Genomic DNA, 119,515 nt, shown 5'->3' with positions numbered 1-119,515 from the left:
TAAAAGGAGTTGTATATATTGCACCTGCGCTTTCCAAGTCAGTCTCTGAAGTTGCCTCCAGATTCGTGCTAGTCACACTGTCCAGTGCCTCTTGTTCTGGCAGAAGAGAGTTCTCTGCTGTTCCAACTGGCTGCTCCTCTGGAGCTCCATTAACATCAATTGGTACACCTGGCTGTTCACTAACACCCCCCACTAAACCCACAACAAGAAATCAGCAAAACGTTTTATAACTGAAGACCATCAGTATATATCATTATATGGTGTTATAGGGACAGGGATATTCCTCACAACATCTGTATCATTTCAAAGGAGAATGGTTAAGGGTAGCATTGAAATATATGGGAAAAATCAAGGGCAATCTATGAGTGCTTACCTATCAGGAAATCATCAGGCGTGTCCCCTGTTAATTCTTTAAACAGGTCAAGGTGTTCCGTTTTTTTTAACACATTCAAGAAGGTGGAGAACCACCCTGGTGGAAATCTGACGATTCTCTTGAGAAGTTCACGAGCTCCACTTATATTTCCTTTGTTTTGACATTCAGCCAATACCTAGAAAATAAAAAGAATGGGATCGGCCCATATCGTATTAATATCTGTTTCAGTTAGTTGCATTAGTCTGCCCTCATCTGGTCCAGAGATGTATTACATAATTAAAGTAAATTTAAGCGTATATCATGTTTGCCAATGGATTAACGTTGTTATACGTACATACTGTTAAAATCAGCAGACCCTTTCTGTAGATCTCATGTGGACCGAACCAAATTCTACTCATAACCATTTACTATCTTTTGCAGAAAGAATCTACGGAAAAACGAGTTAATTACTTACAATTTCAAGATCTTCCCTGGAGAGGATTTCTTCAGCAAAACAGGCATGGCAAACCTCAGTAGTCTTCATGCGCAAAAGACTTGGGGACAGAAGTTCAATTAGTCTGACGCAGTAATCATTCTCTGCCTCCACCGAGGGACTTGGAGGACAATCTACGTAGATAGCTGCATGTTTACAACCCCCAGCAGACAGTGCATCCACAAACTCCCTGAACCAACCGTCTGGATGTTGCCTGTAGATGATTGTTTCAATAAGTAAATCAACCGCCTTTAGATTACTTTGCGTTTTTGCCTTGGTTCGTATTAAGTCTTTTTGTTCTTTGCCTATAAAGTCAAGGTGGTCCAGAACCAATTCGACTTCAATAAGTTTCCGCAGCCTTGGTGTGAAGTCCTTTATCAGATTGATCTTATCGTTTTCTGAGGCCATCGATCAATTTGATTGAATAAATAAAAAATACCCGGTTGCTTCAGTCCACAGTAGCTACAGCCCTGCAATCGAGAACACAGTAAAGATCAACTATAAACGTGAGGTCTTCAATTTACAATGAGTCAGCAGAGATGTTATTTTCAGTACGCAATGACTTTCGGTTTTGTTTCTCCTCTGCGGAATCTAGGAAGCACTGTCATAACCTACCAATAGGGGTCAATGTTGTAAAACTAACTGATTCACACCTCGCTCATATTTTACTGATCGCTCACCTCGAGTTACGCGCCTAATTCCCTCTGTTGCTAAAGGCTACCATTGCTAGAAAAAAAATCTTTATCCAACAGCATTGTTGCATAAGCTATAGAATATATATAGACTATTTGTAACGTTTTAAGATGATTGGTAGAAGTTGTGTAATGGTGGGTACACATACTTTTGTTACTGTTTCTTTTAAATCAAAGTGCAATGTACAAACATAAACGGCTCTACATATATATGAGACATATATAGCATCAGCACAACACCAGCAGATAAAAAATAATAATTAAGATATGTATATAATAAACACAAAATAATCTCTATATATCAAAACAGGTGCTGGTCATAAAATTTGAATATCATCAAAAAGTTGATTTATTTCAGTAATTCCTTTCAGAAAGTGAAACTTGTATAATGTATACATTCATTCCACACAGACTGATATATTTCAAGTGTTTATTTCTTTTAATTTTGATGATTATAACTGACAACAAATGAAAACCCCAAATTCAGTATCTCAGAAAATTTGAATATTGTGAAAAGGTTCAATATTGAAGACACCTGGTGCCACACTCTAATCAGCTAATTAACCCAAAACACCTGCAAAGGCCTTTAAATGGTCTCTCAGTCTAGTTCTGTAGGCAACACAATCATGGGGAAGACTGCTGACTTGACAGCGGTCCAAAAGACGACCATTGACACCTTGCACCTTGCAAGGAGAGCAAGAAACAAAAGGTCATTGCTAAAGAGGCTGGCTGTTTACAGGGCTCTGTGTCCAAGCACATTAATAGAGAGGCGAGGGGAAGGAAAAGATGTGGTAGAAAAAAGTGTACAAGCAATAGGGATAACCGCACCCCGGAGAGGATTGTGAAACAAAACCCATTCAAAAATGTGGGGGAGATTCACAAAGAGTGGACTGCAGCTGGAGTCAGTGCTTCAAGAACCACCACACACAGACGTATGGAAGACATGGGTTTCAGCTGTCGCATTCCTTGTGTCAAGCCACTCTTGAACAAGACACAGCGTCAGAAGCGTCTTGTCTGGGCTAAAGACAAAAAGGACTGGACTGCTGCTGAGTTATGTTCTCTGATGAAAGTAAATTTTGCATTTCCTTTGGAAATAAAGGTCCCAGAGTCTGGAGGATGAGAGGGGAGGCACAGAATCCACGTTGCTTGAAGTCCATGGTAAAGTTTCCGCAGTCAGTGGTGGTTTGGGTTGCCATGTCATCTGCTGGTGTTGGTCCACTGTGTTTTTTGAGGTCCAAGGTCAACGCAGCCATCTACCAGGAAGTTTTAGAGCACTTCATGCTTCCTGCTGCTGACCAACTTTATGGAGATGCAGATTTCATTTTCCAACAGGACTTGGCACCTGCACACAGTGCCAAAGCTACCAGTACCTGGTTTAAGGACCATGGTATCCCTGTTATTAATTGGCCAGCAAACTCGCCTGACCTTAACCCTACAGAAAATCTATGGGGTATTGTGAAGAGGAAGATGCGATACGCCAGACCCAACAATGCAGAAGAGCTGAAGGCCACTATCAGAGCAACCTGGGCTCTCATAAAACCTGAGCAGTGCCACAGACTGATCGACTCCATGCCACGCCGCATTGCTGCAGTAATTCAAGCAAAAGGAGCCCTAACTAAGTATTGAGTGCTGTACATGCTGATACTTTTCATGTTCATACTTTTCAGTTGGCCAACATTTCTAAAAATTCCTTTTTTGTATTGGTCTAAAGTAATATTAAAATTTTCTGAGATACTGAATTTGGGATTTTCATTAGTTGTCGGTTATAATCATCATAATTAAAAGAAATAAAATTGAAATATATCAGTCTGCGTGTAATGAATTAATATAATATACAAGTTTCACTTTTTGAATGGAATTACTGAAATAAATCAACTTTTTGATGATATTCTAATTTTATGACCAGCACCTGTATATCTACAACATCTTTACCTATATGTTATTCCTAGGAAGTTATAGATACTAGTAAGCCTATTACTGGCTAACAAAGCTGTTAAAACAGCCAGTGGCAAAATCAATACAGTTCATAGACGCTATTTGTGGTGGAGCTAAACTTAACAAGAAACGTTAGTCAGTTTAACACAATCCTCAATGGAGTCTAGCGACTGAAACGTGTAATGCCTTTGCGTATGGTTAAAGATAGTTATTCTCATGTGGAAGACCTTAGTTTGAATCTATTGAGAGCAACAACATGTATTAATAATTTCTGGTAGATTCCACGATTCTCTCGTCTTTTCACTAGATGAAAAAGTTAGTTATCGTCGCCTTTATTGATAGTTATTGTATAAATTGTATTTTTAAAAAGTATGTTGTTTTGCTATATATATATTTTTTTTATTATGCCATGAAATGAAATAGCTTTGGCAGACTCTATGACTATTCCAGTAAGTTAGTAGATACTGGTAAAGCCTATTACTGGGTATTATGCTGTTAAAACGGCCAGTGGCAAATGCAATACATATCCGTTATTTGTGGGGGAGGTAAATTCAGTAAGAAATGTTAGTCAGTTTAACTGTATCAATGTCATTCATGGCCAATTAACTATTAAAACGGCCAGTGGCAGAAAAGGATTTGTTCAGAATAGAGGCAAGAGGCTATACTCACATTTTTGTTCTTATTTTTCTAGAAAAGTCAACATCAAACTTCTCACAGATATAGTTAATTTTCAGCTGATCTGGAAAATATTATTTGGAAATAATGCATCTAATATATTTGTTATTACATCTAACATCTGACAGAAGCTTATCCCCAAAGTATAAGGAGGGTAGCCATGTTTTAAAATGAATACTGTAATGCTCCCTTTATCATGACAATGAGAGCAGGTGGAAGGACATTTCTAACTGTGTAGTATTGTTTAGGATGACATTGTGTCAAGTTTTCATAATCAAGAATGTTGCCCCGTTCATCTAGTAAATATTTAACAAACCAAATGTTTAACATACAAATCTTCAAATAAAAGAGATTTTTTAGGGAAAAACAAACCACAACGCATCTCTATTAACCAAGAATGACTGCGGGCATTTAGTTATAAGCATTGCATTCATACAATCAAAGTCCATAGCATTAAGTCCCCGAACCTTCTAGGATCTAATAACATCTCCTTTTCTAATATAGTGACTTCTATTTAACCAAATAAAATCGAAGTTGATTTGGTCTGTTTTTTATATGTTTAGACTGAATTGGTAGGGATAGTGCAGGGTAGACTAATCTGGACAAACTTTACATTTTTGTTAGGACCACCCTACCAAACAGAACAATATCCATCTGGAGTAAGCTATTCAAAACTGTAATCCCTAAATATTTGACTGGAATGCCATATATTAAATTAAAGGGTTGGTTGTGTACAGTGGGGAGAACAAGTATTTGATAACCTGAAAATCGGCAGTGTTTCCCACTTACAAAGAATGTAGAAGTCTGTAATTTTTATCATAGATACTCTTCAATTGTGAGTGACGGAATCTAAAACCAAAATCCAGAAAATCACATTGCATGATTTTTAAGTAATTCATTTGCATTTTATTGTATGACATAAAATGTCCGGGCCGTGGAACACTGGACCAGCTCTATACCCTCTACAGGGTGATGGAGGGTTCATGGGAGTTTGCCCAACCAATCTACATGTGTTTTGTGGATTTGGAGAAGGCATTCGACTGTGTCCCTCGCGGCATCCTGTGGAGGGTGCTTCGGGTGTATGGGGTCCTGGGTCCTTTGCTAAGGGCTGTCAGGTCCCTGTACGACCAAAGCAGGAGCTTGGTTTGCATTGCTGGCAGTAAGTCAGACATGTTCCCAGTGCATGTTGGACTCCGGCAGCGCTGCCCTTTGTCGCCGGTTCTGTTCATAATTTTTATGGACAGAATTTCTAGGTGCAGCCAGGGGCCGGAGGGTGTCTGGTTTGGGGACCACACGATTTCGTCTCTGCTCTTTGCGGATGATGTTGTCGTGTTGGCCCCTTCAAACCAGGACCTTCAACATGCACTGGGACGGTTTGCAGCCGAGTGTGAAGCGGTTGGGATGAAAATCAGTACCTCCAAATCTGAGGCCATGGTCCTAATTCGGAAAAAGGGTGGCTTGCCCACTTCAGGTTGGTGGAGAGTTCTTGCCTCAAGTGGAGGAGTTTAAGTATCTAGGGGTCTTGTTCACAAGTGAGGGAAGGATGGAACGGGAGATTGACAGACGGATCGGTGCAGCTTCTGCAGTAATGCGGTCGATGTATCGGTCTGTGGTGGTGAAGAAAGAGCTGAGCCGCAAGGCGAAGCTGTCGATTTACCGGTCAATCTACGTTCCTACTCTCACCTATGGTCATGAGCTTTGGGTCATGACCGAAAGGACAAGATCCCGGATACAGGCGGCCGAAATGAGCTTTCTCTGCAGGGTGGCTGGGCGATCCCTTAGAGATAGGGTGAGAACCTCGGTCACCCGGGAGGAGCTCAGAGTAGAGCCGCTGCTCCTCCACATCGAGAGGGGTCAGCTGAGGTGGCTTGGGCATCTGTTCCGGATGCCTCCTGAACGCCTTCCCGGGAAGGTGTTCCCGGGCCTGTCCCACCGGGAGGAGACTCTGGGGAAGACCTTGGACACGCTGGAGGGACTATGTCTCCCGGCTGGCCTGGGAAAGCCTCGGTGTCCCCTCGGAAGAGCTGGAGGAAGTGTCTGGGGAGAGGGAAGTCTGGGCATCTCTGCTTAGACTGCTGCCCCCGTGACCTGGCCCCGGATAAGCGGAAGAAGATGATGATGATGATGATGCATGACAAGTATTTGATACATCAGAAAAGCAGAACTGAATATTTGGTACAGAAAGCTTTGCTTGCAATTACAGAGATCATACATTCTTGTAGTTCTTGACCAGGTTTGCACACACTGCAGCAGAAATTTTGGCCCACTCCTCCATACAGACCTTCTCCAGATCCTTCAGGGTTCGGGGCTGTCGCTGGGCAATACGGACTTTCAGCTTCCTCCAAAAGATTTTCTATTGGGTTCAGGTCTAGAGACTGGCTAGGACCTTGATATGCTTCTTACGGAGCCACTCCTTAGTTGCCCTGGCTGTGTGTTTCGGGTCGTTATCATGCTGGAAGACCCAACCACGACCCATCTTCAATGCTCTTACTGAGGGAAGGAGGTTGTTGGCCAAGATCTTGCGATACATGGCCCCATGCATCCTCCCCTCAATACAGAAAAGCATCTCCAAAGAATGATGTTTCCACCTCCATGCTTCACGGTTGGGATGGTGTTTTTGGGGTTGTACCTTCTTCTTCCTCCAAACATAGCGAGTTGAGTTTAGACCAAAAAGCTCTATTTTTGTCTCATCAGACCACATGACCTTCTCCCATTCCTCCTCTGGATCACCCAGATGGTCATTGGAAAACTTCAGATGGGCCTGGACATATGCTGGCTTGAGCAAGTGGACCTTGCGTGCGCTGCAGGATTTTAATCCGTGACGGCATAGTGTGTTACTAATGGTTTTCTTTGAGGCTGCGGTCCCAGCTCTCTTCAGGTCATTGACCAGGTCCTGCCGTGTGGTTCAGGGCTGATCCCTCACCTTCCTCATGCATGGAGCCCCAGACCGAGGGAAATTGACAGTCATCTTGAACGTCTTCCATTTTCTAATAATTGCGCCAACAGTTGTTGCCTTCTCACCAAGCTGCTTGCCTATTGTCCTGTAGCCCATCTCAGCCTTGTGCAGGTCTACAATTTTATCCCTGGTGTGCTAACACAGCTCTCTGGTCTTGGCCATTGTGGAGAGGTTGTAGTCTGTTTGATTGAGTGTGTGGACAGGTGTCTTTTATACAGGTAACGAGTTCAAACAGGTGCAGTTAATACAAGTAGTGTGGAAAACAGGAGGGCTTCTTAAAGAAAAACGAACAGGTCTGTGAGAGACGGAATTCTTACTGGTTGGTAGGTGATCAAATACTTATGTCATGCAATAAAATGCAAATTAATCATTTAAAAATCATACAATGTGATTTTATGGATTTTTGTTTTAGATTCCGCCTCTCACAGTTGAAGTGTACCTATGATCAAATACTTGTTCTCCCCACTGTATAGCAATAAGTTCACATTTATTCATATTGAGCTTAAGGCCTGAGGCTCTTGAAAAAGTATCTATGACTTTAAGTGCAATAGGTATTTGGTCCTTGTTTTGAAGAAAGAGTTGTGTCATCAGCCAGCTGACTGATCACTACAGATCTGACAGAAATACTTACTATTTCAAAGTATTTTTAACTAAAATAGCTAACATTTCAGTTGCAATAATAAATAAAATTGGAGAAGAGATCGAACAACTGGTCAGAGTACAACATTTGCCTAATCTGAATAAAAGATTGACAAAAACCAAGGTACAGTATAAAGACCTGAAGATAAAGTAATGTTCTACATTATCAAAGGCTTTATGGAGATCTAAAAATAATATAAATCCATCATCTTCACATAGATCCCCATATAACAATCCCTGTATAACAACCCAGTAACACTGACCCTAACATCAACCTGTCTACTACTTTTTTTTTTGTCATCCTGTAATTCAGTGCGGTTCATACTGTATATATACTGTATTTATCATGTCCACCTACCTCATGTACATTACATCTGCACAAAAAGTACTTATTTATTCATTTCAGCATCGTTTGCACTCTGCTCCATTACACTAGATATATATAGATGACATCCACCGTCATTATGTAAATAATAATATCTGTAATAATTGGTTTATTATGTGAATTTATGTGTACTGTATATTGCAGTCGGTGACTCTTGTTGAGTGTCCTTTGTTTAAGTTTTTTTTTGAGTAAGCACATCATGAGCCTGTATAATCCAGAGTCAAATTCCTTGTGTGTACACATACCTGGTGAATTAATCTGATTCTGATATTCAATAACATCTAATAGTAGTCTAATATTATTGTGGATGGAACGCCCTATTAGTAATCCAGATTGTGTTTCACTGACAATGTGGGAAATACTGGTCCCTAATCGATTTGCATACATATATCATTATTGTAATCATTATTCCGAAGAGTTAGAGGTCTTAAATTATATGTATAACGAGAATATTTGGTTGGTTTGGGTAATAGAATGATTATTCCTTGTTTCATTGTTGGTAGAAGCATACATTTTTCGATGCATTCAACAAAAGAGAATATTAGTTTACTTTCTTTCCAAAAAAACTAGTAAAAATTAAACATGAGGCCATCTGGGCCTGGTGATTTATTAAGCCTTAGGTTATTAATTGCAGTATCTAATTTTTCTATTTGCAAATAAGCCTCACCCACTTATTTGAATTTGACATAAACTTGAGGGATCTTCTCTTCGTATAGTGAGAAACAGGACGAGTACAAACTTTTGTAAAAATTGTGGAGTTGTTGAGCAATCAATTTAGGGACTTAGTTTAGGGACTTTAGTCTCTGTGTAATTAACATAGAGAGCTTTTATAGTGTTTTTAACCTGACATTGTTTTTGTAGTCAACAAAAATATGATGTATGTTTTTCTCTTTGCTCTATCAAGAGCAAGAGCTCACACTGTAATTAATCACGATTGCTGCGCATGGTGTATTGGATTATCATCTGTGGTCCTGTTTTCTCCCAATGCGGTGAAGTGTCCAGAATTAAATACATTTTTTGTTGCAAGTTTGGTGCAATTTCTGTGAGAAGAGTGATGTCTTTTCTTGGATTTTCATCCGTTTTCTCCATTATCCCGTTAATCTGGAGATTCCATCTTCTTTTGTAACATTCAACTTCAATGGTTTTGTCTTTAAAGTTACTGCAGCAAACACCTGCCCTTCAAGTTGTGTGCCGGGAATAAGTAATTTGCACAAGGATTTTGGAATGATCTGGTTAACATTAGCAAAGGTTAGAAATTACGTAGATAAATTTACATCAGAGAATTGTAGTCTTATGTTAGGTATGCTATATGCTACTAATTAGCATGTACAGGGGTAATTTAAGCAAATATGTTAACATTCATCACCTTGTTCTGACGAGATTTAAATGGTTATCAAAACGGCGAGGTGATGTGAGTGTACTCGGAACAGAACTTATTTCAAGCGATTCTAAAATCCCTTATGGAAAAAATGAATGGGGAAAATGCGAAACGAAACGCAAACTAGCCAGTTTAGCATTTTGACGCAATGTTTTATGGGGATTATGATGTGTTGACTATTTCGGTCTATAATGCTTGGAGGATGGTGGAAGAGATTGTTGATGTCTCAGGTCAGTTTTATAAGTTAGCACTATGTTGCTAAATGTTCTGTGTATATTTAGTATAGAGTTGTTTGTTCTATGTGGCACCACCACAGAAATGCGTTGCCTGTTAGCATAGTGCTCATTATAACATGTTTTTATTTTGCCTATGAGTGAGAGAAATTATTTTGGTTGGTTTCATGTCAAATAAATAAAATTGTCGGGATGTCAATGAGGGGATTTCAACACAGCCATCCCCTGCCGAGAAACAAACACAAATAGCGGTTACGCCCACAAGCAGCAATCTGGGGCAAGGCAGCGCGCTTGCAGGCCAATTTGCGTCAGAACAGTGGATGAGCACAGTGAGTGAGTGGCTGACTGACTGACTGACTGACTGATTGTCTGGCCCAATCCCAATGTCCACACTCACAGACTCACAGACTTTGAAGCACGTTCTCACTAAGTCTGTGAGAGCTTAGGGCTGTCCCACTGTCAAATCGTCAAGTGCGCAAGGGCTCTCTCGCCGACATTTTGAGCCCTGTATGCACCCTTTTCGTATTTCTGCAGACTTTGCCTGAGGGAATTGCCCACAGTTCATAGCGTTGTGATGTGAAACACGGGGTTACCAGAGGAAGTCCGGATGCCAGAGAAAAATCCTGGCAAACGCCCCATGTAAGGGAAGAAGAATGGTAAACTGCACTACATTAACAAGGATTTAAGATGGCAAATAGAAAACATGAAATCAGAGGTCTGTAATTAACTTATTACACACCTAGTATATTCAACTATTTATTTTAGTTTTTGCTTTACAATGCTGTTTTGACCAAAAATAGTACAGTGATTATTGACAAATATAGATTGTTATTGACAAATACCTCTTGTCCACTCTGTAGGGCAGTGGTTTCCAACTACGGCCCTCAAGTACCCCCAACAGTACACATATTCATTGTAGCCCCAGCCAAGCACAGCTGATTCAACTTGTCAACTAATTATCAGGCTCTCACTGAGTTGAATTGGGTGTGCTTGTCCAGGGCTACAACAAAAATGTGTGCTGTTGGGGGTACTCGAGGACCGGAGTTGGGAACCACTGCTGTAGGGGAAGAGCCTGCAAGACATATAAATCAGGCAGTCGGTTTGTTAAGTGCCTAGGCTGCGAAGAAAGTAAAAAACATAAAATAAAAAGTCCCAAACCTCCAATAGTGTTCATCATGTTTCAGCATCGTCAAGGTAACATGATAAAGTCGCAAAGTGCTGTCCCATAACTATTTATAGCACAGGTGTCAAACCGGTTCCATGGAGGGCCGAGTGTCTGCAGGTTTTCGCTCTCACCTTGTACCTGATTGATTAATTAGTTCACTAATTGGTTAATTTCTACCCCCACCTGGTTGTTCAGGTCTGACCTGGGAAGCAATTTAAAGGAAAACCCAAAGACCTGCAGACACATGGCCCTCCGTGGAACCGGTTTGACACCCCTGATTTATAGCATTTAGAGTCCTTGCAGCCTCTTGCACTCAATCACTTACCAGGTGAGGTCAGTTAAGTCTGTGAGGGTTCAGGGCTTAGGGTTTAGGGGGGAAATTGGGATTGGGCCTCTGTCTGGCTAACTACCCCTTGTTATATAACGTAGTGGTTAGTGACACGTCCTTTCATACAAGCGACATGTGTTTGAGTCTCACATCAGACATAAATTACGAATTAGGATTTTTTCAGGATAGACAAAAACTTGGCTGGCTATGACATTCAGTAGCCATATTACAGTAAGCCTAAAATAAAACTGTTTATGGTTATATTGCGACTATTTCTGGTTGGACTTTTGAAGTAGCTCACTATATACAAAACAGTACGTACTTCACCATCATTCGTGAAATATGTACTTGTATGTAGTATGCGATTTGCTTTCGATTGTATCGTTGTTCACATTGCATAGTGGTTAGCTATTCAACTGGTATTGTATGGACGACCATCTACAGTAAACTTTGAACAAAGGTACACTTTAGTTCCGTTAACAAACATTATGTTGCCTACATTATTTTAGCAAATAATGTAATGGCTGGGGTAAAAGTTACATTTGGAGATGATTTGTAGTCATTGTTTTCATTATAGGCACTGTATAGCTATTAGCTAGCCATCTACAGTAATCTTTGTACAAGAGTACACTAGTTAAAGACACAGTCTGCATAGAAAACCGTGGCTCAAAACCAGCCAGGGACAACAACCTTTATCCCTTTTAAATGTGGGCCAGCTGAACTAAGCTTGCCTGGTTCCTTTTCTTGTTTTTCCAAATGGCTTTTTCAGTACTAGAAATGTGCACTTGAAAGGAAATTATACATGAAACCATGACATGGACTTTGAATGATGAATCCCAATTGGTGTTTTAGTCAAAGCCAACCCAGGCTGTACTATGTTGGCCTGGGAATTTGGGCAAGTATGAGTCTTACCTGCCACACCTGGGGAGACACACCTGGGTGCACACACACACCCACCCACACACAACACACACATTTTGCACATTAATATATTTCATCCAGTCTTCAATTAAATTTTTCTGTAAAACATTTCTAACCAAATAATAAATACATTGGAAACCAATTCTTAGAAATAACCCAACTTAACCATTTATTTTACTTTTGTGAGAAACTGTACCATGATTTAAATTTTTCTTACAAATGTGTACGCTTACACCACTGGCCTACTATATTACTTTTCTTTTCTAATGTAAATGAGCACAGGACGGGAGCAGTGCTTGGTTGAATCTCAAATCATATACTACATACTATGACCTACAAGTACGTACTTTGCGGATGATGGCGAGGTACGTACTGTTACATAGTGTATAGTAAGCTAGTATGCCAGTATTGGGGCCGTTTGGGACATACTACCTCATCATAAAATTCTGTCTCAACATTAGATGATTTTTTCACGCAACATCACGCCAACTTTGAATATTTAGAGAGACACCATTAATCATTGTGTTGAACTGACTTTTCCGTCAAATGAAAAAACGAGAAACCCCTCCTCTTTTACTGTGCACGGGGCTTTGGGCTTTGGTCTATATTACCCCAAAAAGCATGCACGGATGCGTACACCGAAAATCCACCAGAAATAGTAGAACATCCGGGACATTTTGGCATACTATTTTTAATGTACTATGGTTTGAGACATATTAAACTTCTCGCACTATATAGTATGCAAGTATGCAATTTGAGAGATCAGCCCTTGGCTATATAGTATGCCAGATTCGTATGCGAGAAGGTTAGTATGTCTCAAACCATAGTATGCTGAAAATAGTTTGCCAAAAGTTGACTTTTGCAACTACCAGTTTTACTCGAAGCTGTTTCAAGTGTAAAGTAATTCTAGACTGCAGACATTATTGTGGTTTTTGTTGAGTTCTCAATGCATACCCCGCAGGTTTCTGGTCTGCCTGTCAGTGCCAACCACTCACGTGTTACTGCCGGCTGTGGTTCATCAGGTCAATACAAGGACTCGTCACCGCGATTCCTGTATTTTGTCCAAATTCTGGGAGCCGGTATTGGATTGGTGCATCCCTAATTGAACGTTTTTCAAAATGTCCTAAATTTTGTTACATTCTTGCAGAAACATGATGGACATGTCTATTATTCCACTGTAGCAAATATGGTCTTAAGGGGGCTGGGCATCACGAGGAGGAATGACACTAGAATAATACAATCAATCAATTTATCATGTAACCCTATTTACCACAGACTTGAATTAATTCACATAGTTAATATTATAAACAGGCACATTTATGTAAAACAATACATTTTGCATTAAAGGTGAAATATCCACTTTCAGCCCTGTAGCGTGGACAAGTTAAGTAGCAGAATCAATGTACAGCAAGATGAAACTTATCAGGAATACTTATTTCATAAATAACCATTCTAATTTGTATTTGCACCCTATCCACCATATGTCTTGTTTTCCTTGCAACATTTTATTAAAAAGTCTAAGTACCACAAACAAGGTAGGTGAAAATTGACTTTGTTCTCAATTCACCTAAATCAAACTACTTATAGCTATTCTTTGTTATGTATAGCAAAATAATAGTCTATTGCAAGAGGCAGTACCCCAGTTGTCAACTGGGCACACAATACCCTTTGCCTTTTGTTTAGGTAACATAGGGTTTATGATCATAGCAGTTTTGGAACTGGTTGTGAGTTCTGACTTTTGATTTTAACCATATCACTTGACCGTTTTTCTTTACAGTTGAGAATGAACTTCTATTAATAAAGCATTGCTTCTAAATATGAATTGTAGATCCATTTCAAAAATATGTAATTGAGGTCCTTAGTTTTAGAGAACTTGTGTGTTTAAACTCTGTTAAAACATTTTTAGTAATCTATCTACTGGCATATCAGTTCCATGGTTTAATAATTTCATGTTTCTTGTTTCACCATACTCCTAAGTATGGTCGCATAGAATTGCAAGGCTTGGGGCAAATATGTATACACTCCGATGAATTATAGAGTTTAACTCTATTCCAAATAGTTTGCTACTTAGGATTCTTTAAACCCCCTGATTACAGCATCATAGTTCAGTAATGGAGATCCTGCGTATAATCCAAATCTGATTAAGAGTTAATACCCTTTCCAAAGGTCATACATAAATCTAAAAGGAAACCTAGGTATTCATACTGTATAAAACATAACTACATGTATCATCTTGTGCAACACTGGTCATATAATGGATCCTATATGCTTTCATGAGACAAAGCAATTGCATTGTTGAGTATTCAAAGTCTAGCGCAAAAAGGGATTTCCCCACAAAAAAGATATGGTGGACAAATCTCAGGAGAAAAAATAAAAATGTTTTAGTTTTCATTTTATTGCTGCTGTAGTTTTAGGACATGCTATCATATGACATTTGAATCCCCATCCTTCAATAATGAACTCTGTAAGTCTTTCCTATGTTATATTCATGTGGATAAACTATGAGAACCGAATACATTGGAAAACAACATGATTGAATTGCTTTTGAGAAGTGTGTAGGCTACATAAAAATACTGATTTGATATTTGGATGGAGTTTTAGGCACAATACCCTGTCTATCTTTTGGGCCTATTAATAAGATAACATGACATGAAATACCACAGATGCATAATAATGTAGTAAAATAACGTTTAATCTAAATTAAAGTCTGTTGTATTATATGGATAATATCGTTATCATACAGTACTGTATATCATATTCTACTTTTGGTTTAAATAAGCAGTGCAAAAAAATATATACTAAGATGAAAACCAATGTACTGCCTTGTAAAACATGCCAACATCACACTTGCTTGTCAGAGGTATGAATCAAAGCTACCATGCAAAGAAAACACTCCCAGTCATGCACATTCACCCAACTACCTGGACAAGCACGTATGGTGTCTGTGTTGCTGGCAGTGGAACATCAAGGGGTGCTCATGTACAGTATCTCACAAAAGTGAGTACACCCCTCACATTTTTGTAAATATTTGATTATATCTTTTCATGTGACAGCACTGAAGAAAGGACACTTTGCTACAATGTAAAGTAGTGAGTGTACAGCTTGTATAACAGTGTACATTTGCTGTCCCATCAAAATGACACAACACAAAACCATAAATGTCTAAACTGCCGGCAACAAAAGTGAGTACACCCATAAGTGAAAATGTCCAAATTGGGCCCAAAGTGTCAATATTTTGTCAGCTTCTTTAGCAAGGCAGTGGTCGTCTTGGAGGTGTGTTTGGGGTCGTTATCATGTTGGAATATTGCCCTGCGGCCCAGTCTCCGAAGGGAGGGGATCATACTCTGCTTCAGGATGTCACAGTACATTTTGGCATTCATGGTTCCCTCAATGAATTGTAGCTCCCCAGTGCCGGCAGCACTCATGCAGCCCCAGACCATGACATTCCCACCACCATGCTTGACTGTAGGCAAGACACACTTGTCTTTGTACGCCACACACGCTTGACATCATCTGAACCAAATATGTTTATCTTGGTCTCATCAGACCACAGGACATGGTTCCAGTAATCCATGTCCTTAGTCTGCTTGTCTTCAGCAAACTGTTTGAGGGCTTTCTTGTGCATCATCTTTAAAATAGGCTTCCTTCTGGGACAACAGCCATGCATACCAATTTGATGCAGTGTGCGGCATATGGTCTGAGCACTGACAGGCTGACCCCCCACCCCTTCAACCTCTGCAGCAATGCTGGCAGCACTCATATGTCTATTTCCCCAAAATATCCTCTGGATATGATGCTGAGCACGTGCACTCAACTTCTTTGGTTGACATGGCGATGCCTGTTCTGAGTGGAACCTGTCCTGTTAAACCACTGTATGGTTTTAGCCACCGTGCTGCAGCTCAGTTTCAGGGTCTTGGCAATCTTCTTATAGCCTAGGCCATCTTTATGTAGAGCAAAAATATTTTTCTTTGCCATGAGGTGTCATGTTGAACTTCCAGGACCAGTATGAGTGAGTGTGAGAGCGATGACACCAAATTTAACACACCTGCTCCCCATTCACACCTGAGACCTTGTAACACTAACGAGACACCAGGGAGGGAAAATGGCTAATTGGCACCAATTTGGAAATGTTCACCTAGGGGTGTACTCACTTTTGTTGCCAGCAGTTTAGACATTAATGGCTGTGTGTTGAGTTATTTTAAGGGGATAGCAAATTTCCATTGATATACAAGCTGTACACTCACTACTTTACATTGTAGCAAAGTATAATTTCTTCTGTGTTGTCACATGAAAAGGTATAATCAAATATTAACAAAAATGTGAGGGGTGTACTCACCTTTGTGAGATACTGTACATCATTAAAAATGCAGATCGTTTTAGGAGGAAAACTACCAGATTGTTCACATATTGCAATGCAATAATTAGTCAATGAAACCCTGAGTCACACTTCAGAGAAGACAGGCAAACAGAAGGAAGAGATCTAGCTCTATTGCCTTGGAGGTCCTGGGTCAGAGACTGGCCTGTGGAGTCCGGTGTTGTCGGGAGAGGACGGGTCTAATGGTGGAGCGCTGTCCTCAATTGAAAGATGGAGCGATTCAGAATGCTGATGCCCTGTGGGTTTCTTGTATGTTTGTCTTTGTCTCTGTACAAGCAGTACTGTAAGGCTGTCCTCTATGGGCGAGTCATTGTGAGCCAAACCTGACAACAAGTCTTTGGATTCCTGATGGCTCTTCTCCAAGTTGAGTTCAGGACTCTGATAACGTAAAATAAATCACAGCAAACACACATACAGACACATTTCAATGTAAGAATGTGTTTCGACCATTAGGAAGTAGCTCAGAACTCTGAGTTGGTCATCACTTTTCAGATATGATATCCATTCTCTTGTTAAAAAAACTTACTCCTTGATTTCCATTGTTTGTTTGTTCTGTCGAAATCAACATCTCAGTACATACTTGTAAAGAGTGGCTGAAGCACTGGCTGGTGGTCAAAGCTGCTATTGGCTGGACCCTAACAGCAGGCCTTTGATAGTCTGAGCTAGCAGTCACAGCGCTGTAGGCTGGAGGTCCCAGGGTAGACTGCCTCTGCAAGAGCTGCAGGATGGTCTGAATATCTGATGTCATCTGGGACTCCAGTCTGCAAACACAGATGGAGGGCAGAAAATGAACCACTACTCATTGTTAACGGGACTGGAGGCTAAGAGAAGATGAGTTCAACACAAATCAACAAGCAGGTCTCTAGGCTTTCACGCATAGTTTTTACTGTACAGATGTTGTGTGGCCCATTCCAGCACTAGGGGGAGCTTGTGGTCTGTTGTGACATAGTATGGTTGTCAATGAAATCAAAAGGCTTGGCAACAATTATTTTATCAGCCCTCTCTCTCTACTAGTCCCAGTCATAATGAATATTCAGAAAAGGTGGGGTTCCAGAGACATTACCTATCCAGTAGTAATAGTGCATGGATACCCTACTGCGGCTATAGATATCGTTATCTATGATCATGCTGATTAATTGTTTTCATTGCCCTTAGCAGCCACCTGCCAATTTGAAATTATGAATATAATAATATAAATATAATAAATATAATTTATATAAATATATAAAATATTTTATTTATAGAGTGCTCATGCTCAATGGGCATTAATGAATAAACTGGCATTGATAATGCATTCATCAGTTTTTCAGCAGACCAAGAGCAAAGGATCTGAGCAAACACACAGTGACAGTACACATTCTCTGCCATTGAAATTACAAAACAGAAGCTTGTTTGGTTGAGTTTAATGTAGTGACCATGGGTGTGTTAAGGAGACCATGGTGTGTTATTTTAGCACTGCTCTCCCGCCTCAGACTGGTCATTAGGCTAGCACTGAAATGGAGCTTAAATGGGAGAGACACACCTTTAAAACCACACAAACAGTAGCTGCTTACGAATGGGTGAAACCGAGGGTCAGATAGAGTGCACTGCAACACTGCATAATGTGTCTTTTTTGAAGATAGAAAAATGGGAGCATGCAGATACAGGAGGAGCCCTCCAGTGTGATGTCTCAGATTTCTCTGTGATAATTCTGGCTAAAAATACCACCTGCTGTGTGTCTGTGTGCTCTTGGCAGCCTGCTGGCTGCAGGTGTGGCGTTATCTCTCCTCTAGACCAGTCGACTGCCTCAGGAAGTAATGGTAGTTCCAATGTTTAATCGAACATGTAGCCCATTTACATACGTAATGTGATGTCGATTTTCAAATGGATTTAATTTGTTTGTATTTGCTAGAGAGTGTGCGCTGACATTTGCTGTGTGGCTTTTTGCTATCGCTTCCCTCCAGGCTCTGTTTCAGACCCATTCTGGGTGACTTGTCAATTTGGTATACACAGAGGACTTCAGTCATGAGGTGTATTTATAGAACATTTACAAAATGCAACCGTAACTACTTTGAGCTTTTAATAGAACTGATGTTGTCCTGATGAATCTATAAAAAACGTGAGATTAAAATATTTCCCATGACTGACTTGATCTTTACAATGTTGCTGGCTTGAATCCAGATTTCCACACTTGCCTACCTATTTAAGTGTTCTTGGAGCTGATCTAAGCGCTGCTCCACCTCTCCGTATGTGATTTCACTCGCGTTGTCGTCCTCACCCCTCAGGTCTTGCAAATGTGCTGACTCATCCAGGTGGTCTCTGGGCTTCTCGCAGGTCCATTTGTCGTTGCACAGATCTGTCACAGGAAGGGGAAACACACATCCTTTATATGCTCACATGTGGGTCAGAGCACATGCCTGGTAATCACTAAACCAACCAACCTACCCACCATCCATCTAACCACTGAAATAGAACACTATTTATCATCTGTTGTAAGGCTGTTGTGTGCTGTTCCCTGTGTAATTTATTAGCCTAGCTAGTGTTACAGAAGACAGTTGCTTTATATGTTGTAGTGGGTCATGAGGGTTAACCCTTGGTGATTATCTCTGCCAGACACCCTGCTTATTGCGTGCTGTGTATACTGATTAACGCTGGTCTGGGTAAGAGCTTTTGTAAAGTGAAACAACTGACAGGCTCAGGCGAAACTTCCATCACTTTTATCTGCTACAGCAGCAGCCTCTGGGACACCGACTGATACATACACATTCACCGTTTGCTCGTCTCTATTGTAAACATTAGGCTATACCAGACAAAGACCAATCTGAGCCCCTTGGCACTATTGGAACTGTCATCATTGCGCATCTTATGTATGACATTTAGTCAGCAACGCAGAGTGCGTTCCAAACGGAAACCTATTCCCTACAGTCTACACAGTATATGGGGAATAAGTGCGCTGGTGAAATGGTGCCCTCAATGATAGGGCTCTGGTCCAGTGCAGTGCACTAGATAGAGAGGGATTCAATTCTCTCTTAAAGAACCATGGAACATCAGATGCTGTTCTCCTACAGACAGTCGTATGCACACATCTCAGGGCATATTTTTATACGGTATTAAACTCCTGGGACAAGAACTAACTAGGACATACTGTGCACATTTGGAGGGCGGGCATCTGAGGAGTGCAGCAGCTTTTCCTAGAGCCTCTAAAAAGAAAGGCTGCGCTGCCTGTGACATAAGCTGGTGAAAGAAGCTGCTCCACAGAGATTTGTCTTGGTACTCATTTCAAGGAACGGTACTCTTCACACACGGCTTTTCTTGGGGATTTACGCTGGGATGGGTTTGATTGACAGGGTAATATTATTTTTGTATCTCTGGTTTGTTTTTGCTCCTAGCCTCAAACGCAGGTGCATAACGCCTGTTTTTTCTGGGTGCTGCATCTTAGACAATGACCCAATCAGAGACCTAGCCTGTCGTGACAGTATGCTTGTGACAAGACACTGATGGGGGTGGATGGCGTTCTTTGATCCTCTTAAAAGGTATGTTTACAGAGGTGGCCTGTTTATCTCCCCACTATAATAAACCCATCCCTTTAAGGATAACACAGGGTTCCAATATATGACCTTAACAGTGCGTGGCCCAGAGAATACAACCTGTAGAGGTGGTTTGAAACCAAATCATTAACTAGAGACCGATTTAAGTCAGTGGTTCTCAATATATATGATATTATATATATGTGTGTATATATATATATATACACACATAGTTGTGCTCAAAAGTTTGCATGCCCTTGGAGAATTGGTAACGTATGTACTATTTGTAAAAAAAAACATGAGTGAGCAGGCAAAACAAATCTTTTATTTCTTATGGGATTCACATTCAACTGTAGGTCATAACAGAATGGCACAACCATAAAACAAAACATGGCAAAAAAAAAGTCTGCATACACTTAGTTCTTAATATTATGTATTGCCCTTTAGCATCAATGACAGCGTGCAGTCTTTTGTAATAGTTGTTTATGAGGCCCTGAATTCTTGCAGGTGGTATGGCTGCCAATTCGTCTTGGCAAAATTGCCTCCAGGTCATGCAAAGTCTTTGGTCTTCTTGCATGAACCGCAAATTTGAGATCTCCCCAGAGTGGCTTGATGGTATTAAGGTCAGGAGACTGTGATGGCCACTCCAGAACCTTCACATTTTTCTGCTGTAACCACTGGAGGGTCAACTTGGCCTTGTTTTTAGGGTCATTGTCGTGCTGGAAAGTCCAAGAGCATCCCATGTGCAGCGTTCGTGCAGAAGAATGCAAATAGTCTGCCAATATACACTCACCTAAAGGATTATTAGGAACACCTGTTTAATTTCTCATTAATGCAATTATCTAATCAACCAATCACATGGCAGTTGCTTCAATGCATTTAGGGGTGTGGTCCTGGTCAAGACAATCTCCTGAACTCCAAACTGAATGTCAGAATGGGAAAGAAAGGTGATCTAAGCAATTTTGAGCGTGGCATGGTTGTTGGTGCCAGACGGGCCGGTCTGAGTATTTCACAATCTGCTCAGTTACTGTGATTTTCACGCACAACCATTTCTAGGGTTTACAAAGAATGGTGTGAAAAGGGAAAAACATCCAGTATGCGGCAGTCCTGTGGGCGAAAATGCCTTGTTGATGCTAGAGGTCAGAGGAGAATGGGCAGACTGATTCAAGCTGATAGAAGAGCAACTTTGATTGAAATAACCACTCGTTACAACCGAGGTATGCAGCAAAGCATTTGTGAAGCCACAACACGCACAACCTTGAGGCGGATGGGCTACAACAGCAGAAGACCCCACCGGGTACCACTCATCTCCACTACAAATAGGAAAAAGAGGCTACAATTTGCACGAGCTCACCAAAATTGGACAGTGGAAGAATGTTGCCTGGTCTGATGAGTCTCGATTTCTGTTGAGACATTCAGATGGTAGAGTCAGAATTTAGCGTAAACAGAATGAGAACATGGATCCATCATGCCTTGTTACCACTGTGCAGGCTGGTGGTGGTGGTGTAATGGTGTGCGGGATGTTTTCTTGGCACACTTTAGGCCCCTTAGTGCAAATTGGGCATCGTTTAAATGCCACGGCCTACCTGAGCATTGTTTCTGACCATGTCCATCCCTTTATGACCACCATGTACCCATCCTCTGATGGCTACTTCCAGCAGGATAATGCACCATGTCACAAAGCTTGAATCATTTCAAATTGGTTTCTTGAACATGACAATGAGTTCACTGTACTGAAATGGCCCCCACAGTCACCAGATCTCAACCTAATAGAGCATCTTTGGGATGTGGTGGAACGGGAGCGTCGTGCCCTGGATGTGCATCCCACAAATCTCCATCAAATGCAAGATGCTATCTTATCAATATGGGCCAACATTTCTAAAGAATGCTTTCAGCACCTTGTTGAATCAATGCCATGTAGAATTAAGGCAGTTCTGAAGGCGAAAGGGGGTCAAACACAGTATTAGTATGGTGTTCCTAATAATCCTTTAGGTGAGTGTATTCTGATAACATGCAGTATTCATTTTGCTGTCAATTTTCACAAGATTACCCATGCCTTTAGAGCCCCCCCCCCCAATACATCAGTAAGGCACCACCATGCTTCACCATGGGGATGGTATTCTGTTTACTATAGGCCTTGTCGGGCAAGGTGTTGTCGGCATATTGTAACTGGGCTTTTTTGTAGCATTTACGCAGTAAATGCTTCTTTCTGGCAACTTGACCATGCAGCTAATTTTTGTTCAAGTATCGTCAAATTGTGCTTCTTGAAACAACTACACCATATTTTTCCAGAGCAGCCTACATTTCTCCTGAGGTTACCTGTGGGTTTTTCTTTGTATCCCAAACAATTCTTCTGGCAATTTTGGCGGAAATCTTTCTTGGTCTACCTGACCTTGGCTTGGTATCAAGAGATCCCCAAATTTTCCACTTCTTAATAAGTGCTGACTGGCATTTGCAAGACTTTGGATATATTTTTATTTCCTTTTCCATCTTTATAAACACCTTGTTACGCAGGTCTTTTGACGGTTATTTTCTTCTCCACATGGCTTAGTATCTAGCATGCTCAGTGCATCCATGTGAGAGCTAACAAACTCATTGACAATTCATACACAGACACTAATTGCAATTTAAAAAGCCACAGGTGTGGGAAATTCACCTTTAATTGCCATTTTCACCTGTGTGTGTCACCTTGTGTGTCTGTAACAAGACCAAACATTCAAGGGAATGTAAACTTTTGATCAGGGCCATTTGGGTGATTTCTGTTATCATTCTGATTTAAAAAAGAGCCAAAAACTAAGTGATAATGAATGGTTTAATTTGATCGCAATCCTTCAAGAAAAGAAAATGTTATGCATGATCAGTCATATTTTCAAAATCAATGCCAAAATGTCACAATTTCTTCCACGGTATACAAACTTTTTGATTTGAACTGGAATTCAAATCAAAAAGTGACACCTTCATATATTCTAGATTAATTACACAAAGTGAAACATTTCAATACTTTTTTGTTTCAATCTTGATGATTATGGCTTACAGCCCATGGAAATCAACAATCCAGTACCTCAAAATATTAGAACAAATTTATTATACAGAAATGTGGACCCAAGAAGAGCTCTAATCAGCTAATTAACAAAAAAAAAACTGCAAGGGTTTCCTAAGTATGTTAATGTATGCACTCTAATTGGTTGGGGCTCCTTTTGCACAAATTACTACATCAATGCGGTGTGGCATGGAGGCAATCAGCCTGTGGCACTGCTGAGGTGTTATGGAAGCCCAGGTTGCTTTGATAGCGGCCATCAGCTCGTTTGTGTGGTTGGGTCTGGTGCATCTCATTTTCCTTTTGACAATACCCCATATATTCTCTGTGGGATTCAGGTCAGGTGAGTTGGCTGGCCAGTCAATCACAGTAATACCATGGGCAGCAAACCAGTTAACATGTGCCAAGTCTTGCTGGAAAAGGAAATAAGCATCTCCATAAAGATTGTCAACAGATTTTAGAGCATGAAGTGCTCTAAAATCTCAGATGGCTGCATTGACTCTGGATTTGATAAAATGCAGTGGACCAACACCAGCAGAAGACATGCCACACCAAATCATCTCTGACTGTGGAAATGAGACTTCAAGCAACTTGGATTCTGTGCCTCTCCACTCTTCCTCCACACTCTGGGACCTTGATTTCCATCTGAAGAGAGGACTTTGGACCATTGAGCAATGGTCCAGTTATTTTTCTCCTTTGCCCAGTAAGACGCTTCTGACGTTATCTCTGGTTCAGGAGTGGCTTGACACTACTGGAGGAATGTGACAGTTGTAGCCCATTTCCTGGACACATCTGTGTGTGGTGGCTCTTGATGCACTGACTCCAGCCTTAGTCCACTCCTTGTGAAGCTCCTCCCAAGTTCTTGTATCGGCTTTGCTTGACAATTCTCTCAAGGCTGTGGTCATCCCTGTTTCTTGTGCACCTTTTCCTACCACGCTTTTCCCTTCCTGTCAACTTTCCATGAATACGCTCTGATACAGCACTCTGCGAACAGCCAGCCCTTTCAGCAATGACCTTCTGTATCTTACCCTCCTCGTGGAGGGTGTCAATGAGTGTTTCCTGGACAACTGTCAAGTCAACAGTCTTCCCCTTGATTGTGGTTGTGTGTACTGAACCAGAATGAAAAATTGCAGGCTCAGGGAGTTAATCAGCTGATTAGAGCACTTTTCACGTCAACACTTCTATATTACGGATTTTTTTTTATTAGGGTTAGGGTTAGAAACCTTTCCACTATATATATATTTTTTTTACCCGTTGAGGCATGATCTCCACTAGACGTTAGCAGCAGATCCTTTAAGTCCTGTAAGTTGCGAGGTGGGGCCTCCATGGATCAGACACGCATCCGGCCTTCCACGTGATGTAAAAGAAAACGTCATTCATAAGACCAGGCCACCTTCTTCCATTGCTCCGTGGTCCAGTTCTGATGCTCACGTGCCTATTCTAGGTGCTTTCGGCAGTGGGCAGGGGTCAGAATGGGCACCCTGACTGGTCTGCGGCTACACAGCCCCATTCACAATAAACTGCGATGCACTGTCTGTTCTGACACCTTTCAGTATCAGTACTAGCATTAACCTTTTCATCTATTTGAGCTGCAGTAGCTCGTCTGTTGGATCAGACTACACGAGCCAGCCTTCGCTCCCCACATGAATCAATGAGCCTTGGCCACCCATGACACCAGTCACCGGTTCACCACTTTTCCTTCCTTGGACCACTTTTAGGAGGTACTGACCACTGCAGACCGGGAACACCCCACAATGGCTATAGATTTGGAGATGCTCTGACCCAGTCGTCTAGCCATCACAATTTGTCCTTTGTCATTGTTGCACAGATCCTAATGCTTGCCCATTTTCCCTGCTTCTAACACATCAACTTTGAGGACAGAATGTTCAGTTGCTAAAATATCCCACCCACTGACAGGTGCCATGATAACGAGATTGTCAGTGTTATTCACTTCACCTGTTAGTGGTCATAATGTTATGGCTGATCGGTGAATATATACAGCTCTGGAATAAATTAAGAGACCACTCCAAATTTTTTTAAATCAGCATCTCTACTTGTATGGCAGCCATTCCATTCCAGTGTCTGTTAAATTCCAACACAGACACACCTAATTTTACTTAATGAGATACTGATAAGGTGATAACCTGAAGCAAATCAAATTAAATGAGGAAAAGTATAAAAACCACTGCAATAGGACCAGCTGGATGGCAAAAACAGTGCAAGTTGTACCTCAAAGGTAACTATTCAGCATGACAAAAAAGTTGAAAAGAAAAGCTTTGGGTGAGGAAAAGTACGGTTCAATTCTGGCTTTACTGGTAGAGGAATACAGTGAGCGTCAGGTTGCTTCCATCCTGAGAATTTCAAAGATGGCAGTTCATAAGAACAAGGTCAAGCAACAGACTTTGGGAACAACAAAGCTACAGACTGGCAGAGGGCGAAAACGACTGTCCACTGACTGAGATGACCGTCAACTCATTTGTATGTCACTCAACAACCGTAGGATAACATCAAGTGGTCTACAAAAAAATGCCAAACAGCAGCTAGGGTGAAGTGCACGGCAAGGACTGTTCGAAATAGGCTCCTAGGGGCAGGGCTGAAGACGTGCAGAGCTAGAAAAAGCCCTTCATCAATGAGAAGCAAAGAAGAGCCAGGCTGAAGTCAGCAAAAGACCATAAGGATTGGACCATAGAGGAATGGATTAAGGTCAAGTTGTCTGTCAAATTTTCAGCTTTGCCCAACACCTGGTCGTCTAATGGTTAGACGGAGACCTGGAGAGGCCCACAAGCCACAATGTCTCGCACTGTGAAATTTGGTGTAGGATCGGTGATGATCTGGGGATGCTTCAGCAAGAATGGAATTGGGCAGATTTGTCTTTGTGAAGGATGCATGAATCAAGCTAAATACAAGGTTATCCTGAAAGAACACCTGTTTCCTTTTGCTCTGACAATGTTCCCCAACTCTGAGAATTGTTTTTTCCAGCAGGACAATGTTCCATACCACACAGGCAGGTCAATCAAGGTGTGGATGGAGGACCACCAGATCAAGTCCCTGTCATGGCCAGCCCAGTCTCCAGACCTGAACCCGATTGAAAATTTCTGGAATTTTCTGGAAAGAGGAAGATGGATGGTCACAAGCCATCAAACAAAGCCAATTTACTACCCAGAAGCAATGTGACAGACTGGTACAGAGCATGCCAAGACGCATGAAAGCTATGATTTAAAAATCATGGTTATTCCACCAAACATTGATTTCTGAACTCTTCCTAAGATCAAACATTAGTATTTTGTTGTTGAAAAATGAATATGATTTTGTTTTCTTTGCATTATTTCAGGTCTGAAAACAATGCATATTTTTTAGTTATTTGGACCAGTTGTTGTTCTCTACAATATTTTTATTTGTAATTTGGGTGTAATGTTTTCAGTAGTTTATAGAATAAAACAAAACCAAAAATCAAACACATACCTATGAATAGTAAAAGCAGAAAAACTGATTATTTTGCTGTGGTCTCTTAATTTTTTCCAGCGCTGTACATATATATATATATATTTAATTTTTTCTTTATTAATTTAAATGACTGATTTCAGGTAGAGAGTGGGAAGAATTGATAATGCTAAATGTTTTGATCAATGCCTTTTCTATTATATGCAAAGATTAAGCTGATCTATTACATTGACATCCCAAAATAAAGATGACTCGAGTGCATTGTTACTTTTTTTAAATGATAATGAACAAACCCTTGTGGATGTTCAGTTCCTATGGTGCGCCACTTTATGTGTGAAAACCAGCAGGTGTATGGTATTTCTGCTCACCAATGTTGACATCATAGGAGGGAGTTCTCTCCACACTGTCTCTAGCCTGAACATCTCCGGTGTGATTGGAGTTGAGCCCCAGTGAAGAGCCTTTCACTGAGGGACACCCCTGGAACGCCGACCCCAGGGACCTCTGCTCTTCCTTCCCCGAGGGTTTCAGGTCAACTGAAGTTCTCTTTAGGCACGAGTAGGTGTCCCTCTCCCTCCCAGAGGTGTCCATTTCCTTGTTACTTCCGCCTGTGGAATTGTAATCAACTCAAGTCAATCTATCACACTGAGCTGTTCCATTAGTCCTTCAGAAAGGGATGCATAGAACTCCTCTGTGACTCGAAGCTTCTCAGTGGAAGAACTAAAAACAAGAGCTGAGTAGGAGGTGCTGGTGCAGAGTATTGATATAAGACCCACCTTTAGTCATTGGATGTGATGTGAAGGAGATCCTTCTTCTGGTCTTTGTGCACTTAACATCTTCCTCCGGATCAGAATCACTGGCATGAGAATATGCAGCCTGCGTGGATGGAAACAGCAGAACGCACAATCACTGAAACTAGGCCGACCTCGCATATGTAATGCAATACCATGAATATTATATAATTTGCTATGGCAACATCAAACTAAATCCACCACGTAACTTATTTATTGTATCGTGTTTTCCATGTCCACACAAAGAATAGATACCAGGTCAATGTAAATGAATATATGTGTACTCTCATAGCTTGAACACATAATACATTAACGTAACGCATAATAACGCATTGTTAATCATTACATTTTCTTGTCGTTGGATACATGATATACTAGTCATACAGGATTCATTATTAATTATTTCACATTGCAAATCAGATTTAGTCTGTTATTTCATTGCGATTTTGTTAGAGAACACTGCGTGTTTATTGACCAAACATTTGACAGAGAACCAGGCTTAAGTACATGTTCATCATCTGATGTTTGATCAAAATGTAAGCTACCTTGCTATTCTCGTCTCTGAGGTTGAATGTCAGCTCAAGATTTGTCAGGAAGAAGTCAGCAAACTCTGGGTACATGTCAAGCACCTCTAACAGATCTTCTCTCTGTATGGTATGCAGGTCACAATAGCTTAGGGCTCTGACGTCCGCGTTGGACTTCCCAGGCTTGGCGTACAGATGGATCATTTCTCCGAAGATGTCATTCTTTCCTGGTGAGTAGAGGGAGATATAGAGAGTAGCTGAGGTTACATTCTTAGAGAGAATTATTATGGGGACTTACCAGACATCAGGAAAGCTAGTTTTAAGTATGAATTAAGTATGATCAAATTGTCTCAGAAGATCAGGAGAATTGCTGTGTGGTTGTCGGTTTTCGTGTGGATGAATGGATGAATGGACTGGGCTAGTGTGGAGAAGACTGGGCATGTCTGAAGACTGGGCATGACTATTTATACACAGATACTAATTGCAATTTATAAAGCCACAGGTGTGGGAAATTCAACTTTAATTGCCATTTTCACCTGTGTGTGTCACCTTGTGTGTCTGTAACAAGGCCAAACATTCAAGGGTATTTAAACTTTTGATCAGGGCCATTTGGGTGATTTCTGTTATCATAATGATTTAAAAAGTAGCCAGACAACTATGTGATAATAAATGGCTTCATATGATCACTATCCTTTTGCATGATCAGTCATATTTTCAAAATCAATGCCAAAATCTCACAATTTCTGTCAGGGTATGCAAACCTTTCAGCACAACTGTCCATCTATAGACCCAGGTCTTCCAGTTCTAATTTAGTATTATTATAATAATTATTATTATTATTAGTTGTTTCACTAAATGATACATAGTGCAAATTAAATGACTAAATTAAATGCATTTCTTCTATTTTCATTTACTGTATATAATAAGCTTCCAAACTTAAACTAGAGACCTCAGCTTGTCGGGTCTCCAAAGAGGACTTTTTGTTTAAAGGGCATCTTAAGCTGCCTTTCAGTGGTGCAAGGTGCTATTAAATGTCAACCCCTGTGTCACATTTTGTGTGAATGAGATGCAATAGGTTAGGCTGCAGTGTGGCATAAAGTGACCTATGAAAGTGGCCTCCAGCCTCAGTGTTCCACCTCAGCAGGGACCAGACACCTCCCTAGCACATAACTACAACATTGTGGAGCACAGTGCAGACCCAGGCACAGTCCTCATGTCATGGCTTTGGATAAAAGGAATGGAACATCAAATTACAACAGAACACTAGCCTACTACAAACAATACACAATTTCTGTTTCTCAAAAGCACCCAATTATAGCACCTAACAGTGGCCTGTAACTCCCCAATTTTTATGTGGTTTCATCCTAGCCTGCAAATGCTTATTGTTCTATTTCTGAAGACTTACACTAGTTGCTAATAAATGATGGCCTTGCTTCAGAGGATCAAAACAACTGTCGGAATCCAGTTGTAGTTGATATTTGGACATGCATACTGTCTTGCTCAAACAGCCAATTCTTTCTCTATTAACATTTCAGCAAGCTAGCTGGCTATATCAATGCATTATCTAAATTGCAACAGTGAATCTTCCAATTCTATGATCTAGTTATATGGATAGTAATGTACATTGAAGCATTTGGGGAGTTTATTTAGCATGCTGCAGTGTTCCAGGTTGATATCTTTAGAACCAATCAAATGTTCATGAATGAGCAAACCGTGCTTGCCCGGGGGAACACGAGACATGCAAAATGAGTTTGCTACGTTAGCGGTCAAAACCATTCCTCTTGGGACAATGGGGGAGCCCGTTTTGAAAATGCAAGCAATTCATGCAGTTTCTCCATTGATACTCTCTCTCTGCCTTGAGAGTTAAGCATACAAATGGATTTCTGTGATATACAAATGTGCTATTGTCACATTTCTTTGAGATTTTATTATTCCAGTATTGTTATACTGTGTCTGACGCAGCAGCTTTAGCCTAGTTCAGACCTAATTATCAGGGCTCTCATTTGATAAATGATGCATTGCACTCTCAGTTTAATCTAGGCTTAGTCTGCAACAGTTTGTTGCTGGCTCCAGGTGGGATATTACTCTAACCCATTTTTTATTACTTTTAATGAACATGCCATTTTAATAACTACCAACTAATATTATCTGGAATACTAAGCAAATTATGCTTATAAATGTTTACATTGATAATATAACAACAACAAGCAAATCCTATTTCTCATCCAAATTTTTAAAAATTGTGGGGAATGCTTAACCAGCAATCAGTCTTTAGACAATGTTAAACTGCAATCCACGCTTTAGTTTTGTCTACCTGACCACTAAGTAAAAAACTTATATTGCATGAACTATTCCTTTAAGGCTTCATATGCTTATAAGCCTCAGTTGTGTGTTCTCTCACTTCTACAGCAGTGGCGCTATGCAATGACAGTCATTTCACTTTGCTCTTTGAAGTTTCCCAACAGTCTCACACAGAGCCACTTAATAGTAATGTCAGAGCCTCTGTTCCGTCAGATGAATAATATAAATGCTATATCTTACAAGACTCTAAGAATGGAAGCCTACTTCACTTCTGTAGTTACTATTTAGTCTAAATGTGAGCAGGTATTTTTGACTTAAATGAGACAACTGGTATAGGCGTTTTGGTGTTCACGCTGATGAGAAGCATGTTAATATTCTGCACCAGACAGAACATACTGTTGCAGTCAGTTGTCAGATTTGGAAAAGAAGTCCCACTGCAGAACTGCTGGAGTGGATAAGTGTTTGAATATCCATCCATCATTCCTCTGGGAGGTGGCACTGTCTGTCTTAGCCCGAGTTTACATTTCTCTCTACAGATTGGCAAATATCACATGAGCATGAAAGCCTACACTGGCTGGGATGGAGTCATTCAAATCAATAATTCAAATGAACCCATTAAGTAAACCTGAAAATATACACCTTTAATTCTCCAACCATGTATGTATAAACCCAAGGGAAACTCATTTAAATATTAATCAATGTTCATGTCAGAGTAAATGCCCCTGAAACCATTGTTATGTCAACGCCTCACTAACCACAGTTCTCCACTTGGTTGATTTCTTTCAGTACTGTCTGTCCTCACAGAAAGCAGCAATGTGTGTCTTAACATACTGAAGTCTTAGCACTTAATTTGTAATTTCTGCTAAGTTAACACATGGGATTTATTTTACAATGGCTATACCATGGATCATTTAGATCCTATTTAGATTTTAAAAAATAGGACCTAACATGGTTATACCATGGCATTCAAAATGATTGGTCAGATGGGGGCTCTATGAAAATATATTGAAAATGTTAACTTTACTAGGTCACACCCCTCACCCTGTTTGACATGGGTTAGGGTTAGGATAGGAAGGTGGAGGGTTAGGATAGGAAACAGAACAGCTAATTGGGAAAATTGGTTGCTAATTTATGCTGTTTTGTGTGGTTACTTCTTGCTTCATTTTCATTAGCCTGGTAAGACTGGTTAGGGGAACTCATGTGGCTAGTTTGGAGAATCAGTGCTTGAGGTTAGTAGAATTAACTTGGCGGGTTTGGAAAGTGAATGTGGTAGATTAGGATAACTGACTTGGCAGGTTACCAGAGAATCAGGTAAGAAGTTAGGGTGTGCCAAAATGCAACAAGAAAACAGTATGTAGTTACCTACATTAGCAACCAATTTGCTCTATTGGGGCCCAATCCCAAAATGAACCCTAAGCTCTAAAGCCTATTCACTTGTAGATTTCTCAGGTGATTTTATTTGTAATATTGTGAATTTTACACCTAGCCTATCAGAGTGCAAGATGGAGCAATTAACTGATGGCTTACACCTGTCAAATCCTCTCATATATCCACAAGTGCAAAACGTGTTGGGTTTAGAGGTTGATGCAGGATTGGCCCTACTGTAGCTGTTAGGTTTCCATACAGTTATAGTATGTGCATAAGAACTTAATTGTCAACCAATCCTAACCTTAATCATGATACAGTGTGTATCCCGATGGTGTTTCACAACAAACACCTTCAGTCATATCTCTATTTGCCCATTACTCCCAAAATCTATCAGGTATTGTATGTCATGAAAGATTTCCATTATTTAAATTATTATATTGAAAAATGCTACTGCTCTTGCAACGAAAGATCAATTGATTTTAGATTAATACCAAAAACTAAATGGCCACAATTGACCAACTGATATTCAAGTTAGCCATGTCATACACATGTACTGTAAGCAAATAATTTTTTTTACAGCAACGACCTGAGAGCAATTAGGGTTAACTGTCTTTCTCAAGGACAGAATGACAGGGTTTTTCTAACGTATCGGCTTGGGGATTGGAACCAACAACCTTTTGTTTATTGGACAAATGCTTTGGATCACCAGGCTACCCTGCTGACCCAAAATATAAATAAAAGGTGTTTCAGGATGCAAAGTGCATCCAATTAGCATATTGAATTCTTAGTCAGAACTGACCTTTGTTTCTTGTATTGTGATTTGCTATCATAAAAGTACTCTGAACCTCAAAAAGGTTTGCGAACCACTGATGTACCAAGTCAGATGCCCTTCATGATGATGATGTTGATGATGATGATTATTTTTTAACTAGAAACGTTTGATGTTAACGTTTTTCAAACCAATAATGTAACTTGTGTCAGTGTTCAACTGCACTCTTCCGAGGCTGTACTTTGTATAGCTTTATGTAATGCATCATTTGGAGGTGACAACATGTTTACTGTTGGCTTGGTCTTTTTTATAATGGAATTTACCCAGAATGGCCACCACAATGTCATCCTTCAGGATCTCTATGGAGCCACGAGACAGGAAGTAAAGTGCAGTGAGGACGTCACCACAGTGAACCAAGGTGTCCCCTGGTGGGGCGTGTGTGGTCTGGAAGCGCATGGCCAGGGCTCTCAGACAGCCCTTAGTGGCACCGTGAAATGCCTTGCAGCTCTCCAACAGAGCCTGGTTGAGATGGAGGCAAATATCTGCCTGCAGACACTCAGGGAAGCCTTTTAACACCTATAGGATGTATGGAGAAATTAAACAATTATAGTGTGCATAAACTGTGAATTTACCTTTTGGAGTCACGCAATCAAGTTGTCTATCTACTGAATGTTGTCTTTATAAATGTAACAGTATCTTCAAGTGGTTTATTTGAGCGGAATAGTATGCTACCAGCAATAAAAATATAAAGAATATAACAGGATATACTTACCTCTACCATATATAGGAAAGGAACCTGGGCTAAACAGTTCTTCTATTTACCAACATGTAAATCATTATGATTATGAAGTGTTTCAGTGATTTAAATGTAAATGCTATGCACAAATATAAGTTGTCAGTACTTAAGGAAGACACAGTACTGAATTGTTCAAAAGCAAATGCATGCAGCCACATGCAAGCCCATCTGTGACATATGCCCATGGCCTCAGCTCAAAGCTCTCTTGTAATTACAATCTGGCATGCATGTGGAAGCTCAACATTGGCACACAGAACACAGGAGTTGGCATGAAAACTCAGACACTTCACTCAGCGATGGAAAAGAAAGGAATGGTGATGACCGTGATGATGACAGTTTATGCTGTTGCTGATTGTCTACTCAAGATGCGCTACAATAAAATGTCTCAAGAGCCAATTATGTTCTGAAAGCCAAAAATCTCAAGCAATTCTTCTCATTGAAATGTTCAACATTCAAACATTCACAATATATGTACCTCCTGCTCTTACCAGAGTAGATGTTATTCCATTTGAAAAGCACAAAAGTACAAAGATAAATGTTTTAAGGATTTTGCACGAGGATCAAGTTGCCAAGTGAAAGGTTTGAACTATGTTGGGATGCTGTGTCGACTAGCTCCTTCTGCTTACCGTGTTCATGTCAATGCCATTGGTGTAGGTCCAGGAGTGTTGGAAGTACTCCTCCAGACGCTGCTTTAGCGGGTTCGGAATCTGGTGGAATCGGATGAACTCTCTAACCCGGAGCATCTGGGTGTGGTATCGGGCCGTTCCTGAATACAGACGCTGGATGATGGCTGAGACGTTACCAAAGATGCTGGCATACATGAGTGCTGCACAACGCCGAGACAGAGGTAAAAGCAGAGTTAAGTCAAAGTAAAGTGTATCTATTAACACAGTTAAGCTCGGCAACATGAACGCATCATTCCGAGCAGTAGTAGTGGACTCACAGCCAATCAGCATGACACAAATGGAGAAGATTTTTTCAGAGTTGGTATTCGGGGAGACGTTTCCAAAGCCCACACTGGTCAGACTGCTGAACGTGAAGTAAAGTGCTGTGACATATTTGTCCTTGATGGAGGGCCCCGAGCTGGGGTCACTGTAGTTATACCTCTTGCCAATAGACACGCCCAGATTATCCAGCCAACCAATCTTGTGTTCCAGGTAAGGCTTCTCCACATTGCCGATGGCGTACCATATGCAGGCAAGCCAGTGAGCGATGAGTGCAAAGATGCACATGAGTAGCATGAGAACGGCTGCTCCATATTCAGAGTAACGGTCCAGTTTCCGGGCCACGCGCACCAATCGCAGCAGTCGCGCTGTCTTCAACAGGCCAATCAGAGTTGTGGTCTAAAGACACAAGAGGTGGTACATGTTTAACAACCATTTCAGTTATAACAAAGACATGTTCTAAATGTTCACTTCCCACAAAATGGAAAGATATGTTTTTATGTTTGTACTGATTTATGGTATATCTATATCACAAAGCTACATTCACATCACCAACTGAGTCTGTCTTATGTTTTACCTAAAAATAATTCTTTACTCTTCTGTTATAAAGATAAATACAATTCCAATTCACTTAATCAACAACAGTAATGGGTGTTCTCTACACTCAGCAGTATAATTTAGAGACTTAATCTTGGCAACTTTCCATGTAATGGCTCTCTGGTCAAGGTCAAATTAAGACAGAGCAGCCGGGAGATAAATCCTGCTTCATTGAATTCTGGATAGGAGTTAACACAGTGAATGAGTTCCAGGAAGGTGCTGCTCGCTCTGTCTCATCAACATTGGCTCTATGGGGATTAGAATTGTGTCCTATGGGGATATCATTTATTTACCTGACGATTGTAATATGTCCAAGGAAAGTGTGGATAGTAGCTGTTGTTTGTTATTTTCAGAGGCTCAAATAAAACTGACAAGGACTGGTATGTCTAGCTAAGCCTAGCTAAGGTTTATGGCTGTGGGATTGTTGGTTGAAAGGCCTGAGACTTCAAAGTTGAAGCTGCGATGAAACCTGACTATAGGGCCATTCTATTGTATATGTAAAACAGGTAAATACTTTTTGAAGGAAAAGGTTTGAGACTGGACATGGTTTGATACATGGTTTCCATAGCATGTAATACTGTATGTTTCTTTGTAGTGCCTATTTCCAGAACATATCCCTGACTGCCCCTAATTAACTCTTTGATCCAACTCCACATAGGGCAAATACTGTTTGTACAGTCCTCAGTCCCGATAGAAAATTTACTCCATAATAACATGCTCTCTCAAGCTGCCCAATTTAATAACTCTTAGGGGGGAACAAGTCTGGCCAAAACACACAACATTCTTTCAAGCTATTCCCACTGAGTACAAGCTTGATACTAAATCCAACTTCAAAATCATGTAAATAAGCAATCAATAAACAGGAAGTTCTTAAATATAAAATAAAGACAAATAAAATAGATGAAAGGTAGATTCAGCAATATATAGATGCGCAAAGTAAACACCAAAGTGGGTCAAAGTGAGCAACAAGTGAGAGCGTTGACACAGTGCCTAAGTTGTTTTGGTCCTCTGGCTACCACATGCCATAACAAACCAGTGCCCATTGGGAACCACTGTGTGACGGTGGCCAAGTGCTCCATTCTACTCAATCCTTAACTTGCGATGCTGCTCGTGGTAACATCTGACTTTACGTTAAAGAGCAAAAATGTAAGTATATGTATTTTTGCCGGATCGCATAAGCGGAGCCGGCTAAGAAGAGCGAATGTCTCTTACTGAGTTAGTGACTGACAGACTGACTACCTCTTGTTAAATAGCGTAGTGGTTAGAGAAGCAGACTTGTGAACTATAAGTCCTGAGTTTGTATTTCCTGGCAGGCGAAGCAAAGTAGGCATTATGAATTATTCCGTATAGATGAAAACTTTGCTGGCTAAAACCGTTAGTATCTGCATTATAGTAAGCCTGAAATAAAACAGTTTACGGTTATATTGCGACTGTTTCTGGTGGATTTCTGAAGTATGCATCCATGCATGCATTTTGGGTCAGGATATACAAACACATTTGCTGGCTTAACATACAGTAGTTACGTTATATTAAGCCTTAACTAAAACTGTATACGGTTAAATGGCGACAGAAAAGTTTCTGGCATGGAAAAGTTCTTTTTTTTTTGGTGCATTGCGGGATTGTTGACCTGCTGTACGCTGCTTGCTGTTACCTCCTTACTACCTGCCAAACTTTTTCAAATTTACTCTATATAAACTAATTGGTTAAATTCTACTTTAAGAGTTTACCAACACAATATTTCTGTCGGTTGCCGTTTTACCCAACATTTCTACACCGGGGAGTCCCGGTGTAGAAACGTTGTGTCTGCTAGCATAGAGTCTGTCGATAGCATAGCCAGAGTAGTCAGTACAGTGTTACCTATTGCCACTGTGACTCGTTCCAGGCTGAGAAAAGTTAAGCCAGGTAGTGCTAACAATAGAAACCTTATTCAGATAAATACTTCCACCACCTCTGTCACAAATAAAAATGATCACCTCACATCTCAAAATGGGACTCCTTAATGTTAGATCCCTTGCAATAAATTAATTAATCTATGATCATAAACTAGATGTTATTGGTTTGTGTGAAACAGGGCTAAAGCCTAATGAATTAATTTACTACCCTAAATGAGGCCTCTCCTTCTGGCTATACTAGTGATCATATCCCCTGTGTGTCCCAAAACAGAGGGGGTGTTGCTAATATGACAGTAAACATTAATTTACTCTTAAACACATCACTTGTTTAAATTTTTTTGTTTTACTCATGAAAGTTAACCAGGCTGATAAATTGTTTTACATAGACAATTGTTCCTCAATGAGTTTCCAGAATTCTTGTCTAACCTGTCATGGCAGATTGTATTAAAATATTTGCCGATTTCAATATTCATATGGAAAAGTCTAATGACCCTCTTCAAAAAGCCTTTGAAGCCATAATTGACTCAATGGGTTTTATCCAACATGTCTCAGGTCCAATTCACTGCCACAATCATACATTAGATTTAGTCCTGTCACGAGAAATAGATTTGAATAGATAGAATTGTAGATCTAATAATTTCCACTCAAAATCCTGGAATATCGGATCACTGTTTTATTACATTTACCATTAAAACAAGAAATCCACTTGCTCCACAAACAATGTGTTTCAAAAGCCGTACTATAAAATAATACCAAAAAGTTGAAAGTATTCAGACTAGCCTGGATAGACAGTCCACTACAATACCGAAAATCACTCACATCTGCGCGATCAGCTTATTTCTCCAACATGATAGAGGTGAACAAAAACAATCCAAATTTTTTCTTCGATACAGTTGCAAAGTTAACAAAAAAGCAACACCCAACAAGTAAAGTGGGTCTTCACTTTAGCTGTAATGAATGCATGAACTACTTTGATGAAAAGATCATCAATATAAGAAAACAAATAACTGACTAGTTATAGTCCCCAAAATCTCAGTTGTCCTGAGAATGTCTTGAACCTCCCTGACTAGATATCAATGGGGACACTTGAATTTTTTGATCCCATATCGCTCGACACATTCACTAAATATGTAATGAGTTCTAAACCCACAAATTGTGAGCAAGACCCGATTCCAACAAAATTACTTAAGGGGCTATGTCCTGTGCTAGGTCAGCCAATGTTGAACATAATAAATTGCTCCCTTTTCTTCGGGATGTGTACCAAACTCACTAAAAATTGTGGAACTTAAGCCTCTTCTAAAAAAAATCTAATATGGATCCAGACATATTAAACAATTATAGGCCAATATCGAACCTCCAGTTCCTCTCAAAAATCATAGAAAAATGTGTTTCCCAACAACTGAATTCCTTCCTGAAGACAAATAACATTAACGAAATACTCCAGTCTGGTTTCAGACCCCATCATAGTACTGAGACTGTACTCGTGAAGGTAACAAATTACCTTCTAATGGCCTCAGACAAAGGTTCCGCGTCCGTCCTGTTGCTTCTTGATCTTAGTGCTGCTTTTGACACTATTGATCACTCCCTTCTCTTCGAGAGACTAGAAACCCATATTGAGCTATGTGGACATGTTTTAGCCTGCTTTAAATCTTATTTATCTAAAAGTTCTTATGTGTGAATGGCATATCCTCGGACAAATCAAAGGTATGTTTTTGGTGTTCCTCAAGGCTCAGTTCTGGGCCCATTATTGTTCTCACTATATATGCTGCCTCTGGGTGATGTAATCCAGAATCACCATGTCAATTTTCACTGTTATGCTGATGACACAGTTATATATTTCAATGAAGCATGGAGAAGCCACAAAATTAGCTACTTTGGATGCGTTTCAAATATTAGGAAGTGGATGACAGAGAATGGGTCCTAAAACAGAAATGCTAGTTTTAGGACCCAAGAAACAAAGAGCTTTGTTGGCAGATCTCACTGTGAACCTTGATGGCTGCATGGTCAAATCCCAAAAAACTGTAAGAAACCTCAGCGTTAACCTTGACCCTGACCTCTCTTTTGATGAACATATAAAATATCTCTCAAGGGTTGCTTATTTTCATCTTCGAAACATTGCAAAAATCTGAAACTTTCTATAAAAAACTGATGCAGAAAAACGAATCCATGCTTTTGTTACTTCTAGATTAAATTACTGCAATACTCTTCTTTCCAGTTACCCTGATAAATACATAAATAAACTTCAATTAGTGCTGCTAGAACCCTAACTAGAACCCAAAAAATTGAACACATTACTCCAGTACTAGCCTCTTTACACTGGATGCCTGTTAGGGTTAGGGCTGATTTTATGGCTTTATTGTTAACCTATAAATCAATACATGGACTGGTTCCTACTTACCTTGCTGAAAGAATCCAGCCATACATACGTACACGTAACCTTAGATAGCAAGATGCTGGCCTTTTAATTGTACCTAGAATTTCTAAACAAATTGGTAGATTCTAGGCAATGTGGGTGGATTGATTTCCTGCCTGTTGGGCCCTGTCTGGGGCCTCCCCCGGATAGGGCCACTGTGTCACTGGACCCCCCTGTTTCAGCCACAAGGTCTTACGCTGCTATATAATTGTGCTGGGGGAGTAGGGTCAGTTCTCCTTCTCCTATAAATCCCTGTAGATCTATGGAATGCATTTTCAAAATGTTCCCTGTCTCCTGCCATTTTAGTACCAGGCTTGAAAGACCCGTTGCTGTCCCTGTCCAAAGTCCTCCTGGTTGTGTTGCAGATCAAGACAATACCTGACAATTTCAGCTGCCACTGTGCTGACCCCTCCCCCCTCCCCCGTGTTGTCCTTGTCCATCTGGTGATGTTTCTGACCTGGACTAAGTTTAACTCAGTCCACATGCATTTATTAAGTATTACAATTTGTACTCTTCATATGTTCACCCGGCACAGCCAGAAGAGGACTGGTCACCCCTCTGAGCCTGAGCCTTAGGTTTCTTCCTAAATTTCGGCCTTCTTAGGGAGTTTTTCCTAGCCACTGAAATTCAACACTACTGTTGTTTGCTCCTTGGGGTTTAAGGCCGGGTGTTTTGTAAAAGCACTTTGGGACAACCACTGATGTAAAAAGGGCTTTATAAATACATTTGATTGATTGATCTTCAGTCTCGCTAGCAATTGCTCAATTGTTATGATTATTCCTAGGGAGTTAGTAGATACTAGTAAGCCTATTACTGGCTAATTAGCTGTTAAAACGGCCAGTGGCAAAAGCAATCCAGTTCATAGACGCTATGGTGGAGGTAAAACTTAATAGTCAGTGTAACACAATCCTCAATGGAGTCTAGCGACTGCTGGAACATGTGATGCCGTGGCGTAGTGTTTAAAGACAGTGCCTCTCATGTGGAAGGCCTAAGTTCAAATCTATTGAGAGCAACATCATTTATTAATTATTTCCGGTAGATTCCATGATTCGTTCATCTTTTCACTTGATGAAAAAGTTAGTTATCGTCCCCTTTATTGATGGTTTTTGCATAAATGTCATTCACGAATGAAAGAAAAAAAGTAATAGCTCAATTCTTATGACAATTCCAGTAAGTTAGTAGATACCGGTAAAGCTTATTACTTGCTAATACACTGTTAAAATGGCCAGTGGCAAACGCAATACATTTGTGGTGGAGGTAAACTTAGTAAGAAACGTTAGTTAGTTTAACTGTATCAATGTCATTCATGAATGGCCAATTAACTATTAATATGGCCAGTGGAAAAAGAGGATTTGTTCAGGATAGAGAGAAGAGGCTATACTGACACCCAGCAAATGTGCTGCTCTGTGGGGTAGTGGTTAACGACACAGCCTTTCATGTGGGCGACCCGGGTTTGAATCTCAATATGCCAACACTTTCTATTGCGGGCCGGCTGAACTAGGCTTGCCTGGTTTCTTGTTTTTATCAGAGCTTGCAAAATATACTTTTTAAAGTAACAATAAACATTAACATATGTGCCGACTCTGAAGTCTACAGAAGAACAATATTACTGATTTGCTTTAGGAATGCATGGTCTAGTGGAATAAAAGTACTACTTTGCTATGTATAGTGGATTCTGTGTGCGAACAGGCTATAATCAGTTGAAGCATGGCAGAGACCTTAAACACAGAGCAGGAGCCTCCTGGCTTGGTTATAAAGCTCCCTGATAATTATCATCTTGGACACCAACAGCGCTTTGGAAGGGCAAATACGTGATCCATTAACACATTTTTACGTTTCAGTCATTATCAGGTGCTCTTATGCAGAAAGACCCAAAGGAGCAATTAGGGTTAACCGTCTTGCTGAAGTAAGAACGACATTATTTTCACATGTACGATGCTCTTATCCAGAGCAACATAAAGCTATTGGTTTTCACATTCTTGGTCAAAGACAGAACATCCTTGTCTCCTGTGGGATTCAATCAAGTAACCCTTCGATTCCTTGTCAATTTCTCTTACCACTAGGCTGACTGCCTGTTGTAATAACATAGCTCCCTAGGCCTGGTTGTGGTTGGTCTACAAGTATACTGATATAAATTGCCACCAATTACCCTTACACACAGCCTGTACTTCTGCTAAACAACCTGTTTCATTGGCGTAGTGCAGTGTCAATTTTATTTAACACATACATAAAACGTGCATTTTGAATGGGGTATTCTATTATTTATTTTTTTAAACCTTGCTGCCGTTGAAGACATTGCAGTTACCTTGAACTTTGAATGACTTCAGATTCAAACCAAATCCAGACACAAGTGGCTCAGTGGTTTGAACAGCTGCAGAATATGTCACAGACGCATGGGTTTGATTCTGACCCCTGGCTATTCAAGAACACTCTCTCTTGTTTGTCTTTCTGTTCTTTATCAATGAAGCATAATAATGGCCAATAATTTGAGTAAAAAACAAAATTATGATAGTAAAAGTAAACACTGTAGCCATTTTCGTTGTGGTTTGTTGTCAATCTTTCCTCTGACTCAGCAGAAGCAGTGGACTACGTGATTATGCTTTATAATCAGGATCTGTCTATCTCTCTCAGGTTGTGGTTTGCCAACAAAGCATGATAAAGCACTGAAGTGGCTCCAGACCCTGAAGGGATATTCCCTCATAAACAAACAGACAAACAAGCTGGCCTGCCTGCCAATGGGCCTTTCACGTCTGCATGTAAGCTGTGCACACAGCACTGCTGGCTCTGCCGGATCGCTCCTCATTTAAATGCATCATTGATTGCCATTTGTAAGCCATTAATCCATGTAAATGGATTTTAAAATGACAGCCATTCAGAAAAAAAAAGAAAGAAAAAAAAAATACAACATGCAATTTAATACAGTAATCCTTTCAGAGTCGAGACAGAAAAATATCAAGCTTAAAGTAGTGGCCCCCGGTGTGAGACTGAGCTTAATAAATGTGAAAAGAGTGGAAGCACTGCTGAACTGATATGCAATAAACCTCCCGAAGAGCGGAAAAACACTGACTTACCTCATCTGATCCTGAACCGAAGATAAGCAGGTCAAAAGGGATTGCAGCCACCATGTCTATAAGGAACCAGCCTTTGAAATAGTGAATGGCGATCTTTGCTGGCTGGCTGACCACTTCTTCGTTCAGGTTCACGTAAGTGGTCCGGAAGTTGATAACAATGTCCACAATGAACATGATGTCCACCAAGAAGTCTACCACGTTGAGGGGATTGCAGGAGTAGCCACACTCTCTCCTCATTTGCTCCTCACGGTCATTGAGTAGGAAAGCAGCGGAGTATGGAGTGAGGATGGCTGTGTAGATGACCAGAAGCAGGATCAGCCAGTCCCACATAGCTTTGAATGGACTGTAGTGGAGGATGGTGAACCTGTCCATGCGGGGAGTCTGGAGCTTGTACTCTGGAAGGACATCAGCACCCAATGACAGCACCTGTAGTGAGAGAGCGAGAGGCCAGGGGTTGACATACATTTTTTTTTGCCACTTGTCCTTTGTGCAAAACAAATACTAATGAACTCTGTGTCTGTCCTACAGTTGGAATCACATTTGATCATACAAAGTTCATTTTTCTAACATACTGCACCGTTTTTCACATGGATGTATTCTAGTGGGCTTCTGTTTTACTTTTTTTTTTCTCTGTAGCTGGCCTTTGCCAGAGACATACAAGTAAAGTACCTGGCACAAGCACTTGACAGCTGCTATGATTCAACTAGCCTGAGAGTAAGTGTGAGAGTAAGTGCTGTACATTCAAACTCTTTCAGGACAAGTCCTCTCTTTTATTTGACAGACAAGAAGATTGCCTCTGTCTGTGGATGTGAATAATGTAATTTACAGTGTCAGATGTGTTCCTCAACATCACTCCCGGGTAGAAAGAGGTAATATATTAATATACTGTATTGATTGCATGGTATGGGTGTATAACATAAGCTCAGCAAAACTCCCTTCAAAATCTGATGTTTGTCCGGAGTTTTGACGGCTTTGATATACAGAGCGGAAAAGCATAAAACATAAACAAAAAACGTTTAGTGTCAGCATAAAATCTGAATGATTAACCTTTGGCATGAGGTTTTAACAAAATAATTTAAACACATTTTTGATTTTGCAGCCTGTCTTGTGATAGTGGTGCTCACTGTTTCCTTAGTGGTCTGTATAGAAAGCACCAGCCAGCGTCCCAGGGACAGACATTGAATAACCCAGTCTAGCTTATGCGATCTCCCTTTATATACAACAGACACTGTCCATATTTCAAAAGCTGGTAAAGAATATTTTGGTCTTTCATTGTTGGCCTCTGATTCTATGTCTAATTATGGCTATTTAAACAATGCTGTATTCGAAAAGCCAATGAGAAAGTTGATTTCCTCTGCTCTGGATGTTAATGAGCCTTGACTATGTACAAAGGGAGACCGTCTATCTGCTGATAAATAGCACAGGAGAGACTAGGGCAGGGGCCTTTGTTTTATGTTGCCTCAGCACATCTATAAGATGACTTATGGGTGCTTCCATACATCCCGACAGGCAATGTATCATTGAAAAAACACTTGAATGGCAAATTCAAGGCACTCTGGTACCCTGGCCCAGAAATGGAGAGTTCAGTATGTGGATGGCTGTATTTGTGAGTGAGAACGGAATGTCCCTTCTATACATTGTCATTGTCAGGAGTGCTCTATTTTCGCCTGTCAAAGGAGGTCTGGGTTTATGTTGAAGGGCTTGGTCTTCTGCCCTACAGCCTGTGCTGCGCTTTGACACTGACGTTAATGAGAGGATAGTCATTGGACAGTGTTTAGTTGTCGTGGGAACGAGCGGGAGAAGGGTCTACTACATACTAGACTGCTACACTGCTGTGAGCACACATCACACCAGAATGGCTAACATTCATTGAAGAGCTTGTTTCTCCAATTCATTGTCATGTCATTTCATTGCAATAGTACCAATATCACACAGCCTGTAAGGAGCTAAACACATTTCCTAGGATGAAAAGGCAGCTATTAGTGAACACTTGCAATTAATCATATAACTATGAACATGTCCTTCAAAAAACAATATAAAAATAGGTTATTTATATAGTTATAAAAAAATTATATATAAAAGTGCTTTTTGTTTTTCTCAAACTCCCAATTGTTCCAATTCACAATTATGGTTTTGACGCATCCTCAGCAGGCTTGGGAAAGTTGCAGATTGCGACATGTTCTGATTCACACCTTGCCAAGCCAGTTTGCTTCTTATCAAAGTGGTCGCTCATCCAGGAAGTACTTGTCCCTATGTACATGCTCAGAGGAGAGCGCATTCTGTAGCCAACAACCAATATTGTAGGTGCCCAACATACCACAAGGTATGACACGACAAGGGTGATTCGACAAGGTAACTCTGGTAGACAAACTACCCATTCATCCTGGCCAGTGCTAAGCCTATTTTGACCGCTCTTTGCGGGAATACTCGGCATGGCTGTCAAACAATTAACAGGTTAAGAACCCAGGTTACGATGATGCAGAACTCTAGGTAGCCCCACAATGGAGAAACTTGCTTTCCAGAAAAGTCAATTGCCTTACCTGTGTGACTTTCTCAGTAACATTATGCGTTCTGTCCTTGACCTTGGGTGCTATGATAGTGTTTTCTGATGATGGGGGAGATTGCGCCTTATTGTCATTACTCCGCTCTGTGAAGTTTAGTGCAATCAGCGGAATCTTGTTGATGGTACTGTATTTGTTGATGTTGGATTCAGAGGTGGAACCCAGCAAACTGGACTTAAGATGATTTAACGGACCTAGAATACAAAATAAAACAAATTAACTACAAAGAGGTGATAATACTTGATTGCGCACAGCAGTACTTAAGTCAAGAGAATGTAAGGCAAGTGGGCAAATGTAAAATCTGTTGCAGTGAATTAAACATCACATCAATGATGATTGGTATTGGTGAAAATGGGAACTAATGGGAAACAGACAGGTAACTGACCAGTAATTTTTTCAAGAAAGCAAAAGTGTTTTTTTCATGCAGGTGTTGGGTGGGAATGACTGTATTCGCCTTCAGTGGAGACAGCAGACGTTCATTCAGGAGATGTTTATTAATCAAAAGTTCAGCACTTCAATGAGATTTCATTTTCAGGGAGAATATTCATCATTCTTTGTGATCAATTGGCTTGATTGAGGATACATGCTGTAAACCAGTGGTTCTCAACTGTTTTTTCCTCAGGACCCAAACAGATTGTTTTCCTTAACTTTTCTTAGCCGCGTGCCAACATTAGTTTCAGCAATTTACGATTCCTACTGTACATGCAAGGCCTAACTGGAAAGGTGTATGCTACGTTAAAATAAGCTGGAGCCTTTTTATTTTATTTTTCTCCCTTCACCAATTACATCTAATCCAGTTGTGTCAATTGCCCTTTCTTATTTCAATTTGTTGGACTTCAAGATTGCAGTAAGCTTTCAGCTTAAGCACCAAGCTGTTCTGCTTTTTCACCACACTGCTCTTTCAACTAGGAAGTCAAGTGTGTCTACACGAGGGCACACTCATTCACCTGATGACCTCAATTAGTTTTGTCGGCCCGATGTGAACCGGAAATCCCTGCTGACGATGCTTGACAATTTGCATCAGCCATTGGGTTTCCCAGCCACTGGTCAGCTTGCGTCCCCGTTAGTGCTAACCACCAACTAGACTATGATGGTTAGCTGGGTGCTATGGAAGAGCTCCTTAGACTGCCTCCCCACTCAGCAAATATATTGGACAAAACCCCCGACAAGCTCATTGTCTATAATTCTATGTTTCATGTTCTTGATGAAGAATGTTGGCACGCTCACTTCGAGACCACAACATCTGTTAAATGGTGATGCTACTGCAGGTAGCCCGGTAATATAAAATCAGATCATTATGTAGGTGTTCTACCTTGCATTAGTTGTTTTAATTTGACTGGAGTGTTTTTTTGTTTCTCCCAAACCTTAATTTTTCCTTCCCATTCTAAACCTCCCTACGAGTTGAGAACCTCTGCTTCAAACGGATTTGTGCAGGACGAGAACACGGTCATGGGTCACACGGTTACCTCTGATATAGCGACCATTGTCTAAAAGCAGCATCAGAGCGGTGAGAGGAACAGAGAAGATAGACATAAAGCTGTGGATGCAGACAATGCTGTCATGGGTCTACGTTGCAATAAACAAATCTTGAGCCAGGATTACATATCAAGTCCAAAAGATAACAACAGCTCAGTTGTCGCTCTAAATCTAGGGACCACAAGGCCCTCATAAGACATTTCATCAGCCTACTTTACCTTCACTTGCGTGTCGGTCCCTGAACATGTTCTTGGAGTTGCTAAAGCCCTCTATGTCATGGACGGAAGAGGCTCGCCTCATGCTGCCCTCACTGAGGCTGCCTCTGGAAATGGTGTGTGCAAGGCAGGTGGTTGACTGGTGGCCCTCCATTTGGTACAGCCTGTCCCACGGGTGCTGCTTGGGAGAGGAATGGTCCAGGGGTTCGTGTCCACGCACACTGGCCAGGGACGATTGGTGGCTGGAGCCGATGAGAGCCCGCGTGTCGTTGCCCTCCGTGGGACTGCACTTTTCCTTGGTGGGGGAGGACTGGAAATCGGTCGGAGACACAGAGCCCTTGTTCTGATTGGGCGAGGGACAGTCCACCGTGACTGCATCTGGGTCGTCTTGTGGAAGAGACTGTTTGTTGGATACCAGGCTCAAGGCAGCCTGGCGGAAGCGGAAGAATCTGCCTTTTCCTAAACAACAGAATGTTTAATGTTCACTCCTGCATGTAAACAAGAATTTATGCATTTGAATATACAGCCTAAAATGTCAGATTTACTGTAAAGCAGAAAGCAGTAGAATCATATTCCCAATGAATGCAAATCCTGTTACTGTTCTTTAAACTGGAAGGTGCACTTTCGTTACTCTGTGTGGAAATCTATAATTGGATTACCTTACGTGTTCATGATCAAACAAAGGAAAAGGAAGCTGGGGAATTGACCTCTAATCCAAGGACAATACAATGGTACGTGACTGAATCACCTTGCTCGGCCCATTACCCCTCAGTGACTAGAGTGTGTACCCCAGTTATGCCTGTTAAATGTATACGGACATTGTTATTTCCTGTTCAATGGTTAATTAATTCAACTCTAACAAATGGAGACTATCTACTGGTGCACTGATATAACAATGTACTGTACCGTGTTCAAAGGTATTTTATAAGTGGAAACACTTCACAGAAACTGAATCTCCTCTTGGCAGAAAAGAGGGAGCAGGTGTGTTGACTCTTGTATGTGTCACATGTGTCCTGTAATGTCATAGGACACAGAAGACACACAAGCACATCCTGACACAACCCCCCCACTCCCCCCAGGAAGGAACGGTAGTTTGGGCTCATTAACAATAGAGGAAAGGGTGAAAGTGAGCCCCAGGCTCACTCAAACATGTGAGGCAGCCGTCGCTCAGCACCCTCTTTACATCAGGTCACAGCCATCTGTTTCCATTCCCTGGCCACATTGCACTGATGTTACAACAACTCACAACAACACACAGTGGAGCCATCATGCTCAACAGGGCTCCTGGACAGGCCTTTGAACTAGCCCCTAATACAGGAGGTCTGCAATTTAGCCCTTCATGAATATAAGGACCCACGCCTCAGTGTCTCAGTTACCAATCACATGAGATGCCAGTGAGGTGGAAAGTCTCCTTGAGTTCTGCTTGTTTCACGTGAACTTGTTTCCTGAAGGTCCGAGCTTGGCTAACTCTCCTAAAATGCTCTGATCTTCCAAAAATCCTGGTTGGAAGCTTCCTGGAATCAAGATCAAATAAGTATGACATCTGAAATCCTCCAACCAGAATGTCAGTCCTATATAGCATATATAGTATTATTTTTCTTTCAGTAGTAGCCTAGTGTATCGTCATGTGTGTAGTGCTGGTTAATATATCATGGATCATGCAGATCATCATGATAAGATAAAATGGACTCATTGCTGCTTTCGTCCTCTCACCGGTTTAATCTGTTTGCAAATGAGACCAAGCTGCTCTAAACCCAGCCTCACCAGACATGGCCGCTCGCTTCACGTTTTCTGACACATGCTTTGTTTTCATTCCACTGGTATGGCTTTGCATGAATGGCCACGTGCAGATAGAAGCGGTTGATTTGTGAATGGTGGGGCAGAGAGCACTTGATCCTTTCTGAGCCTTTTGAATTAGTGGATTAATATGCCTGTTCTAGTGTATTACTCATGCTTAACAGTATGTCAAAATGCAATCTTTTCAGAGTGTTTGTGTAGAACACCATTTCTGTGTTTTGTAGTCAAATGTCAAATGAGCTAAATATTTCAGAAGCAAGAAGATGAGCAATTGAATTTAAAAAATGCTTTTAGATTCAGGCCCACTGCTCCAGTGTTCATTTCCATTAAGGAAATGGAGAGAGAATGCAACTGTCCCTCAGCTTTTTACCATTAAGCCTTTTAGGGGTCATTTACTCTAAACACACTCATTTTCCATTTCATACAGCAGCTATTAATCCATTGTATGAAATTAGAATGAAATGGTGCTAAACGGAAGGCCTAATGAGAGGAAAGCTCTTCAGTACCCAGTGAGGCTAGCTGACAAATTAATCCTGAGTTAAAAGAAAATATTTTATTGTATGTGAATCTATACCAATGCCATTTCCCCACAAATAGCACAGCATTACTATTCATTTTGCTATGGTATTATGTATCCTGTTTCCTGCTAATATGTAACTGTTTTATTCGCCCAGATATCGGTGACATCTTGTGGAAAAGAAAGCTGAGCAGGGAATTCCATATGCAGACTCTGTGATGGAATGTTAGTCTCTCCCTTGCCCATAGTATTTTACTGGTTTCTATAATACCAGGAGACCATATGCGTAGGATCATAATTAGTCCTCCATTGCCCTAAACATTACTTTGCAAGGAAAGCGTATTTGTGTTGAAGCCAGTAACAGCAGGCCTGTGCATTTGTGTCCTTAAAATGGATGCAGCACTGGTCTTAAGTGTTCCTGTGGTGATGAGGCTGCTGATCTGTCACACCACATGCTGATCTGTCCCTTTCTTCGGTTGTTTGTTTGTTCACCTCTCTGAAGACCTCTAGTATGGAAGCAATCAACTCTGATTAGTGGTGTTAAGAACACGTACGTACGTACACACACACACACACGCACACACAAGCAAAGCAAGCGCTAGCACGTACGCCTGGACACACACACACACACACACACACACACACAGGCACCTACACAACACCCACCGCCTTGGGTGCAAGGCATTGTTCAACGTTCACGCCGAACCGAGCGGATGACTCTGCCTTGTTCAATGAGGGATGCTCAGTGCCTCCAATCAGGTGCAAGCAGAGATGTCTTGTTGACATTCACACCGCCTGACACAGCGGCGGTTCATGAAGAAAAATGTTAGGGGGTTCCAAACCCACTGACTGACTATATACTTCAATGGATTACAGCTAATGGTTTCCTCTGTCGTGATCAGTCTTACAGGTTATACACAGATTTGCAGTAAATGGTAACGACCTTATGTGATAAATGTGTATCCCTACGCATGAAGATTGTTTATGCGGTGATATAAATGTACCCCAGTGCTGTTCACATTGTCAATAGAAGCATGCCATTTTCTGCTTTTATCAGGAAGGGGAAGGAGTGGAATTCTGATTGGTTCATAGTTAGGGAATTTGGCTACTTTGTATGGTTGCTTTACATGAAGGTGTGAAAAACCTTAATGTAATGCAACCAGACAAATTTAATGGACATTCTAGTGTTATGTTCCGATAAAACATAGCAGAACATCTCAATGAACTCTGAGACACCAAGCATCTGCATTTATGTAACATATGTGTACTTTAAATACATTCAAGACTGTTTTAATAATGTAGTAGTAAGTATAATCATGTATGTACAATGGGAACTATTGTAGTCATGCGTTACGTATAACAAGTCATTGATGTGTGTGAGGGCATATTATCTTATGGCCTTTATAATATTGCATGGCGCTTGGCACAGAGAAACAAGATGCCGTGTATTTCATCTGTATGTGACCCTTACTGTGCTTAAAGAATGGATTGTGCTGTCATTATGTGTGAGTGTTGTATAAATGCTGGGGACTGTGAATAGTCTGTTGTGCTTTCATGATGGGGACATCTTTTATGCATATAGGGCCAATGCTTCTGCCTATTATAGCCACTATATTTTATCAATTGCGCTACATGTCTCAGGTTTATGGCTGAAAGCATATCTATATGCGTATGGTCCATAATGTTTAAATATGTTAGTTAATTTTACCCATAGTCATGGCTCTTCATATTAACGAAAATATTTGAGTTCCTTGTATTTTATCAAAGCCTGTGTATCAGGACATCAAATCCTGCTTGATAGTATAGATGCACCGCTCCAATTATGTATTCATAATTTTCTTCCTTTTTAACTCAATAGGTATGTCATGTAATTAGTGATAGATTTGTTACATTGGTGGATGTACTTTCTTTGTTGTTCATAGTGCTTGAAAAATGGTTACTGTTCAGACACAAATAAGACTTATTTGGCTCATGCATAGTGTGTATGGCCAACTCTCATGTAGGCAGATGCATGTGCCAGAACTGTCACTGCCGGTTTCTCACAAGATGGCTGTAGAAACTTCACCTCTGGTGTTCTAATACACTTCATTCTTGAATTCTTCCTTTCATTGACGGCTTGGCCGAAGTCATTCAGTTGTTAGATTACAAAAAAATTAAAATTTTCTTTTTTTTATGGAAACATATAACTATATGCAAGGGACATTTTTATTTATTCATATAACTAATATAACTAATCATCTGACTGACTGATAAAAACACATCGGAACACCAATTGTATAGACAATGTTATTATTTCTTGAAATATTGAACTCTGATACTGTGGTGTTCTGTTTGTTCAGCTGCGTTGCGTTTACCAAGAAGGGAGCATTCCTCCAGCTAGCTTCCAGAGGTGTTACTTAGGATATGCCTTCAGAATGGAAAAGCTTTCACGGTTCACGACACCCTCAAGTGAAGCCAAGGACTGGAACTCTTGGTCTGGAGATATCTAGTGAGTCTACAGTCCTGGCCGTCCAGATTGTTTTCTCACACTCCTGTCTGATACAATTTGCATTCCAAACTGGAAGGATATTAGGACAGACTCTCAACACTGTATCAAGTATATTGGCTCAGGAATTCTTACCAACCCCTATTCACACCTCTCAGGAGCAGTGGTGCTATTGTAATAGCATTATTTGTAGGTCTGGTATCAGATCTGAGCCATTGGTCAACAACCCAGCTTTTACATCCAAAAAGCTTAAAAATGTTATGTTATACTACATTGTATAGTTTCTCGCTTTTGTTGCTGTCCTCTTCTGCTGAAACTCCACTTGGTCTCTTTCTCTCCCCCTCCGCAGAGACTGCCAGAGGCCTGGTCCTTCCTGGCCATGACCCCTCTCTCTCTCTGATAATGCCTACATTAATAATGCCCTGTTAGTTTCTGCACTATCTTGTGATTTGAAATGATGCATTGTATAATGTAATCCATATTGTACAGTGGGAAGTAAATCTATTTGCCTGCCATTCAATTCTTAGATCCATGCTTGTAGCCAACTAATTAATTTATATTGCTTGCTTGCCTATTCCAATTAATTATTTCTCATGAAGTCGGATAACATCTTGATAGGCTTTGTTCATTCATTTGTATAGTTTTATACAAGTTATATATTTTTGCAATAAAGTATAGGGTGTGGTGGTATATGGCCAATATACCATGGCTAAGGTAATTTGTTATGCACAATACAGAGGTGAAAAATATATTCACCAAATATTGGCCAAATATCACAAATCCTGAGGTGCCTTATTGCTATTATAAACTGGTTACCAATGTAATTAGAACAGTTAAATGATTGTTTATTATTAGTTATAGAATACATACACAAAAATGGAATATTACTGCACTAAAAACACAGCCCCCAGTTGCTCTGTTATCTCTGACCTATCTAAAAATAAGCACAGCTTAAATAAAACAGAGCAGAAATGGGCATTTTCCGACAATGACAGAGGCCAAATAAATTATGGAATCAAATCTAGGTCAATAGCCTAATGGCATTAAGGCTATGCAAGAGCTGGTCGGAAGCCAAAGGTCCTGTCACCCTATACTAAGTAGCCCCTAATAGTTGGAAAACAGACCATTATCTACTAGGTTGGTATTTCAATTCAGTCTCCCTGTGAACACCCCCCCCGACACAATCTACTGATATGTCTTTCAGATGTTAGGCTTCGAAATTTGGGTTGAATCTTTCTGACTTGCTTAATTAGGCTCTCACAGATGTAGATGAGGCTGAGCATGAATAATCACAATTAGTTGCATCAACTTATGTAATTGCCCTTCTATTGAAGAAGAGGGTATCTTTGGGAACTCGAAAGAAGACAGCTCTATTTGTGGCCAGTCAGGGCTCCCTATGATCTGTCTAGACTGATAGTTAAGAAATTCCACATCATAATATTTTGATTTATTCATATTTTACAACAAAACAGATTTATATAATCTCCACCAGATACCATAAAAGGCATTTCATTTTTAAAATGTATTGTACAACAAGTGTTTACAGGGCTGGATTGTTTATTGCTAAAATTACATTTTGTAACTATGTAAAACAGGTCTCTGAACTTTGAAATTTTGTTTCGTTTTACAACAGTCCATGCTGTATGTAATGCCTCCGGACATGTCTTCTGTATTCAAAACATTTAAACAAAATATAAAGCAATTGATAAATCAAATTATTCCAAATAATTCATTTCAAACCATAGTTTTAGCATAACTCAGTGGCCAGTGTATTAGGTACACCACCCATCCAAAATGGATCCTACTGTCATTCATGTGGCGATTCCTTGCTATAGGAAGCCGGCAGACAGGCATTGAGGCATTCAGTTACTGTTTGATTGAACGTAAGAATGGGCAGAATGGGTGACCTAAGCAATTGTGAAAGACCTCTGTGGCTTTTTCTCACATGGCAATGTTTAAGGTTTTCTGTGGCCAGAGAATGCTTGTTGATAAGAGAGTTCGAAGAAGCTCCTGAAGGCACATGATCATGAACACTGCACAATTCAGAAGTGGGAGAACACTGCCTGTTCTGACAAATCCTGGTTGAATTTACGTAAGAGGCCCATGCAGTCCCCAGACCTCCAACCAACAGAGCATCTCTGGACCACCGTCCAATTTGCAGCAACTCTTTAATGCCATCATGTCGACATGGAGCAAGATCCCTGTGGAACGTTTCAAAAACCTTGTAGAATCCATGCCCTGAATAATTCAGGCTGTCCTGGAGTCAAATGGGATCCAACCCAAGACTTGATGTCTGAACTAGCCATGGAGATTATGCTTCAGAGATGTTAATTCAATACTTTTTCAGAAGACTGACGAAAAAAAATTCTTGATCAGGTGGGAGTTAATAATCAGTTGACAATTTTCTGAAGTTAAAATTACACAGAAAATAGTAAAATGTAACCATTTGTAATATGTGGGAAACTTCATTTGAAAGTCTCAAATAAGAATATAAGAAAATAAGAAACCCCATATAATTCAGGACTTCCACACTTTGTTTTATGCTGTTGTACGCTATTTTTACTGTTTTCCTTGGTTCAAGTGGCATATAAAGGACACATTTTATTTTTCCACTCTTGTTTTATGACATATTTGAACTAAAATTCCTTTTCTAATATCAAATACTGTCCTATTCCAGAGAGGTGGAGTTGATGCCTCAAATTTGAGACCATGGTCATTTCACTGCTGTTTGTTTAAACCTGTCAAAAATAAAATAAAATAAAATAACTTCCAGCAAAGGTAATATTGCAAGCTAACAGCCTACACACACAATGCATAGAGCAGGAATCAGGATACTTACGGAAATCTGTTCTTTCCGGGGATGTGTGATTCAGCTTCTCTGTGGAGTCGTTGCTTTTTTCCTCAAGGACGTAATCAAAGTTGAGAATGAATAACATCACTATGCCTTCCTCGTTCTTCACGGGGATTATGTGAGTGTAGCACTGGAAGTCCGACCCTGGAAGACAAATAATCATTTCTAGAAGCAGATACATTACAATTTACATTTCAGCCAATAAGCTGACATTCTATATTCAGAGCAACATGCATACTTTAATGATTGCATAATATTTAATACCTGTAACACTATACGATCTATTAGAGTTACGGGGAGATATGGATGATGAACCAAATGGAAGCTGGGGATGATTAGGTGGCTATTATGGTATGATGGCTAGATTGGAAAATTAGCCAGGATACTGTTGTTAACATTGCTACTCTCATTAGGTGTGGTATGGAATATTTAGTCACTACAAAGTTAGAAAGCCCCTTTAAAGTCTCACTTGAAAGTCTTCTAATCCATTATTTTGTGAATGACTGCTTTTGTACCTGAGAAGGAAGGCTCTTTTGTAATAATTAGATCGTGTAGAGGGTAAGATTCTTACTAAAAGGCTTCAGTGTACAAATCAAATGGGCACATGAGTCCATATGCCCTTTATAGAATACTCCTCTTGGTCAGGGTTCATAGGGTTCTGCATTGAACTTTACAGTCTTATAAAGACTGGTATGGCTAAATTGTGAGTTGATCTAATGAATGGATAGATTTAACCGTGAGAGAACTTGCTTCATCAGTAGTAAATCTTAATGGATTTTTAAACCATGTTAATAGGCTTCCGGACACCACCTTCAACGTCCTATCCCTCCAAATGCTGAAGGAATTTTCGATAAGGAAATTATTGAACTTTTGAAGAAGAGCTTATTTTATGTAAGTGACAGAGCCTTACATGCATACTGTAAAGGGGGGAGACACAGGGAACAGACATATTACACGTGTTAAAGGTCCTTGGGGGCATTTTATTGTCAGCGACAGAGGAGGAACTGGGGAATAGCTCAGAACCACAAGACAAACTACTCTCCAGAAGAGGGCAGGGGCGGCCACACAGTGGTGCTTTTGGAGGAGTTGGTGCGGGCAGCTGGAACTCAGATGGCCTCTGCACCCCCTGTTTCCTGGCTGTCTTTTTCACAATTTGTCTCCTGGGTCCCTGGGGCAGACCAGCATCAAGGATGCGTGGTTTTGTCGTCGCACACTTTTTCCTTCTGCCTCTGCTCATGCTCTCCCTTCACCCTTAGCTGGGGTATTTTTTGCCCCTCCCTGACAAGGTCCTGGTGAGAGCCAGTTGGGTGAGGGAGGGGGAAGGTTCCGGCGCCTTTCAGCGTCTTCTCTTGGGGGTGTTGGTGCGACGCTGATGCCGGAAGCATTCACGCAGCAATACAAACAGGCACTGCTTCAGGACTAAAAATCATTCCTCGCTCGCAGGGAAAAAACACTGTCGCTCCAGATTTGCTCCATTTTTGTTTAAAGTGATAGTTTAAATGGAACACATCAATTATTTGACTGTGTGTGTTGATCATTTGTTGTTTTAAATATTAAAACATCAGCATGCATGCCTTCAATGAAGCCTATGGCAAATAAAAAAAAAAACATGGTAAGGTGACCGTTTAGGCACTTACCAATTAAAATAGGCCTCATGTCGTAGGCTATGCCTATTGAATAAATTAGGCTATATTATTAGCTTATTATTCAAAGTATATACATAGACCAGTGGTTCCCAAGTCTAAGTCCTATCCTTGAGAACCCCCAACAGCACACGTTTTGTAATAGCCCTGGACAAGCACACCAAACTAAATGAGAGCCTGATAATTAGTTGGACCAGTTGAATCAGCTGTGTTTGGCTGGAGCTACAATGAAAATGCACTGTTGGGGGAACCACTGATGTGGACTATAAAGAACAAGTAAATCACTTGTGATACCCCATAGGCTGCCAGAAAATCATCTGCTAAGCACTGAACATTTCTGGTATTTAATTTGTAAAATATACTTTTTCTACAAATAAATATTTGCTACCCCAAAATATTGTCTGTAGATCAACATATAGATGTCTTACCCTTTTGCGCAGTAGTGTACACTGGTGAGCCAAAACATTATGACCACCTGCCTAATATGCTTTTGGTCCTCCGTGTGCTTCCAGAACAGCGCTGACCCGCCGAGGCATGGACTCGGCACCAAGACATTAGCAGTCCTGTAAGTTGCGAGGTGGAGCCACAATCGGACTTGTTCTCCGATAGTGGGAAATGCGCCTGAGACACTGCCTGCCGAACACTACATTGGTTTCAGAAGTGGGATTGGCCTGGTGGCCATCAGAGAGGTGTGTCTCTGTGATGGACTTGGTATGGTGAAGCGTGAGGGCATGCTCACCCGTTTGGTGGGGGTAGTGTAGCGACCTTGGTAAGGCCACTATTCTCAGCTCCAAAGGGGATATCCCTATTTGGAGCAGTGGGTTGTGCGCCTGGTTGGGGCGCTGAAGGTTGCAGGTTAGAGACACTGCCTGCGAAATGCTACAATATATACAAAAACACACATACATACACACACAGTGTCTGAGAGGCTTGTGCTTCCATTGAAATAAACACGAAAACAGAACATTCAACCCAACATATTGTACCAGTTCTTAATAGGTTGGAGGACCCTAAGGAACCTAAACACATTTCACTGTATCATCGTTACTGTTAGTAATTAAGTAGTGCTTTAGCTAATGTGTTGTAACTCATTTTGTGGTAAAAGGAGGAGCAATCTTAATGGTTTTAATGTTGTTGTCAGCCTATTCTGCCCTTATTACATGTTATTGTTATCACTAGTGTCGCCGATAACATGGAATGCACACCAACTGGCAGATTGTTAGTGTTTTGATTTAGTGTCTCTAGCGTTGCTGGGATAATTCACAATCTGTTAGTACTCTTTTCAGTTTTGTTGAATTTCATTGTTCAGAATGACACGTTATTCAGTGCACTTGACAAATAACACTTTTTCTTTGATATTTTAGAGGCTGTATATAGGCTTGCGTGACATTTCAGTTATTTAAGGACAAAAATATTTGTGTTAGAACACTTATTTTCCACCGAGAATATTTATCTTTGTTTAAATGTTGCATGAAATGTTTTCCATGTACTATTGTATTGTAGCCTAATTCACTGGCAGTTGCTATTTATGCTCTATTCTACCTGTATGAATTCAGATGCTTCTATAATACAAACGCTACAGTCCTTACAATCCTTTTCATGGGCACAAGACAGGCTACGTTTTAAATAGGACCCTATTCACTATGTAGGACATTACTTTCTCCTTGGCCAATAGGACTTTGGTAAAAAACAATATGGAATGGGTCCTGATCAAAAGTAGTCGACCATATGGTGAATAGAGTAGATAGACAGATTCTTCCTCCAAAAAGGTTGGAGCCATTTCAGCAGAATTAGATCTGGTATAACTTTGTGAAAACACTAGGTATTTACTCAGTTTTAAACATAGTTGAATCATTGTTTTCTTTTTTTTTTTCTTTTTTTTACATTACTTCAGCAGAGTACCTGTTAGACCTTATGTTTTTCTTAGCGTTGATTATTATAATTCTTTGGTTTTCCTCCTTGGAAAATTGAAGTGCAAATATGAGATGGTAAGGCACAGCATGGGGAATCTTGCCAGAATATGAAATGGCATTGGTCAACACTGTCCCATGCAATCCCCTGACAGTTGGCCGCATGGTGTTCTTATTACCAGCCATATGTAAGACATTTTCCAAAGCTCATGCCCCTCACCAGGGCCGGCTCTAGCCTTTTTATGGCCCTACGCAAAATTAGATTTTGCCCCCCACCCATTCATCTCCCAAAACTTTTAACAGACTGGAGAAATATTGTGCACATGCTCAGCTATATAAATCTAGCAAGTGTGGCTTTGTTTGGTGTAGAGGTGGTACTGTTTTATGGAAAAAGGCATTTGTTCAAGCTCATTGGTTCATAGTGGTCAAATTGTTTTAGGTATGCCACTGGAAAATATTGCATTTGTATGCAATAAGTGGGCACTGCTACATACAATGTTTTATGGGTATTTGACCAACGGTTCTGAATTTTTAATTGTGGAAGGTCATTGAACATTTAGAAAAATACATGGGAAACATATTGTTGAAAAACTTTTCATAGTTTTTTTTGTGATGTTTTGGGAAAGTGGGCTAAGGAAGTAGAGAAGCTAATTATAGAGAAAGGTCTTATTTGCCTTGCTGGTTACACAATGGGTACACTGCTGAAACCTGGAAATACTGCTTTCAGCTGTAATTGTACCCTGTATTTGTCCCCAATTTTGTGATATCCAATTTGTGATTAAGGCCCGGCATCATTGCAACAACTGCAAAATGACACTATATTATTTGCAATTCATTTCATGTAAAAGCAGCCAACAAGTCTCTGAAAGCTTGCTAGATCAAATCTCCAAGCCAGTAAATTGATAAATCTGTTGCTGAGCAAGACGGTATACCAGAATTATTTACTCTGGATACTAGCATTGGCTAAATAACAAAAAATATGCATTAAAGCAGCTTATAATACAAACTATAATATTTGATTCCATATTGCTAGCATGCGATGACATAAAACTTGTTGGATGCATTTGCTACTTTGGCTGTTTCAGATATTTGGGTCCGACAGAAAAATGCAGATGGACTACAAATAATTGTCATAACTTGATTAGTTGTGATGGGCCAAGCCATACTTGCCCATCACACTGCATTATAATGCTATCAAACAACATTATTATCCAATTGTAAAAAGCAGATTCAGACTAATTCAGAGTGCTTCAGAGTGGCCACACCACTGCCAGTCAGAAATCATTTTATCAGACGAACCCGGAGTCTTTCATATAGCTGTTCTCCTGTAACAAGCAGCATATCTGCTGTCCTTCTAGAAGGAACACCTGATATGCAATAATAAGCAATAAGCAAGAAAGATCAAAAGATGCCAGTTCGTCCCTATGCAAATATATGTCTGTCTCTACATCTATGGGCAGACACGCAGAGGATGTATTACCAGTATTATAGTAATCTCCTCAGAGCTGGATCTCACACCAATACTGCCAGTCATATTCATTAGCAGTCGGCTGGCTGTTTGACTAATGTGAATATAAAAATCCTCTACTTGACAGACTGTAATAAGATGCCCCAGTGCATCAGAAGCCTCAGTTGAACAACCATTCAACACAAAGGTATTTTGTTTCTGAAGTCGTAAATTGGTTATAAGCAATGCTTTAAGATACTGTGTCTCAAGGTTAGACTTATTCATTTTTTTATAATACATACAATGTAGTTGTGTGTGTCTGTGTGTATATGTATGCTGTCTATATGTACATGTACATGTATGTGGATATACAGACTGGTGACAAATTATAGGAAAAACTTGAATAAATTAGTGGAGAAACATAACGCTTCGATACAGGTGTACTTTTGATACAATTAAGCAATTACCATTCTATCATGCTCTGTGGCATGCATTAAAATGATGATCAGGCCTAGTTGACCTCGATTTTGGATCAAGATGGCAAGAGAAAACAATCTAAATGACATTGAAAGAGGGTTTGTTACTGGGTTTCTTCCAGGAGCCTGATGTGTCACTGAATGATTTGATGAAAGTGATGTGAATCATATGCAATGATCTTCGCAGTGATTTGATGAGAATTATGTGAATCATATGCAATGATCTTCACAGTGATTTGATGAGAATTATGTGAATCATGTGCAATGATCTTCGCAGTGATTTGATGAGAATTATGTGAATCATATGCAATGATCTTCGCAGTGATTTGATGAGAATTATGTGAATCATATGCAATGATCTTCGCAGTTACCGGATCTCATCCCATTACCTATTGGAGTTTTGGACTGATGTGTTAGACAGCTAACCCAGCTTGCCAATGATCAACAAAAAATTCATTATGTCAAAGTCAGAAATAAAATGTGCAATTTATTCATTTCAAACATTAAATCATTGATAACTAAAACTAATAAAATAAATAAAAATAACTACAAACGTTGTTGATGGTTTCTTATTGATAGGTATTCAAACACTGCCACCACAACCAATGTGGGTGCAATTAACACCTACAAATGGATGAACCATATAAGTTTAATACTAAAATACGGTTGCATTTTAGTTCTACACTCTCTGTTATGAGGTCATCATGGTACTGACAGCATACTGTGTCTGCACAGCGTTATGGGAAAATTGCCCAGAATACAGGTTTTGTCCAATACCAGCTGGTGGTACCTGACAAATTGTCAAGGTTTTCACAGAATTTTCTTTTTTTTAATGATACATTGAAAGTCCTACTATTTGCAAACCACCAACACATCAGTACGGCTCATTATCAATGCATTTTGTTGATCCATAAAAAGGAAGGTTCACATGCATTAAACCTGCATCATTTTTTATGTATTGCTTTTGAGATTTCCCTGCAATTATCTGATACAATCTCCCATATTCATATATCTTTCTCAGCAATACAATACTTAGTGTTTACACAGATCCTGTAAGTGTTAGTGGTACACGCAATGTTGCAATTAAATAGCTAGCATGTAAGGACAGTCTGTGGCAGGAAAGACAGGACATAAGTGGACCCAAAAGGGAACTAGAACGACAAATTCAGCGGAACCATGTTTGGGAATTAATTTACCTTACCAGATGGGAAAACAATACCCTGCTAAAAGGGTTAGCTATGGGGGTCCCTCCTCCTCCTGTCTGTTTCCCACTGAATGTCACCTCTATACAGGTATATAACTGCCAACTTCTTCCACTGTGTGAAATAGCAGAATCAGCATAGCTTCTGATTATTACAATCTAAATAAGCTACTACTGATACATCTACCACCACCACTACTAGCACCACATAATAATAATCTAATACTGTATTAAACATCTATAGTACATTTAATAAAAAAAATCTTAAGCAGAGGAAGGTGTTCAGAAAATTGTAAATGATAGTGATGGAGTCTGCTGACAAATTGGAATAACCCGGTCTTATTGCCGCTGGACTTCTCCCTTCCCATTTGTCTCTCCCTTCCCATTTGTGTGGAAACTGTTTGGTTGAACCATCAGCAGTTTTGGCCAGCTGAAACTCTCCAGACAAAGTTGAGGATAGTGGGCATTTGTCCTCACTACAAATCTTTGTTCCCAGCTGTGCTGTATTCCTTGATCTCCTACACTTCAGGCAACTCCTCAACATGTTTTCCAAAAATGTAAACTGACAACTAACTTAAACAAAATCTGATACTTTTTCTAAAGTACTTTTTCAAATAAAAACATTAATTAGCTTGCAATCTACAGTATAATTAATCAAGTCAAATTATGTAAATCTGTCCATCAAGCTGCAAAACTGGCTCAAAAATAAGATATACAGTACCAGTCAAAGGTTTGGACACTTACCCATTCAAGTGTGTCTAAGCTTTTGACTGGTACTGTTTATGCAACAAAACTAAATCTTATCAGATACAAGTGTTTAAGAAATATACAGAAAATAACAAAATATGTGTAAACAGGACAGGACACTGGGTGCATATACAACATAATCATAGTATTATATATATATATATATATATGTGTGTGTGTGTGTGTGTGTGTATACACACACGTATAGAAATTGAAAGATGGTTTAACTGTAGAATACAATATGTATATGCAAGCACACACAAAGTAACAAGTGGCACAAACACACCAAGATTAAAACAGGAATATCAGGTCCTAATTTTGGCTAAAAATCAGGAGGCCAGTGAGAATATTCACACCTTTTCATAATCATTAGGTAGGGTTGTTATGGCAGACAGACCCTGGTGTGCTGATTGAATAGAGAATTCCCCATGTCATTCCTCCAGCAAGTACACATTAAATCAGACTACTCACATCACTGTGCAACTTGGCCATGCTGTAGAGTAGTACATACATGTCGTCTCTCTGTTTGGTGCTAAATCACTCTAAAAGCACTGGAGAATTCAGTGAAAGCATGTTGTGGTGCGTTTGACTTATGGTTTGACAGGTGTTACATATTCCTAAACAATAATGTCACAAGCTGTTTAAGGTACATGGCACCAAACAGGGTAACCAACTTAAACATTGAACTGAACTTGTTCAACAAGAAACAATTGCTAATCTTCCATGGCAAAACAGTTTGCCATGTTTTGTGACAGGGTACACTAATGTAACACAGTTACATACACCCCTCTAAGAGATCATTTACAAGCCAATTAAGATAATTGAAAGTGGCAGGTCCAGCAGACTACAAAGGACTGATAGTGTACATTAGTGTTTCTACTGGTGGTTGTCAATCCATCACCAATTCCAGTTGATGGGTTCAAATTTCACTTAAAATGTCACAATGTGAGATCTTGCAGCCCCCTTACCCCCTAAGGAGCTCTGTTAGCCCACAGCATAATCACTGTCTTTAGACTCCCACTCGGAGAAGGTCAAATACAATTTTTGTCTCTTTACCTTTCGTCCTATTGAATGTCAGATTCCAGGCCACATAAGAATGCAGATCTCAGAGATTTGGGCCTTAAAGCATAATGCATCTGTCATGAAAAAGAAGCATTTATCTGAAAAGGGGCACGCTGACAGGGAAAATAACTTCTCTATATTAAATGTGACAAAAATAAACAAAGTCTTCATTTATATAGGCTACAGATATCTGAATTATGTTACCATATTATGATGACAGTACATCATCTTGGCTTTGTAAACTATAATTTCTTTTAACGTCGTTCAATTATGGATACAAAATACATTACTTCACCAATGGGTGCACAAGGTCAAATGTCTTGTTATTCAGGTAAGCAGAGGTAGTATGCCAGTGTGAATTAATAGAGATCCGTTCCTGCATTGAGATCAGTTCCTATTTCTGGATGGACATTTCATTAGATTATATTTCCACCATCAATTATTCAAAACCTTGCTGCTAATTGAGACATTATTGCCAAAGGTCTACAGCTGTGTGGTGCTGTTAGTCTTGAAGTGCTTCTCGGTACAAGTATGTCTGAAAGGGTGAGGTTAGGACATATAGAACAGGTCCATCTGTTTTTAAAGTAGATGATTGTTAGTGCTTACTCTCACTATGTTGGGTGTTTATCCGATATTATAATGAAAGTAAAATTGCTATAAACTGACATTTTTCATTCGGCAGACCCATCTAAATGTCCAATTGGCTTGTTGGCATTTGCAATGAGGTAGAAGCATTGTAATATCAAAGAATATAAACGCTGATATCCATTTTGTGATCACAACGTTTAGAGTGAAAACAGACATTTACAGATGGAGTATGCTGAATATAAGCCTCTCCGAGGCTTTATCTTGCTAATACAATATGACGTGGTTGTTGCAAGGCTGTGTTGTTGAGACATACACAACCGCACTGGGGCATAGCCAATCAAGACGGGAACTTTTAAGGGAAGGAAAGGCATACTCAGCCTTTGTTTGGAGTCCCTTGGCCATGTCTCGCCTTGGTTAGACTGCTATAAGCTAGTCAACATGGCCTACATTCGTCTTTAATCAGTATCTTCATCTTTAATCAGTCATCAATGATAAACACTGATTCTAGTGCATCTTACCGTGTGTTTTGCTAGTTATCTGACCACCTGATACAGGTAAAGTATTTTACATCCAACTCGATTGAAATGGCTAATCAACTGGCAAAAAGTAATTGGAAGATGAAACAGATGGTTTGGTGGCCTTTGGACTGGATTCAAAGTCCCCATGAGATGGAGATATTAATTCTAATGTGAATATGGCGACTAGACGAAGCATGTGTCCTTGATGTGCTGCCCAATACTCCATCTGCCACCAATTCAGTGTTGATTAGCTTTTTGTCAGATGATAATTACAGAACGCCAGTCTAGAACAGGATTTCTATCATTGGAGAATAGACCAGGCAAATGTTGAAGAAATCTACTTAATTGATATGTTTTTATTTAATTGCTCTGATTGACCAACTTCCCTTTAATAAATGGCTGTCCTCCACGAAGGAAAAACCCTGAATGTGTTTTCTGACAAACCAAAGAGGCTTGGATCAATAAAATATTCATGGACCTCTTTTAGAGCACAGCCATCCATGTCTTCTGCAGTAGCCCACCACCCATCGCCCTGTATTCTGGTGTGACGGCCATCCTCAGAGGAGAGTCACCTTTTGAAACCCTGCACCTACGCGGAACACATGCCCTCGAAACCTCAGCAGAATGGCTAGCTAAGCTGAGACTGTTATGTTCTCATTATCCATTTAACTTCAGCACTCTGCTTGGTGTCAGCTTCCCTTTGTTCATACTCATTCAGTTACAAAGTATTATTACACCCCTCGGAATAGGATCGTCTTAACAAAGCCCACCAGACGGCCTTTATCTCATTGGTTAGGAATCTTCAATGAGGGAGAAGACATTGTGGATGGGATATGCTGTATCTCCCCTCACAATCATTCAGTGTTTAACACAAAGGTCTAATGTCCTTGTGGCAAAGGTTTTGGTTTATCGGACGATCAAATGTATCAGACTTTGGTCTGCATTGTCCTTCTGCTTTCATTTAACAGCATAAGCAGCTCACCTTTAGCTTTTTACAGGGCAAAGAGCCAGTGGTCTGTTGCTGATGATGATGTCACAAACTGAAAGTACATTTCAAGATCCCCCAAACTTTGAACACCCATTTGAAAATCTCATTTTCCATCTACCCATTATATATTTTTAATTGCATGACTAGAATTCATTTGATAGCAATTCACAATGCAAAGTACTGGTGGTTCTCAGAACCAGAGATGCTTTACTCTTCTGTTAACAGTAAAGGTGAGTTACAGGAAAAGGAAGAGAGCACCTTTTTAACACCACTGACTTGTATGATTGTCTTGCCAGATTGGGACTGTGGATCAATTTCCATGGCAACACCACTGTAAAATGGCATCCTACATAATATACTAGATAAAACCCTACCTTTAAAATACTAACTATTCCTTAACAAGAAAAAAATCCTTGGTTCACAGAAAACAGCAGAGCCCTATGGCAAGCTTCCACAAAATCGGTAACAGAAATATGCTCTACCAAATTGGAGGTAGCCTGGAAACATAATACTGTACAGGGATGTACAGCTCTCACTGCTGCTAGATCAACCACCATTTCCAACCTGATTGAAAGAGAACAGAAACTAAGGAAAATGTCCTTGGAAAGTTAACTAAAAAGCAGCATTCCACAGCTGGCTATAACTTTAGCAACGATAAAGTAATGAACTTCTACAAAAATGTAATTATCATTAGAAAGCCGATTAGAGACTACTCCAGAAATATCCATATTTTTACAAAACTCACTTGTCTTAAAATTGCCAAGACATCAGATCAATTGGTCCATTTGAATTTTTAAAACTTCAAATCTACTGGATCCTGTTTCAACTAAATTTTAGAAGGAGCTACTTCCTGTGCTTAACTCGCCTATGCTGAACATAATGAATGGCTTCCTATCCTCCAGATGTGTACTAAACTCTCTCCATTGGTTACCACATATGTTTTTCTAGCGTTGGGAAATCTATGTGTGTTGTTTTCTGCTAAAGTGATTAAAAATGCAAAAATACAAGGTCACATCCCTCACCACATTTGACCTGAAGTGATCTGGTAAGTAGGTAACTCTTCTAGTAGGAACAAAAAGATTTTCCTTAAGGACCCATAAGTCATAATTTCCCATCATTCAAAACACTTCTTCTGCCCACATCAACCAACCTGCATGAAATGTAATGTTCTGTATTTATGGATAATGGTCTCTAAACACATCATTTTCAGATAAGTACCAAAAACAAAATGATCCTTAGACACAACTTGCAGAATTGTAATAAAACTGAGTAATAATAATGACACGTGTCTTCCAAATCTACAATGATTGGTCCGGGGAACAGTGCATCATTTGTGGGCGTGGTTCAAAGGAGGAGACAACAAATAAGGCCTCATGAGATTTTCATTGGAGAAAATTAACTAGCATTTAATAGAGCTGAAAATGTACCTGCATTGATAGAGCTGAAAATTAACCTGCATTTATAGAGCTGAAAATTAACCTGCATTGCTCTTGAGGATGTTATGAATCTTGCATTTGTGTTCCCACTAGAAGCCTGTGACTTGAACCCTTCCATAGGGCCGTAATGCATTAACGCTGTAAGCTGCTCACTCCCAGTCACTGCAATGTCATCCCTGACATCTTTATTCATGAGCTCTGCGGCTCACTCTAGACTCCTGAGTATCAAGAGTAACATCTCGAGGCACAGTATGAAGGGCCAGAGTACGAGTTTAATTATTGTTTGAATGGACTGAATTGCTTTTATTCCCATTCTGCCCCCATTCTGTAATAACCACGATCAACGCAAAACTATACAATACTACTTGTCCAGTTGAAGAACTGCTCTCTACCAATCCTGATCTGGAAAAATAATCAATGACAAAAATCCAAAACTTGAAAATACTGTTGCCTGTAATCGACTAACTTTTCCATGAGTCTTGTCAGATTCTCACCGTTCACATGCAGAATCTGTTCATGACAGATTATCGCTTGAGAAGTAAAGGTTAACATTTTAACAATTCATTGCAATAACACAGCTGGAATACAGAAATACTACATGTTGTCATATATTATTCCCAGAATTTAGTAAAATTGTATCATATTTGATCATTTTTGTAACTGGCCAGCAACATCATTTTAATTCCCTGCAACTTCACAAAGGACTGAATACGCTTCGAATAATGTGTAGTTCAGCTACAAACCACTCCATCCATCTGGAAACCAGTGAAATGGAACCAAAAGATGACTGGATGTCCTCAAGAGAACAGTCAAACGGAAATCCTCGGAATAACAACATCTGCTTTTGAAGTAAATCTTCAACTTGAAAATATGCCGGAACAGTGACGTCTCACATCGTACAGTGAGTCTGAGACCTAATGTAACCCCATTATAGATCTGTATATCTGTTTGCTAATGATTCAAGTTTTTCCTAGTCTGTTCATTCAGTCAGTCAACAACTGTAGTTTGAAAAAATTCAGTTTGTATGATTATTGTGAATTGATGGTATGCCAGTGATGCAGACATTCATTGATTCATTTTAACAAGACTGTACATTGATTTGCTGTAAGCTATTTGTGTCCTCATTAAAACCATGTGGAACAGCCTCTGTGTCAGGCAGGTGAGTGCAGCATACTGTGAACTAGACTAAGGTGAACTGAATCAGCACTTTGCCTCTGACTGTCAGAGAGAAACACTACTTCCAATAGTTCATTGGCACCTGCCCAAGCCCCTCTGATCATGTCGGAGTAGATATGCTTTCTTTCCTGCATGTACACAGTTGAACCAAGAGACTGGACAAATGACCGTTGTGCCATTGCCAGTCTATAATATACACTGATCAGCCAAATCATATTGACCACCTGCCTAATATGCTGTTGGTCCACCGTGTGCCGCCAAAACAGCACCGACCTTCCGAGGCATGGACTCTATAAGACCCTGAAGGTGTCCTGTGGTATCTGGCACCAAGACATTAGCAGCAAATGCTTCAAGTCTTGTAAGTTGCGAGGTTGATCTGCCATGGATCGGAATTGTTGGTCCAGCACATCCCACAGATGCTTAATCGGATTTTGATCTGGGGAATTTGGAGGCAAGGACAACATCTTGAACTCTTCATCATGTTCCTCAAACCATTCCCGAAAAACCGTCCGGCGCATCAAGAGAGGGAAACCAACGCTGTTTACAGTGGCGGTGGGCAGCTGTTGACCTCAACTGGGGATGTCGTCGGGCGGTGGAAGGAGTACTTCGAGGATCTCCTCAATCCCGCCGTCACGTCTTCCATTGAGGAAGCAGAGGATGAGGGCTCAGAGGTGGACTCGTCCATCACCCGGGCTGAAGTCACAGAGGTAGTCAAGAAACTCCTCTGTGGCAAGGCACCGGGGGTGGATGAGATCCGCCCTGAGTACCTCAAGTCTCTGGATGTTGTGGGGCTGTCTTGGTTGACACGCCTGTGCAACATCGCGTGGCGGTCGGGGACAGTGCCTCCAACTACAGGGGGATCACACTTCTCAGCCTCCCCGGGAACGTCTATGCCAGGGTACTGGAGAGGAGAACCTCGGATTATGGAGGAACAGTGTGGTTTTCGTCCGGGCCGTGGAACACTGGACCAGCTCTATACCCTCTACATGGTCCTAAGTCAGAAAAGGGTGGCTTGCCCACTTCAGGTTGGTGGAGAGTGCCTGCCTCAGGTGGAGGAGTTTAAGTATCTAGGGGTCTTGTTCACGAGCGAGGGTAGGATGGAACGGGTGATTGACAGACGGATCTGTGCAGCTTCTGCAGTAATGTGGTTGATGTATCGGTCTGTCGTGGTGAAGAAAGAGCTGAGTCGCAAGGCGAAGCTCTCGATTTACCGGTCAATCTATGTTCCTACTCTCACCTATGGTCATGAGCTGTGGGTCAGGCGGCTGAAATGAGCTTTCTCCGCAGGGTGGCTGGGCAATCCCTTAGAGATAGGGTGAAAAGCTCTGTCACCCGGGAGGAGCTCAGAGTAGAGCCGCTGCTCCTCCACATCGAGAGGGGTCAGCTGAAGATGCTTGGGCATCTGTTCCAGGTGCCACCTGAACGCCTTCCCGGGAAGGTGTTCCGGGCCTGTCCCACCGGGAGGAGACCCCGGGGAAGACCTAGGACACGCTGGAGGGACTATGTCTCCCGGCTGGCCTGGGAACGCCTCGGTGTCCCCCCGGAAGAGCTAGAGGAAGTGTCTAGGGAGAGGGAAGTCTGGGCATCTCTGCTTAGACTGCTGCCCCCGCGACCCGGCCCCGGATAAGCGGAAACGATGGAGGGATGGATGGATGAAATTATTTTTGGGAATCATGGACGGCGTGTCCTCCGGGCTAAAGAAGAGAGGAACCATCCGGCTTGTTATCAGCGCAGAGTTCAAAAGCCAGTATCCGTGATGGTATGGGGGTGCATTAGTGTACATGGCATGGGTGACTTGCACATCTGTGAAGGCACCATTAATGCTGAACAATATATACAGGTTTTGAAACAACATATGCTGCCGTCCAGATTATGTCTTTTTCAGGGCAGGCCTTGCTTATTTCAGCAAGACCATGCCAAACCACATTCTGGACATATTACAGCAGCATGGCTCCGAGTCCGGGTGCTAAACTAGCCTGCCTGCAATCCAGAACTGTCACCCATTGAAAACATTTGGTGCATATACGACAAAGGAGACCCTGAACTGTTGAGCAGCTGAAATCCTATATCAAGCAAGAATTGGAAAACATTTCACTTTCAAAACTACCGCAGTTGGTCTCCTCAGTTTTCAAATGCTTACAAAGTATTGTTAAAAGAGGTAATGCAACACAATGGTAAATATGCCCCTGTCCCAAATTTTTTAAACTGCTGCCGCTGGCATCAAATTCAAAATGGTCATGTATTTTTCCAAATTATTTTCTACTATTTTCTATTAATTATAGGGATAAATGATTTGCACATCATTACAATCTGTTTTTAAATAAATTTTATGCACTTTTTTGGTAACAGGGTTGTATATATCTTTATGAAGCAAAAGTTTATGATTAAAGATTTTCTTGCGAGAAAACGGCTTCAAATAATATTTTCCAAAAGTAGAATATATACAGTGCATTCCAAACCCCTGATTAATTTTCACATTTACTGAATAACTATAAAGCCATAACCTAAAATTTAATTCTGTTTTATATTTTATTTAAAAACACTGACTATCAAAATCCATTATTGTAAGATTTGTATTGTATTGTCACATTTTTAGTTATGTGGGAAATGTTTGTAAGGAAAATAAAAAAACTGAAATATGTTGCTAGCAACCCCTATACATTTTAACCCATTCTTGGACAATTTGCTTCAGTTTGTTCAGGTTGGTTGAACAACAGTAGTAGACTGCAATTTTGAAATAATGTTTTCCCTAGCTTTAGTTTTTTGCAGACTGCAGGTTCTCTTGCAGTATTTCTCTGTATTTCGCTTCAACCATTCTTGCTTTTAATTTTTACAATTTGCATAGCTCCTGCTGATGGGAAGCGTCCGCACAGCATGATGCTGCCACCACCATACTTCACTGTAGGGATAGTGTTCATTGACGCATTGGCAGTGTTAGATCCCTGCCACACATAGCATTTTGGGTTTTTGCCAAAAAGCTTTATCTTTGTCTCAAAAATATTTTGCAGAGCCCTTGTTATGGTTGATTGCTGCACTAATATTTCACTACTAGCCACTAAATTCTGTAGCTCCTTCAAATTGATTCTTGGCCCCATCTGTGGCTTCTTTCACAACTCTCCTTATTGTTTTAGTGCTAGGTTTTGAGGGACAGCTTTTTCTAGGCAGTCCCCGGGTGGTGTTATGCAGCTCCCAGATTATTACTGTGCTCACTGGGTTATCCGAACACTTGTACCCTTTGTGTAATCTATTCATTTGTATTATCTCTGAGTTCTTTTGTCTTAATTATCCTTCAACTTAACAGCATGACCATTGATCCTTGTTTTTTTGTGTGTTCAGTGTGTTTTTAATCCAGAAAGTAAACTTCAACAGTTCAGAGGTCAGGGCTAAAAGTAAGATCATTAGGGAAACCGGAAGCTTCCACAACAAAGTGTTTGAATACTTATGCAAGCAACATATTTGTGTTTTTTCATTACAAATATTTGTCTAAATATTATAATGCCAGTGTCACCTTTAAATAATAGCTTTTGACTGTCAAATATCCAACAGAACAGAGAGAAGTGCTCAGGGGTTTGAATACTTTTGCTAGGCAGTGGGTATACATCTACAGTACCAGTGAAAGGTTTGCACACACATACTCATTCAAGAGTATTTCTTTAGTTCTCTTTTCCACATTGTAGAATAATAGTGAAAATATCAAAAATAACAGATCTTAATCAAAATAAATGTAATATTGTAGTTTGAGAGAATGAAAACAATGTGCAAAGCTATCATCAAAGCAAAGGATGGCTACTTTGAAGAATCCAAAGTTATCTGTGGCTGTGTGGTGGCAGCACTGCTCTTCAGGGTTTTTACTGTTTTCCAGAATTTGGAAGAACATCCATTACAGGTAGACATATTTATATATTAGTCTACATTTGCTTTTCAAATGTGTTTTATACATAGCTTTCTCAATGTTTTAAAAGTCTGCCAGTCCAAGCTAGGAATTGTTTTTCTAGCATTTGCCCACACCACATTTATTTTATGATTACATCAGATATTTTAGAATTAAACCAGGGATTGGATCTGCTATGGACTCTTATCCTCATATAAGGAACATGCTTATCTGGTATAGAGGTAAAAAGACTAGTGAAATACTTTGCTCGGACTCTGGAATGCCTGAAGTTCAGTCAAGATAACTTACCGAGAGCTTCTGTAAAAAAGTGTTCAGTAAAATATCTTTTAGGGATAAAATGTGTTTTGGTCTTTGTAATTTCGAACCCACTATAACCCACAGGGCTCAGGTCAGATGTGCAAAGAGGGCACAAAGAGAATACAAAGTGAATAGGGTGCTATTTGGCAAACAAATTCAGGACCGGCTCTAGGCACCCTGCTCCCAGAAGCTCAGCTATCATGTTATTAAGTTAGGGATAATCAGCAAGGAGGGGTGCATTCTGTAGAAGACGGTGCGCTACATGAGAGGTGTGACCTATGATGCATTAGTCAATTCTAACTTATTAAATGTGACTTTGCATCCTCTAATGCATATCTCTAATGCATATCTTTCCATCACTCCTCGCTCAACTGGGAAGTATTTGCTGTAACCTACGAACTCGGAGGACACTCATTCTCCATCCAATAACCACAATTGAGCCTGCTAGTGCCCAATCGCCATAAAGAGTCATTAGAGCATGACGAGACAATGTCTGACATCGTACCCATCCACCCCGGTGGGAACCGCAGGCCCTGGTGATATTCTGCCAGGATTCAGATTCCTGGCTTCAGTTGAGAGGTTCTACTGTGTGATTGGGGGCCCTTATGTTTGGTTGATTCCATGAGCTCCGGCTGCCTCAAGCAACCACAAAATGCAGGGCTTTAAACCTAACCCAGGTGCATGTGACTAACCGATGCCCCCCCCCCCCCCCCCCCCAGGCTGGCAATGCATTCGATGCTTGCTTCAAGGCAGGCAACAGCCAACCGGCAAGCACCTGCTGCTAAGGATGATTGGGTGCTCCCACTCTATGAGGCTGATACGGGGACATCGTCAAAAGAGGGAATACTCACAAAGCCGGCGGTCCAGATGGCATTCCAGGTTGTGTCTTAACTGTGTGTGCCAACCAGCAGACTGGTGTCATTATGAACCTTTTCAACCTGTCCCTGTCCCAGGCTGTAGTTCCATTTGTTTCAAGCAAACAAAGATTTTCTCAGTAACCCAGAAAACCAAGGTGACATGTCCTAATGACTTGTACCCCATCACACTCATCTTGTCATTATATGGTGCTTTAAGGAGATTGTCATGGCCCACATAAATCGCAAGTCGCCTAGCACCACAACAGATCTACAGAGAATGCCATTTCCACATAACCGCAATACACCACAAGAAGAACACACACTCGTGATGGTTATTCATTGACCAGCATCCAAACTCGTGAAGCAATGCTGCAGTATATAACAGTTTTAAGTTCCTCAGTGTCCATATAACCGAGGACATGTAAATGATCATAAATGCCACCACTGTTATTAAGAGAGTACAAACAGTTACTCTGTTCACCAGCAACCAAAGAACTTTGGCTTACCACCCAGGGTCCTCTGCATTTATCAATGCAACAACATTGAAAGCATCCTGATTGGCATCACAGCCTGCTATGGGAACATGTCTACACACAATGACAAAGTCCTTCAGTGGGTGATGAAACCAGCACAACGAATCACTGGGGCGGCGCCACCACCCATCTACAGAAGGACATTTATACAAATAAATGCCTGATGAAAACCTGCCACATTATCAAGTACCATTCATACCCCAGCCAGGTGCTGTTCATTCACCTATCGTTGGGGTCACTGGGGACAGTAGAAAAGCATACTGTATAGTCTCATACCATACAAACAGATGCACATATAATTGTGTAAATATGTATGCACTGTATTTATTGTTGTTGTTATTATTTTTACTATATCATAAATAATGCTATTATTATTATTATTATTATTCTGTTCTAACATAATTTATGTTTCTATTTATAGTAAACACTTTGCTGTGTAATCGGCCTTTAGTATCTAGTATCTTACCACTACAGTATTTTTCTTATTGTTGTTATCATCATTATTAAATCATTGTTTCATGTCAGTTGCATGAAAACAACCAAATTCATGATAATTTGATCAGTATATAGCCAACAAACTCTCATGTAATTGGACAAGAGTACAAAAATATTGCCAAAGTGGCAGAGACAAAGACATGCACATACAGCAGTGGACGAGTCAATTCAGTGCCAGCCACAACTGTATTGAATTTTTTCCCTGGTGTCTCTTTCCATGTATTTACTCGCAGGTACCCTGCGCACTGTTTGAATGTCCAACTTATTTTGTGAGTGAATAAAACGTGAGAGTCATACTAACTAAATCATACTAACTAAATACATGTTGTAGAATATAAGTAATTCTGTGATTAGATCCATAAAAAAAATGATTATATTTTACCTCAGATGTCTATCGCTCTAATATCCTTGGCACCGGTCGTGTATTACCATTATAAACAACCTGGTTATATTACCAATGTATTCATCTAATATATGGTATATTGGCTATCCTACATTTAGACTCTACCCTATAATTGTCAGTCACAGGTGCACACAAGTCACATGAAAAGAAAATGGCAGGAATCGAATAGGGAATGTTTTTGTCATCTCAACAAATGATTCATTTGGGTAATCTAACTTTTCAGTCAGGGAAAAGGGTAGAAAACTAGTTAATAACTGTTATGCCAATCTGCTTCAGCACCCCAGTGCAATACATAGTGCAGTGTCTTCCTGCACCCAGAAGCCTCTTTAGGGGGAGTAGTGGTGGGAGAGATCAGGTGCCAGTCCTACAGGCATGCACTGATTATTATTCATATTGAGTCCAAACCAGGCCCAGGGTTAATCAATTATTTAATAAATAGGCCCAGTCATGACCAAGACAGTTGGGCCACACTACGTCATATTGGGTAAAGCTCAGGACTGCCACCCTAAAACGCTCAGGTGGATGTGGTGAGACTGTAGTTTATGGCTTCTCGGTGGCCTCATGTCACACCTATTGTTCAGAACCACCTCTTACAGCGGCCCTGTTTGCTAACTCACCATCTTTGCGATGATATGTGATTTCCACCTTGCGCTCCTCTGAGCCCATCAGAGCTTGTGCCACCTGGCTGACGGCGTGTGTGCTAGTGTGCTCGCCGTGGAGGAAGTCACAGGTGCAAGGTTTCTGCATGACGTCCGGTCTGGAGTAGCCGGTCATCTCACAGAAGCCGTCATTACAGTAGATGATTGCACAGTTCTGCACCCGGGCATTGGCTATAAGAAATTTCCTATCTGCAAGGAAACAAAAACAATTCACAATGCTATAGAACTAATCTGTTTGTAGTCTATAGGTAATCCATTCATAATGGAGGTTTGTGTAGCCAAACACAGTCCGGTATTTGATTTTGTTAATATTAATGTGGTATCATTTTCAATTACTGTTGAGAATTTGTCACAGCACTTGTTTCTTTGAGTACAGCTATTGACTTGGACCGGAGCATAACAGAGTACATTATTGACAACGTATTCTTTAAACAAGCAAACCACTTTGAACTGAATGTTGACTCTAAATAAAACTGCTTTTAAAACGCAACTTTATTCTAACTCTACCACTTTCATAAAAGGACTAAAAACACAAACGCCACAATTACAAAAAATAACTATTTGATTACAACGATTATACAAGGACGGTATACTTACTCTGTCCCTCGAATTTCCGTATTATTATTCCAAGAAATGTATTTTGTGGTGCAACGTGACCTCTTCGTACAGGCATGATTACTCCGTGTTCCTGAGCAAAGGCGCGTTCGCAATGCGATCCCGAAGTTGCTGTTGTTGCTTCCTATTGACGGTATTTCCTTTGTCCACAAATCATTCTCCGCGCACGCACTTTCCACTTTTAAATGACCTTTCCCAAATTTACTCGAATATCAGCCAGCATGCATACCGGAGCATTTGTATGACTCCTTGCCTATACGCACGGAATCGGGGAGGATTTTTGCTTGCGTCAGATATAGTTTGTAAACCATTTCTAGCTGAAGATGGATGCGATCTTGACGTTCTCTGTGGCGATGTAGTGGACGAGAATAGAGGACAGGGGCTGATATGCCAGGGGGAGTGACGTTACCCCTTAGGGGCTTGGTGCACAGCACTGCCACATCGGGTAAGGTTCATTCGTATAGCTGAGAAACTTCCCAATTAGTCATGTTGTCTCGACCTGTATAGTCTTTTTTAATGTCGTTTTGCAGACCCTGGTAATAGGTGCGCTATGAATGTTTTAGGCTCTTGTTTTTTAATATAGACTATGCAGTGTATATAACGTTTATGTGTATTAGCCATTTTATGAAAATACTTAAATCTGAGTTTAGTAGTAAGTACGAATTAATCCATAGGTTAATGAAGGATATACTTCGTCCAACGTATTTGGTATATCGTTACTATACAGCTTGAGATTTACCGTTTCGAAATGATAGCATGAGAGCATTCAGTAACAGCTTGTGAGCACCATATGCTGTAATAGCGCACGTGGACTTGTCCATGGTGCTGAAGTTTCAGTGATGGCACATGGGCGTGTTTGAGACAGCTAGACTTCCCTTTTTATTTTTAGCTCTGTTGAATGTTTTGAATGTGTATTCTTCAGATCTTTGTCTCAAAACAAATGAAATGTACTCAGTGGGTCATACATTGAACCTCATGAATACCACAAATGCCCAATTGACAGCTCTAATCTCTGTGTAAAAAATGCAGTTGTGTGCAGAATGAATGAAAAGCCCTTCTTACTTTCCAACAACATCTGTCCCTTTATTTCAGTATGAATCTCACCACCCATCTGCTCCATTGAGAAAACAGGTTGAGTGAAGGCATGAGCTACAAACACAAGAATATCTTCAATAGAGGGCCCTAACATGTGTTCTCCAACAGTCCCCTCTTTGCAGTTTTGTTTCAGTATAAGCCTTTATTTGTGGAAAGAAAAGTCTTGCATAATACTCTGTCTTCCTGCGATTTATTTTTAGAAGAACATCTTAATCTCTTTCTAATATCTTCTACTATTTGTATAAGTAACTGCAGAATATATCACAAACAAGAACTGTACTATCTTGTGTGGGTACCTATATGCCAAAGCATACACTAAGATGTTATGTTGAATGTGCAGGAGAAAAAAAAACTGTTTACTGTAAAGCTTGTGGTTGCAGACATTTTCATTGAATCAGTGAAAATATTTCTCTTCAACTTTAACAATGTTTTGGCTTTTCGGGATGGAACCATAGTTAAGTAAATCTGAATGTATTTTAGCAATCAGCTGATGTGCTGTGATATCTGTGAGGCATGGTGGTCACTGTGGCTTAGCAGAGCTGTTGGTGTGGCTTACAGGAAACGCATGCTAGAGCTTTATCTGTGAGCTTTTATTCAATCACACTCCCATTAAGGGAGTTGTGAGGCCCATTACTTATTGTGCAGTTGCCCCAGTCACACTGGGACTCTGTAGATATGAACCAAGCTGGTTCACCCAGAATCAGCTTATGTTTAATGGGAAAACCCTGCTTTTTAATGTCCTCCATATGGTTGTACAATAAAAGGTGAATTTAGTATGTTAAAATTGATACGTTCTTGGGAGAGTGCGATATCCATCAAATGCATGTTACTGTAGCTGGTGCCAGAGATCTGACTATTAGATACATCTTAGTCACGAATGTGTGTTTGATTTATGTAATAAAATATGCTGAGTGTTTACAGCAAAGGATGGTTGGATGGGTGAGGGGTGATATTTTCTGACCTAATTTCAATGTTCCACACAAGGCAAACCGTCTCCCGCTGAGGCCTCTGTGCCCCCTGGGTATGGACATTACAGATGCTCCAATCTGGCCTCTCGTCTCACAGCAGCCGAAGTCTTGAGTGTGAAAGACTGGAAATAAAACTAGCTGACTCTGCTAGAGCTAGCGTATGTAGCGGCTCATGGATTGCAGCCATCAGGGCACCTATGCTAGCAGTGGTTTCTGAAGTTCTGATGAGAAGTAAATACTTCTGCTAAGACAAGGGATAAGCTATTGTCTTGGCTTAGTTTTTGGAGAGTAACAGTGTGCTACCAGGTTTTAAACTGCCTGCAATGCTAAACGGGGACTTAACATTTAGCTGCAATCTGCAGAAACAGAGCATACAGCAGGATACAAACAATAACAAACAATTTAACAATTTCAACAATTTCAACAATTTCAACACTCAGAATGTACACTATAGATAAAATGTATTAATTAATAAATATCCTATAACTCGGAGATACAGTAAATATACAGTTTATTGAGAGGATTCATCTATGCATGCATTGGGTGTCCTGAATATAATCATTGTTTTTACGGTTACAACTGTGTTTATTGCTCCTGCAAAAGTCCACCAGGCAGTCAAACTAACTGCTGCGCTGGACATGTCGTTGCCGGTGGAGATGAGACCGACCCGAGTGGTGTCATTGGCGAATTTGAGCATTTGGACCGCTGCATCTTCGGGGTTGCGGTCATTTGTGTAGACCGAGTGGAGTAGGGGAGAGTCCGAAACCCTCCAGTGCCCCTGGGTTCTGAGACAGATACTTTGAGTGAGCTAAATGACATGAAGCATCTCCCTTGAGTAATGCTGCACACATTTCCCCTGGATCTCGTCCAGTCCTCGACAGGGATCGAATGCCGTGGCCTATTCTTCCCATTCAGTTTACTGTGCACAGTCTGGAGTAGTCTGACATTAAGAATGACATTAAAATCCCCACTCACAGCCTGTACTAGAAAGCCGCATTGGAATATGATTGCCAGCATTATTCAGTTAAAGATATTGAAAGCCTCAATGTCCAAAAACCTTAATAGCAACCTATGCAATTCACTCATTGGATAATAAAATCAACTGTAGCCCAGTGCTGTTCCTGCTTGTTGTACGTTTGATTAATATCATGTTTTAGCTATGTATGCAGTGAGCTTTATTGATAATGTCCTTGCAATGTAACATGAGACACTATGCACACTGCTTATTGGTTTTTCAGATTTTCTGGATATCGCATGGCTATTTTAAAATCAGCATTTTCCAGCGTGATAGACTTTCACTGTTCATTCATTTTCCCCTTAATCTCTGGGAATTTAGAGCAATTTGAAAACAGCAGCCAGAGCCTAATCCAGGTCTCACGGCAGGCAGGCGGTCACACAGGCAGCCAGGCAGGCAGGCGTTCACACACACAGGCAGCCAGGCAAGGACTGCATAACTCTGTCCCTTGCAGTGCAAGGCCTGCCACTCTGCTCCTCTGTCTCATCTCTGTCTCTCTCCACCTGTCTCTCTCTGTCTTCCTCTCTCTGTCTGTCCCTCTTTCTGTCACTCTGTCTCTCTCTTCCTGGCCCTCTTCCTCACTCTCTCACCCCCCCCCCCCCCCATCTCTCTGTCTCTGTCCAGCACACACATTCCTACTGATTAGGGCCACCCTGGTAAGACATCACAGCAGAGAGCTTACTCATTGTCCATATAAACCATTACTGTCCCATCTCGGAGAATAATCCGTGGCACAAAACACAAAATAGAGTGCTGCACTTATACCCTGCATCCGCACGCAGCCAAAACCATCTGCCGTGAATGAGAAAACAAAAGCCGAAAACAGAATGAATGGGAGCCCTCACCTCTGCCCGGTCGCAATATAACGTTAACAACCTTCTCTAATCTCCGAGCAGTTGATGCCTGGGCACACATTTGGAAGTTATACACTTATCAGTTGTGATTACAAAGTGCCAAACTGTGTGGAATTGGCTTTTGGGGGGCTGGTCGTCCGGGTTGAAAACAGAAAACAATAAGCTCATTGATCGTCACAGCCTAGTGGAGTTGGAGTAGGTGCCATAAATGATCCATCACCACGGCCTTAAGATAATGTGTGCTGTGGTAAAACCTCCCAATTATACTGCACAGTCCACAGCTTGCTCTGAGACCTCGCTTCCACTCTTATTTTTTTCCATTCATTTGCAGGCTGATAACTGTGGCACTATTGTGTGTGTCTCCGGCTCCTCCATCTCCAGGGACGTGCTGCAGGGCCCCGTGTGTATAGATGCGTACACAGGGCAGGCCAGGCACATTGCAGGCTAGGAGTGATAATTCACCCTGATGTCACCCACAAATAGGGCAATGGCCCCCAGTGCACCGCTGGCGTTGTCTATTATCACCGCCCAAGCTGGGACCGCAGGCTCATCTCAAAGCTACGTGTCATCTATTTCTTCTACCATCTCCAGTCTAACACAGCGTAACTGTATTAGTGAGCCGGTGGCGTCCATCCAGAACTCGAAACCGGGAACTATGCACATCACTTAGAAAACAGACGAGCAACTTGAATGCTTGGGGGATAGTACATTGAATTCCATTGCAATAATTATTGACCAAACTTCAAGTAAGCCTTTAAAAGCCTTTAAAATGTTTGTATATGAATAGAATGGCCAGTTATTTAGTGAATGAAGTATATAATAACACAGTTTAGTAATTGAGATAAAAATACCTAGGTAGGACATCAGCATGGCTGTTTTTTTGTGGTCCTTATTTCACGTTATCTGGGCACAGATATGAACCCATCTAGTATGAGAATTTACTTTAAAACTGATACAGCTACAAGTTCCCCTATTTCTCCAAAGGAAACGACATCCTATGTCTTCAACAACACTGGAGTTTTGATCATTCAGAACCATAGCTTTGCCATTTTCAACGCTAAATATGTCATCCTTGAGCTTTTTTTTTTTTCAAAAGTACCAATTTTCCATCATAAATAATTAAAATGTTTTGTACATTGAAAACGTTGCCCGAAAACCATTACAAGAGGAGACAAAGAGAAGATGAAAGGGCACATCATCAGAGAAGAGTGGGAGCAGGGTGTGTTTTATATGGAAAATACGCTGGGTGCAATAACTATATGAAACCCCTTAAATACTAGACCAACATACAGGGCATAGGGTGCTTCTCCCTGTGTGGGGGGGACTATTTGATGGCTGGAGGAGGCTCAGGAAGACATTGGATCTCCACCTTGAGGGAGGGGCAGGGTGACATTGGCTTTCATTTTTGTTATACCTGACTTTTATGCAGAAATAAAGCAGTGTTTAAGATATACAATGGGGAAAGATAATACACACCACAGGGTTAGTCTTTGTTAGAGCACAAAACACAGGTTTTCTATACAGAGAGCATTTTGCGGTCTTTTCAAAGCACAGTGTGTTTAGTCTGTGGGTTAGCCAGTGGATAATCCATGAATGAGGACATGATTCTGGACCAGGTGGCTAGTTGGTAAGGCCCTGGGGAGGAAGTTCTGCAGGTGGAGGGAGGATTTGGTTGTGATTTCCCTTTAACCCTTTGCAGGGATCCTTGGGAACGGAGGGTGCTACTGTATCTGCAGTAGCATTAGAACACAGCAGATCAAAAGGATTACTATTTGAATATCCATGGGGGATTTACTTAATGTCACTGCTACACAGACACGTTCACGTGAATATGTCATCATGTTATACACAAAACCTAAGAGACATTATCAAAACATCTGAAAATTAGAATTGCAGATTAACGATATGGCTGTTCTCTTGCTTTATTTTCTTTATTTTTCTTGATATGGCTGTCACAGGAAATGGAATAGCTTCAAACTGTTAGTGTCCTCTTGGTAAGTTTAGAATGGAGACCGTTCATTACCACTGTTGTCAAACTGATGACAGGTCCCAATGGAGTGAGAACCTCATTGCTGCGAGATCCATCCGGTCTGTGTGATCAGACGTTTCCATGGCAACTTCCGTGCCCCAACGGATCCCTGTCGGCTTTTTCTCAATGTAAATTGACTTTCTTTAATTCTAAACCTGTGATGTCTTCATAGCCAATCAGCCAGGCTTCACATCTGGCCTTTAAATTTGGAAGCCTGGGATGACTTCCAGATCACTGTAATGTGTACCATTTTCATGTCATTTGGACTCTTGGCAAATTCAGCTGCTGGCAGAATTGACATGTAGCTTGTTAATACAGTTCGATACAATAAAACGCAATACCGGGTGACAGCTTATCCTGTTACATCATCCAGATCTCTTTGTGTCTTGGCCACATGTAAGGGGCATCCGCTGCATTCAGCAGGCAGGGCCTCGCCCCTTTCCTCTGGCTCCATGTGCTTGGTACAGCCCACACCTCTTTGTGGCTCGGCTGTCTGCACAGAGGAGCTCCTCTAGAGGACTAGACACAAAAAGCCCTTCTGCCCACCCAAATCTGCACACTCAAGTCATGTAATGGTTCAATCAAGCAGCCATATTTCCTTCGGTCTCTTTCCTTAGGCCAATTCACATTTTCAGTTCACATTCAGCTAAAATGTAATTACATCTTTTTCACATTTTAGTAGAATATATTTAGCAGAAAATAGTTAATTTTACAGACACATAGAATAATCTGCTTTACCTGAGGAAGAATGTCAGATAAATTACCTCAAATAATTTATCTGATAGTAATTGAGAATGTTTTGTAAAATCTGACCAGGTGAGGGCTATTATGATGCAGTAATGTGGCTTGTCCACAGTAAGTGTCTTTGAGTTTTCTGGCGCTGTAAATTGCCCTGATTTACGCAGAACTCAGCATGGCATCAGTCACCGAAAGGTCTGATGCCAAGCATCATTCAAGGTGTTCAGGAATGACAAGAAACGATCATTTGATGCAATAAAATTCACCAGTTACCCTTATTAAATGAAAATGAGCTTCAGAATTAATGAATGACTCATATTTCAAGACCAGGCAAAAGATCATTTTATTAAATGTGCAAAGCCTTTATTTTGATCCCGGTTGTTAGGAACAGCTCATTTGACAGCCCGTTATTGTTTTAATTTTAGCTGCTTCATATCCTCTCACTCCCAGCGCAGAGATTGTAATTAAAACTGCTATCGTTATTAAAATATAGCTACTGCCTTAGAGAACCATTTCTAATTGCTATCTTACAATATTTCCTCACACTCCTTCAGTGAGTTCATTTTTGAATATGCATTGCTGCATCATTTGTCCTACGGTCAAGTTATACTGTAAGGTCCATAGTATACCGATTGTGTGTCAGTATATATGCTATTTATGATATTGGGGTTAATTGGAATACATTTTAATTGATAAGCATATTCAGATCTACTTAGCTGCTTCCGAGACATCTATTACTTCCTGGCCAGAATGGCTGGTAAGACAAATCAAATTGTATTTGCCACATGCTTCCTTAATAAATGTAGGAGCAATTTATTATGTTTGGCATTATACTTATTATTATACTTATTTTCCTCCTTATATCCCCAAACATGTCTTCTAATTTGGCACGTGTCAGACCCACCCCCTTTGATAAGCTGGGATACTGATTCTATATACCTTACAGGTGAGATAGTGGTGAGCATGAGCAGTATTCAACCAAACAGCCACACGGAAACCGGATGCATGCACCCTCAGAACTTTAGACTCCTTTAGACTCGTATGAGACATGTTTTTACTGTTGAAAAAGAGACAAAGATTTATATTTGGATTCCTCCCTTTTGTTTGGACTCTATGTGTTGGAACCACCCCCGGGACACTAATAAGTGGCATCAAGAACAGATGTAAGTTTTGCCACTACAACAGCATGTGTTCAGCACAGATGGACTGGATGAAGAAACTTTTTTTGTCATGTACTCTAACTAGGCTTTAAGATACTGTAAGGTAGCCTATCATGTTGTATTTAATGATTTATGAAAAGCTGTATACTGCCCTCTTGAGGAAATTAACATCATGTACATTTACAATTATTTTGATGAGATGGACTGAATCCCACCATGGTATGAATCATATAACATTACACAGTAATAAAAGCAATTGTCACCTTATATCTACGAATTGCCATCAATTACACGCATCTCAAAGGGCACTGTATGAATAAATCAGGCAAACCATTTGTAAAAGGCAAATCAGTAGAAACTCCCCTACACGCCATAATGCAAGTGATTCATCGGTTTTGATTTTCTTGCGTAGTGGCTTGAAGGAATGTTTTTAAATACGTTTCATTACATTTAATGACAAAGTGTTATATTGACTTGGAATTGTTGACGTATTTGTCCTAAGGAAAGTGACTAGCTGATCATCAAAAATAGAAAACGATACCGATTGTTAGTTGAAGATCTGGATTATGTTTCAAGATTATACAAAAGGTCAGAATCATAGGGGTTCTGGATTTGTACTCCAGACATAGCTTAACTAACTTGCTAATTGTTGATTGGAGAAATCAATAGACTGTGGAAAAGTATACAATTGAGCTGGACTTTATACAGCGGGAAAGAACGCTTCTGTCAATCACATTCTGCCGCAACGGGACACTGTCTCCACTGTATTAGAGTCTTAACAGTTGCCTTGGCATGTGTTCTGTATCAAAACGGATCTGAAGCTGTTTGTTTGTGAAAGAACACCAGAATTCCTTCTTACAGAAGGCCTTTGGTTGTGTCGTATGTTTCTGCAGGTGCTTCTGAGCAGTTTGACAGCCTCATCAACAACTGCGTGAGGTGACCTTATACTCTAATGATGAATTTTCAACAATGAGCATGTTATTCAATGTCTTGAACAATTCCAAGGGCTGTTAGGCAAAGTGATGGGACGTTGAACTCATGGCTTTTGTAGGCATTCATGGGAAATGTGAATTTGCAGAGATGTAAGCAGAGTTCTTCACACTATTGATTATTCACTGACTTGTGAAGTGAACACAATCCATATGGGTTTCAGACAGGGACTGGACCAGTAAAGCCATTTGGGTGCAATGTGTTGAAGACTGACAGGCTGTAAACACTCTGGGAGAAGCGCATGGAAAGAGGCAGGCTATGTAACTACTGTGTGGATGGTTGAATAGGAAATAGAACTAGTTCAGTTTAAATAGGAAAAATTGTGGTTGTAGGGAAAATAGCCCACAGGACGAATTTCCATGTGCAACGGCTATTCGTTTCAGCCACTGCAAAGCAATTTACAGCCTCATAAACAATTACAGTCATGGCTGGGCAATTTGCCCTTAAAACAGGACATTGTGCATCCAAAATTACTACTGAAACCCAATGAAGCCGAAAGCAGATTGGAGGTAATTATTTCAGCACAGGGAGGTTTTGGCTGTCGGGTAAAAGCAGTTTGAAAAGACTGTTGCAGAAATTGTTTCATTTTTATGAATGGCATGCATTGGACTCTACTAATGGTTCGTATCACCTGGAATATGCTTTTTTAAGCTAATGGCTTTATTTATAACTTAAATTAAGCTTGGTTTAATACATACAGTTAGATAACATATTGTGAACTTCAGTCACATTTGCCTAAATAGTTTCACAGCTATGGAAACAATGATACAAATTCACTTTGAACATTTAGGTGAAAGACAATGGAAAACCTTAAAGTGGAAGGACTGGTAGTGTTATATGTCCCTACTGTAAGCATCACTGTATCTCCTTTTGTCGTGGACCTTCCATACCAGTTGTCTTTTGTTTGTTCAATTTCTATGTGCCCTTTATGATGTCAGCTGTAAAAGCAGTTTGACTTTCTCAGGCCTGCAGATTTGTTTGGGAGTAATAAAGTATTATATTTTCCTATTATTTCATGTCTTTGTCCGTTTCTTTACTTATAGCTCTGCTTTTTAACATATGCCGCTAGGCTAGAGAAATGTAATTGACTGACCACAGAACTGACTCAGACAACGTGATATATTTTATAACAGCAGGGGGCAGGATTGACCATTATATGACTCGAACTGTTTGAAATAACCTCCAAAGGTAGATATTAGTTAAGACTTTTCTTAAAGAGTTGGTTTAAATGTTTTTTTTAAGTAGGTGGATGTTAAACAATAAATGTTGAACAATAAATTAAACAATGAATTGGGGGGTTGTTGTTCTGTGCATCAAAATCCCGGTTGGCCCTCAGTTCAAACACAAATATCTAGAAACTGAACTTGATATGTTACTCATCACACGTAGCATAATTGTATTATTTGTCCCAGCCTGTGCTAATTATCCATTCTCAAGCAGAGGAAAACAACTTGTTTCAGAGGTTCTCAGACAGATGCTACTTTGGTGACCTCTGTGGGACAGGCAGACAGACCTGTGTGACTGGTCATATGAAGCAGTGCTGCACCGGCCATGCGTGACAGTGTCAGATTACCATACTGTAGTCAGGCGAGCAGAGCTGGGCTAAAGCCTGCCATATGGGCCAGGCTGAGGAGAGGAACCCTCCCCAGCTCATTATGGCCACAATGGCAGTCTCATCTAGGTGGCACTTAAGGGTACCGCTAAAAATATTAGTGGAAATATAATAGCCCACACTGATCAGGTCTGTGTGCTCACTGTCTTGGTATGCATCTAAACCAAGACGCAGACATTCTAAATTAGGAAGTGATATTTTCCTTCCAATATACAGGGAGGTGGAAAGAGTTGTTCTGAAGCCCGGTTATGATAATAGTGTAATGGAATGGGTCCGATGAGGGGGAAATGCCGTCATACCTATGTAACATTCATATCATTTGAATTATGAATCAGCGTGAGCAGAAGTCTGTTCTAAGTTGTTGAATATTTAAAGGATTGAGTATACAGATCAGCATATTGACAATGGGAGAATACTAATTTCCTCCTTTCTGTTTTTGACGAGAGGTTAAACAGAATGCTAACTGCATAATTTATTTTTGTTTTAACATTTTCTTACCTTTGATAGTTGTTTTGGTTGTTGAAAAGCTTTACTGTTTTTAATTTCCTTTCAAAAAATGTCAGCTGAAAAATGAATTTATGGAAGTAAGCTGCATGTAAATGAGAAGAACATAGGTGAGCTCTGTGTTTTACATTACAAACAGTAAAACAAGTCCTTACCCTGTATTGCAAACATACAGTATTTACCCGAACAATCACTTTCTTTGGTACATTCCAGAGAATGCTCTAAGTGCCTTAGATATAAGCAAAAGAAAACTGTGCAGCCAACCTATGCCAGTCTACAGACCCCCACTGTATTGAGCGGAGTAGTCTCACATTAGCACAGAAAGTTAATTTACGTTTAACTAGTTTGCAGCTTGTGGCAGAGAAACACAATCTCTTTTGTAGCGTTATAATTCCTCTCTCTGGTTGGAATGTGCTTCTTTTGTGAAGGAGGGAGCCCATGCAGGTGAGTGTCTAACAGTAAGGAAATCAATATGATGTAAATTATTAAGAGCTCAGGAATGCGTCTGACCCCCACTGTCTTGCACCAGGCCGGGCTCTGAAGGCTGGCAGGTGGACGCGGGATTGGACTCTCCCTCTAACACTCATTAGTGGCTGGGAACCCGGGCTCCCTCTGAGTGGAAAGGCAGGGATCACAGCGGGGAAGTGATGGCCCAGGCCTCTCACATCCCGACTCAGCCTTCGCTCCGGCTCCTTCAGCCTCTCCCTGGAAGCTCATTAGTAAGTGCACTGATGCATAAGAGCTAGTCATTAGCTGAGCCTTTTTTTTCCCCCCCCTGTCTTCATCTCGCTCCCCCGACACCATGTCTGATCCCAGAGACCAGTGGCAGCGGCAGGTTTAAAAGACAGGAGAAGTCCATGGTACTGCAGGTAGATGAGGAATAACGAGTGGCTAGCAGTGCTGGCGGCCAGTGGTGGAAGGGTTTGAGTCAATTTGAAGGGAGCTCTTCAAACGGAGTCCATCCAAAGCCCTCCAAACCAAAGAGTAAACATTAGCGCTTGACCAGGACTTTGGCTGCGCACTGCTCTCTTCTTCCACGGTTGGTTTTGATCTTGGGTATTTGCTTTTGCTGTCGGCCAGATCCCCTTAGCACCTGTTTGCTCTGAGTAAATAGGATCTCCGGGCCCGGTCCTAGATGGGGCTGCTGGGTAAATAAGGTCTCTGGTGTGTGCAGTGTGCCTGGCAGCAGGGTGAACACTGGTCCAGGGGCCCCCAGGGGCCATCCCCCGCTTTTTATATCTCGCTCTTCAACTTTGCTCTCTGGTTCTTTCTCCCTTTTTCTTTCTATTACACAGGCACGTACAAGGAAAGAAACAATAACACATTCTAATCTTCTCTTCATGATGAAATATCAGCAAAGAAAAGAGGATTTCCTTACTTTGTGTTCTTTTTGACAAATGAGGATAACACCTCCATCCCCTAACCAATATACAGTACAACCAATATAGAACTCATTTTTAAAAACCCACCCAGTCCCAACAATATGGGATAATTTAACAAATAGCTGCACAACACATGTATTTACAGTGGATATAAAAATATATACACCCCTGTTAAAATGCCATGTTCTTGTGATGTAAAAGAATGAGACAAAGATAACTCATGTCAGAACTTTTTCCACCTTTAATGTGACCTATAATGTGAACAATTCAATTGAAAAACAAACAGAAATCTTCAAGGGTAAAAAACAAAACAAAAAAGAAACTCACAATAACCTGGTTATTTAAACCTTTTTAACTTTTTGACCATAATTCCAAAGGGTATTTTTGGCGCAAAAACAACATTGCACATCACCCAAAGAACACCATACCCACAGTGGAGCATGGAGGTGGCAGCATCATGCTTTGGGGCTGTTTTTCTTCAGCTGGAACCAGGGCCTTAGTCAGGGTGGAGGGAATTATGAACAGTTCCATATACCAGGCAATTTTGGCACAAAACCTTCAGGCGTCCATTGGAAAGCTGAAGATGAGGAGGAAATTCACCTTTCAGTACGACGACGACTAGAAGCACACATCCAAATCCACAAAAGCATGGCTTCACCAGAAGAAGATTAACATTTTGGAATGGCCCAGCCAGAGCCCAGACCTGAATCTAATTGAACATCTGTGGGGTGATCTGATGAGGGCTGTGCACAGGAGATGTCCTTGCAATCTGACAGTTTTGTGACGCTTTTGCAAAGAAGAGTGGACAACGTATTAATTTAAGGGTGTGCCCACTTACGCAACCAGGTTATTTTTCCCCCTCAAACATTTCAGTTTGTTTTTCAATTTAATTGTTCACGTTATAGGTCACATTAAAGGTGGAAAAGGTTCTGACATATTTTATCTTTGTCTCATTCTTTTACATCACAAGAACCTGGCATTTTAACAGGGGTGTGTAGACTTTTTATATACACTGTTAATTAAAACGTATGGTTCTCCTGATAATTATATTGGTAGCGGTGTAGCCAGGAATAAAAAAAGTAAACATTAAAATTAGTTTGCCCCAGTGAATTTTGGTTTTCTGTTTGCAGTGTGTGGCGCTTATATCCAGGCCGCTGCTTTTGTGCACCAGTCACTGTGGCCCTTCCCTCACCTCTCTCTTCACTGCAGCCTCATGGCCTCTCCCTGCTGTTACAGACAGGGAGCACAACTTGCCAATACCTTTGTTAAGAGCAAACAACGCTTCCCACTGTTTGAGTGACAGAAAGGTTTGAACTGGCAACTGAAATTAGCCCACTGTTTTCAAATGACAGATCCTTACAAAAATAATGCTACTCTTTCTCAAGTTTTTCCAGCAGCGCTTCATCGACACGTGACCTTCATCCCTATCTACCCTACTGTGGTGTAGCTTTTGACGAGGTGCAGATAAAAATGCATCACTTTTGCAACACTCCGTCAAAATGAAGATCAGAATTTTCCTTTTACGGTAAAACCTAAGACAGTTAGTTTTCACTTAAAAAAGATATTGATTAATAAAAGTAATAAATAATAAATAATGGTTATGTTACAGTTACACAGTGGAGCGATTCTAGATTTACAAGACACTCAAGGCTTGGCCCAGACCAGGGCTGAGTGGGGCAAGTTACAGCCCTGCACAATTTAAACAAAGCAGGCGCTATGAAAGCGTCGGCTCTTGTTGCGTGCATTTCTTAACACCATTCCAGCTGTGAAAAGTCAGCTTGCAAAAAAAGCAGACATCTTCATCTTCATTTTTTAGAATTAGATCAAAGGCCCAGGGCTATTCCAAATAGCAGGTGGTCTAGACCCGGAAGCCCAGGCCTAATGACGCCACTGGGTACATGCCAAACCAAGTAGACACTAACAGTATTTTACTAGAGCATGGGGCTACACTGAGCCATAATGTATACAATGCATCTTGGCACAATTCTACCAATTGCATGCAAAGAATATTGGACCAAATACTAAACTTTCTAAATACCGCACTTTGGGGTTGATACTGTATTCAGTTCTATATTCTGTTTAGAAGATGTAAAAAGTCTACACACCCCTGTTAAATGCCAGGTTTTTGTGATTTAAAAGAATGAGACAAAGATAAATCATGTCAAAAAGTTTTCCATGTTTAATGTGACCTATAATGTGAACAGTTCAATTGAAAAACAAACTGAAATCTTTGAGGGGAAAAATGAAAAATAAAAATCTTACAATAACCTAGTTGCCACTGTATGCTCATTTGCTCTCTGCTGTGTTAACAGAATTCTTAGATAGTAAGGTCCTCCCGAGCTTGGTTATGCTGTGCCCTGGTAGTTTTGGTTAGATAGTGTTCGCATCACATTTTACTGATGTCCATGTGCTTGGCAATGTGACAATGTGAATCGGGGAAGAATGGGTCTAGGCTTGGGATTTGAGGTTGATTTCTGGGCAATGCTAGAGGATGCTGCCCTGTTGCTGTGTGACCCTTTACAAGAGCAGGGTATACTTTCAAATGATGGGTATGAAATGATTGCAAAGGACTTGAATATCCATGGTCAAGATGATTATTATTACAAGTGGAAGGTGTAAAGTGCCACCAAGACCCTGGTTAGATCAGGCTGTCCATCAAAACTAGATGGCCAAGCATGAAGGAGTATGACAAGAGAGGCTACCAAGAGGCCAAATGCAAGTTTGACAGAATTACAAGCTTCATGTTATATACAAATGTTTCTTATTGTCAGGGACTGGGGCAATTGTCTACACTGAAAAGAAAATTATTAAATATATCTACAGAAAACCCCTTGAAAAGATCTGGCAGCCACATGCAAAAAACCTGAAACCAAGAGTGAAGTTCAACTTTCATCATCACAGTGATAGAGGTACAGAAGCTACAGTGTTGGCTAAGGAATAGAAAATGGACCAGACCCAACCTAAATCCAATTTGCAGCATGACTTGAACTATGCTGTACATCGACACTCTCCAAGGAACCTTACAAAGTTTGGAGAATTTTTAAAGAACAATAGTCAAATATTGTAAAGGTGTAAAATCTAGTTGTAAATTTTGGGAAGACAATTATCAACTCAGGCTTATACAATTATTATATTTCAATTATCATTTTTTAACATTTAATTTAATAGAAATATCCAATATTCCCCTTTGTACATATGGAGTATTGTTTTTAGATGAAATGAAAACAAAATCCTAATTTAAATGCATGATACTCTGATATGGGAACATGGAAATGGTGGAAATGGAGTAGTACATAACATGTACAGTACATAACAAAACATGGAAAATGTATGGGGCTGCAGACTTTCTACTGTACTTGTGAATCTAAAGAAATGTAATATCTGGGACCGTTTCTGTAAATAGACCCATATGTTACATACATGAGTACCTGAGCAAGAACACTCACCAACCAATCACAAGCACTTTAATTTGTCTTTCATAAAGAAGACAAGGTTGCATGCTATTACCGCTACGCTTTGCTTTAGCAGTCAAGACTTGTCCAAACCCTCACATCACACACAGATTACGTCATTCTAGACGTGTCCTGTCAGGTGGATGGTTTATCTTGTTGAGAGAGAATTTTCACTAACATGTAAACAAGGTTTCTGTGCATGTGGATCATATCTTTTTTTCCAGGTTTTTATTTTTAGCGGTTTATTCTTTTTATTAGCGAATCAGTCGATTTTTTGGATGGCTGTCTTTTTTCACTTGCAAGAAAACCAAAACATGCACAGGATATCGGTATAATTTCCTGTCAATGTTTTATATACCTACCACAGCAGCGCTTTGAAGGGCGCATATTTGTGTCTTTTAGATTTATTGATGATTACATTTGGCACACACAGTCAGGGATGTAAATCTAGTTCACACATGATATCTCACATAACATTCGCCTGCCTTTTATGAAGCTAGGAAAAAGAGGCATCTTGCCAAAGAGGCCTGAGATTTCCAAAATTACAGTGATTGGCCAAACGGGGGCACTGTGTCCTTCGTGGTGGACGACATGTTTTCTGTTGCCCTGTTCATTGTTGTCCCCACTAAAGGGGGTGAAGGGGAGTGCAAAAATGTCACACACATATAACACACCCACTCAGCAGGCTCGCTGATTAATGTTAACCACTTTTGCTTATGAACTTTTAGGGCTTCTAAAGCTTTAATAATAATGCCCAAGTGTGCACTGAAACAACACCCGCAGCTATTGAATTGATTTGTTCATTTATTCATGTTATTATGGACAGATGTGACCAATAAGACAGAGGAACATATGTTTTTAGATCTGCATTGGATTTGAATGCTAGTACATATTTCCTGCAAGTATCTTAAGGAAAGGTTTTTACAATGTTATTTAACTCAGTTTCTTTAAACACTATTCTCAATGGAATGACTGCATCATCTTAAGTAACATAACCTGAACCCCATTAGCTTGTTTTGGAATTGTATCAAATAATTGTGTTCAGTCGTACAGTACGTGATTATGGCAAACTTGTACATGGAAATTAACTACAGTAAGCTATTTCAAAATCATTGCATGTAATCAAACACTGTACTCAAAGGATTTTTGTTGCATTTAGTGAGACAGAATGTCATAAAGATAAATAATGATGATGATACCTGCAGATATTTTCATTACTTTTTGCCGTTGTAATCTCCCAAGCCACAAACAAATGGATTTCATATACTGCAAAAAGATTAAAGAATTTAATTTCACATGTTATGTCCTTATGAATGATTATTAAACATTATTTGGCATAGGGGAGGCCCCCTCAGCCTGGCTGACGTGACCTACGTGAATCACAGTGCAGGGAGAGCTGTGACTCTCTCGTCTGGAGCCTATTGTAACTTTAAAATTTGCACAGGAAATGGGAAAAAGTGTTTTGATTGGTCCTTATTTACTAGCTATTTTTGTTTATGAATTCACTATGCCGGAGATTTTGGAAGTGACCATAATAGTTTGGTTTCACGGGGCAGTGCTTCGGCAAAGCACTTCAATCTTGTTCAATTTCAGGTCAGTAGGACATTGAGTCAAGTGTCAACCATTCCAACATCCTGGATGCAGTTCAGCACTGCCACATTTTCTCTTAATAGACGGCAGAGGCCACAGATTTTTCTTTTTGTTTCATTTTGATTCGGACAATAAAATGAATCACATGAACACTGTGTGGTAGAGCCGTTCCAAAATAAGTGGCTACGTGAATGTGCTATTGTGTCATTCGGTGTGTAAAGGAGGGATTTGCAATTGTAGAAGTTTACTGAGTCAAATCCTATCCACTTAATTTGATCTGGCGCAGTCCATGCTGGAGTCTTTCATGCCTATTAATCCAGGTTGTTACTGGGAGAGGCTCCTGCTGACTAATTCACATCCATTGTTGATTGTTTTTGGCCACAGGAGTTCAAAGTCCTTGTTAGTGACAAAACTGTAGGGACCCACTCCTTTTCCTTCTGGCCTCTTCGCGTTGTGTGTCGATTGCCAGCAATTAGCGAAGCTATGCGGGCAGAGAGATGACAAGATGGAACCTGGCTATTGCAATGCATGGCCGGTGTCGGCTCACACGCCAGCCCCGGGGTCATCCCTGATTCACTACTGCAGACAGAAAACAAGATTTATGTAACACAAATCAATACCCCGGCCAGACTTTGACCATTGTGGACGGGCAATTGAGGCAGCTCTCTTTATCAGCCTAACATGACACTAATGTGTTTTTATTCCTGTTTAACCCAGGCTGTGATGAATCTGTTGGCAGGCCAAGACAGAGACGGTGAGAGGCAAGCTGCCCTTAATTTGTCCCAGAATACATGCCAGCATGCAGACAGAGGCTGATGCACTCGCTTGTTGCGGAGGCGATGGCCTATCAGTCTTCTTGTTCCAGCCGGGTCCTTCATCTCGTGTTCATCACTGTCTGCCATTGTGAGAAGAATCAGCAATTTGCATCCTCCAGCCAGATAGCATATCAAGAGGGCTAATGATAGTGTGGCTTCACTGTGATCCCACTCAATGCTGTCTGAAGTAAATTAGAATAAGTGCCGTTTCCAGAGCTCATCCGCATGGGGAGTGTTTTACACAGGTTCTCACAGGTCCCTTTTATTCGCCAGACTGTTGCCTGTGATTTCATTACCAACGGGCACATGCCCGCTTCACCGTAGATAACCAAACAAGCCGGCCTGCCGTCACGGAGCAAAGCCACAATGTACAGTTTGTTTTATTTCCACTACGCGTTGTGAGGTGGCGAAATTACAAAGCAACGTGACTGACGTGTGGTATTCTCCGAGCTTTGAGTAGGAGCCACAATGCAGGGACAGAGCTCCGTGCCAAGTTCTATTCCGAGGGCCGCATTCCAATTGATTAGGAGGCTTGTGAAACAAACGCTTGTGACAGAGGAGAGAGCACGGCCCTAGTAACAGTTGGGCATGTTGCCAGGCCCTCAGATTCCCAGGTCTCTCTCCCCCTCTCTCTCTCTCTCTTTCTTTCTCCACTCCCTCTCTCTGCAGTCTGCAGCACCAGTTACACTGAATGCATTCCAAATGGCACACTATTAACTTGAAGCCTTTCACCACGGCTTCTATTCCAAAGTAGTGTTCTATCAGCTGGAGGTAATAGTGTGACACTGGGGATACAGGCACACTGGTGACAGCCACTATACGCCCAGTGGGACTCTAAGCATCATTATGATCTCAACCTGAAAAGGATTGCTGTAATAAATGTCCACACGTTATAAATATTGTTGTAATGTGCTGTAATATTGTAAACTAGCAATATGCTATAAATGCTTGCCCTCAAAGTGATTTAGTTTTAGATTAATGTGTGTTTAGTTTACCTGTTGGAATACTCAGATTGCAGCTCAGAATATTGAATAAAAGCATTGAGGGGAAATTTCTAGCCAAAGTTTTACTTAAACTGATTGATGGGCCGAATGGGGAAGTTCTCAGTTTGTCATCTGTGATTAGTGAGCACATTAGTGTGTCTCTGTGTGTCTCTGTGTCTCTCTGGGTGTCTGTGTGTCTGTGTGTCTCTCTGGGTGTCTCTGTGTTCCCTACAGAAAGTTCCACTAAGTATCAACCTCTCTTGATTGGAAGTTGTATAAAATATATGATTGGATACAAATTGCTGGATTACGGAAAATTAAAGCGTAATATAACATTAGCATTTTAAGGAGCTATTGAGCATTATAAAACAAATGTCCTACAGTAGCATCACAACACAAATCTAGCTTGGTTAGGGTTATTGTAATAAAATAAAAACTATACATTAAACTTTTGTTTGTAGTTCAAATTTAAAAAGTTGGATTGCACTACTCATTCATTAAGGAAATGTTCTTGATAGATTGATTAGTTTGCTTGTACTCTATCAAATATGTGTAGCCTACTGCATTTGTCCTACTGTAATTATATACATGTTGTATGTGCCGTTGTTTCAGTCCTACACTTTACCAATCCACTTTAATTGTGACATGTGTCAACAAGCCATGCATGAAATTTATGCATGACAAATGAGAAGTTCAGTATGCCTGACAAAATGTTGTTCAATTAAAGGAAAAGTAATGGCATCCTATAACAAAGAAAATCAGCGCATACATAAAGTGACAGAAAACCATGATGGCTAGCTCTCCCCCCTTTCATGCTATGTAATTTAGCTAATGCATTTCCCCTTGCTCTTTAAAACACTTGCACATTCAAATTTGCCATCATAATCTCTATGACAGAGGACATTAATTATGGTCGTCAGTCCATCGTTGTTTCTTCACAAAATCTCTGATTAAAATTTCACACATTGTAATGATGTGCTTCAGTGCTAGAAGCTGTGAAATTTACTAAGCAGTCGATGAGTCTAAATTTTATTCTTGGGAGATTCGTTCAGCATGAAAAAAAAAGATGACTTATGATCCATGGTAACCCAAATCAAAGGCATAAGTGCTTGAGGAAGAGCTTTATTTACATGCAAATGGTAATATATCTTAGCAACATGTTCATTAAAATATTGTGCAAATGAGGGAACAACAAAGCAATAACTTCTCTCCTGATATGTGGGTTCAGATTTCATATTTGGGAAGTTTAATTAAGCAATAGATTATGTTGTGAGGGGAGTGTTCAGTTTAATGAATCCCCTGGGAACGACGATAAACACTGCAATAGTATCAAAGCATTCATCTTTTTAATGGATGTGAAAATTAGCCATGTAAATGGTCTAGAGCCTTTCTTTTTCAACATTTGTGGGAATGTTTACCAGATAAAGATGACACTTATGTAACCTGCATTATAAAAATTCTTTAAGTGTCTGAATGCTATTTTAGGTACACACTCACATCTTCAAGGACAAATCCACAAACACCCTAGCCTTCTAAAGCATCGCTGTGGGTTAAAGCCGTCAACACTGGGGATGGACAGAGAGTGGATTTCTGTGTCAGTATGAATGGCTTGAGGACCCTTCCAAACTGCCACATTATGAATGCATCCACAGTGTATTGTTGTTATACTAACTTACACAAGCTTTTTGATCAAGCTGTACACCTGGACTGAATTGGGGATCATTTAAGGTGTACGTTTTTCAATAAGCTCTACCTCACTCTGAGTCTATTCTGCAATTGTGAGCCGGAGGGAAGTCTGTGAAGCCTAGTGCATTGTGATGGAAGAGTGCTACGTGCCTTACATTCACCTCTGCTAGACTGCCTGTTGTTTATCCCTGTAATGTCCATTTTATTGGGAATCTCAGCGAGCCTTCACACTGCCTGCCGTGCTCAGCGGCGTGGAGAAGCCAGGGCCAGTTGAGTGGTGGTCAGTGGCTGTCAATCACAATCTCTGAGATCAGATAGCAGGCATCAGTCTCCGAGTGCGGGCCTGATTCTCATTTCCCTCCGAAAAGGGGGGGTTTGATTTGAGGTAAACTAATTCTACTGTAGATGTGTTGGCTTAGTGTACTTTTGTAGTCATTAATCATTTTGTGTAACTGATATTGAGTTGAGTGTGTTACGCCGTTATAGAATGGAAAGAAGGGTTTGTAATTCTTTGCAATAAGTCTACAGGGTTTGCAATAAGTCTATAGAGAGTTACATTTGGCAGGGGAAAACAATTCTATATTAGTTGTCCATGTGATTCACTCACACTGTATGAGGTCGAAGGGAATAGAACCAATACCTTAGCCTGGAAAAGCTCTGAGCTAATTCTACCTTTATCTCTGTCCAGCTGTGGGAACTGGGTTGTAGCCGCTTAGCAGCCAGAAAACCAACAAAGACACAAATCATTGATAATCTCATATTTACCAAGACAAAACCCTCCGGCTGCTGTTTACAGGACACAAAGTAAACAACAGCCCCGTCGACCGACTTCCTCCTCTCCGCGTTTCATTTGCTGCTCTGCCCTTTTTTTGTCTTCTTCTTTGACCTGTCCCCACCCCTAATTTCTCCCATCACATTCAGATCAGAGCTGGCAGCGGTCAGCTTCATTACAGCCAATGTTTTAAATCACCTCGCCTGTGTTTTTCTGCAGTTTTGCGCTGGGTCTCCTCTGAATCATGTCGTTTAAATTTTCCTGCAGTGATTGCGGTTGCAGGTGGTAATACATTAGGGTACTGAGACAGCCCGTGGCAGCAGACTGGAAGACCTTTCTCCATTTGCACTAAGTTTCTCCTTCTCATTCTTAGGCATGTAGCGCTAATTAGGGGCAATAGTTCTGACTGTGGTCATATTCATATGGGACGTCTCACTTTAAGTTGTGGAAGGTGACACTATGTTACATATAGTGCTTGGCCAATAGATTATGCAAGGGGTCTGCGGAATTTCAAGTAGACGTTCTAGTCTAATCAAAGCTTAAAATGGCTGCCTGGAAATTGCTTATTGCTCATTTTATGTCCACTTCACAATTTTAGAGATGGGTGTGATATTTCTTGCTTTTACTCTTTCCTTAATCTGCGCTGGATGCTGCTACATGTGCTGTTGTTTGCTTTGTTCATCATGCAGCACAGGCAATCTAATGACTCCAAGACTTTTGTAATAAAAAAGGAACATATATTTTGTTTGTATCCCACTGCTGGCTTGACTTTATTGCTGAGAAGGGTCGGTCGTGGTCAGCCCCTGGATGGCAGACCGAATGCTGATGGAAGTGAAGGGCCAGTAGGGGGCTTTCTTCCCTCTGGTCTAAATCAATCAAATCCAATTGATGAAATCCTATTTGTGAAGGGGACATTGCCCTGCATAGGGTGCTGGCTTTCGGGTGGGTAATGATACACGTCTCTGTGTAATCAATATGGCATTTTTGGATCCCCTTGCATCCTGGCTAACTTTTCTAATCTGGCCCTGATATCAAAATGGCCTCATATCATCATGGCCTGTCAAACATCCCTATCTTCCAATTGTCTCATTATTCCCCACTCCTCCTCATCCTGTCAAAGATAAAATGCTAAGTACAATAGGTACCCAAAAGAATGCAATCACATGTATGTCCTAAAAATCAAAAACCTTGGTATGGTTCTAATTTAATTCAATGTCAAAGCGCTTTAAGAACAAAAAACACTGTTATGACAGGTCACCCTCCAGAGACAAACTCATTAAATCATGCATCCTCTTAGGATTGGAGAGTCAGATGTTAGCTTGAGTGGAGGGTAGATGATGGATCTCCCTTCCCTTCTGTGTGGTACCCTATTGGTTGATGCCTGAGCATCTCTGAGCCTCAGAAAGCTCTCCATACAAAGTTCAGGATAGTAGGCAGTTGTCCTCACTACGAGTCCTCATCCACAGCACTGCTGTATTCCTCTATCTCCAATTCCTCTCACGCTTCAGGCAACTCCTCAAAAACAAAAACAAATCTCTGAAGATAAGGAACTGGCAGCCAAGTGAAACAAAAAAACTGGTACTCTGTCCAGATGCATTTTTCAAACAAAGACATAAGACAGCTAGCTAGCTAACTATAATTAGCCAAGCCTAACCTTGTTAAAATATCAATCAGCAAATGTGTAGCTTAAATACTCTAGATATATGCATTAAAATTTAATTTGCGATCAGAAACAAAGCAGTTAAAATAATTAAATATTTATAATAATAAATTCTTAGGCAGCCACCAAGGCACCATGTTTAATTCTGTGTACGGCACAGAATTAAACATCTGACCAAAATGTATTGGCCGCACATTTTAGCAGACAACTTTGATCCTGGCACAGTATTTGAAACAAGGTATTCTTCAAAGTGAGTCTCGAGATGAACTTCTCTAACAGGTAAAATCTACAGAAAGACCTCGGTCCATTTCCATCTAGCCTCAAGCGGTGTGAGTGCTATGACAGCCTCTCGGGGCAGGGGGATTATTGAGAGCAGTCCTCCCCTTGCTCTTTGCCTCTGGCTGGGCCCGGGCCGCCCTCCCCCCCTCCCCTCAGCCCCTTCCTCCCACCCCCCAGTGTCTCACAGTGCATCCCACCAAGCACACCGAGAGCAAAGAGGCACTGGAGACCCCTCTAATTGTCCATGCTTTGGGCACCTCTCCTCCAGCCCAGCGTGAAGACAGCCTGGTCCAGTCCCAGGGCTGTTACACTGCTCCTCATTCAGCCCCTACACAGGGAGGAACAGGGCTTGGTCTGAGCTTCTAACATACTGAGTCAGAGTTCCACCTGGAAACGCCGAGAGTATTTCAGTGGCCTGAGCAGTAAATATGACAATCTCGATCTGACAAGGTTCCACCTTCTTCTCAGGCTTTATCGGGGTGTCTGTCATCCACACAAAATTCTCTGGTAATACATCACTAGCAATGCATTTACAGTATAGGGTCACATGGTCTGAGTCACACCATTTACATCAGAATACGCAGATGACGACGAGCGCTGTTGACTGAATGCCAAACGATACTCAAATAAAGACCTTACAATCTTTTGTTTTTTTTCTCAGACTGAGTTTAGTTGTAGATATATTTCTCTGTGCCTCCAAGGGATCCGGTTCTTCAAAGGCTCCAGTGAGAGACTGTAGTGAGAATAGGCTGCGCGGAGCCTGAGGAGCCAGGGGAGGTAGTGGGGAGGCAGTGGCGAGGCTGTGGGGTGACAGTGAGGAGGTGGTGGGGAGGTGGTGGGGAGGCGGTGGGGAGGCGGTGGGGAGGCTGTGGGGAGGAAGTGGGGAGGTAGTGGGGTGACAGTGAGGAGGCAGTGGGGAGGTAATGGGGAGATGGTGGGGAGGTAGTGGGGAGGCAGTGGGGAGGTAATGGGGAGATGGTGGGGAGGTAGTGGGGAGGCAGTGGGGAGGTAATGGGGAGATGGTGGGGAGGTAGTGGGGAGGCAGTGGGGAGGTAGTGGGGATGTAATGGGGAGGTAGTGGGTAGGCAGTGGGGAGGTAGTAGGGAGGCAGGGCGGAGGTAGTGGGGTGACAGTGAGGAGGCAGTGGGGAGGTGGTGGGGAGGTGGTGGGGAGGCAGTGGGGAGGCAGTGGGGAGGCAGTGGGGTGACAGTGAGGAGGAGGTGGGGAGGTGGTGGGGACGCTGGGGGGGAGGTGATGGGGACGCGGGGGGGAGGCAGTGGGGAGGTAGTGGGGAGGCGGTAGGTTGACAGTGAGGAGGTGGTGGGGAGGCGGTGGGGAGGCCATGGCTGCTGGGAGCTGATGAAGACTGACAAGGCCACCCATACAAAGAGGCAGCACCAAGCCATTCAGTGGGCGGGTGGGGGGGTGGGGGGGCACATTATTCACAACACTGCCACAGCTATGACTATTAGTACCTTTATACCTTCAGCTCTTTGAAATCACTCCACGTTTCTCCCTGTCAGAGTCAAAGAGGGAACTTTGGCAAGGCATGGATACGTCTAATCTTTCAATCGACGTGCTTTTTACCTGGCTTGAGGTTATAGCCCTGGTGTGTCTGCGCTAAAAAATCCAAAGTGGTGAGAGTGGAGACGAAGACGCCGAGGTAATGAGCTGTTAGGTGTGTGTTAAATGTAGGACACATTCACAACATATACTGTCCAGACCAAAACCAGCTGAGAGCATGTTCATTGGGCTGTTTTTCTCAAGGGTTTTCAGACTGATTCTATATCTGCTGTTATATCATTAACATTTCAGTTATATCATTGACTATATTGTGCTGTCACACATCCTGCGCCTTTTCTGTGTCATAAAAGGGTTAAGTCCAAGCAAGAACTTAACCTTGCTTGAGATATCATGGCGGTCGTGGATTATAAAATTCTGCCCTAAAAAGCCGCAATTACAAAACAAGCTCCTGAAATCACTTAGAAGGGTTATGTATTGTAAAATGTGATGCTTTCTAATTGCATGATCAACCAGTCGGAACTAGAAGTAATTATAAACCACATAAGGTTACATTGGTAGGCATTGACATTTTGGAATGACTAATCTTTATTTTCTTAACAATTAATCTATTTACATATATTAGTATTTTGTGTAATGCACAACATAATTCATCTGGCCACATATTCCTGGTTAATAGCTGACAGAGCCTTAGTCACATTAATTAGTTCAGTAGGGGGAAACATTGTTAAAATCAATTTATGAATTCTAAAAATATAAAGTAAGAAGAGAAGTAAATACTCAAAAATCAATACATTTAAGGAATAAGGCACACACACACACTCATTCTCTCTCCTCTCACTCTCGTTGTCTCTTTCTCACATACACACATACACATACACACTCATTATTAAGTTATCTATATCGTAATGTTTCAGCAAACAGCAAATACAAAAATGTTGTGAAATGTCACCGAGGTCCTTTAAAGATATTAATGGTATTGTTTAGGATTCTCTCCAGCAGTTTGTCCTTGTCATGTCTTTCTGAATGGACAAATTAGACATCCCAAATGTGCTCTTCTGCCCACATTGTATTATCATTCAGAAAGTTATGAGAGCAGTAAATAAGTACTTTGGTATGTTGGCCATGCTAGGAATAGCAATGAAAAGGATAGCTAGACAATAGCCCCTAACTGGACTGTGACAGGCTAATTATTTTGCCTGCGTAATAAAATTCTCTTTACACAGGTCACTTGGAAAGTGTAATTAAAAATGCGTTATAGATTATTTTTATTGAAGCAATTAAACCAAAAAGCAAAAAAAAGTAATTAAGTGTTGAGGTAATAATAGCATTGGTCAACAGCATTTGTTTCAGAAAAGGATTTGTCTGCCTTGTCTCTTTAATGCGGCCCAGCGCACATCCCTATTCATGTTGTGTGATTTTGTAAATGTACCAGTTGCTTTGACTGCTAGAGCCAATTATGTTTATAATGCCACATTCTGAAAATAATTTGGTTAAATTATTACCACGTGTGCTAATTGCAAACAAAATGCTAGGACGATTTAAATCACCTATCTACCTATGTATTTTAAATGCCTGAAGATCCTAACTCGTCCTAACATACCAGCCAATTTATAATTATGCTAAATTGGTTGTCTTATCAGCTCTTGAAGTGTTGGGATTATCAGCGTCTTGACTATATGGACTGCGCCAAATTCTTGGCAGATGTACGGCCGTTCCGTGTACAAAGAGAATAGGGAAAGATAATATTTGGAGGTTAACCTCCACAATTTCCTCTTTTAAAGAGAGGTAAGAGGAGCCAGTGCACAAAGTGCTCTCTCTTTGTGAGGTAAATGGAAGTGACGGGTCTGTGGGGCATTAACATCCACTTGACTTGGAGTGCAGCAGATTTTCCAAGCCAACACATACATGTAGCTGACACATCAACTGTGTTGATCTCTGCAATTGTGTCAGGTAACTGAATTGGGATGATATGTTAATGTGAAGGGGAAATGTGTTGCCCTAGTTAGCATATGGACCAATTGCATTCCTGGAGCTTATTATCATTCAGATCACACACCTCGGAACAGCACAATAATAATCTAATTGTCAGGTAGAAAAATACATTTGCATCATTTTAAAAGGTCAAAGCTAGTGTTAAAGAATAAAAAGAGAACCTCAAGCAAGATAAGGGGTTTCTGTTCTCAAAAATGTAATGTAAATAAGTTCAGAGTTTTAAACGGGGACAGGTTAGACGTTAATAATAAATTCATGTTTAGATTTATTAAAGACGTTACTGTGCTGTCTAAACAAGTAGTTAGGTCTTGGATATCCTGTTGTTAAAGCTTTGGAACCTAGTGTGCCTTAGCGTAAATGTGAATTTCCTGAAGTGTCGGCGTGTCTGCTGTGAAATGTTTATTCTGCTGACATAGCTAGCCCGAAGCTAAGCTGTCTACATCACCAACTGAAAGCCTTATCCACAGGTGTACAATCAGCAACATAAGTAACAGGCCTTTTATCCGAAGGTCTCTATCCTCCTTGAGGTGTTTGACAGACACACTGCCATACAATGCTTTCCAGTCATAAAAAAAAGGTTTTGTCCAGGTACCTTTTATGTGTCAAAATAAAATGTCCTGTTTGTTTAAGATGGGATGTTTTGTATATTTTTCTGAAATCTATGAACTATATAACATTTAATGTTTTGTTTGGTGTACTTTCAAAAAGCTTTGCATGTGTGAATTCATGATTTTAATTGTCCACTGTCATGTGTCTTTCTCATTCATCAAACAAATCCAAAATCTAACTGGCGAGGTTGCTGATCGTTACATGTTGTAAATTACACGTAGAACAACACGTTGAGAATGTGTTATGGAAATCTGCCCAAATAAATTCCATTCAAAGACGTGTTGCGTTGGCAGTTGGAACCGCCTGACTTAGTGTAAAACGCTGTCACCACAACAGGTCCGTAATTCTCCATTGTTCGCTTCCCTTTGTCTTGTCATTGAGGCTGTGAACAGTAGAGGGCAGCTTGAATGCATAAATACCCAGCTCGACAACTCCCAGTCATCTTAAAGGCATGGCCCCCTTTACATCCCTGGGCTCTGCCGTGGCTCACTCCACTCCTCTCTGACAGACAGACAGAGACCTCAGAGAGCACACACTGTGATACTCTGTATCACAACATCACCTTACATAAAGGCTGGAGGAAGAGGAAAAACAAAAGCCATATGACAGAATTAAAGGAAGGTTAATGTGTGTACATGTATTACAATTCAGAATGTTTTGTTTGTCTTTTTAACAGTTCTTTATGTTAGTTTGTGTGCTTGGTAAATATGACACACTAGTGTCTGGTTGTAAATGCTTGAAGACAGAGTTTTGATAAGTGTTTTCTTTGGTAAATCTCAGTTTGCAGCCACTGGCTCTTCTCTGAGTTCCTCTTGTCTCTCCACTGTGGAAGAAGATGAATCAGCCAGCGTATGCCATTTTTCACCATGGTTAGATGAGCAAGTCGTGGACTGAACTAACTAATAACTGCTGGCAATAGTGATTTTTTACCAAAACCCTAAATAAATGTGCCTGTTTTGACTGAGGATGTCTTATCCTCCTGCTTGGGGCGTGGGAAGGTGTAAATACATGTACTAAAGTCGATGCATAATTGCATTCAGTGCTATGAGGTATAATCAACATTTTAAAGAAAGACGAATTAAGCAAGTTTTGCTTTAAAAGCACAACAAATATCACCTATATTATGAATTTGGCTACTGATTTCAACATTCATATGACATGTTTGAAAGGGCATTGTTTTTTAAAGTGTACCAATTAGCTTTATTCTCATTAACTATCTGCAATGGGTAACCTTTGTGATTTTTAATCAGTGATCCAAGATGGGCCCACAATGTAACCACTCAACATGCTAAATTCAATTGAATTTGTACTGTTAAGCAGGCCTGTCAAAAAGGTAAAAGACTGTTTTTGTTTAATGTGACTTCGGAATAATTGCTGATATTAAAGTCTTAATCGAGGTACAATAGTTGAGATGGCTCCACCGTTCATTACTGGAGGGGGTGGTGACTTATGTGGCAATAAAATTACAGGCTGTCTAGAAAGCCCCATGGGTGATGCAAATTGGCCAGTGTTGCCTGGAGAAAGGGAGGCATTGTCAGCAGGGATTTCTTAGTCTAATCAAGTTCTAGTGACTAGCTCAAGACGCTTCGGAACTGGCCAAGCTAACTTAGGTTGTCAGGTGAGTGATTGTTCCCTCACATCTGTTGACCCATTTCACTTCCTGGTTGGAAAAGCAGTGTGGAAAAAGGTGAATGACTTTGTGTTGATTTCTAGGGAGAAGGCTTGCTGCAATATTCAACTCTCCTGAATATTTTGGGAGTTGCGATGAGACAGGGCCTTAGGTACAACTGGAAATAATGTAATTGGGGACTGGAGAAAATGGTTTTTAAATAGAATTAATCATGAAATGAAGCACTCTCCAGTTATAGACCCTTTCTATGGTACTGTATGTTCACATCTCTCTAGGAATGATGTCTCTGTGCGTTCAGATTCAATGGTAATTACTGAAAAACTGACCGTGATGTCCATTACTGTAGATTGAGGAAAGGATGGCTATACTTCTGACACTTTGGAAGGCATAGATATATTATATGATATACTTTTTGTTTGTGCATAAATAAACGATTTAGCATACAAACCATATGTATTTATGTAAAATGAATGATATTACAAATTACAATGCTTTACCAGCAATACCATAATCTGAATCATAGGTGCTTATTCAGCTTACTTTTATTTGTGGTATTATTTCAGTTTCACGAGCATTGATTATCCATACACAATTAAAAAGGTGCATTCATTTGCTTCTCTTTGAAATAATTAAAGGTCTCCGCATGATGCTATTATCCTCATTGTCATAATGACTGTCTCTTGTTCAATTTACAAAACAGCCTTTGGTGCACGTTTTGGTTAAAGGTAATGCAGAATGAGACGTGTGATACAAAAGGAAAAGAAAATACCACATTTTCATGCTATACACGAAACTAAGTGATATGAAAGTTGTAAGTCACCCAAGAAGGAACCCACCTGGAATAAAACATGATTAGAAGTTAAATAAAATGACCTAGAATTCTAGACCTTTAGTCAATCTCTTGTGAAAAGCATCAGCCAAGATACTTTCCTTTTTCAGAGCTAGGCACATTCCTCAACCCAAATATGCACTTATTAAGTTCCTTAAGTTCAATTTAAAATGATTCTGTAATTAACAAGTAAGCCAAGCTTTAACATGTCACAGTTATTGTATTTCTCTATCTCTAAAATTCAGTGGTGAAACAGAATGATGTGTGTTTTATAGCAGCTGTGATAAGAGGCTTATGCAGTAAAAATCTCAATATAGATCATTTGACAAACGTCTTTGGTGGCCACTCGTTAAATTGGTTTCACCCTCATATTTGGGCCTTATTTAAAAGATATCTTTGAATAATGGTAAGCAGTTGAGCTCTTCTCAAAAGAGGAGGTTGATGCAAATGAACCCCATTTCTCTCTGTTTTGGTTTAATCTATAGCATTGTGGGTTCTCAGCAATCTTTTCTTAGTCTGCTTTTAACCTATATATGCCGCCAACGATTAATGCAGCTTAGACACACCTATCTTTGCATAAAGTCTGTTTAATACACCTCATTGCATATCAAGGACACAAGAACATATTATCTGATCATTTTTTGCATTCATTACTGTAATTAATCTAATCTGAATAAGTGTTCTCCATCAAACAATGTTCATTACCATAAACATTAATATTAATATGGTTATAGAGTGATGTTGCGCTAAACTCTATAATGGCATATTTACGTATAACAATGTATGCAAAATAGAACAATATGAGAAGTGTGCTGTCTGATATTTTGTTTTAGCAATGCTGTAGGTGACTTAAGTATTTAACAAATGTAGACATTATAAACATTCCAAAACAGTGTTGCTGTTTTATGTGGCAAAATCCCATTATATTGTGACTTAAAATCAATTTGTAGAACAGCAGTGCATTGCTTTTGTATTGAAGCGCATGTGTTATGTTCTGGGATTGCTTTAGCTTATAGTGGTCAAATATAAACGGGACTGTGTGGTTTCTATTACTTAAGTTTTCTCACAGATACGTCTTCTCCACCAGTCTCTGGATTTGATACAGCTGTAGGTTGGAAGGAGCTCGTTTTTTTTAAAGACTGGCTCAGTACATCCATAGTAAGCTCCCTTCAACAGCGGTTTTGCTTTTGCTGTTGTTAAAATGATGCCTGCCGACTATGGTCCTATCAAGCTTGTGGCTGTCTATGGTACCATCCAGTGCCTTGAGCGGCTAGCTCAAGCCAGTGTTTTTCAGCTAGGCAGTCCTGTTTCTGGCAGCTGCACGCATGCACACTGGCTGAGGTCAAAGCTGTCACTTCAGAGGGCACTGTCGAATCTCAGCAAGCTTTGCGTGACGGGGGAGTGCTCCTTACAGTCGCCCAGATGTTTCCAATCAGCTAGGCTTCTCCTATCCCTTTTGCCCATTGTCGGTGCAACCCTGTGTGTGATGAGCCACTGACATGTTAGCAGAAAATTTGCCAACACAAGTCAAAGAGGTCCTCACCATGAAACGTGTCACACATAACAGCCTTTTTGGTGTTTAATGCAGATTCCATGACATCAGAATTGGGCACGGAATGCTGGGAAAGCAACCTGAGGTTATTAGAAAGATGATGAAAGAGATCATGAGAAAGAAAGACCTGGTAGGAGTGAAATTTTACCTCCCACCTTAACCCATAACCAGGACTTCATTATGTTACACATTTGGTCTGTGAAAGATTGAGATATCCTACTAGTTTAAACAGAACCCATGTTTTGTTGCCTTTGCAACACCATTTAACACACTTACGTAACTTTCTCAGTCATGTTATACTACAGGATTACATCTGACAAATGACATTATTCAATTCTGAACACTTGCACCTCAAGGAGCAAAATGAATCATCCTTGACTTCACAACGGCACAACTGTGAGACAAGGCGTGCCTCAACCATCTAATGCAAATTACCCCAATTTAGAATCTTGTATTCAGCAGGAGACCATTGCTAAATGGTCAGGCAAGCTAGTCACAGATATTAAAATAAATTATGTCTAATTTGAATTTTAGTCACGCTACATTAACTAATAGAAAGTTATTAACTTTTCAAGAGAGAGGAAAAAAAGCTTTTGCCTGCAGAATTAACAGTGGCTAGGTTGACCTGTACGCCACGTAGTCTGATCACCATAATGACAGCGTAATGGCATATTTACATTAAAATCTCAGCAGCTAATATGGGATTCAGAATGGGACGTTAAGTCAAGGATTATTTAGTCTGGCCTGTTGGCCTCTCCCAGAGTACTTTTCAACTTCAATACAAGGCAGAAAGTTCTGGAAAAAAAGGCAGAGAGTTCTCATTTCATGACTATTTATGTGGCTAGTCTCTGTGGCTTGAACGTCTCTTTCCACATCCTAATGTTCTCTTTAGTATGCACCCTTTATCTTAAATCTCCTCTCTCTTTCCCCTTCTTGGTCTTTATGGGCAATTATCATTTTACTTTAGAGATGTCAGAATCTTGCACTTCAGTTGTATTTTCAGGGGCCTTGTTGTGATGAATGAAATTCTCCACCGGCAAAGAGGACTAACACCCATCACCCCCACTCCTGTGATATTGGCTTTTGAAAAAGGAGGGGAGTTTTTGCATTTCCAATACTCCCCCATTCATTTCCTACTGCTTTGATTCACTCCAAGAACCTCTTTATCGGTAATGCTATTTTAAGCTATAGACAGAGAGTAAGCTATACGTTAGATCCTGATGGAGACGTTTTAGATTTCTTCCTTGAATTTGATTTCAGTTAATGTGATGCCAGCACTGGGAAAGTAATGTGTATTTTGCTCAATATGGCATATAGCACTACTAAAGAGGGTTACAATTAGGACCTTTAGCATTACCTCCCCACGTGATCTGACCAAAATAAATAATCTGGGCCCTTGTTATTAGCCTAGCAAGGACCATTAGGGGTCTTTGTCAGATCACATGGTCAAGGAAGAGCTATGCTCCTCATTAGAAAACAAATCTAAAGCTTTGAGCAAGACATGCAAAAGCAGAGGAAGTACTTGAGCCTAGCTTTGCCAAGTGACGACCCCTCCCAACCAATCCCCCCCAACCAACCCCCCCCCCCACCACACACACACACACACACACCCACACACACACACACCAATCCCCTCCCCACCATGGACCACAACCTCGAAAGATGTAAATTAGTTTGTCATGGGGACCAATTAATAGGGATAAATATTTGGATTTGATAGGATTTCAATAGACTTTAAAAGCTTACAAAGAGGTGGTGAATATTTTAGGATGTTCATTACGCCAAATTAATTAACTGAAATTAAATAACAGCCGTTCGGTGTGCTCATTTACCCTACGAAGGCAACGTAACGTGTCGTATTTGTCCTCATTTCATTTTGGAATTCACGTGCTTTTTTTTCAAATGTCATTCAGAAAATAAATCCATAATTGAGGCATGTACTTTGCATGACCGTTGGCACTGAGTGCGTGTGCTTTTGACATCAGGCTGGTGGTAGGAGCTGATATGTACTTAAAAATGCAAAATGACATCTAATGTTTGCACTGCCGCTTGTTTCACCAACCCTGGGTGTAAAGCGCCCATCTGGTCTGCCGATCAGATGTACGTTGTTGGCAATGCTTAGAGCTGCTTTGCTGGCCTCTATCTCAAAGGAGATCCATTATTATCAGATTTCTCCTCCCTGCAAGACCTGAAACGGAGGCACTGTACGAATAACAATATGGCCAAAGGAAGGAGGACACAGGAGGAGGAGACAGAGAGGAGGGGGGCATACAAACAAGTTGTCTTTGCCATGCAGCCAGACTGTCACATTACAGATGAAATCACTTCAGGAATGTGGAGAATTAATCTCGTAATGAAGTGAAGAGTGCCCATTAGGTGCGTGTAATGTTGCTCCAGAGAGATAGGATGTATGTACGGCGGCTCCCGGCTCTTATTTGCGCACAGTCATCTCAGCAGTTGCTTTTATTAGCAGAACATTGAAGGCAGAGAAGGGGAGTGGTGTTATTACTCTGGTTTCTAGGGAGCCATGCTTTCCCTGTCACAGACCTACAAAGGGTTCCTGTTTAGTGAATTCTAAAGCTAAACATCTCTGTGGTGAAGGGTTCCACCTGGGTAACGTTCCGGTTCCTGACTGAGTCCTTGTAGTTTGTTGATTCATTTTCAGATTTTTTGAATAATTGTTGAACTTCTCTCAGTAGCTCCACTTGTAATTTCATTCACATTTTACGACGTTAATGTAGTCCTTCTCTCTTTTTTTTTTATATTGCCAGCTCTGACTTTGACAGTGCTAGCACACGCCTCTGCTTTTTATCTCCTCACATTTTAGGAGAATGAATTGCTCTCCACTGTCACTGGGCCCCCAAATTCATTTTTGTGGGTCAAGTGTTTCAGAATGTCATCTTTGACAGGAACCTTCCAACACAATGAATACAGGCACGAACCTGGTCTTCCCAAGTTTTTCAATCACTGCATACACACATATGCATGGCAAACGTGGGGAGGGCACGCGCGAAATCACACGCACGTGCACGAAGCACAGGGGGCGTGTGGAAATCAATATTGAATTAAAACACCCGAAGCTCATGAATAAAAACGAAAAAAGTAGCTCCAGGTTTGCCTGGCCGTGCTAGTATCCTAGGATTATACAGTGTGCTAATGAAGCTGTTGCTGCGCGGCAGAATTCAGTAATTGCAACGCACAAGTGAGATATTAGACAGGATGTAGCTAATGGAAAACAATCACATTTAACATGGCTGCTTGCTTCTAGCCGTTCAATAAGTGAGCAGCAGGCAGGCTTACGGGAGGCAAGGGGGGTTTGCTGTGCTGCGTGGCCACGAGAAGCTTGCAGGGTTTTAATGCGATCGGACTCTAACAGACAATCTATTTACAGTGTGCTCAGGGGAGCTAATAAACAAATGTTGAGTAATTTCAGCCAGCAGTAATTACCCTTGCAGCTGACAAGGAGACTGTGATAGTCTCTCCTTCACCTCCAGCTCAGGCCAGGAGGCAGAGCTAGCACGGCCAGGCAGCAGCCTCTTCAGACTGATCTTTCTCTCACGCGCTCTCTCTCTGTCTCTCTGTCTCTGCTGCTTACATGACCATGGCTCCTGGCCAGCAGCGTCTCCAGCAGGATCACTTACACTAGGCTGTCCTCCTCCCTGGTGTCAGACACAGCATGTATCATTACGCCACGGCCAACGCCCGACAAGCAACGAAGCATAATCACATTCAATCGCGTGATCTGGATGAAATAACGTCAGTGATTCACTGTGTACTGTTCAGCAGTTAGAAATCAAGAATCCCTAAGGTCATTTAGAACCTTGCAGAACGCATGTGAATGTTACATGTTGGATTGTTGGTTTGTGATTGAATGTTATTTATTTATTTCTAAAACACCCCTTGCCCTCAACTACTTTTGGTTGCACTTTAAGGATGTGATGTGAAAACCGCAGAAAAAAAGTCTACCCATGGTTAAGGAAGCAAACATATTAGTGAACAGGTTTAATACATCACAAGGCCAAAGGCATCCTGATCCAGGGAGCTCAATCTTGATCCCACAGTTGCTTTGAAATAGATTTTTATGCAAATATGTTTCTATCGATCATAGCAGCTTTTATCGACAGAATGAGATGTAGAAAGAATCTGCTCGTAATTAAATAGAGATAATCATTACAAAATAGGGATGGGGACGGAGAGGGAGAGAAACATGAGAGACTTGTTGTGTGTGTGTCCTGTGTTTGTTTAGATGTACCACATAGGTTACACAGATTTTTTTTTAAATTATGAATGAAATGTTTAAAATTCACAGCATAGTGAATTACTTGTATATTATACAAGTAAGAATGTTTGTTGTTTGTATCAATATTATTAAAGTGACAGATCAGTTTTAACCTCCTAAACCACGTTTCAGCCATGCCTGCCATATGAAACAGCAGGTTTGTGGTGCAGGTAGCTAAAATATCCTCCGTGGTTTTTCTGCCCAGTCTGGCTCAAGGCACAAACAAAAGGCCATATCAGATACATTTTCATGTGAATAACAAGTAGTGAAAGAGATGACGTGTGGGTCCAATCTGATCCTGTGACAGACGGACGGAGGGCCAGTCTGTCCCTTATCCTCAGACAGGCAGATGTCCTCTCGCTGTCCGCAAGCCGAGCGGAGGGGCTGCTGACCAGGGAGGGACATGGGGGAGAGCAGAGCGGCTGCTGAAATGAAGAAACTTGAGAGCTCCTCAGGGGGTCGGCTGGTCATTTGATGTCCAGCACAAGGGCAGGGTGTGATGCTGAATGAGCTAAGGGAGAGAGGCAGCCTTTCTACACAGTCTGTTACAAAGGCCTGGCAGGCAGGCGGGCAGGGAAGAAAATACAGAAGGACCATTACTGTATTTCTGAAATTTTTGTCAGAGAATATAATTGGGTTGATAGCTACATGTGAGCAAAACAAAGTGGAAACCCTACTTTACAGAATGTATTTGCTGTAGACGTGCCGGTTTTCTAAAACGTGAATATCAAGGTCAAACCTTTAGTGCCATTTTAGGCAATTTGAAATATGTCAGCTTGACTGTCATGTAGATTTTTAAGGCTGTTGAAGTTACTAAATTAGCTGATTATAGTTTCAGATAAACATGTTAAATGTTTTGGTTGGTTAACAAATTACTTATTTTACAAATTAGCCAGTCTTAGTCATGATAGGTAGCTAACAAGCTGATAGATTGAATACTAGCATTTGAATCATACTTTTGAATCATACATCTGAATAGCAAAGAAATGACTGAAAAGGCTTCGGCTACTTAGAGTTGTGCTTCCAATGTCCGGTGCATATACAAGTGTGTGTGTGTGTGTGTGTGTGTGTGTGTGTGCGTGTCTGTACATGCGTACATATTTTAAATCCTAATGGTGTCCAAAAATCCCTGCTAGGATTGTGAAACAAGGAATGTCTAACCTTCTGGGTACATTGGACGTTGAGGAAATAAGCTATTTTTGTCTTAGGGGTTAGGTTTAGGGCACAGGTATAGTTTGGGTTAGGTTTTGAATTAGTAAAAGTGCAGTTTTCGCAGATGAAGGAAAATAGGACTTATACTTAATATGTAGGAATCATAATAAGAAAGTAGGTTTCTCAACAAACAAGGAATTTGTTCTGGCCATTGGTGCATGAATCAATACAATACAAAAGGAATAAGGGAAGTAAAAACAAATAAGAACAGTGGACTGAGCATAAAAATAGTAGACTATGCATAAATAAATTATTAAAAATAACAAAAAAGGAATGGAAAAACATATTTGGGGTCACCCTAAGGATGGCAAAATGTAAAGTGCATGTGTGGACATGTGATCATAGTGAACAATCCTACTCAGTGGACACCATTAATATCTGTATGTTCACACCATGTTGATGGTTACAAGGCTTTTGAAAACATACAAACATTTTATTTCAGGCAACATTTAAGCATATTAGAAATCTCAATTAACTACAGAATCTTATTGCATTAATTTAATAAAACATTGTTATCATTGGACAGTTATTTCATAATCTTTTATCATAATCTTTTTTGCAAAACCATAGTTGTTTACCACTTATAGTAGATATGTATAATACAAGGATCTGTGTTGACCTTTTTATAACAAGGTTTGCCAGTGTTTCAGTGTAAATGTATGTACATCACAATGCAAAGTAATATAGGTCAATAAACAATTTAAATTAAATGTGTACATTTTTCTAGGTGTGCACATGCATCTAAATTAACATTCCAGATTGCACTGCAAATAATTAAGGTGCATATGCAAACCAAATGGATACCCTGCAAATCCCTGCATTCATTGTCTGTTATTAATTATTCATTGGCGTATATGACTGAACCTTATGACAGGAATATGAAGTAGAATGGTGTGTAAAATAATACAGGTAAATACTAAAGGCATGGCGTCTGGGTATGTTCCCCAGCCCAGGTTGACCACCGGTAACAACGCAGCACTGATCTCGTTGATAGCCCCAGAGAGGCTGAGATGAGTGGCTGCTGGTCCTGGCTTCGAGGGGATCAGTAATGCCTTGGTGCCGACGCCACAGCCTGTGCTATAATTAAGAGCTAGTGATGGCAGGCTCAGACCTGCAGCCTTGCACCACTTCTCCCTTATGACAGAACCCGTGGTCAGGAGATGTTAGGCAACATTAACTGCCTGTGTCACTTCAGGAGGCTTGGGGAAGGGGGTTAGGGGTAAGTCTGTAGAGCGAGGACTTCCACGGGAGCTCAGGCGAGGAGAGCAACAGTGTACGGGCCATGGCTACATAGGCTTTCATCTTGGAGGAGATTTGGAGAGGGTTCAGACCACCGAGACTTCTTAATTCGCACTAATTCATTTGTGTTCCATATTCGCTGGGCCTGGGATGTCCTGGGAATGATAATGAACTCGGGAGGAGTGAATGGTCCCTTGGCTTTGAATGTGCTTAGAATAGATTTGTGGTCTTTCACTAGGAATGTTATTAGGGGTGATTGCTTGTCATAAGAGACTTTCACTGAGTTTGCCAGGTAACATTTGCATTGTATGTCATTAGAAAAGATGCATAGGACATACTCTCTGGTCTTGTGCCTGGAAATGGATCCATCCCCACTTCGATTTCAAAATCATATTCAGTGATGAATATGTATTAGTTGCAAGCTGCATGAATCCTCAATCAATAGATTCTACCCACTCGCTTAAAAAAATATTTTTCTCCCTCAAAATCAACCTACAAGCAAACATCATTACAAATAAGGGAGAAGTAGTATTTTACATTTATAGATTGAAATGCCACATTTCCCGTCTCTATACATAACAAAGAAACATATCCACACTCCTCTTCGCTCCTCTCAGTTTTTGCTGTGGGAATGCCGCAAAACGTCAGTAATATGAATAAATTACTGATTGATAAACAGCTAGAGTAGTATGATAAAGCATATTCTAATTTAGAGAAATGTTTTCAATATTTCAATTGCAGGCCAGGTTTTAGTGAATGCCAGATGTGTTTGTTATTTTCTCCCAAATGTTAAACAAATATCCTGAATGTTCACTTTCTAAATATCACATTGCTTCCCACATCAAGTCCATAGCTGTTGCCAGTGGAAGAGTTGAGGATCAAGGTGTCTTCCAACGCACATCTCGTCAGCCCTTTTGACTTCTTATCACTGCTTGTCCAACCAGGAAGTTTATGACGGCAGAAACGTGCTTTCCCTGGCCAACAACCCCGAGTGAACTTGCAGGCACCTAAGCCCAGTGCGTCTCTATAGCGCAGCGAAATATGGCTTTCATTCGGACAATGTACATTTGTTCTATGAGGCAGTGACTTACACCACTGTTGCAACTCAAGGTCCCACGAAACGGCATTTGTACTGTGGATGTGCAGTGTTTCCCATATGTTAGCCAAAATCTGAAATTGACCCACCCCTGTTTAGGTGACATAAAACTCCCTGCCCTGCATACCTTTGTTCAAACTAATCAGAAGTAGCACCCAAAAACAGTGAAGTATTGACATCTACTCTCTGTCATCTATTCACTGTTTTATAGTTGTACCCTGAATCAGACTTGGGAGGACTAGAGCTTTCTTCCTATGTTCCTCTTGAGTAGGCTGACATTGAACAGTGAGATTTTCCTCAGATCGATAGGTCTGGGGAGTTCTCAGGGATAGACAGCGAACCCTTCTGGGAAAAAGGCAGGAAAAGCCATCCCACATCCGGGTTGGTCTCATCTTGGGTCAGATAGTAGTGAGCTTAATTTGGGGCTCTGCGTACTCAGTTTCAAAAGAGAGGCTTTTTCCAAACCAGGCAGGCAGATCGATGAAACCAGATTCAAGAGACTTTATTCCTGCTTAATACTCCGCTACTGGCACCTCTTTTAAGTTTTCATCACTGTGATTGTATTGGAATTTGATCATTGCACTACAGCTGGGGTCCATGCCACACCATAAAGTAGTCTCCACTGGCCCATCTTTTGACCAGTATTGTAAAACATTATTAAAGCACAAGCATGCTTGTAATGTAATCCATCACAAATCCCCCTGGGCAATCGCACCTAACCATTATGCTTTTTTCCCACACTTCTCTTCCAACCAGGAAGTCAGGTGGGTCAACTCGTGTGCGGGCACGCACACTCACCTGATGATCTCAGTTACCTTTGCAGGCACCTGAGCCACAGGAGGGTGACAATAGAGCCTGATGAGACCAGGAAATCCCTGCTGACGTGGCCTCCCCAGTTGCCCTCCCCAGACGAGGCTGGCCAATTTGCATCCCCCATTTGCATGGCCACTAGTCAACTAGTGGCACAGTCAAGACTCGAACCAAGACAGTGGTGGTCAGCATGGTGCTATGAAATACTTAGAGCGCTGCCGTATCTGGTAGCCTTACAAATCAATTTTCTCAGCGACCAAGTGAAGGTTTACTGTACGAAGAAAGAATATGGTCACTGTTGTAAAGGATAATAGTTAATACAGATAATAGTTAATACAGAGTTATATAAATATACCTTTAGTGTGTAATTTGACACTCTTTTCTTTCTCCAAGTGCTGCCTATTGAGAGTCATTTCAACAATTGCATGCAATCCATTCACTGACAGATTCACATTCCAGTTTTAGAAAAAAAGAGCATTGTACACAATTCTGCGCTTGTTGTTTCCTCATAGAGGGCTTGTGTGGCTCAGACTGGTCTTGATAGAGAGCCTTAACATTTTGACAGGAGATAATATAAAGCGGCTCTTTATTCTGGGAACTCACCAGACAGACGTGGAAGTGGCTTTAATCAATAAAAGTGTGGCTTCGCTGAGTGATTTATACGATCCAGTGTTTTATGTACAAAGAAAGCTCCCACATTGCTCTGAGTAGAAGCCATAACAGGGCCCTTTCAATTTCCACAGAACGGTTCTGTTGTCATGGCTGCCGCACCGGTAATCAGAAGTGCTATCTGATCAGCCCTGGAGACATCCCAACGAGACAGATGATTAGGTACAGCAAACGAGCCTCATCACCACTAGAAGTTGATGACTCAATAGAGTTAGACAGACAAGTTCATTTGTATCAGATTGTGTTGACGGTTTAGTATAAACCCTGATTGAGTTATTATTGAACATAAAGAAAGGCATTTGTGATATCATTAAATCCAGATATGCTTCTCCTCACATCTGGCAGTCAGCCATGCGTGTGCACGGGAGCGAGGGAGGGCGTCTAGGGGAGGGTGAGAGGGAGAGGCAACAAAGAAGAAAAAAAAACACTTGGGGCAATCATTCCTGGCAGTATGCTGTCAGCCGTAGTGCTTTTTTGTAATTTCAATATGTTTCTCTGCACCTCAAGCTTGGCGCAATAACAGTTTACAGATTGCTTATGTCATCACATTTTGACAAACTTCTCAATCGGATATGACCTTCATCTTTAGCCATCTGCTTTCCAGTATTTATTTTCCCTGTCTTTTCTTCCACTGCTATCAGATGAATTGAGATGAATGTTACAGAATCCCCGTACTCATATTTCAAAGTGCTTGCAAGGATGGCCTGCACCTTTGAAAAAGTCACAGTACCCTATTTAGAAAAGCTACACACAGTACTTGCCGGTTCTGAATGAATATGGGCCTTACTGTATATCCTAACAAACAGAATCTTTCACCGAGCGTATTTTAATATGATCTCATTTAAACACCTTAAAGATTGGTTGTGATTGAATAGGGCCATTGTATATCTTTCCTTTAGTGTAATACCCTTTCACACAAATGTATTCATATAATTGGAAGGACCACTTTTTTTTTTTTACACTTTTTCTCCCTTTTTTTTCTCTCTGTAGTATTTTCCAAGGGCCTGTATGTCTGTTGGCAGGCAATGCGTGTCGGAGACATACCCTTATAGAGATCAAAGAAATGAAGGACTTCTTCAGCAGAAGCATCAGAATGTGTTCTTGTTTCTCTAGTTGATGATCACAGTCAACAGGAACCCCAGGACACAGTCCTCCCATGCTCTGACATTTCCCTCAGATTTTCCTATCTAGGGCTGAATTGACAGTGTGTGTAATATGTAGTAGCCTTAAAATGCCATCGCAGATATGAAATCAATTTGCATTTCCCTAGTGCCTGGATAACATGGCCCCTGTCAAAAGAGCCAGCAGATCTGGTACAGATAATGACGCTATAGAGGGGAAGCTTGCTGGCAGAAAGAGGATGAAATTGAAAGAGTGACGCTCTGTGTTTCCAATGATTGCCTTGGATACAGGAAGTGTGGTTATTGGACATGTACTCCTCTGTCTTTGCTCCCCATTAGCACCACTTGTTCTCAGTCAAGGGTTAAGACAGACTAAAGAGAAGCCTGGATCCTAGAGCCAAGAGCCTCCCATGTCTGCCTCAGCCACAGCGTTTCAGCCGGAAAGTGAAGAATGCTGAACAATAATCAAACAAGCACTATTAACAATTTTTCTGTGTTTTGTGGATGATTATATTGGATATGACCTGCAGTAAATAACAGCTTTAAATATATGAGTCAGTTGGGGATTTCCAAATAGTAATTAAGATATTAATATGAAATCAAACTGTCAGACTTTTGTTCCACTCTGGTGTAACGTCTTAATTTATTGTTGTTAATTAAAATGTTACTTGAATATTCAGCTCCCCAAAAAAAGGGTAATTGCCATCAAATTAGAACACGAATATAATATTATCACTCCGATAGCCAATAATGAATTATTAAAATATTACTTTCAAATAATGGGGTTATTCTTGGGTTTGTGCGCCGACGTTAATGAGGGCATTTATTGCATAGGTGCAGCAGTGCTGGTGTCCTCTCTGATCATCATTATTTCCCTCTTCAGAATCCCATTTTGGCCCCGTAAATGCTAAATGTATGACACTCTGGCCACTTTGGTGAGCCAGTGAAGGATGATAACCTGAAGCATCATATAGCCGTGTATGTAGGGATAGGCATTTAGGCTGTATCACAGTGTTCAAACCCAGAGTTTGTTATAAATATAGGAGATACATAGGAAATGGTGGATGGTGCGAACTGACCTCTGGACATTTGCGTTTGGAGGGGTATCATCACCTGCTTGTTATCCAACCAGAGAAACAGGGCCATTCCCCTTCCTGCAACCTGACTAAAAAACACTGACCCCACAGCAGAGCTTAGATAAACTACAGGTGATGCACAGAGATTTCCCTCACTTTTCCCTGTCTGGGGCTGCTAAACCTGGCGTGGCTGACCCCCTGGACCCCTGGCCAGACAGTTATCCTTCTTGGTGATGGGCAGAGGGAATAGTTGTGGATCCTTAACTCTGCACGGCCCAACTGACTGTTAATTGGAGGTGGGCAGCAGCAGGCACGCTGGAGGCATTCAAAGTCATCAAGCCTCAGATTCTCTTCCTGGCTAGCCTGGAGTAAGAAGAGAAGAGCTGCAGAGCTTGACATCTCCAGGAGCTCAGCCCAGACCGTACAGTGTGGCTTGAAGCAGATGGGCTGTATTGATTGCTTTTGGAATTGTTTAAATATTCTCTGTTGGAAATCTATAAATACTGAACATGATTATCTTTTTGTGGAGTTGAGAAAAAGTAAATGCATGTCCCTTTCAAGGGCTTTATGTTTTAAAAAAAGATTCTCCTTAATATTTTTTACTAATAGCAGTATTTTCTGTTTTACTTTTCTTAACATTAGATTTGAAAAACAAATCTGTAACATCTTAAAAAAGGAGAATGGAAAATGTGATCATAAATTACCTCCTTATTCTGGATTCACGATGCTCTTTGTTTCCTCTCATGTGATTACTTGTTCAAATCAGCATTTGCTGTAATTGTCTTGGGGAAACGAGGTCAAGTCAGGGCAAAACACGCTGAATCTCATTTTGGGGAACAAATATGATGAAAAACACATAGTATACATAGGATATTTCTTTAGGATTTCACTCAGATTGCACTAGCCAATTATATTAATGTACAGAGTAAACATACTGTAGTGTATTTTTGGAGTGGTAGCCTACTGTGTTGTGTCACCCCTCTGGAAGCTGGCTATGCTTCATGCTACACAGCTCCTAGTATAATGAAGGGTGTTAATTTAATGTATGGCAGAGACACACTGATAATGAGACAGCCTAGTTCTAAATAATCAGCCTCACAGAGTTCTAAAGAGGAATGATAATGTGGCTACACACACACACACACACACACACACACACATACACTGCACCACTAACAATTTTCAATTAATAAAAATGTCATTTTGCCTGGTCCCCTAGGATAGGGATTAAGCATGACTTCAGGGCCATTTTACACACAGTACTACATTGTGGACAACACTTACTGCTCTGTTTCCATAAACACGCGCAGACACCCACATACACATGCCCACACACACATGCACAAAAGTGCAGCCCCAGCATTAGACTTGTCTGTACGGTTTGTTAGCACTTGAGAGATAAAACTTTACATGCTGCTCCCAATTAGCACAGCAGTGACCATGCACTGTCTCATCCGCTGAGCGGTCCTCCTGA

The 119,515-nt window shown here is 40.8% G+C and overlaps 2 protein-coding genes across 5 annotated transcripts in view; both read right to left on the bottom strand.

Moving 5' to 3' along the window:
* The window catches only part of ifih1 (interferon induced with helicase C domain 1), a 20,249-nt gene extending 18,818 nt beyond the window's left edge, over positions 1–1,431 (bottom strand). Inside the window, exons 1-3 of the mRNA XM_010890873.5 lie at positions 828–1,431; positions 374–548; positions 25–192 (exon numbers count right to left, since the gene is read on the bottom strand). Coding sequence (XP_010889175.2) covers positions 25–192; positions 374–548; positions 828–1,253 — 769 coding nt within the window. The 5' untranslated portion in view covers positions 1,254–1,431. The remainder of the gene's footprint in view (positions 1–24; positions 193–373; positions 549–827) is intronic.
* A 15,009-nt stretch (positions 1,432–16,440) lies between these two features.
* LOC105022450 (potassium voltage-gated channel subfamily H member 7) lies at positions 16,441–74,887 on the bottom strand. 4 transcript variants are annotated; one of them, XM_020054532.3, is made up of 16 exons: positions 74,802–74,887; positions 74,163–74,393; positions 53,865–54,020; positions 46,230–46,685; positions 46,002–46,022; positions 44,515–44,729; positions 41,975–42,400; positions 34,001–34,400; positions 33,684–33,883; positions 32,585–32,837; positions 27,845–28,050; positions 27,285–27,384; positions 26,880–27,116; positions 18,706–18,862; positions 17,054–17,288; positions 16,441–16,905 (listed from the first exon to the last, which is right to left on the bottom strand). In XM_020054532.3, exons 1-16 carry the CDS (start codon positions 74,875–74,877, stop codon positions 16,639–16,641), a joined length of 3,636 nt encoding a protein of 1,211 aa, XP_019910091.1. In that variant the 5' UTR covers positions 74,878–74,887; the 3' UTR covers positions 16,441–16,638. The 4 variants fall into 4 exon arrangements, with proteins under 4 accessions (XP_019910091.1, XP_019910093.1, XP_010889176.1 ...); XM_020054534.3 differs by having other exon boundaries at positions 17,108–17,288; XM_010890874.4 differs by lacking the exon at positions 46,002–46,022 and having other exon boundaries at positions 32,585–32,839; positions 33,683–33,883.
* Positions 74,888–119,515: the final 44,628 nt, after the last annotated feature.

Source organism: Esox lucius, chromosome 16 (assembly GCF_011004845.1).
Source record: "Esox lucius isolate fEsoLuc1 chromosome 16, fEsoLuc1.pri, whole genome shotgun sequence".
NCBI classification, from domain to species: domain Eukaryota; kingdom Metazoa; phylum Chordata; class Actinopteri; order Esociformes; family Esocidae; genus Esox; species Esox lucius.
This window is presented reverse-complemented; position numbering and strand designations above follow the sequence as displayed.

Coding starts and splice junctions, on each gene's coding strand:
- LOC105022450 (XM_020054532.3), bottom strand. CDS start 74,877: ATGCCTGTACGAAGAGGTCACGTTGCACCACAAAATACATTTCTTGGA. Junction 44,730..46,001: donor CAATGGTCGCTATATCAGAG/GTAACCGTGTGA, acceptor TTTGTATTCTAG/GTCCGTTAAATCATCTTAAG. Junction 28,051..32,584: donor CATTGTGGTGGCCATTCTGG/GTAAATTCCATT, acceptor TCTACTCACCAG/GAAAGAATGACATCTTCGGA.